General features: G+C 33.0%; 1 pseudogene; it reads left to right on the plus strand.

Annotated features, from left to right (window-relative positions):
- The first annotated feature begins 134,422 nt into the window (after positions 1 to 134,422).
- On the plus strand, positions 134,423 to 135,150 carry LOC144252859 (signal peptidase complex subunit 3 pseudogene; annotated as a pseudogene).
- The last annotated feature ends 9,029 nt before the right edge of the window (positions 135,151 to 144,179 follow it).

Raw genomic sequence — 144,179 nt, forward strand, 5'->3', positions numbered from 1 at the left:
AGAAATCTCAATGAATACACAAGAATTAAAATCATACAAATATTATTTTTCCAAAATAAAAAATTATATTTAAATGAACAAATAAAAAGTTTTGGAAAACATACAAATATAATGAAACTATATACCATAATTATAAGTAACATCTGAATCAGAAAGAAATTAAAGGAAATAATAACTATTTTAACCTGAATAAAACTAAACACACAATCAATTAAGGTTTATATATATTTGCTAAGGCAGTCTTTAAAGCAAAGTTTGTTGTAATGCCCTATGTTAAAAATAAAAATTTCAAAAGATGACATTAGTTTTTACCTTGAGAAATTAAATAAAGAAAAAAAAATGAAACAAAGTGAAAAGAAAAAAAATTAAGAATCAGAGTGAAAACTGAAGAAAAAAATCAGAAAAAAAAACTAGATACTATTAATAATAACAAAGACTGGTACTTTCTGCAGGGCATTCAAATCAAAAACCTAAAAAGGGAGATAGGACATTTATTAGAGTACCAGGAGTGAGAGAAGGTGCAACATTACAGAATCTACAGATACCAAAGATATAAGCATGGGATTTTATACACACTATGTACAAATTACTTTGACAGTTTAGAAGAAATCTTTGAAAGACATAAAGCCCAAAGGTAATCCAAGAAGAAATAGAAATTGCCAACAATACTAAAAACACTGAATTTAAAAAATCAACAAAAGAAATTTTGGCGCATATGGATTCACTGGAAAATTCTATCAAATATTCAGGGAAAAATCACTGATATAGTATCTCCCAGAATTAGGAAATACTTTGCTAATCTTCCTAGGATCTTCACGTTACTTTTATACCAACAGCAGAGAAAGATATTGGAATGAAGAAAACTACAAAGCATATACCACATGAACATATAAGTAGACTTTTTAAAAAATTAAAAAAATTGAATTCAAAAATACATTGTGAATATTTGTTTATCTTGGTAATTTAAGATTAAATTGCCTTTCCAGCATCAATCAAAATATTTCATCATAATAGCATGTAACCATCTCAAATCTGCAAAAACTGTGCTTTGTAAAATTAATCATTGATTTCTGATAAAATCTACAAATACTGGAACTGAAAAGGAAATCCTATCAATTTTATAAAAAGTAAACTTATAAAAATACTTGCAGTTAGCATAATATCTAATGATAAAATATTGAAGGCTTTTCCCCTGAGAGCAGATACAAGACAAGTGTAACATGATGAATATGCATTCATCATGTCTCTTCAATATTGTCTTAGAGGTTCTATTCCTTGCAATGGAACAGGAAAAATAAGTAAAAAGCCAACCAAATTAGAAAGAAAGAGACAAAAGTGTTGTTATTCACAGATAACAAAAACAACCAAAATAAAAAAAAAAACATCTGTATAGAATATACAATGGATTTTTCAAATATGCTTCTAGAAATAATAAAGAAATTTAGAAAGTTGGCAGAATGAGACCATGAACATACAAAGGTCAGTTATTTTTTGATATGCTAAAAACAAAGATTAGAAGTTGAAATGAATATACCTTTTAAATGATAGTAAAATAAAATACTTAAAGATAAATTTAACCTTAGATATATAAGATGAGTTTACTGAAAATAACAAAATGTTGCAGTATTGTTAACATAAGTGGTCTGCAAATTTTTGTACAGACTCAATGCAATCATAATTAACTTTATTTTTAGAAGTTTACCAGTTGGATTCTAAAATTCATGTACATATGTATGTGTGTATAGGTTACCCAAATCAACTTTAAAAGGAAAACAAATTTGCTAAGTTTATATTAGTTGATAATCTTACATGATATTATTAAGCTACTACAATCAAGATAATATGACATTGGTATCTAAATAGGCAAGTACCTCTATATAAAGAAATATGGAGTCCAGAAAGAGTCACATATCTTTTTGTTAATTTTTGACACAGTGTTCTTAAAACTAAAAGTGGTGCCAGAAAAAATCTAGCAAAGCTATCTATCTATCTATCTGTCACTTTTGATCAATGCTTCAAGCCACATAAAAATATAAATCAATATGCACTATAGACATAAATGAAACAATGGATGTATAAATGTTGAAAAATTTAGTGGAAAATCTTAAAATATTAACCTAATATCCATACTTTACCAAAATTAAATTTTTCTGTTTGAGGAGCATTATTGATTAGTCTACTAGGACAGATTTAGGAAAAATAACTGCAAAGCAAAATACATTTGTGATAAAAGACTTTTATTTTAGTATAAAAAATCTCTCAAAGCCCACAAAGAAAGAAACTAAGCCAAATAAATGGTCAAATATAATGAGAAAAAGACTTAAATACACACTTCAACAAAAAGAACATACAGAGCTCAAAGAAGTACATAAAAAGATGGTTAGCATTACTGTTAGAGAAGTGCAACAGAGGCACAATGAAACACTGGTATGTATCTAGTAGAATGGTCTAACAAAAAAAAATACTGATGTTATCATGTCCCAAAGATAATATGGAACAAATAAATTTCTCATATATTCCTTCTATAAATGTGAAAGCATATAGGGACCATGAAAATCAGTTTGGTATTTTCTTACACAGAATAAATTAGCCATATGATTTAGTAAACATTTTCATCCATATTTTTGCTTGAAAAATAAATTTTTGAAATGTTCGGAGAAAAAGGTATAAAAAATGCTCATAATAGCCATATTTTTGTTGTAACAAATGGGAAAAAAACAAACAAATGGAGTGCACATGCACAATAGAATATTATTCAGAACTAAAAAGAGAAAATAAAAAACAATATTATACACTCAAGAATTTGGATGGATTTTAATTGCATTACACTGAGCAAAAACAAAACAAACTAATCTCAAAAGTTTGTATACTGGATTATTCTATTTATATAACATTGTTAAAATGACAAAATTATGCTAATGATTAACAGATCAGTGTTTGCCAAGGGGTGGAGTTGAGGGGAGTATATGACTACAAAGTAATAATATGAGAAATTTTCTCCTTGTGGTGGTCAACTGTGATATAATTTCGTATCATTGTTAGCTGAAGTTTTTTGTTGTTTTTGAAGGAGTATATTACAAAACTCAAGTAATGTGAGTAATGTACAAGGTTTTTAAAATAATATTATATCAATACTAATTTCCTAGTTTTGATTAGTGTCTTGTATTTATAAGATATTCTTAGTGAAAGATGACTCAAATATACACAGAAATTCTCAATGTTGTTTTTTAGATTTTTATCTCAAAATAAAAGTTTAAATAATCAGTCTGCAAAATTTCTACTAACTATTTACTTATAAGATAGTACAATGATATTATTGTGAACCATATGCTCTGTTGCCTTTTCTTTTTAAGTATTTTGGAAACCACTCTTCCAAGCAGACAAACACAAAACGTGACCATACAAACATATACACACTCTCAACAAAAGCCTTACTTAAACCCTATTCCACTATTTATATTTCTCCCAAATAAGGAGTATTTTACTTTCCTCAGTTGTTACTACAAACACATTTCCATCATTCATGGTTAAATTTGAATATTCCTGATATTTCTACTCCTTTAACGTCATATTGATTTAAACTCTAAGGCACATAACCATAGGATTATATGACATCTCCAGACTTTGACTTATCACTCTTTATTTACATTAGCTTGCTGTATAGCTCAATAGTTTCTCTAACTTGAAGACTGGACCTACAATGTCTTTTGCAGTAATTGATTCAAAAGTCAAATGCCAGATTTATATTGATTATCACCATGAAGTCACTCATGATCATTGTGACTCCTATAACATGGTGGTTAATTTTGTATGGCATATCATGATAACCTAGAATAATGAAAAATGACATCCTGTCTGGTTCAAAATGATTGTTTTATCTCCCAATAAAGTGAAAAATAACAGTTGTCACCACTGTAGCGAATTACATAATATTCCAGGACAGAGAAGTTTGAATTAAACCATGGCCATGGGTCAAAGATAGAAATTGCTGAGAGAATGGTACAGCATATCCTATGACTGATTAATTTGTAGCTAAAATGCCTTATAACAAATGACTGCTTATTATTAATTTCAAATAATTCACAGACATTGTTTTCAATGGTGCTTTATGACTTTATAACACGTTTCCCAGGTTGTTGAAAAGGTGATTATCACAATACGTATCGGTAATTATGTCCAGTTAGGATAATATGCATTTTTAGATGTAAGATGTTGTTTTTAATAAAGGTTAAATAACTCTTGCCAAGACAAAAACAAATGTAGTTTTAGACATTGATAAATTTAAACTTTAAAAGGCCTAACATACTAACCTACGAGAGAGTTACCATAGTGGAGATCAGGCAGAATCCTGCTGTGTGGAGTTTGCTTATGCCCTCAAACAGAAGTAGGGCTCCTGCCACTACTTTCCACAAGATTGTTTTAAATTACTTTGAAACAGTTTTTTCTCTATGTACCATCCTTATCTGAGATTCCCTTAAGAAAAATATTTTATGCTGATTTCTTAAATGTAAATAGGTTTTATTTATCTCAATGCCTGAGACAAAATCAGAATTCAGGGGGAAAAAGTCTGTAACAAATACATTAGTATCCTTAATCTGCTATGGGAGGAGTAGCATAAAAGCATTTTGAAGGGACTGAAAAACTGACACTAAAGTCATCATTCTATAAGTAACTGAGGATCACTGGTAGAGGTCCCAGGAGTATATTTTCTAATTAGTATGTGTAGTAAGGGTGGTCAAAATGATCACAGAAGTTCATGCAATGCACTGTTTTTGGAAAAGATTGTGTACAAAAACAAGGAAAATATCAAGTGAAAATGTGGGGAAAATGTATGAATTAAATATATAATCAAGAATATCTGTTCCTCTCAAGTATAAAAAGCCCAATAGAATTTATTTCATTTAAGTGATGAGAAACTAGATAAACTTATAAAGTTCTAAATTATAAGTCCAACAGACATATGAAGTGACAAAATAATCACATATACAGAAGTCCAAAAATAGATGTGGCTCTCCTCTGGAGATACACAAATTTTTACCTTTGCCAAAACATTAAACAATAAGAAGAATCTTCTCTTATTTTTAACCCTAGAGTGAAATAGCTAGACATTTTAGGAGCAGTGGAATCCCTGAATACAAACAAGTCTGCATTTTTTTCATTATTTTTTTCCAAATCTTTCAAATAGTGCTCATGAAAAACAGTAAGTGTAGGACTTGAGACTGATAGCTTGTCTGTCCCCTATAACACAAGTGTGCAGATCCTGCTTCGATTGTGTGGCACTACAGGAGAACCAAAAGATGTCTGGAACATTTAGTACCTTACAAGGTAGCGGTCCCATCTTTACGCATGGTATACATAGTTTAAGACTGAAAAGAAAGCCAAAGATTCACAATGCCCAATTTCTCCTCAAGCCTTGAAGAAAGTGAAAAGCAATTATAATTTATTTTAGTGGAGGGGCAAGAATGCAGAGTGAGTGCTGTGATTCAAGTATGCTGAAATCTGGGGAGCAGTATATTGAAATAAACCATCTGGGACTCTAGTCTTCAAACAAGCACCAGACTGTAGTAATCAACCACTATAAGAATTTGAAGCCTATTGTGCACTATAGATAATTATAATAATAAGAATATTCAAACCCAGCAAAAGTACAATGTAAGTGGACTCAAATTTCATAGTAATGTCCTGACCAAAAAAGAAGTGTGTTTCTATCTGGACATAAATATTATTTATGTCAGATTCCTCTGTTCCATATGATCTTGAAGGTATGCTACAAATAAAGGCGGCTGCAACATTCAAAATTACCCAATGCTATTGTCACATTAACATTATTATGTTACTCTTCTTGAGGCATAATTTATATATTGGTTCAATAATTTTAAGCATATAAACTTTCACAAACACATACAGTCTACATAATCATCACAATAAATGTAAAGATCAACATTTCATTTAGTGATCATTATTTGACTATTCTCAAATTCATTCAAAAATATTTTGCAATTAAATATGCATATTTATAAGAATTGCATTAACAATTCATATTTATTTATTAATCCACTATAAATTTAAGGTCATAAGATAAAATGCAAGTATGCATTATGCATTTATTCCACTCCCTAATTTGCTCGCTAAGAGTTATCACTCAAAAAATATTGGAATGCATCAGACACATTACACCCATGTTTTTAAGATGTTATATGTATTACATGTATTTTGATTAGATATTAGATTTTATCTTCTATTATACATATACATATATTTATTTGCATGTATGTGTAGATGCATAGAGAAAGACACACAGAAGGATCAATTTCTCTGTAGATGAATGGAATATATTTAGTTTCCTGGAGAACTACACTGGAGCTCTCATTCACATCTTTTCTATTCTCCTACAGCCTGGAAACTTACATTCTGTATTTCTTGGTTTAAAACCATATTTAATTTCTATATGCTAAGAAACTACACTGAACTTAGGTATATAATAATATTTAATGATTTTTCTGGCCTAAGTACTTTCTAAATAACTCTACTTTTCTATACTTTTTTCAGACTATTTTATTATTCATGATATTGCCCACATATGGAATTGTCAATATAAATGCTGGTTTAATAAATGTTACACAATATGTCAGAGCATGTTATGAACATTTTTTTCTTATAAAATAATTTAGGCCACATACTAGAAATCTCCTAAAATTATCTATTAAATTGACCTCTCTTTGCTTTCTAAAAAATTCTGAATAAATTTATTTGTATCTCAAATCTACAAATATATTTTGTAGTACATCCAAGACATTAAAACATGAGAAATATTATGGAAAACATACAGTGTAAGGAATAGTAGCATATAAAAAAATAAGATAAGTTAAATTATATAAGAGGCATTAAAAATATCAGGGAGGACTTTAGCAATGAGAAAGAGTTAGGTAAAGAATCTGAGTAGGGTATAAATAGAATTCGAGAAATAAAAGCCTTTTCAAAAACCTGCACAGTGCAAGGGGAGTAAGGTAACAACAATGATAACTGTTAGGTGAAACTAGGGATGACATTGTATAAAAAAATGTCATGCTCCATTTGTGTACTATATGTCAAAATGCATTCTACTCTAAAATAAAAAAAATAAGAATATTTTTTAAATAGTGTATAAAGAACAACTGGAAGAAGTAGGTCACTGGGATGTGCCTTGGGGACTACATCATGTACTTGTTTTCTCACTTTCTTTCTCTGCTTCCTGGTTGCCATGTGCTGAGCAGTTTCCCTCTAGCATGCCCTTATGCCATGATGTTTTGCCTCACCTCAGGCTCAGAGCAATGGAGTTGACCCACCATGGACTGAGATCTCAAATATTATAAGCCAAAATCAACTTTTTCACCTCTTAAATTGTTCTTATCAGTTGTTTTGGTCAAGGTGATAAAAAGATGATGAATACATATGGAGAGAGAATAAAAGGCCAATGGTAGAGCAGAGGTTGAGCATGTAGAGGCCATGAGATCCATTCTCTGTACAAAAAAAAAAAAAAAAAAAAAAAAAAAAACTTGGAAATGGCCAGATGCAGTGCTTTACACTGGTAATCCCAGCTGCTGAGGAAGATGAGGCAGGAAGACCACAAGTTCAAAGTCAGCCTTACCAACTAGGCAAAATCCTGTCTCTGAAAAAAATTTAAAAAGGGCTGGAGATGTTGCTCAGTAGTTAAGTACCCCTGGGCTCAAGCCCCAGTTCAAATATATATATGGTGGAAAAGCAAAGTAATTTTGACCCAACATTAGAGAAAGATTTTTTTTTAATTATGTTTGAAGGCAAACAATTTTACCAAAGTGAAACATAAAAAAATGCTAACACACTGAATATAAAATTAAATCTTTGCCACTATTTTAATAAAAAACATAGATTGTAGGTTTACTTGTATTAAACCTCTCCTTTCACTTGGAAGAAAAACCCACAATATTTAACCTATGTATTAAGCTTAATTAAGGGATCTATTCTATTAAATTGGTTGAACAGGCTTATTATTATTCAATGCAGTTGCATTTGGGGTAGAAAAAACATGACCCTTTGGATACCTGGTCCAGGGGCACAATTGTAACCCTAGTGACTTGGGAAGCTAAATAAACAGGACCACAAGGTCAAGGGCAGCCTTAGCAATTTAGTGAATATCTAAGCAAATTAGAGAGACCCTGTCTCAAATAAAAATATATAATAAAAATGATAATAATAATGATAAAGGACTAGAGATTTAGCGTGATAGTAAAACACCCCTGGTTCAATGTCCAGTACCAAAAAATTAAAAAAAGAGAAAGAAACAAAAAAAAGAAAGAAATGAAACTTTTGTTGTGAGAGTAGCAGAAATTAACCTATAAAAATTCTAAACCACTAACTGAAGAGGAAAAATAATACATTTTTAAAACATTGTTTCTTTGATTCAGCTGGAGAAATTTAGAATTTACTGTTCATGCTCTAGTTATGAGGATAAATGCAAAAAATGAAACAAGAAGATAAATTTGATATAAGCAAATTTGTTGAAAGTTCAGCTTTTCTTTTTACCTTGCAGTTCTACAATCAATTAAGTTTGAATGCTGAATAAATCCCAGGTTTTAATATGAATCTTACTTCTGTATGTAGTCTTTTTAAATTGTGCCATACATCATATTTAAAATGCTTTCAGGCTATAATTGGTTTACTTAAACATAGCTGAGCATATACGGCTGCAAGCTTTCTCAATTAGCTGATGATGCTCCGGCTCCCATTTCCCTGTATCATACAGTTGGATTGAAATTGGACTTAAATATTTTAACCTTTCTTGTACAAGACATAATTAAAATATGAACAAGAGAAATTTGGCTCTAATCACATCAATTTTACCAAATGCTTAGGTTTGCCTATGATTTAGTATTAAGAATATCTAGAAATAAAAATGTTTAATTTGGTGGCAAAATATAATTAGCCCCAAAGAATATTATTGTACAGTAAATGCAGCTTTCCTTGTACTCCATGTCTAAGTAACTTTTAAGAAAGATTTTCTATTACAACAGGATATGCAGTAGGTTTGGGGAACTAGTTTTGCAGATTTTAGAAAAAAAAAAAACAAACATTTGAACTGTTATATAAATTATCCACTTTCCAAAAACTAAAAATTAGCACACTTTTTAAACTAAATATCAATTTAAAAGTTTGCAAAAATGACAGCAGTTACTGCCTTTGCATTATTTATTGTGACCAGTCCACTTAAAAAATATTAATAAAAACTTTGATGTTTCTAAATGTATACCACATATTATAAGTATAAAAAATTTTATAAGTGGCTGGTAAAATTTGATAGCCAGAAGTAATGTATTACAAAATACATCAATGATAAATATTTGGGATTGATCATTTTAGGCGAATATAAAAGAAAAAACAAAGACTTTTGCTCCTTATTATAAATTCTAAGATTAAAGAAACATTTTGGTATGTCTTCATTACTTTTTCACTTTTGTTAATATATTAATATTAATATAAATACCTGTAAATTACAATTGCAAAAAAAATGTTTGCCAAAAAAAATAAACATTACTGTTTTACCAGTGAAGAAAATGAGCAGATGTTATTTATACTCTTACAGATATTTGGAAAAGAGACTCCTGGAATGGTGTGCTTATGTTCTGATTTCTGAGTTTACTTCCTCCATAAATTTAATTCCAATTATATTGATATCAAATTTATAACTTCTGTCCCCGTTCATCTACTTCAACACTCAGTGACTACATTACAATTTTCCATCATAGGAAAATATGCATTTGTGAATCAAATTATTTTTTGATGTAGCTTGCTTTAATTTTAAATTTTTATGTTTGTTAATTTTAACCTTGGTTTCAAAAGAAACAGCAGTTTTAAAATGTTGCTGCACAATATTAAGCTGAAGCAATTTATCAAAATTATAATTCTGAAAATGAGTGCATTGATATCCCATCTCTGTCATATGGATCACTGATGTCTCAAATTCTTTGCTAAATGAATAACTCCTCTTCTGATACTAATATTCATAATTTTTATCCCCAGAATATCTATTTATTGAGTATCAGCAATTCTCACATGCCTTGTATGCACATTTAAATTTGAATATGGGACATATTTTTGCCAGCCTGTGACAAATGTCCAGAGTTTTGTTTTTGGAAATTGATAGTTAAGTTGTTATTCAAGGTGAACCACTGTCATAACCTCTCAGGTTGGTTCCCTTGAGTGGCAGGATACCAAGACCCTCAAATGTGTAACTGGAGAGTCTCTCAAAAGAGATGTCCATCTTGCTTCATGGTTAGATGTATCACTCAAATATTGAATGAGACATTTTGTTTATCTGGGTTTATAATCTATCAGATTTTGTAATTATAACTTTCAGGGTAAAAGAAAATTGAATAAAATATTGTTTGATACTTTTATATAACGTTATTGGCTTACTGCTCCCCTTGCAAATCATATTACTTATTTAATTATGAAATAATCTAAAGATCAAAAATGTATGATTATCATTGTGGATGGATTCCTGTATTGAAAGTTAAAAACATGATCAATGTTTTAAGTATAAAATCATAATAAAAATAACCTGACTTTATAGTGAGGTGACTAAAAAAATTACGATATATGCATACTATCTAATAGAATGGAGTTATTTTAAAACCACAAGGTAAATGACATAGTTATTTTGATATGGAAAGTAATACTATTACATAATTGACAGTGTTGATATCAGCATGAACACATTTTTAAAGGACAAAGACAAAAAACTTAAATTTACCCTTGAGGAAAAAGCCCTGGGATTAGAGAGAGAATTTTTTTTCTCTTTAGTTTTGTGTATGTTTATTTATTTTGCTTTGGATTTTAAAAGATGTGTATATATTACTTTTGTTTGGTAAGAAACAATAGATTTTAGCTGAACATTGTAGTCATAGTTTTTATTTTCATTTTTAAAATTTTTCACATTTAAACTTCAGCATATGCCACATAATATCATACATTATAAGTTAAGAGAACATAATGTTATTCATGTTTCTGTTTTGTAACAAGAGCACTAAAATTATATGCTTATAGCATTGTCAAAATAACCAATAGAGAACTTTAGATTAATATATTTATCTTGGAATTAATATATTACTGTTAGATGTTGTAGGTTAACTTAAATTTACTGAAGAAGAAGTAATGAAGAAGTCTGCTTCCTTGTTATGAAGAAGTCTGCTTCCTGAAAAAAGAAACTATGATAATGATGAGTCATTCCCTGAAAAGAAGATAATGGATATGCTAAATAGTCTAATTTAATCATTACACAGCCTATACTTTATAAAAACACATTCTACGCCATGAATATATATTTAATCACAAAAATATATATTTGATTTATAATATATAAAATTAAAATGAAATATATAATAAAATAATTATATGATAATAATTATATATTGTTAAGGTATAATATACAATTATTATTTAATTATACATCATTTTTACTATAAATAATGCACACATATTCAAGGTATAGAGTGTGATGTTTTGATACATGTATATGTTGTATAATGATTAAATATATATATTTATATAATTATGCATTACAATTTTATATAATTATTATCTTTCAACAAAAACTAAAACTTTAAAAATCTAGTTATAGATACTAAAAACATAAAGCTAATCATAGAGGAACTATAGATATTTTCCCTCTTCATAGTTTTCTCTATATACATGAAGTTAAAATCTTTTATACTCAAATTTTACTAGAAAAAAATTGAAGTTATATAGATATACATATAGAGGAGTTTTTAAAATAGAAAACCAATCTAAAAACAATGTATTGATTCTATAAGGAATACTATGTTTTAATAGAAAAATATGGAAAGTCAAACTTCTAAAAATTTAAAACAAGAATTTTTAATGATGGACTTTTGGACTCTGTGGAAAATATTTTCAATATTTCTCATATCAGAGCAAGTAGGCCTGAATTGACCTATATGAGCCTGATCTTGGCTAGCCCCCTGCTGCAATTTTACAAATCTTTCCTCAGTGTCATGTTTTCATTGCAATCCAACATATATTTCCTGATCACTTCTATATATCAAAAGATCTTGTTCAGAGGAAATTTCATTATCTATTCAAATAAAAGTAAATAGTTAGAATACATACAGATGTAATGTTCAGTCACTGAGCAATTGTTTGGGGATGATCATAATATTTCATGACTTTTATTTTATGACTGGTGAGACAGCCTTATGGTAATAATCTCTTTTCTGTGAAAAATTCACATCAAGAAATGTATTTCCTCTCAGTAGGTGTTCCAGAAATAGTTGCTTCATAGATTAATGAATATGGGGAAGCCTCACATGCAATTTTCCTGTGCATAGATTCTGAAAATACAGCATAATATCCTCTACACCACTATCTTGATAAATGTCTGAAAATTTACTTTCAGAATTCAGTTTTAGAATAAACATTCTTCCTTTGGTAATAATGAAAGAGAATAAGCAGTATGTTTAATTATTGATTACATAAATTTTAAAATAGAATAATATTAGTAATTATAGACTAGTGAGTAAAAAAGAGGTACAGGAATATTTTATTATTAACTAACTTCATTTTCTAAGCTCAATAAACCATTCATATTAAGTATGCTTCACATTGCAGAAGAGCACAAGGAGGCTAATAAATTCCTTCAGGTCTCTTTTATAAGGGCATCATCCCACTCCTGAGGGCTTCAACCTCAGGACTTAATCTCTTCCCAGAGTTTCTAAAGAGCAGTATAAAGAACAGTATTATAAAGAGTAGGATAAAAGGGATTATGTTTTTACTCATGACCTTTGGGGTTTCATGTACATTCAGACCATAAATACTTTATGCACATTCATTTTACTAGTATTTTGTGCATTCATTTAATTACTTTTTGCTACTGATTCATAGGATTTTTCTGTGTTAAATATATCCTTTGAGAGATACACATGTATTCTGAATATTTTGTCCTGAATTGTTCTTGCATCATCATCACAATGAAATTTTTTCAATCAGAAGAAATTGTCCATTTTAAGTTTATTTTAGCAACCCTATTTATGGTTATTTTTTTTTCTGTATCACAATAAGAAATCTTTCTCTACCCCAAGATTAGGAAGGCAATCCAGATTTCCTTTTCAAATCCTAATGATCCTGTCTGTTCTCATTATGCCTAGAGTCAATATCCAATTAATTTTTGCATGTAGACTGAGTTACAGGTGAAGATTTATTTGCATAAGGACACTAAGTTCTCACATCATTTATTAAAAAATAGAAATATTCCTTGCATTGAATTGAATTGACCTGTCTTTTAAAAAATAGAATCAATAGATTGTTGGTCTGTTTCTAGGATCTGTATTTGTCTCTGAAGGTCTGATTGTCTGTGTTGATGACAGCAAGACATTGTGCTGATTACTGTGAGTTTACAATCTTAAAATCAATATGATAAGTTATCAACTCTTTCAAGAATGCTTTTGACTATTTTGAATTTCATGTTTTACAAAAAAATTTTGGAATCAACTAGCTATTTTCCTTCACAAAACTATCTAGACATTTTGATTGTTATTTTATGAATATGTCAATTAAATTTGGGGTAATAAACAATTTAATGATATTTAATTTTCTCATTGATTCATACAATGTGTCTCACAAATTTAATGTCTTCTTAGCAGGATTTGTTATTTAGCATCAATGTGCTTTCTTATATGAACCTTCTCTGATATTATTTCAAAGAATTTTAAAATAACATTGTAAATATTTGTATATCATGTTTTTCAAATACTCATCACAGGTATTTGAGAAAATGGACTCTTTTATATGACTTGATACTTAACAGAGATTATTAAATTTACAGTTTAGTGTATTCCATGTAGATACCAAAAGTTTTCAATGTAACTGTAATAAAAATATATCTTCAATTATTTGTTTGCTGACAGCTTTTAAGCCTCTCATGTTCCTTTTCTCGTCTCCCTGTCTGGAAAGCTAATAAGGAAAACCCATGGATGTTCCCTCAGTGTTCCTGAGAGTTGAAGGCATTCAAGCCCTTGCCAGAGTTTAGAAATCCTAAACTTGTCCTGTTCCCTTACAAATTCATAATAAAAACCAAAGGTCAGTCTCTTCTCTGATCTTTCAAGATATTTAAGCACCTGTTGTGGAGTCTTCTTTGTTCTCTCTAGTATAATTCACGATATGATTAATTATTTTACTTATTCATTATATAATTAATAAATAATTCATAGGTATGTCAATCTTTTTTTTTTTTTGGTTCTGAGGATTGAACCCAGGGCCTTGTGCATGCAAGGCAAGCACTCTACCAACTGAGCTATATCCCTAGCATATGTATGTCAATCTATGATACATGTGTGACATCATCAATTTCAAAATCTGCACCTGCTTTGAATGGAAAATTGAACTTTGACTCTATTAGGCTCAAAGGACAGTGCCAAATGCATACCTTTCTAATCATTATAGTTTCAATTATTCCTCAATTCTCTTTCTCAATATATACCGAGTATTTTATGTTTTGCCTTAATTCAATGCCTAGAACTTCAGGACAGTATTGAATATGAAAGACAATAAGATCATCTTGTGTGGCTTGAATTCTTTAAAGAAACCTTTCAATATTGCTGTACTAAATATGATGTCACTTAAGGCTTCTTTTAAAAAATTGAGAAAATATTGATTCTATTCCAAATTTGGTAAAACATTTTCTCTTAAATAGGTGTAGATCTTTTCTCAAATGCATTTTTGGCATGTATTTATTTCTGATTTTATTGTTTAAATTGTTTTTACTTTTTAGTGTTTGTTATTTTGTTTTTTGCCCTATATAACTCTTACTTATCATAGTTTATATTACATTCAAATTATTGTTTATTACTTTATAAAAAAGTAAAAATTTCACACAGTAGATATCATATAGACCCCGTGAACTTTGATCTGCTATGATATATTTTACTTTACTTTTTGTAGTAATTTGTTATATTGGCATTATTTTTCTAAGTAATCAGTAGATATTCATACCACAAATATTCGTACCTATCTCTGTATATGTTTAGTATTGTATGTGTAGATATAGTTGTAAGATATACACTATACATATCAATGTACATGCATGTTTAATGCTATATGTGTATTGTAATGTGTATATTCATATAGTATTCAGTGCATGCATTACATATGCACACATATGTCATATATATATATATATATATATATATACCTATACACACATATATACACCTTTTCATTTTCATTATTATTTTATAAAGATTTGCATCTGTATCTGGTATCATTTACCCCTTCTGGAAGAAATTCATTAAATGTAAATTACTTACATATGAAGTCTCTCAGTTTCTTAGGTTTAACTGTTTGATGTTATCTTAATTTTATTTCAATTTTGAATGATTTTGTTGTTATTTAGTTTAGAATTACACAATGACTTTTTTGGCAGCACTTAGTGATATGGTTCCACTTTGTATTTATCCCACCTAAGTTTGCAGTCCTTCTTGGATATCATGTTTAATGGTTAATATTACTTCTGGTACAATCTTGAAAATTATCTCTCTGAATATTTCTAGTGCCCCATTTATTTCTTTCTCTTCCTTTTTGGTACCCCACCACACTTATATGAAATTGGTTGATACTTTTCCTCAGATGTTGAACACTGTAGTTTATTTATTCCAGTCTGATTTTTCTTTGTGTTACAACTTAGACAATATCTGGTAAATAGTCATAAACTTTTCAATACTTTTTTCTTGGTCAAGTCTGCTATCAAATGCATCCATCGATACTTTAATTTATGACATTTTTATTTGATTAATCATAGTTTCAATTTCTCTGCAGAGATTCCCAATTTCTTTATGTATAGTATCATTTTTTTTCCTACTAGATACTTCAGTCACCTATTTTTATGGTTATTTTAAATGTTTTTTTTTTTTAGTAATGGATCTGATATATGGATCCCATTTTAGTCAATTTCCATTCTGTGTTCTTTCCTTGACTATTAGCCATACATAAGCAAGCATCTACAATTTTCTCATATATTTTTAGATTTAAGCATTGAATATTGTGTTGAAAAGAACAGAAGAAACTAAATTTAAAAATGGCTGTTCTCAGGAAATATCATGTTCTTTATTGTGCCAGGCCACTAATATGGGAATCTGAATCAAACAAATCTCTAAGTGAGAATGTGACATTTGGTTTTAGTTGCTTAAGATCTAGTTCACCAAAATATTAATTGTTTTTAGAGGATAGAACACAACTATGCCTCAAATATATCTTTGGATCTAGAAAGAGAAAGGTCCCAGAGATATCCTTTGACTTTACTATCCACCCACAAGCTCTTGAACCATGAAATATCTTTCTACAACCACCACCCCCTTCCTCCCCATTTTGTATGGCAAAGGTTTTCAGTTTAGATGCAGAGAAAAATTAGGAGGCAGAAATAGAAAGATTTCCCATATATGTGTGATCTCACACTTGCACAATATGATAATTTAATAAATATATGCAACATATAATGATCAAATTAGGTAACTCAAATTTTTATTTCCTTGTAGTTTCTTTGTGTTTGCAGTCTTCAAAAAGAAATTATAGAAATTAATGTTGCATTGACCAAAAGTCCTGATAAGAACAATTAGACAAGGAAAATATTATTTTGGGATCATGGTTTCAGAAGTCTCAATTCACAGATGACCAACTCCATTCCTTGGGGCTCAAGGTGAGGCATAACATCATGACAGAAGAGTCTTGTGGAGAAAATTGGCTCAAGATATCACACAATGAACCAAAGCTCACAAAATATATACCCCAAAGGCATGCCCTCTGGGATGCACCTCCTCCAGTTACCCACTATCTGCCTACAGTTATCACTCATTTAATCTGTATCAAGGTATTAATTTACTGATTAGGTTAAGGCTTTCATAACCTAATTATTTCACCTTTAAGCTGTATTACATTGTTTCACACATGAGATTTTGGGGATATCTCATACTAAACTATAACACCCTCCTGGCTTTATTGGACACCCATTGTCCACACCCTCCTTCTGTTTCCTTTACCACTTCCCTTCCTAACCTCTACCAATCAATTGCCACTCTCTTATTCTTTGTTATACACATTTTTAACCTCCACTTTGAATGAGAACATAGTGTTTCTCTTTGTATCTGGCTTACCTAACATAATACAATATCCTGTAGTTCCATCCATTCTGCCACAAATTAAAGAATTTCTTTGGTTTTTTTAAGGCTGAATAATTCTACTCCTCTGTATTTATGCAAAAGGAAATGAAATCAGCTTGTTGAAGAGATAGCTGCACTCCTATGTTTATTGTAGCACTGTGCCCAATAACTGAAATGTGGAATAAAACCAAGTGTCCATCAGCTGATGAATGGATGAAAAAACTGTGGTACATATGAACTGTGAGTATTATTCGGCCACAAAATTGTATTGTAGAAAATTTCAAAAAGGTAAAAAGTATAGAGGATGGTATAATGGATACTCACACATACATCATTATCAACACATGGCCATTCTCATTTCACTTATAAACTTATTTATCTACCCTTCCTGCACTGATTTAAAGCAAATTCCAGGTAGCATAAAATTTTATGCCTAAATACTTAGGGTTTTATGTTTTTTGTTTGTTTTTGTTTGTTTTTGTTTTTGTTTTAATATAATAACCCTGAAATACCACAATTTTACAAAATATCAGGATTTTTTTGAATTTTCAAAAACACGATCAATATTGTACAAATTTCCCTGATCATCTCAAATTAATTTTTTTCTTTCCAATTGGTTTTTCCAAGTGTGATCTAAGGTCTACACATTATATTCTAACCTGTTTCAAGTTTAATTACTTACTTTTTATTTCATTATACTTAATTATTTTTGTTTTAGTAAAATACATATAACATGAAATTCATCTTTAAAATCCTTTTAAGTGTATATAAATTAGTGTTACTGTGATGTTTATACTTGGTTTACAATTTGATTGGAGTGAGAAATCTCTTGAAAATAGGTAAAGCACAATTTTGGGTGTGTCTGTGAGGAGCTTTCCAGAGGTGATTGGCAGATAAGTGATCAAAGTGAGGGGAGAAGACGTGCTCTAAATGTGGGCAATGCCTTCCAATAGGCTGGGGGCTTATATGGAACCAAAAATGGAAGAGGAAACTGAATATGTTCATGAGCATCTTTTTTTTTTCTTGAGTGGGTATGTATTTTAGCCACTGCCATTAGCCACAAACATCAGACAGACTCTAGCTTCTTCCGTCTTTGAATGCAAACCTGAAAAAGTGGGCTCTCCAGGGAACTTCCAGATCTTTAGCCCAGAACAGTGACTACATCATTGGCCCCTCTTATTCTAAGGCTTCAAGACTCTTAGACTAAACAGTTACCTACTGGTTCCTTAACTCTGCAGACTGCAGATAGCCATTCTGGTATTATTATGTCTCTGAAATTGTAAGCCAATATATTAAACCCACTCTTGTAATCATACACACACATAGCTTCTTTTCTTTTAGATAACCCTGAGAAATACAGGTATTAAATTGTCATAATAGTGTATGACGGATTACCATCAACATTCTCCATAGTTATCTTTATCTTACAAAACTGAAACTCCACACTTATTACATAGTGAATCAATATTACCCTCACCTGCTCCAGTCCTTGGAAACCACTATTTTTTTTCTATCTCTATGATTTTGTTCACTCTCACTACCTCATGTATGTGAAACTATTGAGTATTTATCATTGTGTGACTAGCTTATTTCACTGAATTTCACCACAGTAAATCCATGTTGCAGTATATATCAGAATTGTCACCCTTAAGGGTGAACAATATTATATACATACACACCTATACACATAATACAAAATACACAATATTACACATAAGATGTATATATGCAATATACATGCATCTTAGGTTTTGCTTACCCATTCATTTCTTGATAAAACAGCAAGATACAAAGTTAACCCTTTTAGATATACATGGAAATTAATTTCACTATTGAGGTGAAAACTTGTAAAAAAAACTATAACATATTGTTGAAAGAAATAAAAGAAAATATAAATAGTAGAAACACATTACATGTTCTTAGGATGGAAGACATAATATTGTTAAGATATTCATAGTATCCAAAGTAATTTATCAATTCAATTCAATACCTATAATAACCAAACAGATATTTATTTTACAGATATAGAAAAACTCTTTATAAAATTTATATAGACACTCAGGAAATCCCAAATAAACAAAACAATCTTGGGAAAGAACAAAGCTGGAGGACTCATACTTCCTGATTTCTAAACTTACAACCAAGTTATAGTAATCATAATAGTGTAGTCCTGCTATAAAGACAGACAGGTAGATCAATTGAAAAAGTTAAAAAAAAAGAAATACTAAAAATAAGCCCTTACATGTGTAGTCAAATAATTCTTGACAAGAGGGTTAAGACCATTCAATAGGAAGAGGACAGTCTTTTCAACAAATGGTGCAAAGAAAACTGAATATCCACATGAAAATAATGACATTCAATCTTAATTTAATATCAGAGACAAAAATCAACCCCAAATGGATTAAAGTCCCAAATGTAAGATCTAAAACTACAAAACCCTGAGAAGAAATCATAGGGTAATTCTTTATGACATTGGATTTAGCAGTGGTTTGTGAATATGAGAACAAATAATAAATAAATAAATAAATAAATGAATTAGACTTGAAAATTCTCTCATAGAATGAGAGAAAGAGTTTATAAACCACATATCTCTTATGGATTAGTATTTAGAATATACAGAGTACTCTCAAAACTAAAAGCCTGGTTCAAAAGTAAGCAATAGTCATTGCCTTTTAATCAAAGAAATCTCTTTATAACTATTGGGGTGATATTCACCATATTTCCTACCATCCTCCAGAATTCAAGGGGCAACTACCTTGAACTCAGCAAAGCCATCTGCCTCCATTTTGGGAAGACCATGTTTCTTGTGGTGTTATAATGTCTTTCTACTTCTCATTCCACAATTTAGAGGGTTCTACCTTCCACTTTATTTGAGTCCTGTCTGCACTGAGGTTGGGGAACTCTTTCAAATTGGTTGCTTTCTCCTTCTTTCATTTATGTTGAGTTTCTCATTATTTTAACATGACCATAAATGAAATTAACCATAGATCTCTTTTCTCTATGCCATTTTCTAGAATTTAGTTCAAGTTTTATTTTATCTTCAATTTCCTCTTTTTCCCCTAAATTTTTGTTCTTGTCTCATAATAAAAGTGGTAGCAACATTTTACTCTGAATTTTTACCTCAAATTTAGTGACTATCATCATAAAATCTTTATTAAGTAGATTCACATGGAAAATATAAGGCCTCTGCACTAAAAAACTACAGTGGGTGACACCCCCATCATAGTCTATTTAAATGTTATCCTCTGAAGAGGTACAGTTCATAAACTATACAGCTAGAAAGAGTGCTCACATTGGCAAGTGACACTTCAATATTGACAGGCATGTTAGTCAGCTATCTATTACTATAACAATATGCCTGAGAAAATAAACTTATAAAAAGCAAAGCTATACCTTGAATTTTAGTTTTGAAGATTCCTGTCCATGATCAGTTTTCCCTGTTGCTTTTGCACCTGTAGCACCATGCGACAAAGAAAAACTGTTTACATCATGGAAAGTAAAAGGCAGGAGGGGACAGGGTTTTACAATCCTCTTTGAAATCCATGCTGTCAATGACCTCAAGACTTCCCACTAGGCCCTAGTTCTTTAGGTTTCCACAACCTTCCAAAAATACCATGCTGGGTCCAAGCTTTTATCACAAGGCTATTTGGGAGATCCAAGCTGTGACAGCAAATTTCATTAAGTAAAGCCTGATTCATTTCTGCATAGTGCCTATATGCTGGGGAGAATGGGGTGACTTATTTAAATAATTAAAAGCTTGAATATTCTGATAGGGAATTCCTCTCTGGATAAAGAAATAAAAAGTGTTTAAACATCATGGGCTTTGGTGTATTTTCTTGGAACAATTCTGACCAAACAATACTGAGGAAAGGAAAACACATGACCTAATACTTATCTTTTGCAATGAATAATGCATTCCTAATACCCACAGCAATTATGTTGTCATGAAATTTACTTGGATTTCCAGAGACTCAAAAACAAAGTTTAGTTCTTATACAATAACCAATTTTGCTGAGTTAAAACACAGATACAAGGCCAAACAGACATGAATATTTTTTTTAAATTTCTTCTAAACAATAAGATAAGGTTACATGGTTATATCAAATGGTAGACCAAAGATACGATAAAGAGTAATTTAGAACTGTACACCTCTGTACCTTTCAGTATCACAGGATTGAAACATTCACCTTTTGAATTTGGACCTGGATGTATTATTTAGAATGCTGAACTTTGTAGGAATTCACTATAGTAATTAAGAAAATATAATTTTTAAAATCATACATTTGTATTTTCACATTGATATCCAATGAAAGTGAATACATTCAGTCATAGCCTCTTTAACACATTCTTTCTTTCAAAATAAAAACATTTTATTTCTGTGGTCTATATGACATTAGTAATCAACATCAGTTTCAAACCATGCAATAATTATTGTGGTAATATTTGATTTCAAACTATGAAAATAAGCCCTCTTTACTTTCTTTCATTTTAATACATGACCCTAAGAAACAACTAAAAGTGATTCAAATATTTATTTTGGAGTTACTTTTTTGAAGTATATTATTTGAAAATTTAAATAATAATAATAATAATAATAATAATAATAATTAATTAGCCTATATACCAGGGTTTTTTTGTTGTTTTTTTTTTGTTTGTTTGTTTGTTTTTTGTTTTTTGTTTTTTGTTTTGGGTACCAAGGATTGAACTCAGGGGCACTTGGCCATTGATCCACATTCCCAGCCCCATTTTGTATTTTATTTAGAGACAGGGTCTTACTAAGTTGTTTAGCACCTCACTTTTGAACTTTGGATCCTTCTTCCTCAGCCTCTGGAGTGGCTGGGATTACAGACGTGCACCACCACACCCAGCCTATCTACCATTTTAAGTTATCCATACCTTGAAATGTTCTACAGATATATCTGCCATAAATTCAAGAAAAATTAAATAGGTATATTAATAAATTAATAGATAAATATCATTAACACAAAATTATAATAAAATGCAAAATTAATCTCCAAAGTGAGAAGACTCTTTATGTGTTCTATGTTACATATGTCTAAAGAATAATTTATATATTTTAAAAGTTGAAGATTAAAGGTCTTTTCTTTAAAAAGGTCTTCTCTTTTTTTAGCAAGCCTAGAAGTAGATACAGATGATGAAGTGCATGACATTGATCTGCTGTTGGAATACTACAATAATAAAACAATATAACACCAGGAATCTCTGGAAGGAAAATAAATATTAATCTCTTAATCTATAACCAATTTTTTGAGAACCTTAGAGTCAATTTCACAATATGGTCCATGCATCTGCTTATAGCAGTAAAATAAACAGCAAATATTATAATTCTGTAGAGTAATAAAAGCACTTAAAATATTTAAAAGGTATCAAAATTCTATTTTTGAATGGGATGGAAGTCAACTATATTTTGTTTCATATTTAAATAAAGAGTAAGTGATAGTTAACAAAATATTCTCACATTGGAATTTGATTTTATAAATAATTAATACATCTGTGAGATATTACATTATATAGCACATCATTTAGTATGTTATATCAATGTTCCAATGTAGTCAACAGAATATAGACAAAATATATAACTTTTGCATTCCATTTTTACTTTTAAACATAAATAAAATATAAATAAAAATTTTTCAGTAATATAAATTACCATGAAACATGCCATCAATGTTATCAATGTTATTACAGTTCAATCTTCGAATCATTTTTTCACTATTGTGAAGTTTACTGTTAGTGTTGCCTGATGAATGTTCGCCTTATTATTGATTTTAATTTGCTTCCAGGAATGAATAAAATCTGGTTTTCTGAAGTAGCATGATATGAGTGTATTACTTCTAACCAGGAAGTTTGTAATTTTACATATTGCGCACTATGCCCTGTTTCACTGACCATAGCAAATGGATCATTATATTGCTTGTACTTAAATATCAAGTAATTCTTTTGTGCACTCTATTCAACTTTAATATATTCTTTCTGAACACATTCGGTTTATAAATCAAATAAGTTGATTTAAATGCATCCCTTTTTATAACAATGTGCAGATGTCTCACCCTTTGCAAAATAAAAAATTAATTATGTTTTCTTTTAACTTCCTTATATGTTTACTGAAAGTGATTCTTTCACTATGTATATTCTAATAGGGTATTCACTGAAAGCTTGTTTAATTGAACTTAACATAATTATGTCAAAGCTTTTCTCTTTCTACTTTGTTTTCTCTTTTTCTGAAGCCCAAAGTTCAGAATGATTTTAATTAACTTTCTGTGATTGTCATCAGCTAAGAGTTATAGTGAAAGAGGTAAAAGGAGCCAAGGACCATTGACTGATAAAATTATGACTAATAAATTCTTTTCCCACAGAGGCCAAAGTACTTCCTCAGATTTATGCAAGGTGAGGTTAAGTATTTTATTCCAGATATTAAGCAAAATCTGTGCCTTCTCTTTCCTTAATTTTATTTCAGTTTTGCCAAATATTGTTTTGTAAATATTCACCATTGTTTTCATGTTTAAGGTCATTTTTTCTGATGCTGTGACATTCTTCTTCAATATAACTCGAATATACCTGTAACTTATTATTTGAGCAAGTAAGAATTAATTCATTTCTACATTTTTTTGGGTGGGTGTGTGGTGCCAAGGATTGAACCCAGGGCCTTGTGCATTTGTGCATGTGAGGCAAGCACTCTCTACCAACTGAGCTATATCCCTAGCCCTACAGTTGTTTTTTAAGTCATGTTAATTGCAGGGCAATAGAAAATGCCTTGAATGTAATAATGTAGTTGAAGAACATAAGTAAAGACTAAGAGAAATACATTTGGTTCTTTAACATTAGAAAACTTTGAAGTCAATCTTGAGGTTTGAATTAATTTTCTGTGTTAATGTGTCTCCTCTCAAACTGTGAATATTTTAATGGGCAGTATTTTGAGTATTCAACTTACCAATATTAATGCAAAAATTTTAAAGACCTTTAAACACATAGCTGAAATAATTGTTTTAAAACACAAGTGAGATCATCATTAACCCATAGCTAAAATTTTCAAAATTTGAGAAACAAATTACACTGTAAATAGAGAATCTGTGAAGAACTCGTAATTGCCTAACATTAATTTAACTTGTTTCACCTAGGTCTTTCTCGTATTTAAAAAAAAAAATAATGATTATTCTTTCTCTCTGAAAAACTATTGCTTAATTTTTATTCACAGATTCATCCATTAAAAAGTCCTCAACAAAGACTAACATAGGTAAATCAGGCCAAGCATCTTGCTCATAACTTCACAAACAAAACTATTGGTGTATACTTCCCATACTATTATACTCATTTTTTCATCACAAAATCCCATTTAGTTGCAATAGTTTGCTTGCTGTGGTGACAAACTATCACAAACTAGGAGGCTTAAACAACAGATAATTTTTATCTCAATTCTGGAGCAGAAATCTGAAATAAAGATGTTAGAAGGAAAACTGAAAGAAACACTAACAAGGAGTATATCTAGATCTTAAAACAAAAAGTTCTTGTTGTGTATTTTATTTTGAGTGGGGAAAAAGTTACTTCCAGCTGAGATCTTAAGGAAACAGAACAGAAATTCCTCCTTCACTTCATAGTAAGAGTAATGTACAGTGGAGGAAGCAATGATGACCGAGTGCACAAGAAGTTTAGTTTATCCACACTACTTGTTCCTTCTAAGGACCATGAGGAAGAATTAGTCCATCTCTCTCCCTTACCTTCTGGTATCTCCCTGTGACAATAAGGAGGTCTTTGGATTTGTATGTTTGCTAATTAATTGGCTTCATTGTTTCTATAGCAAAAGGTAGGTTTCAAACATGGTTCCAGAAGCTCAGTTATGTTGGGTTTCTGCCTTTTCTGAGGCAAGACTGAGGACATGAATTTCTTGCTGATAACATTTAAAATGGAATGCATTAATTTAACATGGTAATTTAACATTGAGAAAGAGTTGTGGGTCGAAAAATGACAAGAAGATTTTTTTAAAAAAAAATTATATCTCCAAGATTCCACAAATTCTTTCCTACTGTAGGCTCTCAGGAAAAGAAGTTCAGAGCCTTAAAGTAGAAGCCCAGCTAAAACCATCCAAATGAGAGGAACTCAGTCTCTTTACTCCTTTGTATTATTAGTAAGACCAATCTCCTTGTAGAAAAGAATTTCACCTGTCTTGTTCATGATTTCATCCTGAAGACAGAGTAGCACCTGGCAGAAAGCAAAAGCTGTCAGAAATATGAGAGAAACACATTTAATAACATTTTGCTCATATTCACATGACTCAGCTCATATTCACAAAAGAACCAATCATGCACATTTCTAGATATTCAAGTAAGATAGCAGAAATTGTTCCATATGGTTTGGATTCCTCTTCTTTATTTTTCTGCATTCTTGAGACTCTGCTCCATCTTGTGAGGCTCCTGAAAGGATGCTTTCTTGCAACAGATGTAACTTCTGCCTCTGTGGTTTGAATTGAAGTGGAATTTACGTGTTTCCTCTCTGTTAGGTTTTATAGAATATCATCTTACATTAATCTATTGTTAGGAAATGCGTTCTTTTTGTTTGTTTTACTCTAAGTCCACCAGACAGAACTGGTGTGGATAAACTAAGCACTTTGTGTGTGCACTTTAGGGTCGTTGTTTTCTCCATGTGCATTCTTATGATGAAGCAAAGGAGCAACTTATGTTTTTTTCTTCTGTCCAGCTTGAGATGGATTTTCCCACTGAAAAGAAAATATACATCCAAAACCTTTTGAATTGGCATCCAGATGCATTCCCTAATGGTTTTCACAGTCACTGTATATCCACATCACATGGTTTGCTTGTTCATATTTGCTAAGTAAATACATAATTAATTCAAATTAGGCTCTTGTAATATTCAATATATAAGAAAAATAAGATTTCCTTTTTTTGAAGCAACTGTGATAATATCTACCTATCTTTCAAAATACCATGCTATTCAAAGAAAATCTTCCAAATCTATTAAAAGTCAATTAAATGTGTTGCTTTGGGTAGTATTGTCCTCAGTGATTGAGCTACATTATTCAACTGGATTCTTTACCCGCTTCCATGCATCCCTTTCCCCACCAGGAGACAGATAATAATATAAAGTAATGAGAACCAGTTATCTACCTAGGAATGAAAATTTTCAAGACAGCAAATAAGATTTTTTTCTTTTTTGAATTTTCAAGTCTTTTTCTCTTTTTAGAGTACATTTGCATCCCATTGATCTCAGTATTTGGTTTATAAGTTTTACTATTATCTTCATTGTTACACTGTCTGAAATACGGTAGTGATGTAAAAGAATGGAGGAGGTGTATGTGTGAGGACAGAGAAGGTGATGATTACACTCTGATAAGACAGCAGTTGTAGGCAGAGTACCAAAAAGGGAAACGAAGATACCTGCTTTCAATTCCAATCTCTGCTGCTCAACCAAGCAGACCAAAGGTAGCTGCTGCTGTGAAAGCAGCCTGTAGCTATCTCACTTTGAGACACCGAGAGGGAATCATCGTTTTGAGGAAAAAAAATATAGGAAATAAGTGAAATTGCTTTGAGGGCTTAGAAAGGAGAAACAATAATACAAGTATCAGTTGCTATATAAAAAAGAATTGTTGAGCAATAAAAGTTACTTTTAAAGATACCACAGAGGGTCATAATGTGTTTTGAAACTGACTAATTTTGTTAAGTGAAAATATAATGATAAAATACATATGTCAAAAATTCCAGAAATATCTAATAATATTTCTGCATCTTATTTCTTTATGTCATAAAAAAGATAGCAAATAAAATAATAAAACTTCTAATAAATACATCTCTTTCTCACCTCCCAACCCAAGTTCTAGCAAATCCTTAGCTATCCAGTTTTCATTTCTAATATGACTCATTATCTTTTCTACATTGGCTTTTCTAGCCCTACAAAGCAAATTTCCAATAGACCTTGACACATTTTCACTTTCATTTAAGGAGGATAAATGCTCTGGCATGCACAGTGATGGAAATTAATTTTATCTAAATGCTCTTAGGCTAGTTATCTGGAAATGTAAATACTCCTTCTGTAAATTTTGTTGCCAGAGGTTTTTCATTACTAGCAGAATCTCTGACCAGATTATGAGAAAGCCTCAAAGTACTAATGAAAAAAAAATAATCTGCTTTCTTTATCATATTATCCATGAGTATCAGCTGCATCATTGCATTAACAGGGAAATGTATCCACTTTTCACAAAGGTTTCCTCTGCAGCTTTGCACTAATGTCAAGTGATGGAAAGATGATCACATTTGATGAGTAAGATTAAGCCCCAGAATGAGGCCTGTGAATGATGATGAGTCTTGTGCATCCAGCAGGGAATTCATAACTGCAAAGCTTAACTTGAGACATCTTTTTAGTCCCTTGTCAAGAAACTACAAATCTAAACAATAGATGTAGTTTATAATATTTGAGCTTCCATGACTGACTTTATATGACCTAAGTAAGCTTCATCAATTTCTTATCTATATCTCAATATTTAGCACTTTTAAACTTTTATATCTACTTCATTGACATATAAAATAAAATACATCAGTTTTCCTCTGCAACTTGATAAGCTTTTGCAAGTGTATACCCTCAGGTAGCCACAGGTCCAATCAATCTGTAGAACATGTCCATACATACAAAGTTTTATCACACCACCATGAAGTCAATTCTATACTCCAGCAGTCCGCACATCCACTGATCTGCTTTCTGCCATTATTGATTCCTTTTAACTTTTTCAGGCTTTGCTAAAAATGGAGATAAACCATATAAGTTCTTTTGTATCTAGCTTCCTATACCAGCACAAAATCTTTTGTTGAAGATTCAAAAAATATATTTATATGAATTAATAATGAGTTATTTTTTATTCATGATTCATTCTGTCATATAAATATACCATGACCTGTTTACCCATTCAACAGTTGATGGATGTTTGTGCTTTCCCCAGTTTAATATGAATATAGTTGTTCTGATCATTTGTATTTGGGTCTAAAGCAAACAAAAAAAAAATTCTTGGGTAAATACCTATGGATGAATTAGTGGGTTACTTTTTTTAAAAAAGTGTAAGTTTAACTTTATAAGCCATCATAAAACTTTTTTCCAAAAAGAAAATCAACAATGCCTGAGAGTTATAGTTACTAAATACCCACTCCAATACTTGGAATTATTAGGTATTTAAAAAATATTAGCCATTAGTGGGTACATAGTCCGTGTTTATTGGCAGCTCATTAAATTTTCATTTTTTTGATAACTAATGATGCTTAATATAATTTTATGTGGTTATTGACTTTGAAAATACTTTGTAAATTATCTGTCATTTGTTTAAAAACTTAAAAATTTGATTGTCATTATTATTTTGTATGGTTTATCATTCTTATTGTGTATGAGTTCTTTACACATTCCAAATGAAAGTCATCTTGCATTTAGGTGTATTGTTAATATCATTTCGTAGTCTATGGCTTGCATTTTAATTCCACTTAAATATACAATAATTGTTTAAATATAAAATAATTGTTTAAATTGTTTAAATAGGCTGTAACTCACAGGAATAATACTAGTAGAATTAGAAGTTTCTTTCCAGAGTGAATTAAGAGTAATTTGCTGCTATGATGCACCATCAACCTTGAACATATTAACTTACATCTCCTAAAAGCAAGAACATCCTCCTAAGTAGACTCTCAAAGTTATCTTTATTTTTGACGCATTTTTAAGGAATTTTCAGTTTTCAGTATATACACCCTAAGTGCATTAGCAGGAATAACAATAACAAGAGCGCAATATATTTTAGTTTTTTTTTTTCCTTTTTATATAAAGCCAACATTTCTAAAAAATGCATGAATCTGTAGATGCATTCACTGAGTTTTGACAAATACAGGCATCTGTGTAACCAGACAGCTATCCTTACTGTATGGAACCTAGTTCTTACTTTTTGTAGGACACTTTATTATGCAAAAAAAAAAAAAAATAGAGTCACTGGAAATTTGCATGTTAGAAATATTACAACTGTTGAATATCATGTAATCTCATAAAAGAAATACATCTCTTTACAGTAGGACAAGCCACTTACTAGGCTGCAGGTCCACAGGGATACAAGATGACCACATGGCATGATTCTAGAGAACATTTTACCTATCTTTTCAGCCCTACATGTAGTTTGTGGATTATGAGTAACTTCAAAAAAGGAGAAACAGGGACAAGAGCTCATGCAGATGCAAAATGGGACATGGGTCTTCTTGCCCAGATGGTACTACTGGCTACATGGGGGCCCAAACACCTAGGATTACTTAATTTTTAAAAGAATACCTCAAAATTTGAATACTGCTAAGGCCTGAAAACTGAGGCAGGGCCCTGCTTGTCCAGGTACAATGATGGTACTCGGAACCCAAGATACTATGAAAATAAGAAACATTATGATATGTTTGAGGATACTCAAACATTTTCTTACATCCCTTCACACTTGCTCCCACTATCATCATCACCAGACAAGCAGCAGCTGTTCTGAATGTGTTTCCACTAAGGCACAGTTTAGTTTGCTCTTTACTTAATATAATGCAATCATATTATATCAACTATTTTGTATGTATCCTATTACAGCTTAATATTTTAGGTGTTGAACTAAGTTATTACATATAAAATAACTAAGATTTTATTATTGCTGACTACTATTCCAAGTTATTATTAGGTCCCATTTTAATATATTTTTATTAATGGCCACCTGAAATATTTCCAGTTTCTAATTGTTAGAAATTAAGCTACTGTGACCATTCTTGTAAAAGTCGTTTCTAATTTTTATTCTTTATTTTGAATAAAATAAAAATATTGTTTATTTTGAATAAATGCCTTAACAAGGAATTGCTGGCTAAAGAATAGTATGTACTTGATTTTATAAGAAATGTTCTAAATTATTTTTGATACTTAAACCAAAAAATTTTTGTTATAATCTCAACAAGTGTATGTTAATTCTGGTTGTTCCACCATTCTCACCAAGATTTATTGATACATTTCTTTGTGAAAATATCAGAAAAATTTCTTTGTGCATTTAACTTTCAGATTTTTCTTTTAAAGTTCCATTTTGCTTCTTTTTAAAAGAGATTTTAGGAGTGCTTATTTTAATGCTACTTTACAGATTTCAATTCTTTTTATATTATGTTTATGGCTTCTTCAACTATTTGAGAATATTTTTGCTAGCTATTCTTATTTCTTATGTGCCATGTCATCACCTTGCCCTCTCTTTCTCTGTTTTTGTAGACTAATTTTTCTCCCAGGTAGGGAACATATCTAGTAATATTTTGTTACATGATGGGGGGCACTGTGTTAGACAGTTTTTCTCTTAAGTAAACAAAATACCCAACAAGAACAATTTAAAGGAGGAAAAGTTCATTTTGGCTCATGGTTTCAGAGAGTTCATGATGGGTCAACTCAGTTGGTCTGGGCACAAGTTGTAGCAAAACATCACAGTGGAATTGATTGTTAGAAGACAGCAGCTCTACTCATGGTGTCCAAGAAGGAGAGAGAGAGAGAGAGAGAGAGAGAGAGAGAGAGAGAGAGAGAGAGAGAGATTGGAGAAGAGATTGCAAGGAAGAGGAAATCTACAAAGGCACAGGCTACCTTGTTCATCCATGCCCCTCCTGCTTATAGTTACCACCCAGTAAGTCATTCTGAAGCCAGATTTAAAGGTAGGTAGTTAGTGTACTTAGGTAAATCAGGTCTAATATACTAATATAGAGTATGATAAAGAAAATGGAGGCCATTATCAATAATGGAGTCCAGGAAATCAGAACAGCACTTGGAGAAATTGAAATGTTAATATCCCCAAGGCCCAGAACTGTTAATGAAGGAACTGTTAATGAAGCAGCTCCCAGAAAACAGGGAAGTGGTAATCAAAAACCACCCCTTCTGCCTCAGATTACTCCTCCAGCCCACCTATCTGCCACCTTTGAGCTTTACTACCTGCATTCTATCACTGCAAGATAAAGGGGAACAAAGGACGGGAACATGGAAAAACTGAAAGAAGACCATAGCTATAAAAAAGGGAAGACCTCCCCTTCCATGGATTCTGCCTTTTGGATCCCCTTCTTCCTCCAGTGAGAAGTCTTTTATGCTGTCTTTTAATGAAGCTTTCCAGTCTTCACTTTCCTAGGTGTGCTTCTCTGGTGTTATTCTTTAACATTAGGGGAAGCAAAGACTCTCACCAGTAAATAGCAATAACAATTCCATTCAGATTAGGAGACAATGATTTTGTTACAGCTTTCACAATACAATCATTTCACCTCTGAACATTCCTGCATTAACACAGGAGCTTTTTGGAGATTTCTCATATTCAAACCATAATATTCTGTCCCTGGCTTCCCCAAACTCATGTCCATCTTGCAATGCAAAATGCATTTGGTTCATGTCCAAGAGTAGAATTCCAAAGTCTCATTGGAGACTCAAGAGAAACTCTTGATTGTGAGACCCTATAAAAATCTAAGTAAGTTACATATCCAATATATGGTGATATAGAGTAAATATTTCCGTTTCAATAGGGAGACATAGGGGCATAGAAAGAAGGGATGGGTCCAAAACAAGACTAAATCCCAGTTTGGCAAATAGGTTCTGTAATTCTACATACTACATCTAAGATATATGGTGTCAAAATGTGCTTTCTAAAGGACTTGAGCAGTATGGACCTCTGAATTTGCTGATTGCAGCACATCTTTTAGCTTGACTCTCTCATCAGCCAACAACTCTCCTCAGCAGACAGTCCAAACTTCTGGCATTTCTTAGTTTCAAGGATCTCCATTCTATTTTTGGCTTCACCTATATGATTTCATGCATCCCACAGGAATTCCGACCCTGCTACACTTTACCTGGGTCTTCCGCTGAAATGATGGAAGCATCAATGACCTCTTAATGCCAGCATCTTGCATTCCTGCAGAACCAGCATAACATGGATGAGGATAGGTCTGCGGCCAGCTTGAACAGTAGCTGAGCCCACTGTGATCACCTTTGCAGCAGCCTCAAAGTATCTAGGCAGTTGAGCACAGTGAACAATTCCTATACATCCCTAGAGCAGGGTTTCCAAATACAAAAAAAACAAAACTTGAGCCTGCAGTTGGTGTGGTCTTTCAAATGTCTGAGATGCCCTTGAAACATCTTTCCTACTGTGTCTGTTCAGAATATGAAAAATTTCTTCAAATGGGTATGGTCTCTTTCTAGTAACAACTATGATTTTCTTGGCCCCAGTTTTACAAGAACTTTTCTGTCCAATCTGCTAGTTTTTTAAATCCTTCAGCTCTGCTTTCTGCTCCTGATTATCATAGTAAAACCTGGCCATAAGTGGGCAGAAAATTCCATGGCACTGCTTGTATACAGTGCTCCTTGAAATTTCCTCCACCAGATTTATTATTCAATCACTTTTAAATTCAGCTTCCCACAAAGTCTCCGCAAATGGGAAAAACGCAACCAAGTTATTCGCCAGAATATAACATGAATGGCCTCTACTCTGATTTCCAATAGACTCTTCATAGCCTCCTGAAATTTCATTAGCCATTCTTTTAACATTCTGGTCTTCTAGGATTCCCCCAGCGTCACCCATTAAGTTCAGCTTACAAAATTCTAAAGCTTCTCCAGCTTGCATCTCCAACTTTTTTCCAAATTTCTGCATCAAAACATCTCCAAAGGCTTCTGAACCACATGGGTCATCTTAGTCATAGCAATGACCCCACTTCTAATTGCTAATTTCTGTGTTAGTTTTTCATTACTGTGACCAAAATATCCAATGAAAACTTTTAGATGAGTAAAAGTCTATTTTAGCTCACAGCTTCAGAGCTTTAGACCATGGTGAGACAACTCCATTGTCCTGGGCCCAAGGAGAGATAGGCTATCATGGCAGAAAGCTGTGGTAGAGAAGCACTGTTCCTTTCATTGTTGTCAGCAAGCATAGAGAGAAAGAGAAAGGGGCTACAGAGAAAATGAACATCTTCCAGTACACTCCTTCTATGACCCATCTTCTCTAGCCATGCTCCACCTGCCTACAATTACCATCAGTTAAAAGTCCATTCAAACTAGGATGTAATAACTATGATGTTACAGATTTCACAGGCCAATCATTTCACCTCCATACATTTCTGCATTACCACAGGAGCTTTGGGGGGAAACCTCATATCCAAACTACAGCAGGCACTAATAATTTTTCATTATTTTAGTTTCTAGATTTTGTCATATTATTTTAAAGAGCAACAGTATTTTTTTAAAGCAGTAGTAAAGTAACGTGAAGATCACATTGATCCCTTCATAACTTTTTTCTAAGGTTTTCTTAAGGTAGTTCTAGAGTAACCTATACCTTAGCATGAATACTAAGTATGTAGTTGAAAGTATATTCTTTCAGGTTTTTTGAGCACTGAAAATAATTAAAACTCTTTGAATATTTTTCTTTGTTGGCCTCTTAAAAAATTTCCACATTTTTTCCCTATGAACAATGTAGTATTGAGTAACCAATTTTTTTGTGTAATCCAAGTTCATTTCTAGAAATATTTTTTCTGTGTAACTCAATTTATTTCATTACTATGCAGTATTAATTCCAGATGCCTTGGCTTCTTTTAACATCCACTTTTGTTTTGATAATGCAACAAAACTATCTTCTCTCATTGAGTTCATCTCTCAGGATCACATTCTAGAAAATGATTCCAGATGAAACTCAAGCAATTGTAGTCATCCTGTTATTGCGGAGATTAAAGTTATTTGCTACATGCTGTTCATTGTCTCAAATTGGTTTTTACATTATTTTCACCGTTTTTTTTAAATTTTTTAACAGTAGAAGGGCAACTCTACTACTAGAATCTCTATGATGATTAGAAGAGGAAATAGAGCAATACTATTAAAAGTAAGAATGTTCCAAGTAATTTATTATACTTAAAAAATTATGTGTGATAAACAAATGAAACATGTAGCCCTGAATTCATTCAGTAATTAATTACAAAGTGTGATTTTTGTCTATATCACTATTGGAATTCATTTCTCAGTTTGACTCCAATTACAATTATGATGATAGAATTTTGTAATTGTTTATTAAATTATTGAGCATGTGAAAGAACATTTTTAACTGTAACTCTTTTTGGCACAAGTAGTAGATACCAGGGGTTTTGGTCTAAACCCAAATATTTCATTTGCTCTAAGAAAGACCATGTTTCACAGTAGTGATTAGGTCAGATTTCAATTATGAACTAAGGACAGTCAAAAAGTTTCCTGTTTCACTTTTAAATTTGTTTTACATTTGTCTCCTTTGTATCTGATTCTACATTATTGTGCACTAAGTATAGAAATGATTAAGATTTGTTGAGGAGAAGTTAATATTGGATTTTTTTGAGGGCAAAGACCATATAAAGTTCAAATTCTATGGCTGTATATGTTGGATCACATTTGCAAACCCAGCAACTTCCATTATAACTGCATGTAAATTTGGGGTATTTGAGGGAAAAAAAGTTTCTGAAAATGCTTAGTACAAAATAAAAAGCATCTAACTTATTGGATGAAGTGAAGGGCTAAGAAAAGTATTATTGTGATTGTAAAATCTGTTGTCACATCTTATTTAATTAATTTATTTAGTATTTTATTTTTAACAATGAACTAGTAAATTCAAATGTTTATATAATTAGGACAGTGAAGCTAAAGCAGTATGTAATCCTGAAATAGAACATCTGAATTAATTTCTCAGAGAATGCATGATCTGGGATTCCTTGGACACATGAATATAGATCATAGACTTTAAATCCATTGCCTAGTCTTGTAATAAAAAATCCTGAGTAATTTTTCTCCTGTTGGGCAACTTAGGAGATCATTTCTGTATGTTAAGGACTTCCATATTGAGATGGACTAATTTTATTTTCAGATAAAAATAATGACTGAACTCGGTTTCTTACTCTTAGAAATACAATTTTCCCATATTCACCACAACAATTCAAATTGCAAATACTTTGTTATTTGTCTCAACCATAAAAAAAGGAGGTCACTAAAACATCATGTGTGGGAAAGCTCCCAATTTCTTTCTCCAAACCTGGCTAAGTTAAAGGAACAAATCTGGGTCAGAAAATCCAGATATACACTATCTTGAAGGGCAATGGCTTTCTTTTATGTATGTAAAGAACTAGGACAGGATAGTGTTATCTGTAGAAAGCTATTTTCTTTCATGTATACCAGAACAGTTGCTCCTTGGGATACTGATCACACAAGCAAACAAAGCAAGCTAATGCTGATTATATCACTGATTCTGCCATCTAACATTAAAACAGAACAAACAAACAAACAAAAAAACACTCCTCTGAATGGGGACAGGTGCAGAACTGAGGACACTGTGGGAAGTATATGTTGTGTCACTTGTCCACTAGGCAAAACACCAATAAGGAGTGGAGGTGCTGCTTAGTACAACATCATGAAAAATGAAGGTGCTACTGGTTTAACCTTTGGCTATTGAATTCTTCTTGGATTAGCCACTGATCTTTTGTAACCTCTCCTTCAATAAATCATAAGTCTCCCATGTTGTCTCTGGAATTTTTTTTATCTCTTTGTAACATACTCCATTACTCTAGCACAACTGGACAATGAATGATACAACTGGTAAGCCAGGGAGGAGGACAAAGAAACCCTTATGCATGTGGAAATTATGACACAAGGTTGAGAAAGGGAAATTTTGTGTGTGTATGCATGCATTTGTATATGAACCCCTGGGTTGGCCTTTCACTTCCATATGGGGATGAGTGACAGCTATCATGGATGAGGGTGGTGCCCTCAAGGGTCAGAGTACATACTTTTGATCATAATTAAGCAATATGCCCTAAGGAATAAGCTACAGAAGATAGCAGCAGCTGTGAAGTGGCCCTTCCTAATTGCAGTGCAGGGGCAATGGAAACAGAGCTCTAAGCCCAAGTCCATGCTAAGCAATGACAGGAGGAGTTAGAGCTGAATAGTGAAGAAAGTTCAACTCTAGCAGGGAGTACTGAGAAATTACTTTCTTGTGCGAGGAGTGATGATAAAAATTTGGAAACTGTAGTCTGCTGCTTTGCTAAACTAAAGTTTGCTAAACACATTTACCAAGAACTACAGTAAGGATGGTAGTTACTCAAAGCTACTGGACACCCATAGGTGAGATCCTGTGAACCAAACAGAGAGGATGAAGACTGGGAAGAGCCAATTGAGATGCCAGTGCCAGGGGCCTGACTGTTCATAAATCAGAAGGAAAGAAGTAGCAGCCACTTCCAGTGGGAGCGAATTTTAAGAATCTGGACCCCCCTGACAAGTACATGCATGTATCAATGGAAGATTATACTGCAGCTGAATTGGTAGGGCTTGGATACAAATTTAGGTAGGAAGCCAGGTAAAATGCAGCAGAATGGCTGTTGGGATTTGGGGACACCAGTGCTGAAGGCATACTAAAATCAAGTAGTGAAATGAGTAAAGTTGCCTCAGTCACCACACCACATATTCTGTGGCAACATGTATGTTCAACTGTTAATGAGGATTATATTATCTCCTTAATGCCCTGACTCATAGCTGCCTATAAAAGCACTTGGCCTGATATGACGGTGTTACCAATTGAGCCTCTGAGGTGACAGTCCATGGAGGAACCATAGGAGATATGCAAGGTATTCTAAGAGGGTGAGGGATGAAGCAGGTCATCATGCAGCAGACTTCACTCCTGGTAATGAAATATACATAGCAGGATTGAAGGACACCATTCCTGAAAGGGCTCTGAGGAAATATGATGTCTCTGATACTAATCATGTGTCCTTTAGTGGGCCCTCCTCTTTCTCAAAGAGCCAGGCTGTAGCTGGCATGGGGAAACTAAAATGATTAGGAAGTAAGGGATACAGAGAACCTGTGTAAAGGTATAAGAAAAAGAGAGCAAAGGAAACACAAGGAGCCCACAAGGAATGCCAGGAGCAATTGGCTTTCATGTTGGAAGAGCAACAATGGACATTCAGCATTCCTCCTCAGGATACTTTTACAGCCTAATCACATGTCATGGGATGGTGGTGGCAGCACTTTCCTGGTGCACAAAATCTCACACAGTATATATGTTCAGTTACATTAATTATATGATTTTAAAGTCCGAGTCTTTTCCCCACCTAGAAGAGGCAGCTCAAATACTGGTGGTACATCTCTGAAAGAATGAACTATCAACTCTTCCAAATTGCCAGAGCTTGGGTTGTCTGTAGTCACCCCTGAAGGGAAGGCTATGCTACATTACACACTATTCAGCTTTATCATATGAACCTTGGTCACAGCTATTGAGGGGTAAAAACATGGAATAGCATTTGGAAATGACTGCCACATTTGGAATTGAGAGTTTAACATGTGGCAGCATATAGCCATTATTCTTTACCAGGCAATCAGGAAGCAGACAGTTTAACTTAAGTTAGATGGTTGGAAGATATGCCATCTAAAGATGTGGCTGCTTTGCTGTTTAGAAAAATAGGTCACAACAAAAAGAAAGCTTTATTGCACATAGCAAAATGTGGGGTGTCTCACATAAACATTTTATTTGTGTGTCTCTTCTTCTGTGTTTCATGAAGCAGCTTTGGCCAATGCCTCATGTGATGGGGTGGACAGCTCAACAAAGGAAACCTGTACAACACTGGTAGGTTGACTTCATCAGAAATTTGTCTCTATCAAAAGGCTGCATATTTGCCATAATATGTGTGGACACACAAGCTAGACTGATGCACGCACATGCTTGCAGAAGGGCAACATAAAAAGCCACCATACATAGCTTTCAATTAGTTAACACTGTGTGTGAAATCCCTACAGATGTAGAAAATGCCAGTAGAACACCTTTACTGGCCAATGATGTACGGATAGGTTGAGAATTTGGTAATTTACATTATAAAGTAAATGTTCATTATAAGGTAAATGTTAATTTACCTTAAAATGTAGCTGTAGCAGGATTAATTGTGTGAGCAAATGGCAGCTCAAATACTAAAACAGCAACTAAACATGGAAGATTGATTTTTGACAGTGTAGACTAAGCAACAATGGATGTTCATCAGGATCATCAATGAACATAACTGTAGCACATGTCACAGTGCTTTTCCTGATGTTCACATAAGACATCACCATCTGTATTCAAATGAAGACACGTGCACTCCATGGATGGGAACACAAGGTAATTTTCTCTTTCCACTGCCATAGGACATGTCAGAGGGGATCTATACAGACTGCTGGTGATGGGAATAGCAAATAGGGACTCACTGGTATTGGTCCCTAGGTCCACAGACAAAGGGACTAAAATAAGACTTTTGATTTCTGTAGGGGAATGCACATTTCCTGATTATCTCTAACAACCTCAATCTCTCCATCATTGTACTGTTCTTTGCAAAAGTTTCAGGGACTATGGGACAAGAAACATGCTATTGTGAACCTGGAGATGGGCCACAGGCCAGTACTATCTTTACTTAGAACGATCAGTTTGCTTATGCACTGTTGAAGAGTTAGATTTTACCTGTGCTAACACATGTTATCTTTCATCCTTAATCTATTTGCAGAATGGGCATAAAGGTGATATGCTAAAGTGCCTCTTTTCTCCTCCAGATGTCAAAGGAGATATAACATCTGCAACTTGTTACTTTGGCTTTATGGAACTGTATATAAAACTAGACTCATGGACACAGCTGACAATAGCACTATGAACTTCAATGTAAATTTGTTTCTTATAAGGGTACAAAATATCATGTTTTCCATTTGGTGTATGGACAAATTACTACAGCTAAATTTTGCTGGGGTTCGATGTCTTGGGGTAAATAAGTGCAACACAGGTGGAAATGGGAAGGAAAGCTCCTCTCTGAAGAGAAACAATGGCAGTAATACCTCTCTACCATCTATAACTATGGCTTGGATCCTATAAATCAATGTCAGTTAGGTATTGTGCTCATAGATATACTAGCAGTTTTTGATGGCAAAGTTGAACAGCATATATAATAACTAGTCTTCCCCTCAAGAGTGGTTACAGGCATAAGGCATCCCAAGGTATCAATACCGGCCTTATAACTAGATTGACTGGTGCTCTCAGAAAAGACCTTATGTATAAGCCTGCATACTTCACACTTGTCTACAGTTGCTGCTAATTGGGTCTTGGTAAAAGGAAGACATAGAATAACATAACTGCCTGATGAATTTATCAACTTGTTACCGTTTCTCCACAAGTTGTGAGCATTATCATTGAGTTCCAGGTTGATACTTTAGCTAAACACATAGTTGTTGCCTTAAATAATACTCACAACCGGACCTCTGCTTAATGAAGGTGAAAGGTGGAACTTAGAAGTAGAATTGTGCTAGATACACTAACTACAGCACAGGAAGGTACCCTCATTAAAACATAATGTTGCATATAGTGATTATGTATTCCAGGCTCTATGTAAGTGTCAAATCCATGTTACTGCTGTAAATAAATTCAGTATTGTCATGTTTCTGCTTGGTCATAATCTCCTTCTACTACTTAGGTAAATATTGTATGCAGTAGGCTTGCTCTTATAACAGGATTTATTACATTCTGTTGCTCTCCATATGTCTGTTGTGCGATTTGGTTGTAATATACATGATAAGATGTGTAAGGGCATTTAGGCATATGGGTGTTGGGCTTTATCATCCTCTAAAGAAAAGGCAGGAGGACAGTACTCTGCCCCCTGCTGCTCAAAACTTAGCCAAGTTAACTAAATAATGAGAGTGCAGACCAGATGTATATTATCTTTAAGGACAATCACTTTCTCTAACGTACAATGAGAACTAGGGCAATATAATGTTATCTGTAGAAAACTACTTTCTTTTACGTACACTGAGAAAATTGGACCTTGGGATGCTGGTCATCTGAGCAAACTAAGCAAGCTAATGCTGATGTTGTCACTCTTTTATAGTATAACACATAAATCCCTTCTCTGAGCGAGAATAGGTGCAGAAACTAATGGCACTGGGAAAGAATACATGTCATTTGTCCAGTTGACCACCACTGTAAAAACCATCATGGCAGATGGAGGTGCTGCTCGGCAAAGGACAGTGAGGGACAAGAGTGCTCTTTGTTTAGTCTACCACCACTGAACTCTTTTTAGATCAGCCACTGATCTCTCATGAGCTTTCACAACAAATCATATACCTTCCATGTTGTCTCTGGTTACTTTCTTTGGCATTTCTACAATCTTCCTCAGTGCCTTAGAACAATTGGGCTGTGGATGTGACAGTATCCAATTATAGCATGCACTCTGTAAGGTCCTATTTCTCACTAGTAGAATTTACCCTGATTCTATCTTTACAGCTTTCACAATTCAGCAGCTTACAGAATGTTGAAAAAAGGGCTAATTTTAAGGGCTTAAGTTTCTTGCTCATGGAAAACATCTTTGATGTTTAGAGTTCTTAACCACTGAAGGCTAGTATAACTATCACATTTTATATTCACAACATTCCAGAACAGGTGGATCATTTTCTGTGGAAGAAACTTGAGGCAGATAAAGAAAAAAGCATTTATGAATAAAGAACTGAAGGCATGGGAGAAGAAATGGCTTAGAAATGTCTAAATAGGATGTTTTTATTTTTCGCATGAAATTAAAGATGTAACCACCTCCTTATCAAGTTGCAAATGAAATAACTTGAAGCATAGCAAGGATTATTTTTCATTCCATTAGCTATAAAGAAATAAATAAAACACACTTGTTTTCCCAAAAATCATTTTCTAAATATTAAAATATTTTACTTTTTGAATCTCTGAATTAAAAAAAATAGGAATAACTAGTGAACATAGCAAAAATATTTAAAAAAGAAAAAAAACATATCTGATAGGCAAAAGACAAAGAATACATCATTGAAACATATAGAAATAATTTATTTTGTGACAGAAGTATTTATCCTCATAAAGTCTAAGAAAGAAGCACTTGATTTTTGGCTTAGTGAATAGTACTTGTTGTGTCTTCATTGGATAAATGTGATGTTACCTCATTTATAATGGAAAAACTCTGGAAATATTTCCAAGCTTACATCATTTTTTCCTGCAAATAACATATTAACTTCCAAGAGAGATATCCTTACCTCTGTTTTCTTCTCCTGATTATTTTGAATACGACAAAAAATATACACTAGCGTTATTTTGTGTGTATATGTACTCAATTTTGAGGATTTCTTTCCCTTTTATGAAAAATACAGACAAAACACTTTGAAATATTGTTAAGCTTTTATAGGTTTCCATTCATATCATAAATTTTTGTCTCAGGAAGATTGTGTAATATATATTTTTAAATAATAATATTCTCAACACATTTTTTTCTGAATTCTTTAGAAATACACCTCTTAAGCATGGATGTAATATATTTCAAATTGAAACACATTTAAATATTACATCAGCATTTTACTGTAAAACCACATGGCATCTTACTTTAAAAACATTGGGCCTTCAATAATTATTTACTTATTTGACATTTGTGGACCTTGCATTCCAAGAATTATTTATTTAGCATTCTGTATCTCTTGCACTTTATTTCTTGACAAGTTAATGAAATATTTAGGAGAAAACAACTAACTTTCACCCTGCACTACAAAGATTTTGAGGATTATTTGTTACAACAGAAGAATGCAGTCCATTTTGACTGGTTTTTTTTAGTTATTATTATACAAATCTCTCATGACAGCTTTCACAAAATGTTTTAGCTAGAGTTCACTAATATGGTGATATTTAAATTTTAAATTAAAAAATCATTTAGTAAGATCCCATTAGCTGCCAGTTATTTCAGTTAATTTGGGAAAACTCATTAGGTTTTGCAATGTTTTCATGGACTCATACTTACAGAGAGTCCTTAAAATAGTTTCTTACAAAATAAATTTGGAATCTGCTTCCCCAGATTTCTGTTCTGACAGAATGAACACTATAGTCATATTTACTGAATGAAAATTTAGTATCACATGGAATTATTCTTCTTTAGGGCAAAGGAAATCTAATTTTATGATCCAATAACATCAGCATCTTTTATAGTGCATTACAAAATTGCCCAAAATGTGGAAATGTTGTTAAATATCTTTAGGATATGCCACATAGGAAATTGCTTGCCTATGTGACCAGAAAATAGAAAAGTTAAGTTAAAAATATATTTCCTAACACAATAAGTCCTATTTGAAACATGAAGAGACAATTAGGACAATTTAGATATTTTCTTTTGTTTTTGCTATAAGGTATATGTGCACATATTTTACATATAAAGCTAACGATATATCTGTGACAAAATTTCAGGTTTTGGCAAGATAATTACTGAATCCAAAAGTAGTGTTTTCTTATTGAGGAAATTAATATTAGTCCATTACATTTCCAAAGTAAACTTTGTATAATAAGGGTAAGCTTATAACTATTTGCAAAACAAGTTTTTTCCTGTTCATAAAAATCAACCACAATATCCAATTATACTATTGTTAATGTAAAAAACTTGTGCCATATTTTGTTAGAAAAGAAATTCTATGCATAAAACAGGGGCTTTAGAAAGTTAATATCAAAAGGGTTAAAATTAACTTGCCATAAAGCAAGAAATAAATTTTAGAATTTCCAATTATCTAAAAACCATTTACTAAGTATTCTTCAAGAGATAAATCATTCTGGCTATAAAATATGTTCATTTTCTTTTTTTAAGTCTTACTTAAATTTATTCAACTACCCACATATTTTTGCAAAAATAAAATCCTACGGTTTATTATATTTCAGAAACTCGTGTCTATGCATGTTCACAAATTTAGACATGAAAATATAAAAATGTTTTCTATAGACATGTGTGTTTGTGTATGTATATGTATGTATCCCTATGTTTAGTAACTTTTCTTTAAGCTGAAATAAAATAACATTGGTCAGATTCCCCATTTTGTTGTAAATTAATAGAATGCAGACCAAAACACATGAAAAAAATTTATTTCAAACCACAGAAAATAGGCAGACCTCCTCAATGATTTCTGAGGAAGCTAACTAACTAGGTTAGCTTATATAAACACCAGCAACTGAATGGAGAGTCTCCAGGCCATCCTTCAAGGTGAAGGAGAGCATCAAACAGTGCCTGATGGTCTTGCAGAGTTGAAGAAATAAAGATTGGAGTTTTACAGAACACTAGCTTTCGGCAGGAGTGCTGAAAATGAAGAGGCTTCACAAAAAGATCTACAGGTATATTTAGTCTCTCATGTATGGCTGAGTACTGATCTGCTCTTATACATGAGAAAATTACCAAAACTAAAAAAAAAGAATCTACTGTAAATGAGTAGGGTAAACAATTCCCAAATCTCAAAAAAGGTTATGAGGAATTTACGTTCTCAAGAGCCAGATTGGAATGTTACAGAAACATAAAGATAATTAGATGAAGTATACAAACAAACTCTGCCTCTGAGTTGGGGTCAAATAGGTCTGGAATTAAGTCTTAATACTGCCTCATGAATGTTTAAAAACAAGCTCAGAAAGACCATGCTATTTCCAAGTAATTTAACAGTAATCTAAAGAAATTCTAATAGTACAGAAATATACAAAATGCACAAACATACACAAATAATACTGAGTGCTAAATTTTAAAAATAAATAAATAAAATACAAGTTGTGCCAAAACAAAGGAAAGAAAAAACCAGAATGAAAGGAGACATAAAATCATAAAAACAAAACAAACCCACAAAAAATATAATGATAACCAAAAAAAAAAAAAAGAATCAGCAAGGCATTAATAACAGACCCAGGGATGGAACAGAGGATAGACTTAATCCACAGACATAATATTGATTGGCCAAAAATACTTAAAATAGATCATCAGAAAGATAGGAAAAGCAGAAATACTGCAAATATCATGGCTGAAAAATTTCAAAACTTGATGAGGATAGTAATTACAACAGTCAAAGGTCAAGGTTAATCTCAAGTTTGAAGAATAGCACACAAAGGGATATGAACAAAAAGGTGTGTGGTGTATACAGGAAACATGAATTATAAACAGAAATAATAACAAATGATTTCTTAGAAATAATTACTAATCAAGATAATGTGACACTGGCATATAGGTGTATTCACTGAAGGAGTGGAATAAGAATAATGATAATTACTACCATTTGAGTACTTTCATGTACGAGAATGTTAGTTAACTCCACTAGTTTAATGGTTATAAATATGACTATCTTCATTTTTATAAAAAATCAGTTGAGTCAGAATCATTAAGGATTTCACATAATTTTATAAATTAAGAGGCAGAATAGAAATGTGAACTCACTTCCATTTTACTAAAATCTATGTTGTTGCTATTATGCTTTATTTATTCTTTGGTATATTTGGTAAGAAGAAAATAATTAGGTTGTTACAAAAATGATAAAGTGCAATGAAAATCCTCTTTGTGGTATCAGTGTTCATGCCAGTCTGTGTTAGAATTGTTCACTTTCTGGCTTCATAGCTGTGCAGAAAGGCAGTTTGGGCAGTCTGTGGCTCTAACTTGGCTATAAAAAAAAATGGATCTTGGGCCTGGAACGTTTCCTTACTTAGGTTAAGGGCCTCACCTCCAGTGGCTAGGCTTCACCACTGGAGAGGGATTTGCTTTCCGAGTTCTGGACCTGCTGTTCAATCCTTTGTTCCTCAGGCAGACTCCCAACATTCTGTATTTGAGTTCTCATGCAGAAGGGAATGTGAGGAAGGAGTCCTGATACTGCCACAAGAAGTGAGGTACACACAATCACAGTGCCTTCCTATGCTGTGGAATAGATCTGAAGCCATAGGGGACCGGCACATTGCAAGGGGTTAGATCTGTGCACACTCTCTCTCTCCTCTTCCTAAGATCCCACTTGAGCCTGAAATTCCCACTGTTTCTTCCTGAGGACATCAAATCTCTTCCCTAAATGGTTGGGCTGTATTCATGCTATATTTTATCCTGCATCACAGTATGACTACCTTAGTGAACACCAAAGCAGTATTCATTATTACAAATTGCAGGTTAGACTTGTGTTTACCAATAGGATTGGTTAATTTTTTTTTCAAGTCTATTGATTTTATGAATATCTTTTTTTCTCATGAAAGTTGTCTGTAAACATGTCATTTATTAAAAATGTAACCTGGAAATGATTCTATTTATAATTCAAATAATTTGAGGTGACTGTGTTCAGCTTTATGCTCATACCACAAAGTCAAAAAGAATCAATTTCTGCTGCTTTGATAAGTAAGAAGCCATCTTAAGCTTCTTTGAGGAATAGGGTGTTACTTCATGGCAATCAGCCAGGAAAGTTATGGTCTTATTCCATTTAGCACTGTACTTGGCAAAAGTAAATAAGATTATTGTTTAAATAATCTTGAACAGTACACCAAGTCTAAGGTGGTGTTAGTGTCATATAAGAGCAAAGATTTTTTTTTATTTTAAAGAGAGAGAGAGAATTTTTTTAATGTTTATTTTTTAGTTTTTGGTGGACACAACATCTTTATTTTATTTTTATGTGGTACTGAGGATTGAACCCAGTGCTCCGTGCATGCCAGGTGAGCATGCTACTGCTTGAGCCACATCTCCAGCCCTAAGAGCAAAGATTTTCGAAGCAGTTGATTGGATTAAAATGAATTCTTAAAATTCCCAGTGATTCAATCACTTTTTTTCCACTGATAGAATGAGAAAAATATTGATATCCCACAAAATGTCTATATTAATTTATTAAAAGCATATGGAAAGCATCTAGAGTAGTTCCTAGCAAAGAGTAACTACAACACATGTGCCTGCTATTTATTTATTACTCAAATAATTAATGGCTGTCTCACTATAATTTAAAAGAGAATACATTCTATTAAGAAGAATAATCAAACATAAATAGAAACTATTTCCAAGTTAGTTCCAAGTGTCTAAACAGGAAAGGCACAGTTTATCATTTGATACAAGAGCTGACTATTGGACCAAAATACAGAAACACATTTAGAAAGGACTAAAAGTCAAAGGAAAGAAGTTAATGATCAAATCAGATAATTACACATTGTGAGCATGTAGATATCACATTTTACTGCATGTACTCAGAATTAGACTGATGTTATGAGATTTTCAGAGCAAGATCCCGGAGGTAAGGTACATTGTCATTGCATAATACAAGGCATATGTAATACAAACATGACTTCCCTGTTTATGCTAACCTTGATCACCTGCCTGAAGTGCAGTCTGTTAGGCTTTTCTCTGATCTCCTATTCATACTCTATGTACTTTTGGAAGGAGGCAACCATTGGTACCCAGACTTAAGGAGTGGGCAGATATGCCCCAACTCCTTGAGAACTGAATATAAACAAATTATTTGATACCTTTTGTATTGGAGATTTCTATTTTTATTTATTTATTTAACATTTGAATTATATCAGTATTGATCTATGATCATTTATTTTGTATTTGGGGACCATGCACTACCTCTTTATTTTGTGGCTCAAATTGTTCCAAGTTTGACTGCTGGTACTACTCTAGCTGATCTCTTACATCTCCTTAAAATATCCTATCCAGGGCTGGGGATGTGGCTCAAGCGGTAGCGTGCTCGCCTGGCATGCATGTGGCCCGGGTTCAATCCTCAGCACCACATACCAACAAAGATGTTGTGTCCGCCGAGAACTAAAAAATAAATATTAAAAATTCTCTCTCTCTCTCTCTCTCTCCCCCCCCTCACTCTCTCTTTAAAAAAAAAAACTATCCTATCCATTGTATTTGTGTTTGTATTTCCATTTTCTCTCCATTCACTTTTCTTCCTTCTAAGACAAATATCTGGGTATTAGATATACTTGTAGCTGCTATGGCGTGTTAATGCTTTTAAAGACTTTTAGTTGATATAGCAAGAAATTTGACACATGTATGCTAGTTTGGGCAGATACACATATTTATAAACATCTCAATACATAAGCATTTGTATTTATGTCAAGGTTAGTAATACAGCTGTCTCCAACTCAGTTCATTGCCATATGCATCGTGTAGACCTCCTCTCCATACTGCCACACTAACAGTGAGAATCTCATTATAACCCATTTCTCTCTTTGTTGATAGCAACAAACCTACTTGGCTAACAAGGGAATCCAGGATGCCATACATATATCTTTGATTTTGTTACAGTTGAAATTACAGTTCTTAACCTGGATGGCTGGTTGTTATCCATGTGTCTTCTTTACCACATAATATCACCTCTGCTCAAATGGTCTTTCATATTGTTTTTCCTTTTGAATCTCTTCAATTCTGTAGCACCAGATAAGATCTTGTGATCAGTCTGTATAGCTAGACCCTTCTTATAGAAACAATGAAATTTTTGTTGGACCATTAGAGACTATGCAAATTAATGTGGAGAATTTGTAACTTAAGAGATGCCTATTTCTTTTGGGGACTTCTTCAGGTGTTCAAAATATCATGTGACTTGGTATCAAATTTTAATATTTGGGGATGTGGACTTGTGACTATTTTGGAGTTTTATTGAATACCTTCCTTCTATCTCCTTACCTTCTTCTACAAGTTTTTCCCCTTCCTCTTCAACCCCTGCTCTCTCTTTATTTCAGTTTACCTAGCATAGATTTATTTATTTATGTTTGACATTAAGGAGTAAAATATTAAAAGATCTTCTTCTATCAACATATTTTTCTAATATTTTGTGAAGGATCATTCCTCAGAAGGAGATGCCTAGAACTTCAGCATTAACAAAACAGACATTAATATTGTATATAAGCAATATTAGATGAAACACCGTTTTTTGAGGGATGTGGGAATTATATTCACTTCTGTTAATTTAAAAATGTTAATGTCAAGTTAGTATTTTAAATGCATATTCCATTTGTCTATTTTCCCCCCTTTTCTATGGAGTTGTATGATATTTTACAGGGAAACTGCATTTTGTAATAGGGACTTCCATACCATCAATGACCTGTGAAACAAACCCTGATCTTTGAACCCTTTTTGTATACTGCCAAGCCAAGAATGGTTTTTAAATTTTAAACATGTATTTTTTTTAAAAAAAAAGGTGACAAAGACTGTATATTGCCAAAATATAAATATCTTCTATTTGACTAAAGAACAAGTATATAAATATAAAACTTATCTACCAGATGAGTATAACATTTATTTCCATAATATATTTCCTTGCATTTTTCCTGGAAAGACTGAACAATTATGGATATATAAACTTGACAATATATGACTAGTTGCAAAATACAGAGTAAATACTCTAAATTTAGCAAAAAAAGTTATTAAAAGTATAAATTACTCTCTGCTTTATTTTTTTAGAATAAAGAAATGCTTTTGTTTCCTTCTAAAGTGGGTTGTTTTATTAAGCTAATTAGAATTTGAAATTTTTATTTAAAATTTAATTTTGAAAAATAGTTGAAAATATAGAAGTTAAAAAAACTAACAAATGAACATTTATAGGTAAGCCAGTATACTTCTAATAATAGTTTCTCATTTTAATTTCAAGCATATTTTAATAGACATTTACTTTGATCTATCTCTGTCATAGCCTCTCAGTATGTAATGTTACCACTATCATACATTTTCACATGTGCTTAAGTTTCTTAAAATAGCACTTTACTGCAGGGATATGTGCCAAAATACAATATAAACGTTTTTGAAAATTATTACCTTCTGCCCATCACTCAGTTAAAAACAAAATACCATAAGAAAAAGAGGATTGTGGTGAACCATTTATAATCTGTACAACTTTGTAATCAGCAGACTAAAACAATAAATTAAAAATAATAAAAATCCTAAAAATGAACAATAGATTTAAATTGTTTGGAAAATCCATTTGGAAACTTTATTTTTTTCCTTTAAAATGATAATATCAGTTGACAGCAAAAGGTACAAGGAGAGATTCAGCATGTCAGTTTATGGAGACAAGAATAAACAAACAGAAAAATATTGAGGAGAGTGTCAATCATTTACAAGACAAACCAAGTAAATTACAATAAAAGTATAGCAAAGTGGTTCTCAAAATTGTTATTCTCAAAATGCCTTTACAGTCTTTAAAGTTACTGAGTATTCCAAGAACTTTTATTGCTGTGAAATAATTACAACTGAGACAATTTAAATTTAATGACAAAATTTTATTTTAAAAAGAAATAAATATATAAGCTTATATGTAAACAGCATTTTTAAGACAATACACTAACAGAGTTTTATCTTTTAACAAATGTATTTAATGTCGAGGTTGATAGAAACTAGTTGGATCTTATATATTTCTCTTTTTAATCTGTTGTTTAACAGAGCCTCTCAAAAACTTCTCTGTATTTCATGAGAACAGAAAAATGAAAAAGCTAAGTAAAATCTTCATTTTATTATGAAAACAGTCTTCACCTGCAGACTCCCTTAAAGATTTCTGAGGATCCACAGGGCTTCCTAGGCCAAATTCAGAGAGCCATTGGTAATTGTGTCATGATCACTATTGTCTAAATTTTACTATGCTGTGAATTTAAATACTGTTATATGGTGGTGTAAAATATTAATAAGCTGACAAAAACTTTATGGACTAGTGGACTTAAAGATTATATTGATATTACGATTCTGTTTAATAATTGCACAGAAAATAATTTCCATTAGAGAATCACAGATGTTTAGTAAAATAGACAGCATTTTAAAACATTTTGCCTGTATATGCTTTTAAATGTAACATACAGTCTCTTGTTGCACTTAAAATTAGAAACCTGCTTCTTATACAATGGATTATGCTTTGAGATTTATTTAGTAATAAGCCTAATTTATTGTTTTATCTGTCATAACACTTTCTCAAATGATTATACTATATTTTTTACATATCCTCTTATATTCAGAAACAATAGGCTAATTATAAGTATTTAATCCTAAAAATCCAAATAAACAAAACTCTAACCAATTGTCCTCGTGGAAATTGTGTGCATACCTAATGGTGCTATTGTTAGGTTCTTTATTAATGATAAAGTAGTAATTAACTTTGAGAATATTATCAAAACTTTTTTTGATTGTCTAATTCATATCTTCAGAATATAGAATAAGACATTTCACACATGGTTTGTAGGGTGTAAGTTAGATTTTAATCTTTGGTAATTTGATGAGCAAGAAGTAGTATCATAATGGAAAAAAAAAACAAGGAGAGAAACGAATTACAGTAGATGGGATAGAAAGAGAAGATGGGGGGGAGGAGGGATAGTCGAGGATAGGAAAGATAGCAGAATACAACAGTTACTAGTATGGCATTATGTAAAAATGTGTATGTGTAACCGATGTGATTCTGCAATCTGTATTTGGGGTAAAAATGGGAGTTCATAACTCACTGAAACTAATGTTTGAAATATGATATGTCAAGAGTTTTGTAATGTTTTGAACAACCAATAAAAAAATAATATTTAATTCACTCTAAAGCAATTGCATAGATTTATGTGATTTTTTTTGCAAATTATCGGTTATTCACCATTGTTTAACTTTATATTGTTGCTTATTTTTATGGATTTATAGTTTTTTTTAATATCCTGAATAATAATTCTTTATTAGTTTACTGTTTAGATACCCATACTCTTTGTTGGAATTATAAAAAGGCAAAAAAGTTGTTTTTTTAAAATTAGATGAAGACATAGGTACTATCTGTATTTTATATATACCATTATGGTAATATTTTCTCAATAGAAAATTATTCCACATATAGTCTTCAAATATTCCCCAGCTCTATTTTATTTTCCCAAGCACTTATTCTATCTGACACTATGCAGAATCTAGAACTTATATCTGACACACAAGCTTTATGAGATTATATTGTTTCCAAACTTTCTGTGTATTCTGATCTTGAAAAAAATTGGCTGAGTGATAAAGGAAGTCTTGACTCTGTAGACAGGGTACTAAAGTCTTTAAGAGGCTAAAGGTGATGGAAAAATGGAGAACTAGTTACATAATATTGCAATTAATCTTCAATCTTCTACCTAAATACATCAGTGTTTAATATGGCCCTAATTGTTTTTTCAGTATTATCAGAAAAAAAGTTAAGATTTTAATTTTTATTCATAAGGAGGAGATAATTGGACAGGTCAATTATAAAATGGATAAATTTGGTATTTCCATCCACCATAAATTTCAAATAAGAGGAAGGAAAATGTATTTATTTCTACATTGATTGTCATCACATAGAAGAAGCATTTTTCAATTATTTTTCAATAGCAAGTGATCCTTAGTTTCTTTTTTTAAAGCTTTTTCTTTTTTTAATTATTTTTTAAATTTATATGCCAGCGGACTGCATTACAATTCATATTACACATATAGAGCACATTTTTTATATCTCTGGTTGTATACAAAGTATATTCACACCAATTTTTGTTTTCATACATGTACTTGGATAATAATGTCCATCACATTCCACTGTCATTTCTAACCCATTGACCATCCCTTCCCCTCCTACCCTTCTGTCCTATCTAGAGTTCATTTATTTCTCCCATTTATTTTCTTTTTAAAAATTATATTTACTTTTTAGCTGTAGTTGGACACATACCTTTATTTTATTTATTTTTATGTGGTGCTGAGGATCAAACCCAGGGCCTCACACATGCTAGGCAAGTGCTGTCCTGCTGAGCCATAACTCCAGCCCCATTCCTCCCATTTCTTAATAACACATTGAATTTTTTTTGGGGGGGAAGGTACCAAGGATTGAACTCAGGGGCACTCGGCCACTGAGTCACATCCTCAACCCTATTTTGTATTTTATTTAGAGTCACGATCTCACTGAGTTGCTTAGCACCTTGCCAATGGCTGAGGCTTGCTTTGAACTCACAATCCTCCTGTCTCAGCCTCCCCAGCTGCTGGGATTACAAGCATGCACCACTGCACCCAGCTAACAAACATTGACTTTTGTATCCTACCATTTTCTACTTAGCATTATGGAATAGGTTTTTAATATTATGGAACTTTATGTATATAATTACATTATCTAATGGCATCATCATTGTGCTGTTGTCAAAGTAAAATTACAATGTGGTTGACAGAAGGACATCACTCACAGAATTGTAATGATTCTTTTTTTTAAATATTTTTTTTAGTTGTCAATAGACCCTTATTCATTTATACACCGTGCTGAGGATTGAACCCAGTGCCTCACATGTGCCAGGCTAACACTCTCTGCCACTGAGCTACAGCCCCAGCCCATAATCATTCTTTAATAACAAAGGATGTAGAGCTTATTTGGTTACATAATGCAGGAGCTAAGATAGCACATTCCCACCTGCAATGGCTTCCACATTCACTCAGTGTCACTCATGGCAACCTTAGACCACGGTTAATGCTAGTAAGAGTAAAGAATATGTTTGGCATGAAATCTCCTCTTAACTTTCCTCTGAGGGTTTTCTCTGGGTCCCATTTCCTCCTAACTGGTGTGGACACTCTTGGCAATACTGCCTGTTCAGATGGGGAAATATCTCATGCTAAAAAACAATCCTGATACCTCCACAAGTGCATAAAGTATGAGATACAGGGAAAATGAGTTTTATTTCTAAGGAACCTCCTGTTTATTGTTCCAAGTCTGGTTTGCCTGAGCCAACATTGTGATGCTACTATGATAAGTGTGTGTAACTTTGCATATACTTATTTGCATACACTTCCTCTCTTGTTTTCTATTTAGGCTATATCCTATTTTTCTTTGCTATTGGATACAGAGCAGGATACAACTTGTATAACATCTTCACTTCTGTTTGGGAAATACACTTAATTTAACTACAAGACAGGATTTTCACTCTAAACCGATCACAGATTAATATTATAATTATTAATGGTGACTTTAATAATTACTTTGGGCAGAAAATCCTGAAATTAGGTTTTAGTATGTTGTAATCAGCTTTTGCATTGTTGTAACCAAAACAATTGCTCTTCTTTCTGGATAAGAACAATTTTAGAAGAGGGAGTTTATTTGGGGCTCATAGTTTCAGAAGTCCCAGTTCATAGGTAACTGACTCAATTGCTCTGGGCCCAAGGTATGACAGAACATCAAGGAGGAAAGGCATGGTAGAAGAAAGCAGCTCAGGACATGGTAATCAAGAAGCAGGAAGGAACTCCACTCACCAGGGACAAAATATATACCCCAGAGTCATGCCCCAGTGACCTATTTCCTTGAGCCACTCTACCTGCCAACAATTAACACCCAATTAATCCATTTCAGTGGAATAATCCACTGGTTAAGTTATATCTCATGATCTAATCATTTCACCTCTGAAAATTCTTGAAATGTCACATAAGCTTTTGGGGGACACCTCATGTCCATACCATAATAACATGATGTATCATCATATTCACACATCTGGTTTTATATATTTAAAAATCAGGCAATTTTTTGTATTTCCCAACCAAAAAATACAGAGGGGTCTTATGCCATGGTTCAAAGAACACCTTAGAAATGCTTTTCTATGAACAATTCCTTTCCTTATTCTGTGATATTATGACTTTGGTTAATTTATGTGCTGTAAGCTAAATTCACTTTTAGGATAAGACTTAATTCTTAACATGATTTAATAGAGAATATGTTAACAGACCAGTTTGGAGAAATCTTTTCTATACCATTTTTTGTCTAGTTAAACTTAGATGTTACTTATCCAGTCATTCTTTGACCAACCATTTCCATGAAATATTTATTTGTTTTCACATCCACAGTTGCATCAGGGAAATGGTATAGATAGTTAAGAGACCAAAGAAAATACACACAGACAAACATGCAAAACATGATTTATTGAGGAACGCTATATGAGATCAATAACTGCTCCAAAAAGAGTTCAATGGCTGGGTGCAATGGCAAATGCCTGTAATCCCAGCGGTTTGGGAGGCTGGGATGGGAGGATTACAAGTTCAAAGCCAGCCTCAGCAATAGCTAGGCACTAAGCGGTTCAATGAGACTGTCTTTAAATAAAATAGAATTAAATTTTTAAAAATTGGGCGGGCAATCTGGCTCAATGGTTGAGTGCCCCAGAGTTCAATCCCCATACCCAGTACTCACCTCAGCCAAAAAAAAAAAAAAAAGTTCAGTGGCAACATGCTGAACCAGTAACAACTTCATCCCTCATAAAGCTTTTCTAAGCAATTCATTTTCTCCCTTATGGTGGTTTGCCCAGTGATCACTGAGTAATAAAGAGTCAGGTGTCCTTTCTACAGTGCCCTCAATTATGCTACAGTTGCCACTAATAGAGGGGTTTTATGTATGTCCCAGGAGCTTAGTTTGCTTATTTGACCAGCATCCCAAGGACCAACTGTACTAGCATACATGCAAGAAAGTAGTTTTCTACAAATAAAGCTAACTTGCCCTTGTTCCCACTGTACTTAAGAAAAAGCTGGTGTTCTTCAAATAAATTGTATCTAAACATTCTAGCTCAGACTTGCTTTCATTGTTCCCTTAACTTTGCTGGGATTTTGGGAAAAGAAAGGGGACATTCAGGAACATGGTGCTTTACTGTCCCTCTTTTCTCTAAGGACAATAAATATGTACACAATTTGTTTTAATATTTTAGCATCTTAGCAAATATTCCAATACACATTTTGCCCTAGACTTTTGCATTTTTTAAATAAACCATTCTCTCTCACTTCTGACTTCTGTATTTAAAACAAATAAAATTGAATTAAGACAAATAAAATTAAATAAGATTTTCCATCATATATGCAATTTTTCGTCATAAGATTCATTAATTTGAAGAAATTATTTACTAACTGATCTATGAGACCTTTATTTTTCATTAGCCTTTTGCTGCATCATGCATCTTTTGTGAATTACTCAGTCTGGAAAGACATCATTTCAATTAAACAGAGGCCACTCTTGGTATCACGCTTTTCATGGACTTTGGATACTCCCTTTGCATTTTTGAAAAAATATTTATGTTTTGCATAATATCCCAGTCTTACTCAATAAAAAATTCTCAAATGAGAATTTCCCTCATGTGCTCAGGTAACTCAAAGCAAAATGTAAAAACAATAGCAGTTATGTGGTTGCATTTATAGTTCATATTTAAATGTATTTCTAATTGTAATATCTTTAAAATGGAACATAATTTCAATAAAATTTAGAAATTCCTAATTCTATAGTTGATCTCAAATTTTTGTCACTTATATGTTATTAAGAAAAATTTAGAATGTGCATTATCATATATTGAGATTGATTAGATAAGAATAAATATCTATGTTTGTGGAAAACTAATAAGCATTGAACATTAAAAATATGGTGGCTCTGTAAAAAAGAAGAAAATTTTAAAAACATGGAATTACATTGCCATTAAATGTACATATTGTCATTTAAAGCATGTGTAAATGGTTTCTTACCATTTGATACTATTGCTTTGACTGCCAAATGTAAATAAAAGTTAAATTAAGAAAATTTTCATTTTGCTTACAGATTATCTATTCCTTCTGACTGTGTTTAATAAAACAGGTGCACATATTCCAGGCATTGCTGGGTATCAGGAAAGTCAATATTCCTATCTTTTTCCCTTGCTTAAATATTTCTGTAAGTAAATTTACTCCATCTGTTCTACAGCTCACAGATAAGCTATGATGTTCATAATGGAGTTTGAATATATATCCTTGTAATAAAAGATTGGCCTGAGCAAACTTTAAGAGGTAATGAACATCAATTTAATGATCGTTTTAGTGCTAATTACTATTGTACTTTCAGAACCTGAATTCCTCTCAAGGGTAAATGTTTTCCTCTTATAACAATATTTTAATTCTCAACTAGCAACCTTTTCATTCTCAACATAACTGATTTTTGTCGTGTCATGTAAGGAAGTACATTTCATATTGCATTTTCTGCCTTGAGGAGATGGATGTTATTAATAAAAATACATCTGTTTTCATCCATTTCTATCCACTGCTTTGTAAAGGTTCACATTCCCACCCACTGTTTACCAGCTTCTTTATGAAACTTTAAGGGCAAGACAAACATGGATGTAACCATTTGCAAAGGGGAGAAATTCACTCTTAGCTGACACACAGAATTTTCCACCCTCAGCATTAGCCATGTAATATAGTGGCAGTGGAGGGCAATGGATGTGGAGAGAAGTGAAAGCAATCAGCTGGCTTTCATTCAGTGAGATGGAAGAGCCTGTCAAATACACCAACAACTAATCAGCTGCTGACATTGATTGATGCTTTTTCCTGCATTCAAATCTATCACAGTGACCAAGTAATGTCTACCGTTTACCCAGTGGATTGATAAACTGGAGCTAATATATGGTTTCTAAGCAAATAGATCATTAATTCTGCTTAATATGTGGGGGCTAAAGCTTAAATCTTCTTCAAATAGCAACTTTTCCCTTAAGAGAGAGGGATAGGGAAAAAAGCAAGTTATGGTTGACTAGGCAATAATGATATTTTTTGCAAGTAGCAAATTTGCTGTGTTAGATTTTATTTCAGACTGCACTTTGCAATTGTCACTTGCTATTAAATCTATCACAGAATTTATTAACATGTTAAATAAAATAGCTGAAGAAGATAAGAATTGATGGACTGAAGGAGGCAGAGAATTGCTTTTTTGGTAACATTCCTTTCTAAAATGAAATTATTTCTCTATTGAACTATATGCATTTTTTTCTTCTTCATGAACTATTTTTTTTAAACTTTTAGACATGGAGTTAATTGCATTTTATTTTTACTTGGCTTCTAATCAATTACAGAGCATGTCATGGAATGACTTCTTAATGGCTTATAAATCCAACATTGTTCACCAATCAGTGTCAAGGAAAGATGGTTTGAAAGATGTATTGTCAAGTGATAATTTGAGCCATAATTAAAAGAAGCACCAAGGTCTTTATTAAAGTAAATCAAATCTGAGTAATACAGGGAAATAAACATATATTGTTAAGTGTGTTTGGGAAAACTTGGACTATTTTATAAAATATTAAACTTTTGGGATATAAATGTTAATAAAGTAATTTATTCAAGAAACATAACTGAGAATTTTATAGAGAATGAATGTCTCTCAATGATAAAGCAAAACTCAAGATAATATATATTATCTTAATAATAATGTAATATCTGAAATTACTTTTGGTTATTCATCTGTAATTAAAATCAGTGTTATATAATTCATAATATTGAAATTTCATATGGTATTTTAAGAAATAACTTATAGAGTTCTAAAAATGTATTTTCACTAGACTATAAACTAAACTTATTTTATCAAGAATCTTTGAAAATACTTAAAATTCCAGTGAGACATAAAATAATGAGGTATGTTATTAATAAACACACATGAATAAAAGAAATGAGATTTACTCTGGGCATTGCTCTTTTTAACACAGCAAAATAACTTCTTCTGTCTTGCTATACCCTGTACTTTTTATGTAAGCTATAAAATAATGGATCCACTAAAATTATTTGAGTGTACAGGATACTATATCACCGAGTTATATAAAAGGTTATACAAAGTAAAAAAAAAAAAATCTTCAGTTGTGCAAAAAGACATGGGTATTAGGTAAATAATTTAAGAAAGACAATCATCCATACTACTCAATGACAAATATCTAAGCTTCATTAAAACTCAAGAACAGAAGGAATTCTGCTCATTGATTCTGACTTTAAATTTTTTAATAATCCTTGCTAAACAACTTTGAAGTTGATGACTGCCATAATAATGAGTATGGGAATTTGGATATCAGCAAAACATCAGACATCACTTAAAAAGATAAAAGGTAAAAATGTATGGTTGACAAGTATATGTGGGAGGATGGTAAAAACCTACCTGATCAGAAATCAAAGTAAATGAATATAAGGAAGCATGTGTGCCTTATAAAAGAGAGTTTGAACTATTACAAAGACCTGGCTATGCTGAAAGAAATCACTATCCTAACTGAACATGTGAATGTAAATCAGTCCATCATTCAAGAACCTGTTTAGCAAATTTTAAAGGGAATAAAACACAGTTGGCATTACTTGATTTTATGGTTCCATGTCTGGGATCTATTCTTAAAATAATGCAAAAGATATAAAGAAAACAAAAATCTGAAACAAATATTTATTGCAACATTATAGATTAGTTTTTGCAGAAATCATAACACTATTATCAATAGCAAATATCCAAGTAAACTATAAAAATTATTTGCTATGGAATTTTTTACATGATTCAGTTGGGCATGTAATTATTGTATAATAACTTTATAAAGTGGGAAACCAATATATATTTTAAAATACTATAATGCATGTAGATTTATAATTACATAGTAGAATCATATTTTTATACATTTATGTTCATATTTTGAAATAATAAAAGAAGTACAAATAAGAGAACACAAACACTACAACTTCTCCATATCAGAATTTAGGAATCTAAAAACTTTAGACAACATTCATGTTAATTTCTTACTATTTCATTCACTAATATCAAATACTCAATATCTGAATAATATACAATATCTCAATATTTGAATTTACCTCTCAAATATATTACCTGAACTCAGGGCACAAAGAATTGGAATAGCTGTGCATATTTGGTTAACTAAACATAAAACAATATGTTGGGATGGTGGGAAGATGAGCTACTTTTCTTTTAATACTTATATTTTTCAAGTTTATAGTATTTTCTTTGTTTAATAATAGAGAAAACTTGATGGAGGGAGAGAGAGAGATTTTGATAGATTTTCATAACAGACTTCTTTTTGATTTTCTGCAATACAGGAATTTTTTGAGGTTATGATACATTAAGATAAAATGATTAAAACAATGTGTAAAACATTTTAAGTATTCAATAAGGGATATATTTGCATAATAATGATACTGATTTCTCTATTATTTTAAAGTAATCACCATAAAGTAACATCCATAAAACATTCTGAGCAGGAATACTCCATTCATTCTACATTTCCAAATTTACAAAAAAAAAAAAAAAAAAAAAAGCTCATGACATTAATAGTAGTTCATCCAGTAGCTATGGCTTTGATGAACCACATGGAACCTTTTTTGTCATAAAGTGGTGCAGGTAACCAGAAAGAATCCAGGAATGTGGGTTTATACATCTTCTGAAGAAGCAATGGTAGAAGTCATCCATGGGTGTTATGGCTACTGTGGACCAAACTGTCCTATTAACTGTTCATATTGGATGCCACATCTTTCTCCTCCTCTAATAATTAGACCAGTAATTCTTCCCTACTCCATTTTTCCTCCCTCCTGAACAGTCTCTAGGACCTATTACTAAATGTCCCTCTGCCAAGAATCCAGTCCTAGGAAGGAAATATCTTCATAGTAATGATTAGGAAAATTTCTCACTAAAATTAACATCTTTGAAGACTAGCTCAGTGTACTTCCTAAGCATTCAATATTTTCACTTTCCCAGGGAAAAGGGAAAATCTGTAAATCAAAGCTCCTTCAGGTAGTCTAGCCATGTAATCAAATTCAGTGTGGTTTTTCTGCCCCTCAATTCTTGCATAGCCTCTAGTAAGAAATTCTTTCCTTTCACATTTACCTTCCATTATTTTGCATAGTGCTCAGAGCATGCCATACATTTAATATATTTTGTATGAATATATCCATTTCTGCCAGTATGCTGAACTGCATAACTGAAACCTACGAGTCTCAATTTCTGCTTACTACAGAAAGGAACAAGACTGAAAGAAGAAGGAATGTGGAGATGAATGTACCACTTGAATCATTCTGGCTCTAAAGAGTTTTACAAAGGTTGTTAACCTTTATTTCTGCCCAATAAAATTATCTTTGCCAAATGATTATTTTAGAAGCCTAGAGGCAGGTGTACTGCTTCTAGCTCACTGATCCTACAGGGAAACCCACTATCCCACAGCTGGCTTTGCGACTTGTATCGTAGATTAAATTGCTTGGTTAGAGGGGAAATCAATTGCTATTTTTTACAAAAACTTCACAAAATGCTTGCAATCTACAATCTAATCAAAATCTAAAAGCCCCTCATATATTAGTTTTATTGGCTCGTTTTATCTTGCAGAACTGATGACATTTCTCACAGAATTTGTACTGCCTGATTTCTCCCAAATATATCACTTTTTTCTTCTTCTTTTTTTTTAAATTTTTGTTTATTTATTTTCTTATGATTAACATGAAGAAAAAAGGCCCTAAGATGCTGTTCATTATCTAAGTGTTACATTTGTTCTTTTGGTTTATTTTTTAAATGCAGTCAAGTTATTTTTACCTCTGTGCACCATTCCATTTCTCTTTCTTTTGTCATCTACTCCAAATTACAAGTATCAGTGAATAGGAATACCACACCACCTATCAGAAAAGATAATTGCCCTATTATTTTAGAACCACTTAAAACAGTAAGGAGCATTTATTCAATAAATACTTATGAAATACACAGTGATTATTAAACAAATGAATTATAGGAATTGAAGAGAATAGAAAAAAATCACTCTTAGAAGTGAAAGAGTTAATTCAGTTCAGAAGAAAGATTTAATCCTGTTTTTTTTCAAAAAAAAACTTGTGTCTATATGTGTGTATAATATATAATATATATGTATTTATATATGCATATATTATAGCACTAAATAGCACAGAGCTATTAAATATCATGATATATAAAGATGGGAACATCACATATAATGCATACACTTCTAAATGAACTTAGTATTTAATTGCAGGGCACAAACAGTGGCTGCCACCTCACTCTTCATATGCTATGCTATACACATTATGGTGGCCAGATTATTTACATTCTCTTTCTCCCTACCCTTCATTATCTTCACTGTGAATTAATTGTAAACCCACTACATGATATTTCAGAAGTGAGGTTGTTTCCTTTTGTTTTAGTGGAAAGGAGTTTTGTTTTAAACTTCAAACCATTTTTAAAAACTTTTCTTTAATCCCGGGCAGAATTCTGAGTGTTGGTACATCCATAACTCACCAGGGCTAGATTTAATTTAGATATTTTTGAAGCTGAGAGAATGATAAATTTCTCCTTCTGCATTTCATCATCAGCATTTCATATCAAAATGATTAAATTATAAATGACTAAATGTAGTTCAAGCATTATGAGCATCTATTTGAAATGTAAATATTTTTATTTGAAATACCTTATTTCCCTGACAGAAACAAACTTCAAATAAAGCTTTATGTGCATATTGCAATTATAAGATATTTTAAATACTAGCCATTCTTAATGTGATTAATTTAATGGTGGTCTTCAAATTCAAAAAATTCTGGTAGTGACCAAGAAAAAATAACTGACACATGTGAGATGGAAGTCTCTAGAGACAGGTGGTTCCTGAACAATGGCCAATAAAATTGAGGGTAATTGTTCTAATGTATCAGTTTCACGCTGAGGAAGACCATTGTGAGATTCTAGGCTGAAGCTTCTTCATTGCTTCTTAATCAGTAAACTAATATGTAAATTCCTCTGGAAAAAATCCTTGCCTGCTTACCCTGGATAAACTCATCCAGTTCTTATAAGGGTTAAACTGCATCTAAATATTAATTTTGACTGAATGGGACAGTACTAAATGCCACCTTAGTTTACATTAACTTAGGAATTATTATGTGGCAGGCAAATTTTGTTTGGATGGTGTCTCTCAGTGTAGCTTTATCTCATGCATTTTATCTCTGTTACCAGTCACTTGGCATACTACTAATGATGTTCCATTCATGTTGCAAAATTAATGACAGAATATTGCCTCAATTAATAGTTCTGTGCCACTTTTCCCTCCATATTTGGAACAAAGGCATGAGCCTCACATTATGATGGCTGTTTTTACAAATTAAAATCTAAGGTTTAGGAAAATCAGATGAAATTTCCAAAATCAAATAAATCTAAAGAAATGATTAACTACTTCTAAATCTTTTTGTTTTTTCCCAAACAGTGCTCTCTTGTGCATTTTTAGCTATTTTTAATTTAATGGTTCATACTGGGTTGTCCCATGCTCTGTTGAGCAATGCAAAGATGAACAATAGAGACTGTAAGGAATTTTAAAGCTACACGGAATATATTACCTTTCCCATCAAAGTTTTATTTTGATACAATTTTCAAAGTAGTATTTTAACTCAATTTATTGTATCTGGAAAGCAAAATTATAGGCTATATAAGGTGTAATAGAAATAATCGAGGATTATTTTGCTGTTCATTTGTTGGGTCTAAATTCAAATCTCTCTCTCTCCGTGTGTGTATGTGTGTGTGTGTGTGTGTGTGTGTGTGTGTGTGTGTGTGTGTTTATTCTGCCCTTTGATTAAAACCATTTTTGCTAAATTTTTTGAATAATGCAAAGAATTACCCTCATGTAATGTAGGAGGCATATTTTTCCTATTATTATACCTGAATATAACAAGTTTATTTTAAACATTTGAAGAGCCCCTTACTATAATTATGTTAATGTTTTAGTCAATTAATATATTTATACTACACCAAGCTTTGGTAAAACATAAAAGCCTGAAAGTTAATTCTGAATTTCAGTAACCTTATAAGTTCATCAGTATAATGTTCTATTTAATACCTAATCACACAAACATAATTATTTAGCAGAGCCTATTTATTATAAATGGTTCAACGAATTGTCCTAATACTAAACCAATGTAAACAGCAATGCCATCATCCATGACTTTTCATATTTAGATGCATGGGTGGAAATTCCACCTAACAGATGCTCTCTGGATTCATAGTCATGTTATCCTCTGTTGAACATTGAAGGTATTTGTGTTGGTACTTCAGCTATTACAATTTGGATAAATGGAATATGAATTCTAGCTATGGAGATATGGATGATTTCATAAATAGGTCAATAATATTTTATACTATGCATAATATAAAAAGCATAGTATAAAATATACATGTTCAGTTAAATAAAGGTTATAGAAGAATAAATAATAAATAAAAGAATGACTTCCCCCCACAAGCACATAAACAGATTAATCACACTCTAAGAATCCAAGTCTAAATGCATGTACAGATCTGTCTTATAACTCAGGATATTCTGTCTGTTAAAAAATAAACAAAATTTGCCAGATGTGCTGGCATATGCCTGCAGTCCCAGCAGTTTCAGAAGCTAATGCAGAAGGATTGCAACTTCAAAGCTAGACTCAGCAACTAGCAAGGCCCTAGGCAACTTAGCAAGATCCTGTTGCAAAATAAAAATAAAAGGGGATGGGATTGTTGCTCAGTTGTTAAGCACATTTGGGTTGAACACCTGGTTAAAAAGAAAAAGGTAAACTTATATAAATTTATATATATATATATATATATATATATATATATATATATATATATAAAAGTTTAATTAAGATTTTTAATTGATTTAACATAGCCAGGTTTAATTTACTGCTATTATGGTTTGGATCTTAAATGTTCCCCAAAGACTCATATACTGAATGGTCAACAGTCAGTGGTACTGTTGAGAGATGGTGGATCCTTAAGAAACTGGGGCTTCAAAGAAACAAGTTAGGTCACTGGGGACATGTCCTTGAATACTTATTCGGATGTACAGCCCCTTTTTCTCTCCTCTCTCTCTCTATTTGCTTCAACCACCATAAGGTGAACAGATTTCTTCTGCTGTGCACTTCTTCCATAATACACTGCCTCACCACATGCCCAAAAACAATGAGTCCAACCAAAGTTGCACTAAAATATCTAAAACTATAAGCCAAAATAAATCTTGAGTCCTTTAAGCTGATTGTCTCAGATATTTTGTCACAGCAATGAAAAGATGACTAACTTAACTGCTGTTTTCATTCAGCATAGAGATAATTCCTACATGCACCACATATTATATGTAAATAGACTTATTTAGTACAAATGAGAGTAATCATAGACAAAGAAAGGGCAAAATTTTAATTTTAGGGAAGCTTCTCTGTTTTTATCATAGTACTACTCACTCTGAACAGTTCTCAATATGTACACAGCACAACAGTGTAGCAAGTGACCAAAAGATATGTTGTCTAGACTTATACTTGGTTGATAAAATGCTCCCATTGCAGGTAATAAGTGAACTCTGTTTTGAAATATAATCTTGTTATGGTGCTAGCAAATGTTGTTGCAGTTCTCTATTGTGGAGTTACATCTAACCTCACTAAATGATCCCTCAAAAATGACAGTCTGTGGATGGTGGAAGAAGAGAGATTGTGTCAAATAATCTTCATAGGTCCATTAGAAATTGTGTGGACAGGTGAAGAATTTCAACCATAATTCAAAAAATCATTTTAATATTGGAGAGAGAGAAAGAGGAAGAGGAAGAGGACGAGAGAGGGGGGGAAGAGGGAGAGGGAGAGGGAGAGAGAGAGAGAGAGATTTCTAAAGAAACAATTTGAAAATTAAATCTGATAAATAATATTGTATTTATTGAATCAGTTATAAATAGTTTAACCAGAACTAACAGAACTGATCATTTGGGGGGTCTTTAAAATAGGGTGAGTAAAAGCAAGAAGTGTGCCGGAAGATGGCAGAGTAGAAGAAGGTGGTTCATCCCCCTTGCCCTGCTGTTTGTAATTGAAAAGATAAGTATGTGGTTTCATAATGAGGTGGTTGCCTGATTGAAACCATTACAAATTACTATTTGTCTGTCAGTGATTCAGAAAAGGTAAGAGATTTTGGTGTAGTGAATGGAGAAATTAAGGAAATACACCTAAATCCTCCGGCAACAGAGGTGCTGCATCATTGCAAAGGGAAGGGCAGGACAAAGGGAAAGAGAAACACAGCAGAAAATTTAGCACACAAACACCTGTGAAGAGGCACATGTACCTAGCTGATATTAAGACTGTGTAGCAAACTGTGGTTCAAAATGTGCTCAGTGTTTTTCGACTACTAAATGAAGAAATGAGGTGGAGATCCACCTGGAGGAGTTTATGCTGAATGTTATTCCTATGGGAACTTTGGCAAATATTTCCATTCTGTCTTAGCTAGTGCTTACTGCATGACCTACAGTGCACTTGGCAAATCACAATCATAAAATATTAATAGATAAGAGTGGATCCAGAGGAATTCAATACAGAGATACAAAGGAGAGTACTAACTGCTCTCCCTTTGAGCTCTGTGGCACAAATGTCCAGTGGACAAGGATTGGGAAAATAGACCTGGTGGATACAGGAGAATACAACCCCAACTCCATGGTACGAACAATCAGCTGAAAAGAATCAGGGGAAATTGATCAGATGGACATCATTGCTTTTGGGAATGGAGACTTGGAAATTCATATTTGGTGGTGGATGGGATAGAGAAATCCTGACATGTATCACCCACCCATAGATGTCTGTCCCCTTGTCCTATGGGTAAAATTCTGGAGAGATACTGGAAAGTCAGATTCCCAGCTGAGACCACCATCCACTAAAATCTAGGGGTGAAAGTATTTAAGTGTTTCAGGGGATACCTCAAACAAAGGTCCCATCTGCTAGAGAAAATGTTTCCATCTGCTAGGACTTCCCAAATAGATCTCTATAACACTCTCAACCAGGAAAAGCATTGATCTCAGATTTTTAGACAACAACCCAATAGAAGATACTTCTAATTCCATCTCCCCTTTACTATCAGAGAAGCTGAGAGCCACTTCAACCAGCTGCACTTCCAACCACCTCAGAAGGCAAAATGTGGATTTGATATCTCCCAGCTCTGACTCCCTCTAAAAGGCACATATCCCAATATGTAAGGGACATAAGGACAATCTAGATATAAATACTCAACCTCAGCTATCTTAATGGAAAAATTCAAGTATTTTTTAATTAAGAGTTTTTCACTTTTAATTTTTCTATATTTTATTGTTAATATTTCTTAGTTTTCTGGCTATATTTGTTGATTGGTTCATGTATATAAATATACATATGTTACTGTTTTTTATATTTTAGCATTTTTCCTTTTATTAATCTCTTACATTTCATTCTGTATTTTTAAGAGGTAATGCTTTTTGTTTGCTTGTTTTTATTTTCTTTTTGTTGTTGTTTATTTTTCTTTTTGAATTTCTGTTTGGTGTTAGGGACATTGCTGGTGTTTTTGTTGACTTGTTTGGTTGTTTTATTACTCTAACAAGTAATTCCTTACTCTCCCTCTAATAGCAAATTATCATGTTTTCTCGCTTCTACTTCTTTGCTTCTTGCTTCTTTAAGGCCTTCATGTACTATATTACTCTTACTTTCTCTCCTTCTCAACTTTTGAATTTTGCAACATTTACTATCTCTTCACACCCAACTACTTTACTTTTAATAAACTATTTTTAACATTATTTTAATCCATGCAGTTGATCCCTTTGGAGAATGGAGTAAGGTAGTTCAGAAGAAGCCACACTATCATAGCACAACCTCAATGGTAAATCAAAACAGCAATCCAGCCCTAGCAAATTGAGTCTCCAATGCTGAGAATAATAAAGAACACTCACTTGAAACACTATCTGAGTTCTGGGATCAGGAGCCTGGCTGATACCGGGGTGGGTTGAGGAATCAAGAACAAAAAATTTAGAGCCAATCCGGTAATCTCTGAGTTATCTCTTTCGAGTCTAGAAAGGGTTGCACGATAGACTGTGAATTTTTCTCCTACCCCCTTCACTTGGTCTGAGACTTTCACAAAGAGAGATTGATTGGAGCTGTCCAGCCAAGAGGAGAATGAAACCCTGTAGTGAAAGAAACTCTGTATAGAGACTCCTCTAAAAATTTGGCCACTGTGGATCAGAGCTGACAATAAACAAACTGCAAAATATCTGAAACCCCAGAAGGAAAATACTCCATTTCAAAAACCTAGCCAAGAAAAGTAAATAAATAAACTGAATCCCAGCAAGTGATGAAGGAAAAATAGCAAGTCTTAATTCCTCCATAGCACAGAACTGAAGCAGTGGGAGAACAGTGGATCAAACAGCCAAATATAGTTTAAAACCATTTTTTACTTTTCTTTTTTTATTATTATTTTCTTATTATCTAATTTCTCAACCAATTCAAGAAAATCTATCCAATTTACCTCTCAGATGAGTGAACTGCTTAAGTTACTATAATTACTAGGGATTAGTATCTCCTCTTGTTATGGTTTTAGGGACTAGACACAGAAGAGTGTTCAAATTGAGTGAAAATGTTCACACCAAGACATCTGTTCAACCCAAGATACATAGTAAAAGGAAAAGCTGCCTTAAATAAAATGTCTCTTATATAAAAGTGGAAGAGATAATCATCACAGGAGAATGGATAGAAATACTAACAGTATAAAAGAAAGGGAACAAACCACCCCAAATCACTTATAACACAGATGATCACATTGACACCACAGTGAAAGAATTGCCAAAAAAATAAATAAATAAATTTTTGATGATTGAAATGTTCCATGAATTAAAAGAAAATCTAAAGAATGAATTAAGGAGATATACAGAATACAAAAGAATATTTCAGTATAAGATTTTGAAAAAGAACCAAACAGAAATCCTAGAAATAAATCAAATTAAAAATTCAGCTGAAAGTATCACTAATAGATTTGGCCACAATGAAGACACATTTTCAGGCCTCAAATACATAGTATACAATCTTGAAAATAAAGTTGACAATAAAGATGTTGAGACAATTACAAGAATATCCAAGAAATTTGGGATAGCTTTAAGAGACAAAATAAATAGTCATTGGGATAGACAAAAGCAGTAAAGTAATAAATAATCATTGAGATATACAAAGGCATTAAAGTAATGTACAAACTTTTCAATGAAATAATATCTAAAAAACATCTAAAAATGAGATGGAAATCTAAACATAAGAGTCCTTTAGAATTCCAAATAAACTAGATAAAAAAAATATCCTCTCCAAGTCACATTTTAATTGAAATGCTAATATACAGAAAAAAGTATAGAATTCTAAAAGTTACAAGAGAAAAATGGCAGGACACATTTAGACATGAACCAATCACAATTTCTATTGATTATTCAACCCAGACTCTAAAAGCCCAGAGGTCTTAGAATAATATATTCCAAGTCCTGAAAGAAAATGGGTGTCAAGCAAGATTGCTATATCCAGCAAAACTATTCTTCAGAATTTGAGATGAAATAAAAACTTTCCATGATAAGCATATACTATAAGAATTTACAAACACTAAGTCAGCACTATGAAATATATTGAATGAAATATTATATAAAGAAGAAATAAAAAATCAAAACAAATTTCTGAATAAATTTCACTAAAAGAATAGCCAAGTAAATGAGAATCAAGTGTGAATTAAATATTAGAAATAAATTAAAATGGCAGGAAATAAAAATCATCTTTTTATAGTAACACTGAATATAAATGGTGCAAACTAGCCAATAAAAAGAAATAGACTGGAAGAATGAATTAAAAAAAAAAAAACGACCTAATAATATGTTGTTTACATGAGACTAAACTTATAGGCAAAGACATCAAAAGGCTGAAGGTGAAAGTATGGAAATAGAAATGCAATTGGAAACTGAAATCAAAAAGGAGTAAATACTCTAATATTTCACAAAAAGAGTACTTCAAACCAAATTTAATCAGAAGAAACAAAGATTATTTTATACCTGTTAGGGGACTTATCAAACAAGATATAATAATTTTTATGCCCCTAATTAATGTCAAATAACTTACATGAATCAAACCATATTCAATATAAAGAATAAAATAGACCCCAATACAATAATATTGGAAATTTCAACACATCTCTGTCACTGATAGATAGGTAATCCAACATAAATACCCTTCAAAACTAAAAAATATTGTTAATCAAATTCACCTAACAGACTTCTATACAATAGCCCATCAATCAATAGCTGAATTTATTTCCTTCTCAGCAGCACATAGAAATTCTCTAAAATAGACCATATTTTAGGACACAAAGCAAGTATTAGCAAACAGAAAAAAAATTCTTAAAACGTAAAAGAAAACTTGTTGTCCATCAGATCATAAAAGAATAAAATTGGAAATCAATAGCAAGATTAAAAAAAAGAAATGACATTAACTCTTGGTGATTAATACACTTGTGACTTAGAAATGCATCATAGAAGAAACCAGACTTTTTTAGAAAATAATGAGAACAAATGGACAATATATAAAAATATCTGGAATAGTATGAAGGCAGATCTAAGGAAGAGCTTATAACATTGAGTGCCTACATTTTAAAAAAATCTCAAATAAATAATCTGAGGTTATCTCAAGACTCAGAAAAAGAAAGAATAAACTAATTCTAATATCAGTAGAAGACAGGAAATAATTAAGATCAGAGATAAAATTGAGAATAAAAAATTATGTAAAGGACTATTGCATCAAAATATTGGTTCTTTGAAAAGATTTTTTAAAAAAGATTAACAAACCTGTAGCCAAACTAACCAAAAGAAGAGAAGACCCAAATCAACAAATTAGAAGTGAAAAATAGAAGATATCACCACAGGTACTTCTGAAATCCAGGGGATCCTTATAAACTATTTAAAATTTTTTACTCCAGTAAACAGAAAAATCTAGATTATTGTCAAATTTCTAAACACATATGATCTACAATAATTAAATCATGAGGATATAGAAAATCTAAACATAACAACATCAGGAGATGATATAAAAGCAGTAATAAAACGCTTCCCAATAAAGAAAATTCTGAGACCAGTTGGAGACTCTACTGAGTTCTATCAAAATGATAAGAACAGAAGCTAATTTTTTTCAAATTGTTCCATGAAATAGAAAGGGAAGAAAGACTCCCAAATTCATTCCATAAAGCTGGTATCACTCTGTTACTAAAACAAGACAAAGACATATGAAGGAAATAAAACTATAGATCAATATCCCTCTTGAACATAGATACAAAAATCCTACATAAATTATTAGAAAACTACATTTTTACTGTTTAAATTTCAAGGGTAATAATAGAAAAACAGGAGAAAATGAGATTAACTAAGAGCAATCATCAGATTTCTTCAAGAAGGCATATTTTCCCCTTCAAGTTAGATTATATTTTTGCTGTTTAAATAGGAGACTCCGTACAATAAATTGAATGTTTAAATCTAGAAATGGTATAATTTCTTGTTCATTTATTTATACAGTTCTTTTTTTTTTCATTTTTCCTATTTGTTTTTTTTTTCATTTGTGGTTCAAAACATTACAAAGCTCTTGACATATCAAAACTATTCATACATTAGATTCAAGTGGGTTATGAAACAGAACTATTCTTCTTTTTATTGGTTTTCAAAACCTTACAAAGTTCTTGACATATCAAAACTATTCTCCATTTCAGATTACTTGAACTTTGCTCCGAATGAGTGATTATTACCAATAATTGTTAGTCTTTTTTATTTTTTATTTTTTTGGTACTGGGGATTGGACCCAGGGGCATTTGACCACGGAGTAACATCCTCAGCTCTTTATCTATTTTATTAGAGAGAGGATCTCACTAGATTGCTTATTACCTCATTAAGTTGCTGAGGCTGGCTTTGAATTTATAATCCTCCAGACTCAGCCTCCCTAGCTGCTGGGATTACAGGTATGTGGCACTGCTCCTAGCTGTGACAATCATGTAATACATTAAGTGATTCAGAGGTGATTATCACTTACAATTCTGGAATCACTGTTCTAGGTAAAGCAGATATAAAGATAAAAACACGTAAGCCAGTAGGTAGACTATGTGCAAAGCTCTCTATTAGATATCAAAGTTCACTACTGAACACTGTCTGGAAGGACAACATCCTGGTCAATATACCTATAGGGTTAGCTCTCTGATCAACAGCCCCTTTGTTAGGTTGGATTTCTGCTTGGTTTCCTAAAAATGCATGGCCAGGAGTGAGGTCTAAGATTTGGTTTAAATAAATGAGGTTCTCCTCTCAGGCCCCAAATTAGGTAGGTATCCACAAAATTCAGTAATCATAAAATATAGTAGTTTTATGTGCAGTTTAATGCAATTTGAAATTAATGCCAAAAAATCCATAATTAACAAAATCAAAAAGTTTTATGTCAAGTAGGTAGAACAGTGAAATACAGACTTATAATATAGCCCGGTGCAAAAAATGGAAAAAAAATATATATATATATATTCCTATAAGCACATTTAATATTATTTCCCTTTTTTAAATACTATGGCAAGAAAAGAAGATGCCACTTTTGAAAATAAGTTTTCTTTCATGAAGGTAAAATCAAATGAGAATTAAAAGTAAAATTAAATTATGTTTTGCAATTTTTAAAAACATTAAAGTCATTTAAATACAAATTTTCAGTTTTTAAATATCTCAATTACTTTCATGTAACTAAAGATACTCTTTGTGTGTCTTGTTAGAAGTGAATATCACTTAGTTCAAATTGATTTGCTCATGATTTTCCTGAGCAAATAAACTCTTGTTTTCATTGGAGTAAGACAGGATAGACTCCATTAACCAACATGATTTATTCTGTCAGATTTCATGAAGTTCTGCAACTTTTACCATTCTGTTTCTCAACTTCTCACTCAAAAATCTCATTCTTCCTTTCGGTGTTAAGTCTACTCTATCATTTTGTATTAAAACAACATAAATGAGACATTATTCAGTGAATGTTCATTAACATTGGCACTACTAGAATATGAACAGTGATATCATGAGAGATGGATCACAATTTACACATTATGTGAAAGAGTATCTACAAATAATGAGCATCATAATTAAAAAGAAAGATTTCCTTGAAATTAAATGTTTTAAAAAATCATTATATTTTAAATAATTATGGACATTTCTATAAATGTTATAATTCATAAAGTTTGTCAATCACTGGAGGATGGTAATTCATAAACATAATGAGTGGATAAAGATAAAATGGAAAATTGTTTAGGATTAAAGGAGCTATCAAGAGGAAAATAGAATGTGAGGGGTATTCTTTGAAATAATAATAATCTTTAGAAAGATATTTATCCCATAGAGAAAAAATACTGGTTGGTGAAATATATGCTGACAATTCTGTTGTCCATATTATCACCATTATCATTACTGTTGCTAAAATTTTCAAGTACCTACAGTTGTCCAGAGAGAGTACTAAGGTTTGAAGAGCATATTATGAGGTTAGTGTTATTATGCTCTCCATTTTTACAATTGAGAAAGCTGCAACTCTGAAATACTAACAGCTTTGCTCCAAATCACGGAACCATTTAGGACAAAGTTGAGATTGGAAACTCAGGCTTTTATCTATTGCAGTTAACTCTCTCTAACACATGACAAGGATATGATGCCTATCATAAGGAATTCATTGTCACATTGGGATTGAACATTTTTTGACCCTTACTAACCCCATGAACTGATACAGAAACTAGATGATTATCCTACATCACCTAAGAGAGCATCTGAAAACATCATCTCCCTCATTCTCAAAATGAGAAGTCTGGGTCTGCAGCTAAAGGTCATACAACTATATGTCAGGTCACACAGCTCATATTTTAAAGCTTTATTCTCTAGATGTATATTTTAGCTCTACAGAAATGTGCATACTTTGTCTTCATATTTCTTTGATGATTATTCTAATCCTGATTCAAAAGAATAGAAATGTGTTAATTTGTTAACAACTTTTGCAAGACTCAAAACCTATTCCAATTTTGATGTATCCTCTTAGGTTTTACTGCTACTCATCTGCTTGTGTTTTTCTGTCTTATGGTGGTACGAAACTTTCTTTTTTTAAATATGTTTATTTATTTATTAGGTGTAGATAGACACAACACTATTTATTTATTTATTTAATGTGGTGCTGAGGATCAAACCCGGGTCCCACCTGTGCTAGGGGGGCGCTCTACCATTGAGCCACACTCCCATCCCCGGTACTGAACTTTCTAAGATAGGCATTGTTTTGCATGATGTATCAGAAATTATTTTTTCTTTCAAGATTCTTATTATACAGTTAAAAGAAGGTAATGATAAAAGTATGTGTATGTTAAAAAACATTGACATAGTACTTAAATATTTTTGAGTCCTACCTCTGTAAATTTTCTAGTTTGGAGATCTTGTACAATTATTTTTGAAAAGTCTCAATTTTCTCTTCTAGAAAAAAATGGATGTGTTGAATTTTATTGGTAATTATTTTATAGTCTTTAATGGAGTTCCAGGTCATATAGGTAGATAGAAAATATAGTAAGGGTCACATTACCTATGTAAAATGTGTACTGAATTAAAATTTGTAAAATAAGATTGAACTAATGTTCATATAAAAACAAATTTTGTCCCATAGCTAAATAATAAGTCTCATATTTAATCTAAAAATATTTTTTAAAGATTTCTTTGCTGTCCATCTAGTCTTTGTTTTCATACATAACTTGCTGTACCCTTAGACGCCATGGCATTCCAATGCTATTGAGTTCATGTTGAAAAACAGACCAGAAAAGTTAGACTTAAGTTTCCTCAAAGATCACAAGAAAATAAAAGGGCATAATTATTATTAGAGATATTGTGCTTAGTTTAGATAACCATGAGTGTTTAAGAGCTGCATGGATATAACCAGTTCTAATCAACAAATTCATTTGTAAATTTGAGTACTTTATTTACCTTATTTCAGATTCCTTTCTTCTTTGAAAATGTATGAAAATCCTGGCATCAAGTCACAGACTTGCTGAGGAACAAAATAAGCACCATAAACATTAGCTGCCATCATCTTCATCATTTTGGATGCCATTTTAGCATCTCCATCATCATCATCAATTTTCCAAGTACAGATTTAAAAATTTCTGGTTAATCTATGAACCAACAGTAATTGGATAGATATTATTTTTAAATAATGTCTTTTTGAATAATGCATGAAAATTTCAGGAATATTGAAATACTTTTATAAAACATACTGATTCTTATAATTTATCTAGTCATTTCAACTGAAAGTACATAGTTCAGTTAAATCATAAAGTTGCTTGAAAACTGTAATTTTACCATACCCAACACAATACATTTGCAAACAATGAACCTTAAAGATCACTTTTTTTAAGCATAGAGTGCATTAGATTAGGTTTCTACTCCCTTGATTAACTTTCTTTCTGGATTACCAAAGGTATTCCATATAGTTGACCTCCCAAGTCCATAAACCAATATTTCTTACAAGTCACAAATTTCTTATTTATTTACATTTTTTTCCAGTCATAACATATTGCAAAATAAATTGAGTGAATTATTTGGAACTATGATTTTTTTTACATTCATATCATTATTATTTCCTCATCTGTGTGCTATCATAGATTCTATTTTGACTTCAGAACCTGCTCACTCTACAGATACCCAGATGTTTCCATATGATCATCATAAAATAGGGGAAATCATCCCCAAGAGCTCATATACATCTTTTATACAAACAGAGATTAAATCATATTTAACTGGGTGCCTGCCATATGTTATTGCAATGAACTAAATGTTGGATCATTTTATTTTTTATGCTATACATTTGTTTCTAAAATTTTTAATTGATTTCAACTTAGGATTTAATTCCACATTTTAAAAAAAAATATTTTCATTTAGTGTACAATATTTTCAACCATTATTTTAACACTTGACAAGGCATAGAACCATTAGTTTCTTTATAGTTTTGACTACTAGTTAAATCCATAAATATTTGTTTATTTAAGTAATGTGTAACAGACTTGTTTTACAAATACAAAGACTAATACACAGTCTGTAATATAAAGAGACAGTCCCTTTCAACAGTTAAAGACTCACATCTTTCAAGTATGCTCTGTTTTAGATGCAAATAAATAAAATAAGAAAAGGAAGGAAATGAAATGCGTAGACAATGTGGTTCTATATTTTGAATTTACATATTTACTGTAAAACAGCCCCAAACTAGTTTCCTCAGTTATTCTCTGTGAGGACCCAGATGAACCTCCTATGATTAAGTGGCTGGGTTAAATTCTTTGACCCCGGCTGAATTGTGTTGTTCCTTGTCTTATTCAGATTCCCTGGGATTCACTTTGCTCCTTTCCTCTTTACTTCTGTCCTCTTCTTTATGACTGTCACATTCAACTGTGTACACTGGCCAGGACCGGCTGTGTTAAACAGAGCTTTCTCTCTATCTTCTCCCACAGCTTTTCTTTCTGCCTGTGAAAAAAAGTTAACTAGACTGTTATTTTGTTATTTTTCTATACTCCTCCCAATGCTGTCATGCTCACATCACTCTTTTTTCTAAATCAAGTTAAAAATCACACGGAATGCTTAGGTCCCTGTTTTAGTCAGCTTTTCTTACTGCTATGACTAAAGGACTAGACCAGAGCAATGGTAAAGGAGAAAAAAGGTTTATTTAGGGACTCACAGTTTTAGATAGAGGTCTCAGTCCATAAGATGCTGGCTCCATTCCTCCAGGCTCAAGGTGAGGCAGGACATCATGGCGGAAGACTATGGCACAGAGAAGCACCTCACGTGGTGACCAGAAAGCAGAGGGCAAGACTCCACTCTCCAGATACAAAATATATACACCATAGCCACTCCTCCAATGAACCACTTACTTCTTCCAGCCACCTCCCACCTGCCTCCAGTTACCACTCAATTAATCCCATCAAGGATTGATGACTTCAATGATTCAAGGCTGGATGTGATCATTTCTCCTCCAAACCTTCTTTGGTGTGGAGGAGAAGTGAGCTTTAGGGGACACCACATCTAAACCACAACAGGCCAATAGAGACAGGAGATTCAGTATCATATCCTCCAAGGTCCGGTCTATGCTCAATGTTTTTAAATATCTAGAAATCTTATTTTTAGGTGTATCATTGCAGACTCAATAGCAGAGCATTCAAGTGAATAGGTCTTGGTGTTGAAAAGATAGAGTTTCAACTGCAGGTATGTCACTAACCTTGTCAACAAAGCAATCTAATAAATCCCTCAGCTCCCAAGCCCATAAATTTATATTATTTAACATACAGGATTTGGTTCCAATTATCATATTTTATTAATTCCAAGTCATATGTTTTATTTTCTTCAGATTTTCATATCTCTGAAATGAAGATGCCTTTGACAATAAATATGGGATAAAAAGCATTGGATAATAGTTTATTTCACAAAAAGTAAAACATCCTGTAATTTGAAAAATATGACAATGTAACAGGAAGCTCTATGTGCAGAGATTAAGAGTTTACTTTGTAATGATTCGCTAGACAAATTTTACCTCTGCTTTTCATAGATACATGACCTTGGAAAATTGTTTTACCATTATTATCATTTTTCTAACCTGCAAAATGATTTTGATATAAACTATAAAAGCCTCATTTGTTGCTGTTGGCAGATATGGTGTGATGTTTAGAACTCTCGGATATGTAGCCAATGCTCAAGGAAATTCAGCTAGCTTTCATAAAGTGATTTAAAAATCTTTTGAATTTCATGTTTCTTTCTTTTGTTAAACATAATTATTGTATACTACAGGGTCTCCTGAGGTTATACTGATAACATTCTCCATGAAGTTTCTTCTTCTGGATACAAAGGCCAGTGATATAACAGCAAAACATTTGTTTAAGGCTACTGTCCTTTCTGACACTTTCATTGAAAGATTTCAGAACGCTCATTGTGTTGTGAATGGTTAGAGCTAGGTCAAAAATGTATATACTTCTGATACACAAATTAGACCAGATGGTAGAACAAAAGAATGTGGTAGGAAGATTGGGGGTAGGGGGGATTGTTTTTTAGGTGGATTTCTATCCATCTGGCAGATTGGATTTCAGAAGATTTCTTTAAAAGAATTTCAAAGGAAAACCCCAGGCTCTGTAGTCCAGAAAATGCTGATTTTTCTTTACCCATACCTGAGGCTTCTTGGCCAGGTGTTGACCGTCCTATCATTTGGAGATTTGTATTCAGGGATTGGTCTTAGACCAAAGGGAACTGTGAAAAATCTATATGACTAATGGGGAGGGCATGACTTTCCAAATATCCCTAAATCTGTAATCTGTTCATATGAGTCTCCTCAACCTTTCATAATAAATTACCACACACCAAATGGCTTAAAACAACAAATGTATTGTATCACAAATCTGAAGGCCAAAAGTCTGAATCATGGCATCACCAGGACTTGCTTCTCCTGAGGACTCCAGAGGAGGGTTCTTCCTTTCCTGGTACAGCTTCTGGGAGCCTTGGTTATTTCTTGGCTTGTGGAAGCACTACTTGAATCTTATATATTCCTCTGTCTTTGCTTGGCATTTCTTTGTTATTTCTGTGTGGTTACATGATGATCTTCTTTCTTCTAAGGACATCTGTCATATAGGGTTAAGGTGTCACTCTGCTCCAGTATGACATCATTTTACATCATTTTACTGATTGCATTTTCAAAGACCATTTTCAAGTAGATCACATTCTGTGCTACTGGAGATAAATATTTTAAATATACCTATTTTAGGGGCCCAACCTAATCTATAATACCTTTATAGAGACATATGATCTGTAGTATTTTAAAAACTATTTTGTTTTACAATTTGGTTGAAGCATCAGTTAGGCCTCTTGGATATATAGAAACTTCATAAGCCTAGCATATAGGTAAACTTCATAAGCCTAGCATATAGGTAAAATCCAAATTTACTTATTAAAAGCCCAACCCTGTGAGCAGTCCCCAAATGAAAGTGTAAAGTGCAGGTGTTTGTATACAACTCTCCCATTCCTGTAAACATGGCTTAATTTGATTACTTATGGTTAATGAAACCAACTGATGAACACAATTTAATCCAATTTTATGTTTATAATTCATTTTGCTATATTTTCTTCATTTTCTTATTAGTGCTATGATTATTTGATTACATTGGTATGCATTTCTTTTTCTTCTATTTTCCAATTTTTTTAACTTTGCCATTCCATCAATAGTTAACATTAATGATGCATTTTCCCAGGGCATATAAGTAAAATAAAATATTTTTCTCCTAATGTATGAGAACATAGTGGTTCTCTTGCCACTCCCCTCACCAAGTAAATTAAGACTTTTGGACACTTCTAGGCCTCCAAAGCCTTCTACTGTAGCCTTAGGTAATAACAATAACTGACATTATGGAATGCTTGTTGTATGTAGGCCAAGCACTGTTAGATGTACTTTAAATATATTAACACATTTAATTATTATCATACCCTATGAGATGAACTCTTTTATTATATACTCTAAAATGAAAATTTCAAGTAATCAATTTATTTTCTGGTTTTTCATTCATGAATATTCCCAAATTATAAAACAGTGAATGAAACACAGTAAGGATTCAAGAAACATGCGTAATAAATGTATTAACAATTAGATGAGGGGAATGATATGGAAGAGTGGTTATGCAATTTATCTTATTCCACTGACAACAACTAGAAGAGCCTAGACTGAACTCTACAGGCTTTTTCCTTTTGTACCAGAGATTGAACCCAGTGGCACTTAACCACTATGCCACATTCCCAGCCCCTCCCCCCCCTTTTTTTTAATCTTTGAGACAGAATCTTTCTAAGTTGCTTAGGTCCTCACTCAATTGCTGAGGCTGATTTGAAATCATGATCCTCCTTCCTCAGCCTCCCAAGCTGCTGGGATTACAGGTATACAACACCATGCCCAGCCACAGGCTTTGATCACAGAATTTATGCTGCTAATTTTCACTTTTTGAGAAGGTTCTTTGTTTTTTGCTTTCATCTCATTTCCACAAAGCAAATCCTAGGTTTACTAATAATAGTTGAAAAATTTTATTTTTCCTATTTTTAATCTCTTTGAAGACGCCATTTTTAACACATGATGTTATAAATTTCTAAAAAATGAGTCATTGTCATGATGCTTCCTAGAATACTTGGCTCTCTTGTCATTTCTCTAAATCTGAATGATCACCCTTAGCCCATACACAGTTAAAGTTTTGTGGAAATGGCTAGCTGGAGTTGCTATGGAAGGAAGGGAGTTGACATTACTACTTCCCTGACTCACCCAACTCCCTTTTAAATCATATTCAATCTGACTTTAATGCCTCCTCTGTTTTGATGTCACTTCCACAGCCACTAACAACTTCCATGTTGTTAAATATAGTAGCCCCTTCTTGTTCACACCTTTATAAGATTTGAAGAACCATTAGCAGTTGTCAAATCCCTCTTTCTTAAAACTGTCTGCCCGTTTTGTGTTTCCCAGCACCACAGTTTTCCTTCTACATCTTTAGCTCTATATTCTTAGCATGTATTGGTAAAGTCCTCATTTTATTTAATTTTAGAATTTTTCAGACTTGCTTGTGTGTGGGTCTGCTTTCCTGGTTTTATTCATATCCTCACAATAGTTGATAATGCCAACCTTGTAATGTTAACTGCCTCTTATATTGTGCCTTTAATTTCATGTAACTATTTAAATTCCCTGTCCCTGAATTTATATATATATATATATATATATATATATATATATATATATATATATATATATATCTGTCTATTTGATACCATTCTAAAATTTTTCATGACAATTACAATTTCAACATATACAAAATTCAACTTTTGATTCCCATTCTTTCACACCCCACAAATCAGTTCCTCCTTTATCTTTCCAAATCACTAGATGGTCTCAGTTTTCAAAGAGCTGTGAATTGTCTGACACATAAACCATAACTTGTTTTATCAAGAAATTCTCCAAAATATTTAGCAAATCCCTTTTCTTAGCTAACTCTGATACACCAGGTTCCAAGTCTAGGTTTGCATCTCTTCTTGCATCAGCTACAAGAATCATGTGTAATTCTCTCCTGCCTTCGTGTTCCTCTCCATTCAGCAAGAAAGCAGTAGTTTAAAATCATAACTGAGGTTATGTCAGTCCCTCACTTACAAACTTTCCATTTTATCATAAACACAAATTCACATATTCAATATCGTCTCATACAACCTCATTTGTTCTCATCAAATTACATAGGGATCCTATTCTTAATTTGAACAGGATTCTATCTTTTCCTAAAGGCCCCCGTCTTGTTTCTTAGGCCATTTATGCTGTTGACTCCTACTTATTCTTCTGACATCAGCTTATGTTGAACCATATCAAGAATTACTTTGCATCTTACTTCACCCTGATCATATTACCATATTTAATCTCTTCTTTTCATCCATCATGATTTTTACTTTGTATCTGACATATGTACATTTTTCTTTTTTTCTGAATTTCTTACTAAAATAAGAGTTCAGGGACTTTGTCTTTACTGCAATATGTCCACTGCCAAACATAACAGCTAGGATATATATTTAAATGTTAGTAGAAACCATGAATAGTCTAAGGAACAAATGTAGAGCATAAATTCTCTTTTCAGGCAGGTATTGAAGCTCTTCTCTTGACACTGGATCAGCACCTAAGAGCATAGGGCTCACAACCTAGGCCCTCTACCTTGCAGGTAGAGAAAATGAGTTCCATCACATTTCCTTTTGCTATAACTGAATATCCTTAAGGGGACTTGAAGTCCCTGTGGTATCTTTTCTGCCAGATTATTTAACTCAATTCCTTCCTGTTGTACCACACACCATTCCTGATCACACCCTTGACAACACAGTGCTATCTGTGTGATATATTTCAATGTCATACATGAATATATGCAAGTACAAGTATATATACAGGGACAAAAAGAAATGACTGGGAAAGTTGACCAAAGAAGAAGCCAGTGAAAAATTAATGCTAGCAGCTAGGGTTATGGCTCAGCAGTAGAGCGCTCACCTCGTAAGTGCAAAGCCCTGGGTTTGATCCTCAGCACCACATAAAATAAATAAAAAATAAATAAATAAATAAAATCAAGTTTATTAAAAGAAAAATTAAGGCTACATTATATGATAAAGACAATCATTTTTGAAAACATATTTTTAAGTTCAAAACATTAACAAGGCTATGCTAAGATCTGAGGTGGCTAGAATGCTCTGCAGAGAGGTGTCTGAATAAACTATCAGGAATTAAAAGAGATATGTGAAGACAAAGAGCGACGCAAAGTATTTTTTGTTGACACAATTTTCAAAGGATCTACATCACTATCTTTCTTTGAAGCTGAGATTTTGGAGATAAGTTGATAATTTCTCAAAAATAATAAAAGTGGTGTAAGTTGGGCAAATCCAGCAGATTTCCAAAGCTCAAATGAGACTTTTGGTAATATACTGCTGAATCATTTTTAATGCCTCCATCAGATTATATGCTTATCACCAAACAGAAACATAGATTATCATGTTGAGAACAGGCCCAATAAATTGTGGTTCCTAAATTTTCATATTAATAAACATTGAAGAGTTAATAATATTAAAAATGCAGACCATGCCACTGTCGTTATTGAGCACTATCTGTTAAAACTTTTACTGAGTACATTATAGGATTTATTCAAAACTTCTATGGAGGCCTGGGATTACATAAATTAAAGATCACATATGCTATGATTTACAAGAAGAAAAGCTGATTCAGGTGAAAACTAAGACCAACTTGCTATAACTGATTTTGAGAAATAATAATAAGAAAAGTCAAAGGAAGAGTTAAAGATCAGGTGCTGGCAGGGTGACAGACATACAAAATTGCTAGTTCAGAGATGTGACTGCAAAATAGTCTACTTACATGTCTGTGAATGAACCTTGTGGCTTCCACTGCTCTCAAATGTGTGGAAGTAAGAACAACTGTGTCATCATATTATGGTGTTTTTAATATAGGCTTTAATATTTTAGAATGCTTTCCCAACCAATTTCTTTAAAGATTAAAAATAGTTACAATCCTTATTTTATACTTCATCATGATGAAGTATAAAATAAGGATTGTAACTTTTTTTTTTTGTATCTGTTTGTGTTTATTATATGGTAGGTAATATAATAGTGTTTTTTCTTTCATGCTCTCCTAAGATAGGATTGAGGTATGATTAAAAGCTGGCAAATTATCTTCCTTGACCAGCTGATTAAATCTAGACTTCATCCATTATACTTATTAGATGCTCACACACCTCAGGTGTGTATGCACCTACCCTGATCAATCAAGGGCCAGACATCACACAACTAGAGGCAAGAAACTGTTCAAATTAGCCAATCTACATGACTATAAAACCTAACCAACCTCACCCTGCTGATCATGCTCACCCCTCCACCCCACTGTAACATTCTAACTTATATCTCTGTACCCAGTCATAGCTTCCCATGCACTCCTGCCAGACGGCACTCTCTCTTTTGGAGATATAAGTAACAAAAAGTCTTGTCTTTCATCTATTTAAATGTCATTGATGTGACCAACCACCAAAAGAACCTTAAAAGTTTATAAAGAAGGCATACAATGCAGGATTCTGAAATTAATGTGTTTGAGAATACATCTGTGATCATTAATTCCTTAACCAAGTGGAACTCCAATTCCTGTAATAACAGACAGTTTTGAAATATGAGGACAGATGTAGTACATCTATAGAGTGGATAGTGCTTGGTGAGGAGGTGGAGAAATTTCAGGACTTGCTTTCCAAGGACCACAAGTTGGAAACTCTGTATCCCTGTTATTGTACCAACTCTGCAGTCATGGAAAGTTGGAAATTGAAGGTTGCAAATACTGGCCAGTATCTCAGGGCATCCACAATTTAGCAATACTTTCTGTGTGCAGCCCTGTTTCTGCTTAATTGTGGTCCCTGCTGACTTTACTTACTTGCTTGCAAATTACAGATACCTCTTTATAATGCCTTTTAACATATTTTATTCAATATTTTCAGGTAGCAAATTTTCTTTCTTGTAGTTACTTTTCTTTTTTAGTTAGAAAGGCATTTTAGAATACTTAGTGTACCCTATTGAGAGAATGGATGTCTGCTGATACAATCTTAATGACTGTGTACTACAGATTAGGAGGAAAAGGAAGAACCCAGTGTTCTACAACACACAAATTAAGCCCTGTTCTAGGAAAGCAGACAGATTTGTGCAGCATTCTGTAATAAAGTTAGACTTTTGTTTCTTAAGGAAATTAGACAGAGTTAGAATGTAAAACACCAACTCCAAAGGGTAGCTAAAATGGCCCTATCATTTTTAAACTTTCTGAAAGGTGTTGTATAAAAAGCTATCTTGTCCTACATCTGCTTTTACATGTCTTTCCTAATATGTCATTTAGACTATCAATAGGACTAGGATTTACAAAACACAAAATTATTTAACAATATGTAAGTCTTCTAAAGCATATAGAAAATAAATTGCACTTAATCATTATTGAACATGAGATTCATCTCAATTTTGATGTTGGTCACCTCTAAGAGTGTATTATCCAAATCTGTTTTTGTATAGTCAGTGTTGGATTTTCTCTTCTTCTTTCCTTCAATATAAGAAAATCTATTTTGGGTTCAGCTAATTATTGCTATTTTATTATAAGCAACTTTCAAGTCTGAAACAGACTCCTTCAACACGTGAATTTGAAATACAAAAAGAAAAATATGTCTACATAAGCCAGATTAAATTGTTTCCATTGCAATAGTGGCAATAAAATGTCCTGTATGTAACACCATATTTGAGGAGCTGTCTTGGTTACAAAACTCAATAAAGTGTTCTTCCCTGCCAGCTGGCATCCGTTTCTAAGAAAACCTACTTTAATGTGATGTTGTCTACACATAATCATTTTTAATGCACCCCAAAATCTACCTCTGTAACAAGCTTCATTCCTGAGCTTGTTTCATTGGAACTGTAGGCATCATAAGTAATAAAAAAATTATTAGTAATGTAGAGAGAGAATGAAAAAACAAAATCTGTTTTGTTTGTAAATTGTGCCCTATTTAGATAAGGTAGATATTTATGAATATTATGTTGGATTTAGGCATGATATCTAGAAAAAGAGCTGTGTAGGGACATGTGTTAGATGAAAAAATGTTTTCATCATTTAATATCTAGTCTCTCTGAATTTAACCTTTGAAATACCTTATTTGGCCCTAGTTGTGATACCAACAGTTTTGCTACTTTAAAAAATATAAGCACACTTATCTGTGTGTTGTATGAATGATATTTTAAAACAAGTGCAGATGTTCATGATTTCATGAGAGCCAACTGTTGTCATACTGTAAGGAGGTGAGCAGATCCTAAAGCATCTTCCTGTCTAATTCACCAGCTTTGTGTGCATTAACTGTTGGTCAGGTTATAATATGTGCCCTCTGAGAGGGCTCATTCCTTAGCAATTGCCAATTTATTTTAAAAATAAATAAATTTGAAAATTTCCAGCATTTCTTGAGGAGATAATTTTATATCTGAATGATTTTGTTACTATAGATATTTTTTTTTCATTCTAAGATTTAAAGAAAGCCCTATATGCTGTCTCTTATACACACATACCACATATGTGCACATGTGTGATTGGCAGGATATGGTCAAAATGAAACTATATTTTAATTCCAGCTACCACTTGGTATTTATTCAGTGGCTGCTTCTTCCCCTGATCTTAGATGAAACTTCTTATAGATCACATGATTTTGTTGTTCATCCTCATGACTTTGAAAAACTGATAATTCTTTAAGTCACAAAAAACTATCCAACTTGAAAATTAGAAATATACAGACCCATCTAATAAATACTTAATTGAAAAAAATTCAGTTACAACTTCTCTTCCCTTTCCTTTTACAGACCTTCCATAGTCAGAACTCAATGCACCCACAGCATGAAACCATTCTCTTAATAACTAGTTTTGGGATTGCTCCTATTCTTGATTTTTTTGTATCTTAAGAATGGTTGAATTCTGCTGCCAGGGATTTTCACCAGAAATACTCTTGATGATATTGTATGCCTTGCTCCCCTTACTGTTTTTCAACTCCCTTTGCTGAATGCAGAAATCCAGAGGTACCAGTGCTTCACTCTTTAGCCTGATTTGACCATTGGTGGCCCAAGTCAAAGACCAAGGTGCCCCTACAAATGAATGATCCACACTTTTGGACACATACAGCTTACAAGAAGTGCTAGTATATCATTTATCTCCCAAATATTTTTCCGTATGTTTGCCTGCCTCTGACTCACCTAGATTATATTTTTTTTTTAATTTTTCACATTGGAGAAACAAATCCACCCTTTCACCTAACTCCTCCAGTGGATTTAAGTTCTAATCTGGAGGCTAAGATAAACATGGGCCACTTTCCCTCTTCCTTGGACAGTTATGAGCAATTTTCCCTCTAGATTCTTCACTTTCTTGATCATTTTATACATTCCACATGGTTGACATAAGAGTCAATTAGCTTCTTCTCAGTTATCTGTTTGAAACATCTTTATGATAAATATAATGAAACACTATGTTCATCCTTCAGCTAAAACTGAGATAAGAGACATTCACTCTTAACTTTGAGTTAGATAAGGTAAAATAGTTTCTTTTGTTATGAGGTATTAAATACAAAATCACTTTCAGAAGCCCTATTTTACTTACACTTGCAAACCTGTATTAAGCTCAGTTGAATGTTTAAAGTGTTTAGCCACATCAAAAGTTTATACTCCAAGTACAAATATGTAATCCAGAATTCACTTGTGATTGACAACTTACAAATGTTTGTGAGGATTCAGATTTACAGACTGACCTGGATGGGAGGCAGTTTGTCTCTTCCTCTGTAGCAGTGCTTCTTGGATGCCACAGCACTAATTCATTCTTTAATTTGCACCAGTTAAGATATGTCGATATTTACTTAGTAGATTTTTTTTACAATAATCTAATTATTGAATATATATTTTCCCAAAACAACACATCCTCTGGAGATTATGATAAATGTCTGGTAGATTTTATTTTTTTAATGAAATTTTTCTTTGGTACATCCTTTCAACTTACTAAAAAAGATACTGTAAGAATTGCCTGTAGGAAACTCATGAATTACACATATATTTGTTCTTACTATTGTTTATTCTGTACTAATTCTTTTATGAGCAATTACTGAACTATTTCTCTGGGATTTAAAAAGTAACCATGGCACTTTAAATGAGTGATATTATTATTATCATCATCATCATCATCATCATCTAATGAAAATTACAGGGAATGTATTTTGCCAGTTTTATTGTTTGCACTGTCTTCTCAAAAGCTCATAATCTGCTTTTTAGAATTTTGGTGATATGCATAGCATATATACAAGATATCAATATAATTGTTTTCTACATTAATCTCACCTTGGGGCTTATCTTATTTTCACAATTTGCTATCATTTTATCATATGAATATTTTATTACTAGATACAAATCCTTTTGGAATATAATAGGGTATAGTTTAAAATAAACATTATACTTATTGTGGCACATCAAATTGTAATGCTAGAAATTATTAAGCTCATTTTATTTTGTATAAATCCAAATGCTCTACCATCCAGAGCATATTTTTTTCTTACAAAATAATCATAGATAAATGTATGTATAAGTTTACTTGACTCCTTTGAATCTGTTACTTTTATCATTGATAATTCTTCCAAACAACAGTACCTAACTAACAAAAAAAAAAAAAAAAAACATAGATTTTATGGAATCCAGGGACATCTGACACCAAAAGTCTCCCCAGTATGAGTCTGCAATATGTAAAATTGTAGTGGATGCTATAGTAGATTTTTATCTTCTGATTCTATTTGAAAAATCTTTCTATGCTTAGGGAATTCCATTATCAAGAATGTGTGGCAGACACTCCGTTCTATCGAGATTTGCTTATGAAGGTGGCTGTGTAAGAGCATCCTCAATCATCCAGATGGTGCAGTGATCCATAAGGCACTGGTATCTTATGCTAAGTAGTTCTTTTTTAGAAAAAAAATGAGTATTGTTTGTCCATCAAAATACACCCAATTCTCTGCTCTCTCGTGAATAACCTGTGAGTAACCTAATAATTTTTAAAACTAAATTTATTACAGTAGATAAAGTTCATCATTAAAAAGAATCTTGATTGATACAGATAGAATATAACTAACCCAAACTTATCTTTTATAGATGTGAAAATATGACATAGAGATGGAACTCTGGTATCAGAAGAAAAATTGGAGAATTAGTGAGAATAGAAACGGAGCTAAGTGGAGGTAGTGGAGGTAGAACATTAGTAGAGAAAAGAGGATACAAATTTCTAGTACATAACCAAGAAGATTGGACCACAGGAGCTCCTATAACTACCACAGCTGTTTTAATTTTATCCTCTTGCTAAGGATCCATCTTTGTGTTGCCACCAAAACAGATACTCTTGCTTCCTCACATCCACGTATACTCTCAAAGTCCTCATAAGAAGAGTATAAGCTGTTACTATGTTTCATCTGGACAGAGACAAAAGCTCTATCTGGCTGTATCCCAAGTTTATAGCACAGAACTTGGCTCACAGCAGGCTGAAATACATGAATAAATGAATAACTTTAAATACATAACTGACACAGCAAATTACATTAACTCTAAGGAGTATTTTGATGAATTATCAATTAATCCAGTCTTATTTTGTACTACACATGCACACACACACACACTCACCCTCTCTTTTTTTTTCAAACACACATTTAAAAAATATGAAAGGATAAAATGCTAGAGGTGTTTATGATGGTTAACTGAGGAACAAAAGACACATCTATTCTCAAATTTCTCTAGTTAAGGAAGTGGATATTTTTTCATCTTTCTTTACAAAAATAAAAGTCTTCTAAAAATGTGAAATTTAATGCCACCTAGTATCATTTATTATTCCATCTCTTGCTGCATTACCTCTAGGTTCTAGTGTAATATTTTTGAATATCTGTCTGTAGAGCTTAGGCTGCTTTAATAAATTTTTCCTTTCTCTGTAAGATTTTCTTTGGTTAATATACCTTGCAAGCACTTAATGTGGCATTTTGATTTGTTTTGAAGGTAGCTTGAGCAGTGCTTGACCTCGCAGACTTCTGTAGATCACTACTGATTTAAAGTGGCAGACTAAATTCTCCACATTGGCCTGCATCAGATGTTTAATATACCAATAAAACAGAATTATTCCATAGGAAACAATTTTGTCAGTAGTTCTACAGCAGTAAACAGAATACAAATATCAGGGTATTTTTCTAAGTTACAGAGCAAATATATCAAAGAACCAAATTGTGGATCACTGAGAATTGCAATTTTATACAATATTTTGTGAGGAAAACAAAAAGCATTAGCTCTCAAACTCTTCAAAGTTGTCAAATATATCACCAACTATAAGGAATAACATTTGCTTAGAAAAATTTGCATATATTTTCAATCCCCTTTGACCACACTGCATGCCCTTTTCAGTATAATGCAGTCTATTTAAACCAAACAAAAATAAAAATCAAATCAGGAAACTACCAAGAAAGGTATATGACAAACAACCGGGTATCTTAATTTATTGCTCACATTGAAATTAAATTCTCTGGGGCTGGGGATTAGCTTAGTAGTAGAATGTGTATCTAGCCTGTGTGAGGCCCTGAGTTCTGTCCTTAGCACTGGGAGAAAACAAAGAATTATGTAAAGATGGTAGATGGGGACATTTCTCCTTCCAAACTTGTAATATTATTCCTTCTTCTGCTTAATGTCTTTTCTTCAAAGTTAATTCATATAATTTAACACAAAAAATGAATTCAGGTGAACAAAACATTTTAACTATATCATGAAGAAATTATGAAATGTAACTGACTATATTATAGCTTTGCGGCAGTCTGGCTGGGCACAAAAACACGAGCCACTCACAGCCTTGTAGAGTCAAACAGCAATTCTTTATTCTCGAACTGTCACCGGCACTCTACACGCATGTTCTGGGGAAAATCCACCAGCACTCTATACGCACGTTCTGGGAGAATCCACACTTCCACTGGGCTCTGCATCCCAAAATACTCTCTGAATCCCGCGAGAACTCATTGAGAACTCAAGGAGAGGCTGGGCGCCTGAGGAAGCAGGATACGCCCTATTCCCAGCAGGGTCCACCTTAAACCTGGAACCGCCCTAAACCCAAGGAGCACCCTAAACCCTGATCCCGATCTGCCCTGGTCCTTGAGCAAGGTCAACTTTTATGCAATGTCACTGAAAATGACCTGGGTGCAAGGCAAGCCCATTTCCACAATGGAGAGTCCTCCCTCTAAGCAACATGGGGTAGGCTGACAAGGAAATTGCCATGTGTCATTCTTACTTAGCTATGGCTCTCAACATAGCTTATTCACATTAATACTTTACATTCAAAAATATTGAAATATTATTTAGCTCTTGATTATCATTCCCTTTGGTTATGCTCCTTTTTCTATCTTCTGTATCTTTTTTTCAAGTAATTCCATTTCTTGTTTTTTTTTGTGATTCTAAGTTTGATAATATGTCCATTCTTACATATTTTCTTAAATTTCATTAAGTCCACTTAATTTCAGGTCAGTGTTTACCATTATAATTTTTCCTTTGTAATTATTTTATTTTATAACTTCCTTGAGATACAAAAAGCACTCTTGTTAGAAGCATAGCTCCTTTCTATTGAAATAGTTGGTAGAAACGGTACTTCTCCAGATGGGGGACCCTCTATATGTGCTCTCACTGCAGTAGCTATACAGAGTCTATGAATTTTCTCTTAGTGATACCCCTCCATCTACACCACATCCATTAATTCTACAAACATGCACTGCATTCCTGTTGACCAAATAATCTTAATTGAGATGAATACACATGCCTGGCTTTATTACTATTACTTGATTTCTTAACTGTTTTTCCTATGACTCTTAGCTCCTTGAGTCTATGGGCCATGCTTTTTTTTTCCTCTTTTCATTACCAAGGCTATAATCTAAAAAGCCATCTGAAAGAAAGTCTTTGTGCATTATAGATTTTCATGGGAGAAGTATATCACATTAGGAATTATCTGATTTCTATAATATTTATCACAATACCATAGTATACCAAGAGTTTTCTATTCAAATTTATTCCTGTAAAAATATGTGAAGGAAGGAGTCAACATATGTGGGCCTGAGGAACAGATGCAGTGATATAATGGAGATCAAATGATCACGTTTAATGTTTTTCCAAATTCTATCTTCCATCAGTATACACTTCATTTTTTTCTGTTCTTAGATTCTAATTACCTTGCCATTATTTGTGATATGCCTTTCAGTCTGTGTTCAGGTATGCATAAGTCTGTATTTGTCCTTAAATACAAACCTCATAACAGATAATTTGTGAAGCATAATTTTGTTAAATAACTTGAGCAAGCTCAAGCAGCATACTACAGAACAAAAATGACCACCATCCTCCCATCCTTGAATGCACAACTCTTTAATATCACTTTGCCATTCATCACTTCAACAAAAAAGCCTATTTCTCAACTCCTTGCATCTGGACAATTTGTGGTGCTTCATTCAATGAGACTTTAGTAATTGTGACATAAACAGTCTTGAAAAGCACTTGTGCATTGGTACTTACTTTCTTTCTGCTACTTGGAATTCTGGCATTGTTCTTATAAGGAAAAAAGTATTTTAGTTTATTAGAGCTTAGAAGACTACATATATAATCATAAAAATCACATTAATACTATAGATATACTGATCTGAGTATATAGATATATAGAGATACAAATATACAGACCTGAGTCATCCCACCTAGAGCCCTGAAGGGCATGCAGTCTGTTTACAGCTGGACATGTGAGTGAGGTCATTCTCAATCCTCAAAACATATTCAAGATTAGGAAGCACTGCTTAGTAAAGTCACAAATTTCTAAGAAATTAAATGTTATTTGCCTTACACAAGTAAGAGTTGCTGTTTTAAGACATTTTCCTCATAAAAGTAAATGAATTTAGGTACTAAAGTACAAATACAAGAATTTAGCAAAAACAATCACCATTTACATTAATCAGTCTTATGCTACTGGCTCATTTACTGTATTAGAATTTTTGTGAGCATTTTCCAACACCATTTAGCTCTGAGTTGAAAGTTAAGATTTACTATGAAGTTTAGTCCAAAAAAGAAATAGATGTTATAAAAAAATGCTTTTAGTAATGTATAACCTTTGAAACTTTCTCTGTCTTTTAGAGAAATTTTGAAATATCTTTGAAAAAGAATGGAGATAAAGGATGGTAGGTGACTTTTTTTTCCTCAGACACCAAGGATATTGCTTATTGATATTTCAATATTATTTTAATTATATAGAAACTTAAAATAAAAATTATGATGGCAAAAACACTTATTTAGTCCTTTCCACACAATAACCAAACTCTGTACTGATATATATTCTATCTATTTAATGTTTACAGGACTTATCACATATAATGTACCCATAAAAATGCAGATTAAGTAATTTATTGAAAGCCATGCTGTCATTAGGTAGCACAGCTAGAGTTTCTATTGTTTCTACTTATTTCAAAACCTATGGTTTAACTATAATGTATCATGGCTCCTTATAACCCCAGATTCAAAACATGATTATTTATGGTATATTTGCTATTAAGTACATTCTAAGAAAAACCATGAATGCCTTTCCATCTTTTAAGACTATAATGGAAAAATTACATTTTTTAGGACAAGTTATTTTAATTATTGAGGCTCAGAAAACTAGCATAACATTTAGTATAAAATAAATTAGGCATCAAAAACACTAGAGTGAAAAGGAAAATGGATGACGAATGGAAAGTCCCCAAACCAGAGGTTGACATTTACAGTCTCTGTATCCATTCTTCCTTGCTTTGTAGACATCCTTTTTTGGCTTATTTGGGTTTCATCCAATAAGCTTTACATTAACAAATTAGCATGTCTATAGCAATGAACATGTATGAAATGTGTTAGTGTTACATTATTTTCACAACTATAGGGAAATGAGCTGGAAAAGAAGAAAAACAATACACAGATTAAAAGTTTGTCTGAGATTACTTATAAGTAAATATTAGTTCTTAAACTTAAGTAACTCCTTGGGAACAAATAAACGTTTCTCTTATTCTTTTCAGAAGGAACATTTTGGGAAGAGTTCTCAGGGTGTGTTGACTTTGAAATACCTTATATAGCCAGCAAAACATGTTTCACAACTGTTCTGTTTTCTTTATTATTAGTATGTTTTTAGTTTTATTCTGAATCTCTGAATTATACTCTCCTATGTAGTAAGAATATCAGACAATGACCTTGTAGACTTAAAATTATACATGGAATGTTTCTGATAAGATACAGCCTTTCAAAATGTAGTTATCATGATCAATAAGCCACCTTTGGAAAAAAGAAAACTGTTTGTACTTAAACTTTTTTAGAATAAATGTGAGTTAACCAGCACTCCTTAGCATAGAGAAGAAACAGAGCAAGACTTTGCTTAGACAAATGTATACTTCTAGCATCTTCAGAACATATCCATTTTTATTTGCTTTATAAAATTTTCATGGACTTTATCTTTTAAAAGGAAGGTTATGATTCTGCATGTTCAAAATCACTATGGGATTTACTTGGGATGTGGGAGTGGTTATGCTCCTATAATCATAGGTTAAAATTCATTTTACAATTAGTACAAATATAGCATGACTAAATCTAATTTTTAGCTGAGGTTTTAAAGTAAATTAAGTGATTAGAATCATATTTGAAATAAATTATCCAATTTTATTAATCTAAAAAGTATTTATAAATTTGATAATTCATCTATTGTTCAAAAAATCATCTCTAAACTTTTAAGTGTTTAATTTTACTGAAAGTTTCACTGTTTTCATTAGTGTCATTTTACCCAATTTACTGACTGACTTATGCAGTCCCATGCTGATGAAATATAAAAAAACTCTTTCAATTCAATGCCATCCCATTTATTGATTCTTGGTTTTATTTCTTGTCCTTTAAGAGTCTTATGAATGTCTATGCCTGGCACCAATATGTTGGAGTGTAGACACTATTTTCTTCTAGCAATCGTACTGTTTCTGGTCTAATTCCTAGGTTTTTAATGCAGGGTGAAATATAGGTATCAAGTTTCATTTTTCTGTATATGAATATCCAGCTTTCCAAGCTCCACTTGGTTTAAAGGGCATCTTTTCTCTAATGTATGTTTTTTGGCTCCTTTGTTGAGTATATGATAGCTTCATCTATGTGGATTTGTCTCTGTATCTTCCATTGTATTCAATTAGTCTTTCATGTCTTTTTCACTGCAATTACCATGATTTGTTTGTTACTAACGTTCTGTAGTATAATTTAACGTCTCATATCGTGAACCCCCTGCATTACTCTTCTTGCTTAGGATTGCTTTGACTATTCTGGGTCTCTTCTTTGAATTAATTTTAAAACTGTTTTTTTCCAGTTCTTTGAAGAATGTCATTGATATTTTCATATGTGTTTCATTGAATCTGCATAATACTTTTGATAGTTTGACCATTTTGACAATATTAATTCTATTATCCAAGAACATGGGAGGAGGTCTTTCCATCTTCTCAAGATTTTGTCAATTTCTTTCTTGTAGTGTTCTATAATTATCATTATACTGGTCTTTTACCTCTTATGTATATTTATTCCCAGGTATTTAATCTTATTTTTTAGGCTATTGTGAATGAGATAGTTTTTCTGATTTATTTCTCAGTGATTCATTACTGCAGTATAGGAAATGAAATGATTGATGTATGTTGATCTTGTATTCAGTTACTGTGCTAAATTTGTTTATTAGCTCTAGAAGTCTTTTGATTGCATCAAATTAGAAATCTTCTGCATAGCAAAGTAAATAAAAGCATGAAGAGAGAGTCTACAGAATGGGAGAAGATCTTTGCCAGCAGCTCCTCATATATAAAAACTATAGATATAATCACATACACATGCCAAAAAACCAAGTAATACACTTAATAAATGGGCAAAAGAAACAGACACTTCTCCAAATAAGAAATATACATGGTCAAAAAATATATTAAAAGAATTTAAAACATCCCAAGTAATCAGGGAAATTCAAATTAAAACTATATTGGGATTTCATTGCACTTCACACACAATGTCAATCATCAAGAATATGAACAATAAATAAATGCTAGAAAGGAAGTAGGTGAAAAGTAAACTTTTACATTGCTGGTGGGACTTTAATTTAATATAAACATTCTGGAAAGCAGTATGAATATGCCTCAAAAATTACCCAACTATACCCAACTATCCTCCTTATCAGTATTTATTCATAATAAGCAAAATCAGAATATTATAGTGAAACATCAGCACAACTCACAGTAGCCAAGTAACAGAACTGGCCCAGATGTCCATAAACTGATAAATGAATAAGGAAAATATGGTGTATGTACACAATGACCTTTTACTCAGCCATAAAAAAATAGTGAAATTATGGCATTTGTTGGTAAATGGATGGAAATTGAGAACATCATGCTAAGTGAAAAAAACTAAACTCAGAAAGTCAAGGATTAAATGTTGTTCTTTCATATGTGGAAGCCAGAGAAAAATAAGGGAGAAAGGGGGGAGAGGTAAACCTATAGAAATGGACTTGAGATCCGTGGAGCAGAAAAAGAGGATTGAGGGGAAATGAGGAGGGATAAGAAAAGAGAAGAATGGTGGAATTAAATTGAACAAATTATGCTATCAACATTTATGAACATACAATAGTGAATTTTACCTTTATATGTATCTATAAAGCACTAATTATAATATAGAACTATATATAAATGGAATTACTATAAAGTACTAATTATAATATAAAACTATATATAAATAGAATGAAGACAGAGTAGATAAGGAGAATAGGGTTTGGGAGGAAGAGCAAAGTACTAGGGACTAGTGTAGAAAATAAATTCTATGCTTGTATGATGATTTCCAAATGAATCTTATTACTGTGTAAATAACTATAATGCTCTAATAACACATAAAAAATGATAATTAAGAATTACATATTGTGGGATAGTGTCTAGGACAAAAGAAAATATATCCTACTAATTTCAAAACAAGGCAATTTAATCCTGTATATATGAAAAAACTTGTTCTAGGTTAGGGTATAGTTAAGATCAGAAAGCATAAGCCTTTTTATATTTAAGAATTGGCATTTTTTTAAAAAAAGTCTACAAATATGAGTATTTATTTCTATTAGACTTCCATAGAGACCTAAACTAAGAATTTTATTTGTAAGACATTTAAAAATATGATATAAATTGATATAGATGATCTTTCTATGTAAAATAACTCTTAACTGGATCTAATTTTCAGTGAAAACTTTCAATTATTCATAAATTATTATGCTCTACTTATTATGTCTTATTTTAATAGGTAGGTTTGGCTTTTTCATGAATTTTGAAGATTAATTTATTTTTCCAAAAGTTTTGTCACTTATGCTTCCACCTATTAATTCAAGACCCCTGGACATTGCAATTTTCTCTTTTCTTTTTCCATTAAATATATTTGTCTCACAAAAATCTGTAACCGCATGTTGGGGAATTTGGTTTCTGTTCTTTCAAGCTCTGCCTCTGATTTCCAGGACAGCTGCACTCTCTGGGATCTCTTTTCCACTAGTAAGTGTTCGGTCACTCCAGGCAGATGCAATTGCTGCTGCGACTGGGTGTGCCATCATCCTAAGGGCACATCACTGATGCTCTGTAGTCCTTTTCTTTCTGATTAAAAAGAAAAAAGAAGAAGAAAAATAGGAGGGAGTCTCAGAGTCTCAAAGGTCTTGAAAGGAGAAACAGAATGATGTCTCCTCCCTTCTGGGTTGGTTTTCAAAGCAGCCTTGGTTATGTCTGAATATTTAACAGAGATTTTATTTCGGTGTAATGTTTTCTTCACATTTTGTCCATAACCCAATCAATCTCCTAGAAGGAAGGTCAACTAGAAGAAGATTGCTCAAACAAGCTTAGACCAGAGCAGAGGGACAATTCCAGAAAAAGGCACAGTGTACTTTATTCTATAATCCACCTGTCCAACTCTTCCTGGAGCTTCATCTGAGTTTAAACAATACGATGACAGCTCAAGAATGGAAGTTAGTGATATCAAGTGTAGCATGTAAATCTTTATACTTTTCTTAAAATTTGTTTTTAAAAGAATGTAATTTAGAGGAAGGAGATAAATACTGTTTTCCCCCCCTCTGAAACTGTATATGAATACACATACATGCACACTGTACAAGGAATTCTTTTAAGTCATGAATTTTAAAAAGATTTTCCTCAGAGAGATGAGAACAGATTTATAACCAGCTGGTGCCAGGCTATATTTGGCATATGGAACCTAGATTTAGTTATCATCTTCAAAGTCTATGAATACCGTTCTAACAACATTACTGTGCATGTAAGACAAATGGTTGGGGAATTCCTTTAAGCAATCTCCAGGCGAGGAGAACAAGGTCAAATGCCACGGCAATGTGCTCCAGTTCCTGAATTTTGAGTCCTTAGCTAGGTTCTCTGAGGCAGCCAGAGCTCTCAGTGATGCTGGAAAAGCTGAGGGTATTTTGAAAAAAAGTAAGGGTGGCAGATTGTTTTTCTGTATTTTTTTTGCTAGTATATAGAGACATGGGTTAGTTAAATGAGAATATGTGAAATATGCTGAGTTCTGAGAAGTAGACAGCTATGGTAGAATGAGGTGCCTGTCTTCCCCTCTGAAACAGGTACCAACAGATTCTCTATGCCTTTGTTCTAAGGAGATCTCTGTGCTCCCTGCTGAATAGCTATTGAGTTTTCTATGTGTTAGTATTTTTTATCAAATCATCTCAGTTCCCCTCAATATCTTCAACCTCAGTAGCACTTGCCATCAAAGCAACATTATCTTCTGCATTCTGGGAGGGAATTCCTGATGTTTCAGATGATGTTCTGTTAGAAATCCTTACCCACCCAGCTCTGGTGCCTGGATCTAATTTTAAGTGAAAACTTTCAATTATTCACTAGTGCCTGCCTCCCTTTCAGAAAATTTCCTCTGCTTCCCACTTCTAAATCGCAGTCAAGCCCACAGCCAGCTGGACCAGGTAGACCCCTGGTCTCTCAGGAAATACTTTTGAAACCCAGAAAGTACAGTTTTGTTTCCAAGTAATAAAATCTGAGAATTGCTTTAAATCTGAGGCTAAAATGGGTAGAATTCCTTTGTTCAAATTCAACAGAGATTGGGATGCAGTTGGCTCCAGTTCATGTTCAGAATTTTAAGTGCATACTTTGTTTCTCTGTGTCAGTTCTCTTGTAGTTTTCAAACACATCTCCATACTATACTTATCTTTATTTGAGTGGATTCTAGTCCTTGCAATAAAATATTTGCTGAAAAACGCTTGGGAAGACAAGAGTTTATTTAGTTAGAGTTCAATTTTGGAAATCATGTATTCACTATGCCCAATAGGAAAAGCCTTTTCTGAAATTTTTACCTGGATTCTGTTCTTCCTTATTTCTCAAAAAACTTGTGGTACTGCAAGTATGAGAGAGAAATGAAGGGTAGCTGCCAGGGTCCTCAGGAATTGCAGTCTGAGGGATAGAGATTGCTTTGATTTTTTTTCTACTTTTACCTTTTATTATAAACTGAATTTCTTTCATGCTTCATAATTTTTCTGGAAGATTTATCTTTCAGAGAATTTATTTGAATCCAAATAATATTTTTTCATCATTACTGACTTTTAAAATTTCTATGATTTTGCTCATCTAGGATTCAGTGTTGACCTAGGTGTTTCTTATAAAAGCATAGTACTCTTTGCCATCTGTGCCTGTTTTTTCAGATACATACACTCTTGAAACCATGGGTTTATTATTTGAATACTCTCCCTCTTACCAGGAATTTGTACATTTTTTCCAAAAATCTATATAGTTTAGTCCAACAACTATTCATATTCATATCCTATCTATTTTAGAAGGTTTGATATAAAAAAAATCATTAGATAACTGCATGTGAAATCATATTAACAACTATGTCCGCAAAACAAAGGCAAAATATCTCTGAAAAGAGTTTTGCATGAATAAAGTTGGGTCTATCTTTTTACAAATAAAAGTTGTTATTAACTATTTGTCATTAAGAATTAGAAATCAAACTATAAAAAAATTTGCAAATGCTAGAAGTATGTTAAAGAAAAATAGTTCCGATACATAATCCAAAGTCAAGTGATGATTTTTTTCCCCAAATACTCTGGTATTTCTTATTATTTTACTGTTTTGCTTTCAGTAGAAAAGTATATCATGGCAACTGGATTTTAATGGTCATAAAGGATCCTTAACTGTTTTACGTTACATTTTTTTGGTGGGGGGGGGGCTTAAGATTAAATATTTCCCTTTAACCTACTTTTAATTATCTTCTGATACCCTGTAACTAATCATATAGAATATTTTCATGGTCAGAGTAAAAGGAAATGCTATATGTCTTTAAGGTATTTACCATAGTAAACCTCCTGTGGGAAGAATGTGTGTGCATACCTTCACCTGTTCATGGGTTTTAACCCATCTGGGCCCATGGGTTCAGTGATCTTCTCTATCTCTACTCTCTTTGGTACTATTTTGTTATAGTAATAATATTCAATATTAGACAACATTAGACAAAATGAATATCTCCAAAACAGTCAATAGTAGAGATTTAATGATGAAATAATTTTTGTTTTAATAAATACTAGATGCTTGAGATAAATGTAGAATACTAAAAACCCAGGTATTGAGTATTTTTTTGTCTTTTTTTTTTTGTCAAATCATCAGAAGAAAGAAATACATTTGTTCTCAAAAATCTTATTCCAGGGATCTAACTCTCTATCACCTCCAGCAGCTTCTGGCTTCTGGTACTCTCTAAAATGACAGTTTATTTTGTCTCTCAATATTGCACTAAATATCCAGGATTCAAATCTTGTTTTCATTTCTGTTTACAGTGTCTATTTGCTGGTATGGAGATGCATGTGTGGCCATAGAAATGAAAGGGAAAATGGAAACCCATGGCTCCCAAGTCTAAGAATGCCACTATCCCACCAACCACCTTAGAACTACTAGATTCTTAGGCAGAGACAAAACCCATCACAGCCAGGAGTGTACACGCCAACACCCCTGCCCTTCACATCACAGCCTGGATTCTGCTCTCGATGCTTTATTTCAGTGGTTGGAGCATTTAATATGCTTGCCGAGCCCTCCAAAGGTGGATTTTACCCTTCCATCTGATTTGTAGTGACTCACCATGTCCTTCTGTCACTGGGTTTTTCCTTCACCATGCTGGAGTGTTAACTACAGCTACCATCTTGTACAGCAGATTGCTTGAGCTTATTACTCCTGCTTGACCCATTTTATATTCTCTGACCAACATCTCTCTGTTACCCCAACCTCCAGCTCTGAAAACCACAATTCTACTCTGCTTCTGTGAGTTCAGATGTCTTGTATTTCACATACATACATGAGATCATGCAGTATTTTTCTTTCTGTGCCTGGCTCATTCAGTTTCATTTAAAGTCCTTCTGGTCTATCCGTGTTGTCACAAATGATAAGATTCCCTTCACTGTATGACTGGATAGTGTTAGATTGTCTGTCTTCATAGTTTCTTTGTCTAGTCATTGATCCATGGACAGTGAAGTTCCTTCTGTTTTCTGGCTCTGATGACTAATGCCACAGTGAACATGACAGTGAAGATGTCTCTTTAGCCCACTTACTCCATATTCTTTGGATATATCCCAGTAGAGATATTGCTGGGTCTGGTTGATACAGTAGATCTTTTTAAACAAATTTTAAATACAGTAGATCTTTTTAAACATTTGCATTGTTTTCTACAATGGCCGTACTAACTGACATTCCCACCAATAGTGTAGGAGAGTTTCCTGTTATCCATGTTCCTTCAAGCACCTGTTATATGTGATCATTTTTATAATAGCCATTCTAGTGGAGGTGAGGTGATATCTCATTGACTTAATTTTCATTTCCCTAATCATGTTGAACATTTATATTTTTGTATTTTTTACCTTCCTATACGTGTTGGTGCTTCATACGTCTTTTGAGAAACATCCCTTCAGCTCCCTGGCAAATTTTTAATTGGGTTATGCGTTCTTTCTGTTGAGTTGTTTGAAATCCTTCTATATTTTACTTACTAATCTTTTATCAGATGTAGGTTTGCAAATGTTTTCTCCCATATCTTAGGTCATCTCTTTACTCTGTTGGTTATTTCCTTTGTTGTACAGAAGCTCTTTAGTTTGAGGTTGCCCTGTCTGCCTATTTTTGCTTTTGTTGCCTGTGTCTTTGAGGTCATATTTAAATAATCATTGTCCAGACCAACCCACTAAATCAATTGCCCCCTTTTGAACCTCATGCCAATCAAATCATCACTACATACCTGGTTGTACCTGGCTTCATTTACTCACTACATCTGTGAAAGTTTCTCAGCTTATTGTATGGGTCCAGGTTTTATGTCTGTGGCTGGTTCCATTGTAAGAACATAGTGAAACTTGTTCATTTATTTCATTTATGGTTGCTTAGGCTGCTTCAAGTTTGAAAAATTTTGAATATAGTGGTAAGAAACATCTTTGTACACAATTTTTATTGTACAGAGACACTAATTTCCCTTGAGCATACACTTGGGAGTGAGTTGGTATGTTGATATTGCCAAGTAGTTTTCCAAAATTATAGCATGAAATATACCCTCAACAATAATATTTAAGAGTTCCAGTTGTTTCACATTACTTTGGTATTATGAGTCATTTTATCAATTCTGGAGAATGTGCATTGGTGTTTTTTCATTACACTGATGTGCAATGTTTCTTTGTTATGCCTACAAGGTTCTCCAAGTAAGACCACCCTATTTTAAAAAAATATAATTTTAGTTGTAGATAGACATAAAACCTTTATTTTATTTCTTTATTTTTATGTGGTAATGAGGATTGAACCTAGTGCCTCACACATGCTAGGCAAACAATCTACCAACTGAGATACAACCAACCCCACCCCCACATGTTTTATTTAACAAATCATCTATTGAGGGGTCATGAGCCTGTTTTTAGTATGTTTTCTGTATAGACCATATTCTCTTTGTACTTGTACTGTGATAAAATCCAGAACTTGAAATATTGGCTCAAAAATCATATTAAAAGTTTGATAATTGTAGTTTCTCCAAAAACATGTGCCTATTAATATATCTATCATCAATGTGTGAAAATTCCTTTCCACATAGTCTAGACAATGCAATATATTACCAATAAAACAAAACCCTTATGTTAATCTAGTCAATGAAAAGTGAGATCCATGTAAGTTTAATTTTGCTTTATTATTTTTCTGAATGATGTAGAAAGCCTTCTAATGTTTATCAGCCATATGAAACTCATTTTCTATGAGTGCCTGATTATGTCATTTGCCTAATTTTTAGAGTAGGATTATTAGTGTAACTCCTCACAGAATCTCTTTATACATTTTAAACAGATACTTATGTAAGTGGCTGACACCCTTCATTTAGATAAAAGCATTTTAAATAAAAAGGAAAGAAAAATTTAACATAAAAGTGAACCCCCACATTCTAACATTTTAAAGCATTCAGCAATACTTTGCTAGTTCAGCATAGCAGGACTTCATATCTGCTGCACCCCACTGGGTTTATAATGTGTTTGCTTGCCTAGTATTTTATTTAATCCTTATAATAATGCTATTAATTTTTATATGTATTCCCTTTATTAAAGATATTAAGAAATTGAGATTTTAAGTGATTTGGCTAAGGTTGCATGCCAGCCCCAGGGAGGACCTATGCAATATGGTTCCATGTAATAAACGTGTTGTGATTTCCCAGGCACTCCCTCCCACCCCAAGTTCTGGCACGGGTCCACCTCTGAGGCCCCACCATTTGTGTTTATTACTGACCCCGGTAGCATCTGTACACATAAGCTCTATCATATAGTAGGAAAGGAGGGCTGGTATGAGGTAAAGAAACGTGGATTAATTTGATCACTAATGATTTCTGATTAGAGAGTAATTAGAAGGTCATACATACTGAAAAGCTGAGATCAAAAAAATATACCAAAGCAAGGAATTAAATTAGTATAATGGTGCGTGTGTGAAAGAGACGGAGCACCATCCACACAGTTTACCATGTTGTAAAAACATACTGGAAATTAATGGACGTTGGAAATTAATGATGAAATGTTTTATTTTCCCCCTGAGGGAATTATGCAACAGGATTTCACACATGGTATGATTTGGTTGCATGAAGTGCTCATATATAATAAGCCACCCTTAGGGAGAGCTTCCTATGTAGTATGCACTGTCCTATACTTTATTCATGGTAATTTGCTTAGTCCCCCAAATGTTTCCCAACTGCAACTCTGGGAAACAGATAAATTACAGGGGGCCGGGGAGGGAAGAAGAAAGGGAAGGATAAAGAAGGAGGAAGGAAAAGAGGAAATAGCTGGTTATTTCAAGTGATAAAACTAAAGTTTAATTTAGTTTTAGTTTTTTTTTAATTTTCTGTATTTTCTTCATGTTTTTGTGGTTATTGTTATTTTTTTATAATTCCTATACATTTCTTGGAATAAAATAAAAAAAATATAACATGCCTGGAAGAAGACTTAAAAGAAAAAAAATCTTTTCCCATCAGTTTTTATTAGCCCTTTCCCCAAACTTACCAATGGGTTAGGAATGCAGATATCCGATTAGAATTGGCAAAGCAGGGGTAAATTTCGAGAGGACATGATGTACAAAATTGGAAATTTTCCTGGTTCATCACTAGTCCCACCACATTATTATACAGGACAGACATGTCCTGCCTGTGGCTTCTCTGGGGTCCAGGTGGTAAAGTGGAAAAGATCCTGTTTTCTGGGGCTGATGCTGTCTTTGCTGTACAGACCCACACTCTACACCAATCTCTTTATTAAATTGCACATATGACCCTTAGCAATGTGCCCAGAGGTCAGCACAATCCCTCCTGAAGCCAGATTTGAGGACTGGTGCTTGTTGTTACATGTGACTGTCCTGGGATATGAGAGAAAGTGGGAGAGAACATGGGGTTGTCTTAAAAATGGGGAGATGGATGTTTCCCCATTTTCTTCCATCAGTTGCTTGCCAGGGGCCTCTATTTATTTAATTAATTCCCAGACTTTGGGGATGTCCTTCATTATAGGTGAACACATGGTGTATTCCAAAGGGAAAGATATTTTTTTTTTCTGTTATTGGGTTGGCATTTGAAAGCCTGTCATCCTTTCTGAATGCTGTATCTTAAATTTCTCAACTGACCCACCATTAGAGATTCTGAATTTTCAAGGAAGAATTTTAAGAAAAATATTTGGAGATGCATCCTATTAATTTTAATGGAGAGTAAGCAAATTCAATTTCCTCCAGTGTGGTGTTTAGCAAATAAGAAATCATTAAGCTCATACATTCCATTCACTGGAGACAGACAGGTCTATATTCCTAAAGAAAACTGAGCTTGCTCTTGATACTTGTTAGCAATGAGGAAAAGGTCCTGAAGTTTCTTAGAAGGTGTACACGATATCTAGAGGCAATTACAGAGTTGGGCTTTAAAATTACTTTTATGAAAAGGAACAACATTTGTCATTTTTGTCTAAAATCTTGATTTATCACATTCTGGGAGCTGAAGTTGAAATGCCGTGTTTTTATTTTACCTAACAGAATGCCTTGCCTGCAGGCAAACAGAATGTTGGATTAAAACTTTTAATACTCTGGGGCAAAATCTGCTGGTTTTAATAAGAGACAAAGGCTCATTTGGATCTTCTCTTCATACACAAACAAGCCGAGCTTCCGTTTATCATGTTCATTGCCTTAAGTCTGGGTGCACAGCATTGAAAAGGAGGTGGTTACCAGGGCACACATGGCCTGCAATGAGGGATAAATTTGAGGATCTGTCAACAGATGTACTCGCTCTCACAGGTAATTGTCTAACTCCATCTTCTTTCATTTGTAGCCAAGACAATTGATACAAATATCTTTTCTGAATTTTTCTCTTTCCAATTTTATTTCTCTTATTTCTTACCTCCATCCCTTCCTTTTCTCCTTCTTTTCTCATTCTGATATAATATTTTATTTTTTAAAATTATAATAATACATAATGAATAACTTTCATCATCAAAAGCTTTTAAAAAGTATTTTGTAAGTGTTAATTATATGAGATTTCTTTTAGGGAGTTTATGCTACTAACTCTATAATACATTTTAAATGCCTTAAATATATTTTTTAAATAAAAACTTTATGAGAATGATACTAATATTTTCTCTATTTTACACTCATCACTGAGACACAGAGATCTTAAGTAACTTGTTTAGCAGAAGGGTGAAGATTAGACCCCAAAATACTATGACTCTAATCCATGTAATCATCATGCTATGATGTTATCACAAATTGTAGCAGGCATCCAAAAACAAAAAAGTTTTTCTCCTGAAAACTGAAAATGAAAAAAACTATGAAAGTGTTAATTAGTAAGTAAGACTTTTATATTAAGTCAGGTGCATGCTCATTCCATCTAGGAATCTGAGAACAATCTAATACAACCTGTTTTTAAAACCATATCTCATGCTGTGATTTATAAACCTATTTAAAACTTTATGAATTAAATTATATTTTCTTTATAAACCACACCTTGGGAATATTTATCTTGGGCATTTAGTATCAATTAGAGGGAACAGTATACTTCCTGTATTTTTCCCCTTAACTTTGCTTCATTTTATACCTCAAAATAGGGTAGAAAAAATAAAGATCTTTTTTTTTGGTGGCATAGAAGTAATTTTTTTATTTGAAAACTGACTCTCTTAAAATAGTAAACTAAATTTTGCTTTTTTTACAGAGAGAGAGAGAGAGAGAGAGAGAGAGAGAGAGAGAGAGAGAATTTGTTTTCAATATTTATTTTTTAATTCTCGGCAGACACAACATCTTTGTTGGTATGTGGTGCTGAGGATTGAACCCGGGCTGCACACATGGAAGGCGAGCTCGCTACCACTTGAGCCACATCCCCAGCCCTTTGCTTTTTCTTATGGTAAGGTGTTTAGAAGATAAGAAATAAAACTAATTTTTGCATTTAATGGTATTTTAAGGAAAGGTCCTAGACAACCTAGAGAAATTGAATTTAATATTTCCATGAGAACAATTTGATTTGAAGTACAGCCATGCTACACATTTTGGAAGTTGTGTTGAATGAATCCAAGAGAATTTCACATTGATTTTCTCTAGTTTGTTCACATTTCACATTCAAGCTTTTAGGCTTGTGTTGAAAAATCAATGATTTTAGATCACATAATCACACATTTCTAAATAAATGATATTGTTTAGTAGGGAGAGGAGGGAAAAGAGTACCAGGTGATGAAATAATATAGGATGCATAATTTAAAAGATAGTTAATATGTCACTATTTAATGTTTTGTGAACATTTATGTCTGTAAAATACTTTTAGAAAAAAATGCTTATTGCAAAAATGGAAATACAATAATTTTGAGAAGTTTAAAGGAAAAACACTGGAATGTGAAGGTATGAGAATACTGTTATCAACAAGTATGAAACTGTTAAATTTGGGAGAAAATACAGATTAAAAAAACAAATTTCTGGGAAGAAATAGCAACCCGCAGCTCAGGTTACAGCAGCCGTCATCAGGTTAAGGAGAATCACATCAACTGATTTGGATGTGCTCACACTCAAAAACATAAAACAGTGCTAACGGTTGTGTCATGTCTGATCATTAAGAAAAATGGTATGTAGGTCACACACTCATGTACAGTTTTACTTCCTGGCTTTTAGAGAGGAGGATTTTGTGAGAAGTATCATTGATATCTATTTCCTTAGTATAGCTCCTATCTGTAGATGAAACATACAGAGTGAAAATTGTAAATAGCTATGACAAATAAATATTTGAATTCAGGATTTATTTTCTAGTTCTTTCATTAAAAAATTATTACCAAAGGAAACATTTTATGCTTAGTAGAAAGCTTAAGACAGCAAAAAGTGAAAACACCTCATATTTAACTCATGCTTAAAAGGTTGCCATCTCTTGCACAAAAATTTCATGTTGATTATTGTTATTTAATGTATTGTTTTTTATAATTACATGATGTATATTCTGAAAAAGTATGTGAGATTTTTTTTTTAAAAATTACGTTTTTATCAGAAACAATTTTTTGATGCACAAAAAATACATTGTCCTAAAATTGTAGGTAAGTCACAAATAAATAATACAATGATTTCATATATGTAGTCAAGGGAATAAGGATTAAAACTAAAATACTGAACTCTAAATCTAGAGTATCGAATCTCTTTTTCTTCCTCTTCCATTATTCTCCCCCCCCCCAGGGAATATTCAAGTTTTGCCCACAGTAATTTAGAAGCACTGGTCCTGAAATAGAGGGGAAAGACATCAACGGCCATAATTGAACCATTCACTCAGCTTACCTTTGAGAGCATATTTGATTGACATAATATAAAAATAGAATACAAATCTAGAAATAGACTTAAAACTGCTCTTGGAATTAGGACTAAATGGTTCATGAGATTGATGAGACAAAGGTACTATTACTCCAAATCACTGGCTTGAGTCCAGCTTACATGAAAGTGACTAATTCATTACCAGCGAACAATCTTCAGAAAATTATATGGTATTCTAAGTTAATATCTGTCTCCATATGAAGAGATCTTTCAACAAATGCTGGTTACAAAAAAATAAGTCCAGCTAACCAAAGAAACTAAAAAAAAAAAAAAAAGACACCACTTACTTGAAGTATGTATCCTGTATCTTATATGTGTTGGACAAACATTTTAAATACTTGTAATTATAAAATGAGATTATTGAACAAATGGTTCCTGAACCATTATATCAGGATGTGTGTACAAGAGATTATAAATATGATGAAGAGATCATTCAGTTCATTAGAAACTTTTGAGGAATATTATTTTTAATGTGTTTTTTGACTAAATGTTCCACTGGAATTATATTGTATTTCCTTAGAGTTCTGAATTCTTACTTTTCTTTCCCTGTTAAAATTCAGCCTCCAGGTCTAACCCAACATATGGAACACTCCAAATGACATGGACAGTTCCTATAACTTATGAAGTCCCAGGTTTGTGTTCTGGAGGATACCATTTCTGTGGTCCCCTCCCAGTTCCTCCACCTTCAGTAGTGTGCATTTCCTGAGCCTTGGGTGGAGACAGGATAAATAGATGAAAGTTGGGATTAATGGACAGGTTAATAAATATTAACCTATTTTTAGTTTAGAGAGGTAGTCAGTGTATAAGTAGACTTATTTCAGTCAATGTATAAGTAGATATTTTACTAAGATTTCACTAGTTAAACTGAAATTAAAAACAATATTATAATTGAGTCAGGAACAGTGGCACAAGCCTGTAATCCCTTTTTGGGAAGCTGAGGCAGGAAGATAAGGGAGTTCAAAGCCAGCCTCGGCAACAGTGGGGCACAAAGCAATTAAGTGAGAAACTGTTTCTAAATAAAATACAAAATAGGGAAGGGATGTGGCTCAGTGGTTAAGTGCCCCAGGTTCAAACCACAACACACACACACACACACACACACACACACACACACACACAAACACACACACTCAATATCTATCCATAAAAATAATTCTTTAAAATCTAATTAAAAATTTATCTATAAAAGCAAATAAAATATCTTTTTTCCTTGAGCTTCAGTGATTTACTTTGGGAATACACCAATCTGAATTAACTCTCCCATGTCCAATTCCACTCCTCAGAAAAAGAAGAAAAAGGAAAGAAAAATTAAAAATGAAAAAAAGGAATATACATAATCCTCAAGAAAATATTTAGTGGTAAACATGACTAAATAAATAGTCCCTGACCATGAAAATTACATTGCCTTATGCCCAGAGATGGCCCACTTGTACCTTATTTACTTCTAACTTTAATGAAAATTATAGTAACTAAAATTTTTTGAGAAAGAAATCATGTAAATAAGTACTTCAAAAATAAAAGGCAATGGAGAATAATGCAGTCCACAAGGCAGAAGATGGTTTCCCTAGATAAAAAATAATCTATTGATACAAACACCTGAAAATGATAGAAAATTCAAAAGGAGATTGATTGACATATTTGCAGAAGGAAAACAAAAGAAAGATACTCTGGTGATTGGGTAGTAATGTTGCTTCTGTAGAGGTAACAATAGCTTCCTAAAATAAATTAAAATGACCCCTCCTGCTGCAAGATGTCACACTATTCCCATTTCTCTGAGAAAAAACATTCAGGGACTCCTTCTCTTTACATGTTCTTCATGAAAGCAGAGACTTATAAATGTATTCTAGAAACTTCCACGAAGACATGAAATAAAAGTTTCTTTCAAAGCAAGCATAATAAAACTGAAGTAGGATTCTAATAATTCACATTGAAATCAAAGCCAATGCTTGGAAAGTTTGACTTTAGAACACATCTCTCTCAGAACACTAACAAATACATACACATTAACACATTAAATTAGATATATGTTAATTCTAAATAGTTTCAGTTAACACCAATAAAACTTTCCACTTTCCTAAAAGCTGTGGCATTTTTAAAAATTATTTATTACAGTGGGCTAGGGTTGTGGCTCAGTAGTAGAGTGCTTGCCTAGCATGCATGAGGCATTGGGTTTGATCCCTGGCACCACATAAAAATAAAACAAAATAAAGGTATTGTGTTCATTTACAACTAAAAATATATTTTTAAAAAATTACTACAGTAAAATTCAGGTATACACTGCTCTTAGGAGAAAATTCAACCAAATAAATGCCATCAGAGAAAAAATTTAAGAATATATGAAACCTCGCATTCTAATTAAAAGATATAAACAGCATCTAAAAAATGGTTCTTGAGCTTTCTAACATACTAATTATATCAAATGATTAATAGTTCATCTTAAATATGCAAATAGTACTAATGAAAACTTATGAGAAAGAAATAATATTTTCCTATAGTACTGCAATATCTCAAGGAAATGAGAGAAAACATGACATAGAAAAGACAAGTATTTGATGTCATAGGATGAATGACATATTATGCAAAAATATACCACTAGGTCAAACTAATTAAGGAAATTTCCAGAGTATTTGCTTACTTATCTTAAAAACAGTATCAATAGCTTTAATAATCAATAAACCAATATAAGCAATTCAGCTTAACTGGGTTGTGATAAAAACCTAGCTGTAACATTGAACTTTTTGAGAGGTTGGTTTTCTGAAGGCACTGCAACAACTTTATGATGAACTATTGCAGCAAAATTTTAGTGATAGGACTGTGTAAATTATAGGCCTGTTACCTTGAAGATAAATAATAGAAAGTAGCTACTTTTATACTAGAGAACAATATTCTGCAATTTAATGTAGGGTGAATAAGTGACTTTAGGGATCCCATGAAGCTTCTTAGATTTGAATAAAATATCAAGGAGACACTCTGTTCAATTAATAAAAAACATGATATGAAAAAGTGAATTAAAACAAATCAACAAATACATCATATTTGTATTCACCATTTTCATTTTTAAACATTTAGTAGTAATGCTATTATTGTTTACTCAGGGCCATTAATAAAACTGATGGGTGTAAACAATTTAGAAAAAAATAAATGTAGTTATGACTGAGGTCTAACATAAATTTAAGTGAGTATAATAAATAATCATGTTGTTCTAGAACTTTTTTCAATTATTTTCAATCTTTGAGTTTGGTATTCTCACTGAATACCCAGAGAAAATATCTGTGACCCACTTCTATGTTCTCTAATTTCATTAACTTGACTGTTTAATTAGAGTTACTAAATCTTATTTTAAACAAAGGCTAGAATTAAAATATTAGAAGAGAAATATGCAATTAAAACATACCAATAATGCTACAGGAGCATAAAGGAATTTGAACTACTGTGTCACTATTTAAGACATGACAAGAGGATTAAAGTTATCTGGACTTGGGACAGACAATGAGATTCAACCAGGGTAATAGTGAGGTAGTAGAAGGGAGAGCAAACAACAGGGGAAGAAAAGAAAAATGAGAATAATATTTTTCCTGAGAAGACAGACAGTCAAAAGAGCATTCATTCTACTGCCTGGTGGAGATATGTGGGTAGTACCTGTTGGCGTCACTAGTGTGTGTATTGGTGCAGAGGACATGTAGGATTACTGTACACAGCAGATTAGGATGACAGGTAGTGTCATGTTATAAAGTCAAACATCATTCAACACTGATGGGATGTCCAAATATGATTGCCTATCAATTCATTTTCTGAAAATTTTAAAAGTACATAGTCCATGGTTCTATCATCCCTGCCTGTGGTTCTGACCCACTATAATTTCTAATGGTTAGTCAGATTGGGAAGGAACTTCTGCAACTCATCAGCAATAGAAAGCCAAGATGTTTTTGACATGGTCTTTTCTTGATAACTGTATCATCTGTGTTTCAGGAGCTGTGACATTTCCAGTTTTCGATAAGTATGATCAAGACCACATTTTCAGAGTTTACTACACAGACTACCAGATGCAAAGTACTCTGACAATTACCCTGTCTCTTAAGTTGTTCACCCCCCCTTCATTGTTGCATTTTCCCTGCTTAGTTGCTCAATTACTTATTGTCTAGTCCCACTCCCACCCTCATCCACGTATGCATACTTCCAAAGAATCTCAAAGAGAGTAAAATGTGGCTGACCTTTCAATGCTTATTTATCTACCCCCAGAACACTGCATGGTACTGGAATGGGTACTGAAAAAGTGTTGTTATAGTTTAAGTAAAAGGATGATATGTAAATTGTGGGGGGATGTTCATGTATGTGTGTGTGTGTAAATCTGGGCCAAAGTTCTGGGTCCCATTCTATAGAACACACAACTAAAGTTGATTTCTCTGCAAAATATTCCTCTATAAAGATGACCAGAAGTTATTATACATATCTGCTTTATGAAGGGATGAGTGACAGAACAGCTTCAAAATCAACTTTTAGGGCTGGGAATGTTGCTCAATGGTAAAGCATTTGCCTGGTATATGTGAGGCACTGGATTCAATTCTCAGCACTGAATATATATAAATTATTAAAAGGGTCTCTCAACAACTAATATTAGTGTGTGATTTTATATATACAAAATTAGTTTTTAAGTCAATCAGCATTTAGTAATTTTGGATTCTGCAGGGACTTGAAAAGAAATAGTCTTGTATAAATCTTCAAAAACTTTGAAATAATCTTTGAGAGCAAAGAGAAAAAATGGTAATTATGAGCTTAGTACAGTTTATAACCTCAGTTATAAATCAAAGTTTATAGTATGAAGGTGCATTTAAGATATTCTATTTAATATATTTATTTTAAAATGAGAAATATAGGCACCAGAAAGAAAAATGGTTACAAAAGAGAGAAACAGTTAAGTAATAGGACTTAGACCTTGATTATCAAGATCTAATTAAAGTAATTTTAAGTTGAAAATAAAATATTAACTAACTAAATTTTAAAATGAAACAGAATAACTCATTGTAGGTTAGAATTATAGTATTTTCTGAAATTTTAACATGGAGTCAACTTGATTGTGTTTAATAGATTTTTATCAAATAAATTTAAAATATATAAATTAGACACTAATCACACAAAGAAAATATCAGAGAAAGTTACTTGAAATTAGAACTGGCATTGTCCTATTCATTCTTATGACAAATAAAAGTTTACTAATTCATAAAGCAATGAAAAATTTAGCATTGTGTATAAAAAAGGAATTCGGCAACCTGTGTTGTGGGATGCAATTTAATTTTAAAGCTTGTTTTCTGTAGTGATAAGGATAATTTCCAAATCTCCTTTTTAATGTGTTCCATATGTCTTGTGATAAAATACTGTGCACAGAAGAGAACACTGCTGAAAATGCATTTAGTTAGTAATGTGCAACACGGGAGGCACACTGGCAACAAGAAAATGTTCTGTATACAGCCTGTTAAACTTTTAAAAGGCAATCTTTTTTAAAAAATACTTTTTTAGATATTGATGGACCTTTATTTTATTAATTTATTTATATGTTGTGCTGAGAATCAAACCCAGTGCTTCACACATGCTATGTAAGTGCTCTAACACTGAGTCATAACTGCAGCCCCGAAAGATCATCTTAATTAAATAAGCAGAACTTGTATTCCATCTTGCTAGGAAAGCAGCAATCTATTATTCAATCATCCAGCAGAGAGAAATGATAAAGCTGTTTCAATGTGGTCTAGTAAAAGCAACAAGTAATTGAATATATCACAGTCATTGTCTAAATACTCCATAAAATTATTATTTCTCCAAAGTTTTTGAAATGGAAAGAAAGGCATTCTCAAAAAAAAACAGATATTTTTCTCTTTATTAAAAAAGGGAATATTAAGAAAAAAGGGCATGATCACCAACTGAAATAAATAAGTCTCTTTAGCCCCTACAAATTATAGTTTAGGATAAAATATCTAAAAGCCTACTTTGTTATTTTGTATACATAAGATTCCATTTTGTCTTCATTAAGCATAAGAAATCCTATCAAGTAAAAACTTACATAACCACAGAAGGGAAAATAGAACCCTGGAACTTTATTGACCAAAATTGTAAACAAGAAAGTCTATGTAAAAATCATGTAATTCACACATTTTAAAAATGTTTTTTTTTCCAATATTGATCATTAAAGAACATTTTAGAAATATAATTCTTATTTGTATGAAATAAGTACTCTTTGGAACATGAGTGACAACAGCAATATTAGTCCTACTGCATTTCACACTGGAAACATAATACATAAAATTTCATACAAATTTGCTTTCTAGAGCAAGGTTAAAAAAGGCAAGAAACTCTCTGAATAATTCCTTGGGGAAAAGAAGCAACTGTACCAAAAACAATTGAACAGATTATGTCTACTATCCAAAGGAATCAGTTTTCCTTCAATATCTTCTCAGTTCTCTACACAGCATGAGATGTAGAAAAAAGAGCAATATCTTGAAGAATGAAGCATGGAAGCTACTGGGGAGGGGACCTGAAACATACTAAATATATTTGTGGCAGAATTAATTCTAACACCCAGGATGAAGCTGATAATGTTAGAGTGAGCTGTCAAGTGAAATGGGAAATTTTTTTCCATGCATTTTCTAATGAGTTTTACTACATCCCCCAGTATTTATTTTAAGACATTCTGCTTGTCAAGGTGGAACTCCTGTACTCATTTTCAGATTAGTGACTATTTTAAAAAAATCTTTACTCCATTCTAAAATATTAATAAAATAGTCCACTTCAGTATAATTCCCTTTATCCTGAAGGCACCTCATTGATTTCTTTAAAAAGCCAACTAAAATAAAAGAGCCCACTGAAGGATTCCACTGTTATTCATTCTTTGCTTTTGTCCTAACTTATGACTTACATGTATAAATTTATCTTGTTCTATGATCTAAATTCTTGGATGTTTCAAGTTATACAAGTTTGAGGGTAAGTCTTATGTCATATGTGACTTTGACTATGACATTTAGTACATAATATTAGCTATTTCTAAAATCTGCTCTGTTTGCTATCACACTTAAGACTTTTTAAAGACCATTTTTTTCTTGCTTTACATCATTGGAGATTAAATTCAGAAAGCATGTATCCCAATTTAGAGTAAATTAGTTTAAATCAAGGCAACTAAAACAATTTTTTAGTTAAAAAGATTTAATATAATTAAATTTCCATCAAAAGCTTATTGAAGTTTGATAGAAATATTATATGTATTCTCCACTATTCAGAGTTAAATTAGCTTTACTTTGGAAGGTAAAAAACAAACATTTTAAAGTTTCTTCTCTTCAATTAACGTTGCAGATATATAAGAAAATTGGAAGGCCTTATTTAATAGTACAAGATTAAAGTAAACCATAGTATGTGCTTCTAAATACATATGGAATATAAATCAGACAATAAAAGAATACTAAATAGTTTGTTAGTAGTAAGTTCTCAAATATTCTGTACAACTTTTTCTTACTTTTCAGAAATTTTAAAATGTTAAATATTTATACCGTTCAATTCCTAAGTGATGCCTCAATTTAAATGAATAGGCCATATCTCATAATCAATTTATAGCAAATAAAAATGAATATTAAACTTAAATACTACCTGTGCATTTCTCATGTTGTTCATCCGTTTGAGATTTAATTTTAAATAATTTCATAATCAAGTTATTTATAGAATTATATAACTCATTAGGAGATTTTAAATAATTAGATTTTTAATAAACCCAATTATTTAAAAGGCTGTGTCTTTTAAGTATTTCCAGTTTGTCTTAAATGGAATATTTCCACCTTAATTGAAAATTAGAATAAAATATGCAAAATGATTTTAGGAATCACATATGCTTAGTTATTGGTGCTATTAAAATAATTTCAAAAAAAGAATGATGGAAAATGTTAGACTGTTTTTCATTTAGCTTTCTTTCTTTTTCAAGTCTATCATACTCTAGCAAAAAAAGCATTTATGAGTGAACTTTTTCCCCAAAAATGTGAAGTCAGGATGCCGCAGTCTGGCTGGGCACAAATCACTAAGCCGCCACAAAGCACTTGTATATCAAACAGAAAGCTTTATTGCCCAAACTCTACCAGCACTCCAGGCACACTCCCCGCTTACTCTTCCAGCACTCTACAGGGCTCCATCCCAACTCTCTGGGAACCCCATAACAACTCAACTCCAAAGTAGTGGGTGCCTGAGGCAGCAAGAGCTGCCCTATTGCCAGACAGCAAAGGTCTAATATACAACTGAATACACAGCTTAACTAACCATCATCATCTCAATGGCTTGCTGGTGGCACCTTTCAACCATTCCCTCTGGCAAAATGCCAGGTGTCATTCTGACTAGGCTGTGGCCCTCAACATCAGGATATTAAATGATGATCTTAATTGTCCAAGATTTATTTTGGTTTAAAAAATTAGAAATTATTTACCATTGCAATAGACTACAAATATGGAAAAAAGTTTTGCATTGGGAACAGCTATCCAGATACATAGTGTGTGTGTGTGTGTGTGTGTGTGTGTATGTGTGTGAGAGAGAGAGAGAGAGAGAGAGAGAGAGAGAGAGAGAGAGAGAGAGAGATCCACCTGTCTGATATCCCGTTTCTTTTTTTTTATCCTTTAAATTGTGTTCTAAAAAATCCAAATGTTCTTCAAGCAGATTTTTATTTCTGTCATTTGTACTGTATGATTCTGAAGGGACAAAAGTTCACACTTAAGCAAATCAACAAAGAAGCAATAAAAATACAACAAAAAGTCTTACTACATTTCAATACCACATGCAAATAAACTGCGTTTTTTCAGTTTTACATTGGGCTGTATTACAACTTCATCAGTCCACCAAAATATGGAAGGTAGTACTTACATTTAAATTGGATAAATAAAGTAGTGAATAAAAGCCTCCATAGTAACATTCAGATAGACCATGACTGTCAACTGTGACTTATTCAGAGGCTATAAATTACCTCTATTCAAATGCATCCTCAGAAAGATCCAAAAGAAACTGGCCAGTTAGGAATGCTCTAAAGGTGGTACGATATCTTTCCTGCTTGGCCTTCAATGTCAAGGTCATCATTTTTGACCAAAAGTTGTACTGATCAAATATTCACTATGTATTGAATGCCTAGCTCTTATTTAAATTAAGTAAATATTGGTGACACATCTGATATAATGAGTTAATATTGATACTAGTTTTCTCTCTTTGGTTGAAATACATACAGGATTGTGATATGCACACATACATATATAGACACAAACAGGTCATTTGTTTGCATACCTAACATACATAGATTGTGCTGTAATCACTCCTTGTAAATAAATCTTGGGATGGTCCAAGACTAACAAGGAACATTGCAATTTTTATTGTCAGGGTTTTTTTTTTTTTTTAATTGGGAGAAATATTTTAATAGCAAATATGCTGGAAAAGAATATTTTAATACAGAAACATCATCACACATTTCACCTAAATCAAAGGGAAAATATGATTCAATTTTAAAATTTGCATTTTAAAGCAATATTTTTGGAACAATTACAGATCTACACATAATCAGATCAAAATGATGCTCTTACTTAAAAATAATTTTTCTATTGGTTGTTCAAAACATTACAAAGCTCTTGACATATCATATTTCATACATTAGATTCAAGTGGGTTATGAACTCCCATTTTTACCCCAAATACAGATTGCAGAATTACATTGATTATGCATCCACATTTTTACATAATGCCATATTAGTAACTGTTGTATAATTTTAACAAAAGAAGTCAATAAATTAATACATGTCAAGGATATCTCCAATCTGGTCTTGTATTTGAAGTTATAAGTAGATTCACACAAATTTACCTACTAAAATTTCTATACATACATATATGTACATGTATACACAATATTCATGCCCGGTCCTTTACTTAAAAATATCTTAGACTAGGAAGATTATCTTTCAAGTTACTAGTTTTTTTGTTATTTTTATTCATAATAAATTTTAGTTTGGTTACTTAAGCTAATTTTTCCCTTAATAAAATTTACATCCAAGTACACACATGGACACTGGTACACTAACACATACAGGAAACAGAGAAAAAATAATAGGATAATCCCAAGGAATCTCTAATAAATTTTTGCTATACCAATTTCAAACCCACCAATACACCTAAATTTTAAGAAATATTTTGGTAATTTTTCTAATATCTACTTTTCTGGGTTGTAATTGTGCAGTTTTCTAAGGAATTGCCATACTGCTTTCCATATTGGCTGCACCAATTTGCAGTCCCACCAGCAATGTATGAATGTGACTTTCCCCACACATCCTCTCCAACACTTATTTGTTGTTTGTATTTTTTATAGCTGCCATTCTTACTGGAGTAAGATGAAATATTAGAGTAATTTTGATATGTATTTCTCTAATTGCTAGAGATATTGAATATTTCTTTTCATATATTTGTTGATTGACTGTATATCATCTTTGGAGATCTGTAAAAATAAGAGAACCATAATAGCTAAAGCCATCTTTTACAAGAAGAGTGAAGCAGGTGGTATCAGTATAACAGACCTTAAACTATACTACAGAGAAATAGTAACAAAAATGACATGGTATTGGAACCAAAATAGTTTTGTAGACCAGTGGTACAGAATATAGGACACAGAGACAAACCTACATAATTACAGTTATCTTATGTTAGACAAAGGCACCAAAAAATATTGAATAAAAGTTAGCCTCTTCAACAAATGGTGCTGGGAAAACTGCAAATTCATATGCAACAAAATAAAATCAAGCCCCTATCTCTCACCATGCACAAAACTAAGCTCAAAGTACATCAAGGACCTAGAAATTAAATCAGAGATCCTGCACCTAACAGAAGGAAAAGTAGGCCCAAATATCCATCATGTTGGATTAGGCCCCAACTTTCTTAGTAAGACTCCTATAGAGCAAAAATTAAAATCAAGAATTAATAAATGGGATGGATTCAAACAAAAAAATCTTCTTCTCAGCAAAAGAAATAATCAGGGAAGTGAATATAGAGCCTATAGAATGGGAGATTTTTACCACTTGTGCATCAGATAGAGCACTAATCTCTAGGATATATAAAAAAGTAAAAATTCTTAACAATAATAAAATAAAATAACCCAATCAATAAATGGGCCAAGGAGCTGAACAAACACTTCTCAATGTAGTTTTAATTTGCATTTTTAAACTTCTAGAGATGTTGAACTTTTTAAAATATATTTGTTTAGTGATCATATTTCTTCTGTGAAATACCTGTTCAGTTCCTTAGCCCATTTATTGATTGGGTTATTTAGGTTATATTTTGTTTTCTTTTGGTACAGATGGCAAAGATTTTTCTCCCATTCTGTATGCTCTCTGTTCATGTTCTTGACTGTCTCCTTTGCTATGAAGAATCTTTTTACTTTAATACTATCTCATTTGTTGATTCTTCATTTTGCTTCTTGTGCTTTAGGAGTCCTGTTGAGGAATTTGGTTCATACGCAGATAGGATGGAGATTTGGGTCTAATTTTTCTTCTAGTAGGTGTAGGGTCTCTGGTCCAATGCCTTCCTTGATGATGTACTTTGAGTTGTTCAGCTCCTAATATCATCACCTAGTTGGCTAGATTTCAACCTATGAATATTGAAATGAGAGTAATATTTGGATAATGTTAGACTCAGTTATTTCCTCCCTATAGGTATACAGATGGCCAACAAGCACACTAATAGATGTTCAACATCACAAATCATTCAGTAAATACAAAACAATACTTTAATGAGATATTTTTATAGCAATCAGGATGCTAATATAAGAAAAAATTATATCAAACTTCGCAAGTATCGAAATAGGGAACATTTTTGTACACTACTCTTAGGAAACTGCAATGTTATAGCTACTGTGAGAAAAGTATGCCATTTCCTTCCTAAAAAAGTAGGATTCTTATGAATTATGTTCTGAGTATATATAACCAAAATATTTGAAAGCAATTCTCAAGTCAATAGTAGTACATCTATGTTCATAGCAGCATTATTCACAGCAGCTAAAATATACAGATAAGCTAAATATCAATTGATGAATTTTAACAAAAATATGATATATAGTATGTATACATACATATCTAAAATATGTTGCATAATATATATATATATATATATATACACACACATACATTTATATGTACAAAGGATAATAATCAATCTCAAAATAAGGCAGTTCTCACATATGACACAATATATGTAAATCTTGACATTATGCCAAGAGAAATGAGTCACAAAAAAGACATTTACTGTATGATTTCACTTATAAAAGTAGACAAAATAATAGATACAGAAAGTAAAATGCTTGATGCTAGGTCTGAAGTCAGGGGAAAAAGAAAAGTATTGCATAATTGAGAAAAATTTTAGTTTTTAAAATTGAAAGCAGTATAGAGGTGGATGACACTAATCGTTATATTACATTATGATTGTGTCTAATAATATTAAACTGTATACCTAGAATTGTTTAAATTGGTAGATTCTTTCATGTATTTTACAACATTGAAAAATGGGAAAAAATGTATTGCCGCTCTTTTTATTAATAATTTGACAACAATGATACACCAGTTGAAAATAGGACTCCTACTGCCTACACCTACTTAAAAAAGTATTGTTATATGCCAATTTAAAAATAACTTTTTTTTTTTTTTGGTCAGAAGAAACGGCTACCATTTGTGTGGGGCAAGGCAAGTACTAAATAACTTTGGAATGCTTTATCCCAAAAATGTGTTTAAAGATTAGAGGTGGTGAAATAAACAGATTGCCAATCATCAGATTAAAGACTATTGGAATGTTAATAGTGATTATTGGGTTACTTGATTTCAAACACTGGATAAATAAAAATCCAAGAAGCCAAATTGCTACTAAAGAACAATTTGGAATTATATTTGTCACTGGTATATACTACATATCAACTGTTAATCTAAAACTTGATTCAATTTTCTGGTCCAATGGGGACTTACTTAATGATTTCAATAGCATTTAGCAATATGGAAGTAATATTCCAGGTATGCCCATTCACATGAAATAATATATATACAGTACTACTGCAGCTCTGCAAATGACTGGTTATATAATGGCCCTAGGGAAAAATTAAGAATGCTCTAATATAGAACTTTAGATAAAAATATATAATTTTCCCTCAATACCTGCTGGGGACTGGTGCTTGGAACCTCAGTAGATACTGAATTCCATGAATCTTCAACTCTCTTATATAAATTGATAGTATTTGTGTATAACCTAAACAAATCCTCATGTATACTTTAAATAATCTCTAACTTACCTGTAACATCTAAAATAATGGAAATGCTACATATTTACTTGTTATGCTGTATTTTTCAGGGAACAATGACAAGCAAAAATTTTACATCTTCATTACAGACACACCATTTTCTCCAACTCTTTTCAATTCTGGAGTTATGTAGGATCAACTGTATAAGTACATGCTATTCAAAATTGCTCTTTACATTGTGTTATCAGGCAAGATAGTATTTAAGAAACATGAGACATGTAGAAATGATTGGTGCAACAGCCTTAAAGAGCATTTTTCCCTATTTAGGTTGAATATTTATTTACACTACAGGAATATTATAAATGTTAGTTGCTTACGTTGTTTTGCTTTGTGTTAGAAAAGGCAGGCAAGGAGTTTTTGGTTTAGATATGGGGTCTCTCTCAAAAGCTCATGTGAGATAGATAATCCAATAAAGTTCAGAGGTGATTAGATGATGAGAGTTGTAACTAAAAAACTGGCTTTACCCACTGATATGGATTAACTGGGAGGAAAGTGTTGGCAGGTAGGATGTGACTGCAGAAAGAGGTCCCAGAAGGTTTTTGTTTTGAGGTATATATTTTTATCTCTGGTGAGCAGAATGCTTGTGCTTGTGTGCTCTCTCTCTCTCTCTCTCTCTCTCTCTCTCTCTCTCTCTCTCTCTCCCTCTCTCTCTCTCTCTCCTGTTTCCATGTTCCGAGCTACATTCATCTGTTTTGTCCTTCTGCTGCCTCACTTGGGTCCAGAGCAATGGAATTGGCTCTCTATGAATTGAGACCTCTGAAACTTTTTTGTTCTACATTTCCTTTATCAGGTATTTTGGTCACAGCAGCAAAAATGCTAACTAAAACACAAGTTAGGGGAAAAAAGAACATAAAATTACTTGAAATGTGTTAATGAAGCAAATATATGCTATTTGTATACAAGATTGAGTACTGTTATTAGAGGAAAAGTTATAAACATCCTTTTCATCATTTTATGTTTGTTAAATTACAACTGATGAAGAAAAGTCTATTTTATAGAGGAATCCCAAATAATAAATGAGGAGAAGGGATAAAATTAACATATAAATTGTTTGTAACTTTAAGCAAGTACATATTCTGAAAAAAGTCACCAATAACCACTAAATATTAGATATGCTATGGTGATAAACAGGGTATTCCCATAGTGTGGCATTATTACATAATAGATAAATTGCAAATTGCATATGTAATCAAGCTTGGGATCAATAATTATAAGTCTTCTGATGTGATTCAAAACAAATTGCTTAACATTATTTACTGGTATTGAAATATTACTTTAGCTAAATTTAAGTCTTTTGGTATAGGTTCTGATCTGTATGAAATTTATGAAATGAAATATTTTATAAGAAATATATATAAAATCAAAAATTTAATGGGTAAAAAGTGTCATACTTCTAAATTTAAAAAAAATTAAAATGTATATAATATCAAGTAACAAGACACATAACTGGATATTTGATTAAAATATATAACATTTTGAGAAATGTTTAGAGGTTTTAAGTAACATTAAATATTAAGAAACAGATTTATTATTACTTTAAGTATAATAAAAATGAACTCTTGTAGGAGAAATCCCATGTGCTTATGAAATGCATACTAATGTATTTAGGAATGAAAAGTCATTTTGTGAGAAGCATTTCTCCAAAAATACTTTAAATAGGTGCACACTCACACACACACACACACACACACAAGCCCAGAAACACACAAATACATGATAATACAAATGTGTTATGATTACTTTGGAATATCAACTTTATTTAATTAAGAGATGTCTAGAATTAAGAGATTCCTGGTTGTGTCAATGAGGGCATTTCCAGAGATAATTGGTTTTTGGGACATCAAAGAGGGAGACCAGTGCTGGTATGGGCAACAGTGTTCAATAAACTGGGATCCAAGATGGAGCAAAGGGTCAAAAAAGGAAGGAGCCCAGGCGGAGGCAAGCATGATTCTTGAATGGGTGCATAGATTTCTGCAGCCATCATCAAAGGACACCAGATTTCAACTCCTTCACTTTTCTAACATGAACTCTGACCAGTTATTCTCCAGGTAGTTGCTAGGCTTCAGTCACATACTTGGACCACATTGTTGGTTCAAGGCTCCATCTCCTTGGACCGAGCAGCTGCTGGTTCCCCCAGCTCTCCAGTGTGCAGATGGCCATTATGTATCACCTTCCAAACATGTAATCAAATCTAGAAAATCCCCTTTTATAATCTTACATGGAGATATCCTATTGGGACTAAAAGTGGTTCTAGAGAAATAAAATTGTAAGTTGATATTTTCTTAGTTGATTTTGTGGTTTCTGGAGTTAATTGTCTACATTGGATAGACCTAATGTTCCTAAAGCTTGTAGTTCATGTCATGAACGCTTTAAAGCCATATACATAGTGAATGCATTTGATACTCATAATATGCCACTTGTGAGAGTCAAAATATTTAGTGACTCTATAAATGATATTTTTAACAGTTCTGGAAAACTAAGGAATATAATAATGTTCCCTGGATACTTCTTCACTGAACAACTAAGGAATATAATAATGTTCCCTGGATACTTCAACACTGAACAACAAAAAGAAGTAGCTCAGGAACTCATTTTTTATTTTTCATCTCTAGGTGTGCGTATGCAATCTAAAGTCTTCTTAGTGTGTACTGAAGGAGAAACTTCTCTCTTTCAGTCAATGAAAATTGACCATAAACCTCCAACCTGTCATAGATTGAATTACAATGCAATTTTAGCTCTTATCCATAAACAGTGTCTGCAATGAAAGTAAAGTTACTGCTAGGAAAAAAAAGGACATTCTGTAATTTTGAGAACAGTTGAGAGGACACTGAATAGGCTGGGGAAATTCCTACATTCTGTTGGGTTTTAGAGGAAGCGACTTTCCAATCCTTAGTGCCAGTGACATCTCCACCCCCAAGTACATACTCTGGTTTTGATCTCTTTATCTCTCTGAAAGAATGGATTCTTCATTGCCTGTGGAAAAACAAGGATCTTTCTTGATGATATTGCCCAGCCAGACAATGCTGGTACTCCTCAGTACCCACATTCACCACCTACTTTTACTTCTAGACCTATAACTAGACCCAAATCTAAGCAGCCTCCTGAAGGAGAGTTATAAAGTGTGAACCATGAGGAAGTGCATTACACCAAAGGAACTTCCTGAGTTTTACAATGTATACAAACAGAGGTCTGAGGAACATGTGTGTGAATGGATTTTAAGCATGTGGGATAATGGTAGAAGAAACATAAAATTAGACTAGACTGAACCTATTAATATTGGCTGGTTAAGCAGATATTCTGAATTTAATGTAGCAGTTTAAATTGCTAAAAAATTTACTAATAATTTATTCAGTGGGTTGTCTGAATAAGGATCAAATTGTAATTGTGAATGAGCCAAAAATGCCTTATTCCTTGGTTTACTGTTGATTATGGGACTCAAATTTTCAGAGAAACTGGAATGCTGGATTTTGCAAATAAGACCTTCTTCTCCACAATATAAAGGTCTAGAAGATGTGCATTCATTACTACTTTAAGAAAGATTTATCAGAGGAGAATCAGTATCCTTGATGAGATCTTTCATTGCTCTTCTTTATATGTCATTTCTTACTATGAGAGCTGAAATTATGCAATTAGAAAACTGAAATGCAATGAGTATTATTGGATTTCAAAGTATCAGAGACCAAGTGACAGCACTCAACAACTACAGGCAACTTGGTTCATACCATAATGCATAGCAAAGTAGAAGCAATGACTAGAATCTTCTGACTTATGTACATCTAAGACCTTGGCTAATCAGTCATGGTATTTTCAGAAGTCATTATGATGGAAAATTAAAGTGCATACTCCATTTATATAAGCATACAAATTTCAGAGCAAATGTGCAATAGCAGAAAATCATGGTTTCTCAGCCAATGCCAAGACTTCAGTAAGTTTAAGTCTCAAGGGAATAAGTTAAGGGAAGGCAAGTTACTTTTGAAGAAGGACGTTGTTACAGTACCAAAAAGTTAAAATGTTAATCTTTCTCCCATTCTTCCCCTAAGGGGCCTATGGACTTTAACCAGGGTAAATGTAAATTAGGGAAAAGGCAATGATATAGTCTTTGGGGGACAATGTCTCTGAATTGACATTGATCCTGGGAGATTCAAAATGTCACTGTTACACTCTGTTCAAAATAGGGACTTAGAGAGGTCAGTGATTTATGGAACATTAGCCAATACTTGACTAGGAGTATGTTTAGTGGGTCCCATAATGCATCTTGTGGTTGTTTCCCCACTCCCAGCATGCACATTCAGGATAGAAATACTTAGAATATTGTTTTTCTAACATGTGGATTGATGGTTATAAAGCTGGTAGAACTTCCTTTGCTTAGGAGAATAGTAAATCAAACACAATATTGCATCACTGGTGGGATTACATAGATTAGTGTGACCACCAACAACTTGAAGGATGCAGGTGTGGTAGTTCCTACTACAGTCCCATTTAACTCCCCTATTTGACCTGTGCCAAAGGTAGATGGATCTTGGAGAATAACAGTTAATTTTCATTAGCATAATAAGGTAATGACACCAATAACAGCTGTTGTAGCAGATGTAGTTTATTTTCTTGAGCAGATTAATACTTCTCCAACTACCTGGTAAGTAGCTATTGATCTGGCAAATGCCTATTTTTCCACACCAACTCACAGGGTTTATTAGTAGTAATTTCCTTTCATCTGTCAAAGCCAGTAATACAATTTTAATGTCTTTTTCAGGGGCATCAATTCTCCAACCTTGTTTTATAACTTAATTCACAGAAATTTTTTACAAAGTGTCACACTGCTCCGTTGCATTGATGACATTAAGTGACCTGTCTTTGAGTCTCCTAATATTTTCTTCCATATCATCTAATCATTTTAACTCCTCTATGAGATTTTTAATTTCAGTTATAAGATTCTTCAGCTCAATTATGTGATACATCTGCTACTTTGTATCTTTTCACTTAAATTCTCATCATTTTTCTTGCATTGTTTTCTGGACCTCAGTGAGTATCTTTGTGTTTCTTCTAATTCTTCATAAATCAAATATCTCTGCTTAGTTCCTAGGATTTATTTTAATACTTTACTTGGTATATATTCCCCCATATTTTCATTTTATTTCACTCTCTCTGTTGTATTCTATGCATTAGATCAGACAACTACTTCTCAATCTTGTCAGAATGGCCTCATATACATGTATTTCACTAATTTATCCACACAAAGATTTTAAGCTATCTATCATATCTTTATTCTTTTCCAGAGTGCTGTCTCTTTTGTGGTTGCCCACTGGAGCTTCAGATATGCCACATCCTGTTAATTTCCTAAGACTGAAAAAGTAGAAATGAGACATTTTAGATGTAACTAGAGAGGTTGGAGTGTTGGATATGCATTGTGGTTTCTTCTTTTTTTCACAATGAAACTAAGCAGAGGCATTTGTTTCTCACTATCTCTGCAGCAAGTCACAAAAGATCCATAGGTAATTCTGAGATAACATTCAGGCTGAGTTTGTTAGTCCTGGGAAGGTAGATACTTAATGTTAGCTCTTTGCTTCTCATGCTCCTTGTTTTCTGTGGTCTAGTATTACTAAAGAGTACAAAGTATCATTAATTCTTAGTTTTATTCTTTAAGAGAACTCTTTGAATTAGAGGTATGGAAATTGTGACATCCATTGAAGAACCAAATGTATAACAGGAAAATTGATAGACTCAGCTTTGTCACTGGGGTGAGCTGAGAGAAAATACAAAGAAGTCATGCAAAGGTCTGACCCAGTTTGCCAGAGGGCAACTATTAGTTATTTCTGTTTGCTTCCAAATACATGCTTGTTAAAAGTTAGTAGCCACTGGAAATATGTTCTATAAGTTCCCTTTAAAGATTAAATAGGAACTCTACATTTTTTGCCCCCTTTCTCTGGTACTCCAATAGGTTATAGCCCAGGGAAGTGTTCACATACCTGATTAAAAACATGTCTTTTTTCTGTGATCTAGGGATATTAAATCATACACCTTTCCCTTTATGATGCCAAGCTAAATGGTTCATGATGAAGTACTTGGAAAGGTGGTTATAAAAGATGGAGCACTCAAGTCATGAAATAAGCCAATTTCAGGCAAAAATGGGCAGCTAAATATTTTAAAACCCTTCTCTGCTCTACTACTGGGGCTATGAAACCACTGGAAGTGCACACAAGCCCATAAAAACTTTTGGGGGGATTTGGATACAGTTATGTATAATTAGTTTCTTGTGCTTCCAGCATTAGGAAGTTTAGGATACAATCCTGTTAAAAACTGTAAGATTGGAGTGATCAATGCCTTGACAAACTCCTTCAGGGGGGTATTAATAGACCTGTAGTTATCACTGGGGTGAGCTGAGGCAGAAAGTTTGGAAGTGCATGTCATCCTACCCAAAGCTGGGCACAGGATACTAGTTGTCTACCTCTTTAATTGCTAGATACAAGTTAGTCAGAACCATACCACCAAGTAAAGACTGGGAGATGATGACTGTCTTCCAGAGAGAAACAAGGGGCTGCATTTTAAAATTGCATCTCTAAAGTACTCCTGGGAGATGAAGTGCCTCAATGTGCTCTGTTTCTTGTATAACATTGCCACATTTATCTGTGGTCTAGTGTGTTTCTAATCCCTTTCCAGCCTAGAGTTAACAAAGTAAGATTTAAATTGTGGGACACTTTAGCATTAGGTACATAATTGAGGTCAAACATTTCTCTCCATGTGGTGAAGTTGAACGTTGGGTATTCTCATCATGGCACAGTGACAAGAATACAGTCTGAGTCCAAGGATGCCTTGGCTTTTATTGTTTACTTGACAAGGATTTTCTCAATTGATTGGTGGTTCAGAGTTTCTCAGCTGGTCTCTGACCATCTCTGAGTGACTTAATCTATGGTTAGATGTTTACTTGGTGTGTCTCTTGGAGGTAGTCTACCATGTGTCTTGCGTCCCCTCTGCTGATTCCATCTATATTTCTCCCTATAACTCAAAAACCCATGTGATTTCCTTTTCAGAGCTTTTACTTTTTCTTTATTAGGCAAGAATAATGTTTATTTAATTTCCAAGCTTACAATATCTTTCTTTTGTATTTATATATAATCATTCTTCAGTATGCATAGGGGCTTATTTCCATGACTACCTCCTCCCAGATAGCAAAGTCTATGGAATCAAAATTCTTAATATGAAAAAATACGTAGTATTAGCATACAACTTACACACATTTTTTTCATATACTGGGAATTATGTCTAGTTTACTTATATTAATAAAATCTTAATATTATGAAAATATGGATATTCTGTATCATTTAGTGCATAATAACATAATATACATATTCAGAACAAATGCAGTTTCCTTAAAATGATTTTGATCTATGCTTAGTTGATGCAGAACTTACAGCTTCACATACTGACCTGTATTTATATTTTGTTGCTCCATTTGCTTACTATGTAGTGTGGTCAACAAAAAAAGCATTGTTATCACAATAGATATGAAGATTTTTGTGCCTCAGCTCAGGACCTCTGAATAAGAATTTGCATTTCACATTATTTTTAAATGACTCTGGTAATTTTTAAGAAGTGCTAGTTTAAAGGAAAATTACCAATTGAGATAAATTTCACTACTTACTCCTGACAAAGACCTAGGAACACATTACAGAAAAATAAAAGGTTAGTTTACTTTTTGAGTATATAGAACAGATTCCATTCTGCAATATTTGCACATAATTTTTATTTTTTGTTACAATCTTTGGCATAAAAACAATCATGCCCACATTGAAATACAGTTTCTTTTCTTGTTTCTAGTTTTTAACATTATAGCGAATACTTACAAAGATGTTTTATTTTGGTTTTGTGTTTATTTTTCTCACCAGATATTTATCTTCTTTTCTTAGCAGTCAAAAGGATTTTAATTTTTGGTTTTGCTAGAATTATTGTGAACATTATCAATCTATATGTTTAGATATTTTTAAATGATATAAATATATTTTCTATTGGCTACAGTCTATGTTTGTTATAAATATGTCATGTAGGAACTAAAATAATTTTTGTTCTCTTATGTATCTTGTAATTTAAATTATACAACAATTGCAGCAGGTGCAAATACTTTATAAAATTTTTGGAAGCTAATCAAATAATCAAATCTCTCAATGGATATGTAGATTATCTAAAGAAGTGTATCTTACAGCAAATTTTTCTTTGGGAGAAAAACATATTATATGATGATATAGAATGCTTTGCTTTTCTAGACTATATATGAGTATAGAGATTCTAGATTGTAGCAGACATGATATAACTCCATGTGAAAGTATGAAATAAAAACTGCCCTGAAGTGGCAAACTGCAGTAAGTTATAGTGCTGTTATGATGTAGTGGAACTTGAACTTCATTCATTTATTCATGCCTTTATTTCTCAAATATTTATTTAACATCTGATATAGACTGGACACTGTCAAATCTGTTGTGGATAAAGCATTGAACAAAATACTAAATGATATCTATAGTCACAAACTTACTTTTAGTGACAGGAAATGCAAGCTAAACAATTGAGGAACCAACATATATACTAAAAAGGGGAGGGTAAGTGACATGAAGAAAAAATATTCCTCAGAGAGTAATAAAGGGAACTATTGTAAGTAAAAGTGACCAAAGAAGTCATTCCTGTTAGAAAATGACATTTAGATGATTAGCAAAATGCAAGGGAGTGAGAAACTCAGATATGGAGAGCGAAAAAAAGGAGAAGGTTCCATTCACAAAGGATTTCAAGGCAAAGATATTAAAGGATGATAATCTTACCATTGTAGAAATAATAAGGAGTATATGGTAGTAATAAATATCTGAGTATGGAATATAAAAATGCCAAATGACAGTGTATATACCAGTTTAATGACATTAGTTTTGACTATAATAGGCAGACATTGGAATTTTTGGAGCAAAATAACATGATGTTACATTTGAGAAATATTTAATTTTGTTTGACTTGTTGAGAATAGAGCTTAGATAAACAAGGATAGTAACACAGAGACTATTTGGGGGTCTACTGTGAAAGTAGTATTCTGTGAAAGGGGTGATCATGTTTTGAACAGAGTAATGATGCAGGATATACTAATTCTGGAGACTTCTGTTAATCTCTATCTATATACATGTTTTTATATATACATAGACACATTTTTAAGAAGTTATAGTAGACAGAATAATAATCTCCTAAATATGCTTATGTCCTATCCTAAACACAAGAACTCATGAATATACAACTTTACCTGAGACAGGGATTTTGAATTTAAGGAACTTGAGACAGGGGTATCACACTGGATTATCTGCACATGCCCAATGCAATCATCATGGTCCTGAAAAGTTGGAAACGGAGACAAAACTAGAGAGTTAGAAGGATATAAAGAGATAAGCAGCATTTTTTTCTGTGAAGATGTTGAAAGAGAACCAATTAATTTGGAAGAGGCTAGGAAAATTGCCTCTTTACACTCCTGAAAGGGATAAAGCTCTACTAATAACTTGATTTCAGATTAGTGAAACCTGCCTAAGATGTCTGACCTATGGAACTGCATGATGATACACTTGTACTATTTTAAGCCATTGTTTTTGGTCACTTCTATGCCATTAGTACACAGATTCTGTCACCTGAATGTGAAGTATTTTGATAACAAACACCTTAAAAAGTGGGTATAGCATTGGAATTGGGTGGTAGACAGAGACAAGGCAGTATTGAAAAGCAAGATAGAAAAGACTCAGATTGTTTCAAAAGACTATGAATAGAGACAAGGAAGTTAGCAATTCTGCTAGAGACTCTTCAGTAGGAAATGAGGATCATGGTTCAGAACATACTTCACTAAACACAATACTCAAATCATCTGCTGATAGGAATATGTTTGTTAAAGACACTGATGATGAGGGCTGAATAGGAAATGAGGAATTCCTTATCAGAAATAGTAGGAAATAGAATCCTAATTATATAGTGATGGACAGTTTAGCAGATTGTGCCCTGCAGTTAAGTGAAAATCAGAACCTGAAAACATTTTATAAGACATTTAGCTGATGAGATTTTTAAAGCAAAAATGTTGAAAGTGTGCACTGATGTTTTCCTGATGTGAATAGTAAAAATGTAATAGTCTCATACTCAATAAGTGGATTTGAGGTTGCCCCCCCCAAAATTCTTTGCTTTTACATAAATAGTGCCTATGCCTTTCTCCATTTTGAAGTTTCCTCCAACACACTCTGCAGTGAATGGCACCAAAAGGTAAGGAATGCCTTAGACACAAGGTTTAGTACCACACTGTGATTTCGAGAAGGAATGACATGACTGTAATTAATAGGCAAACAATAACAACCAAAAATTAAAGGGAAAATCAGTAATATGTTGACAAGACATAGCCAAGCTCTCTATGCTCATAAGGGGAATCAAGTTATTCCTTCCTACTAGTTTATGAAACAAGCTGGGATGCAGCTATATCCAGATCTGCCACCAAACTGCCCCTGAATTTGTGTCCCTACCCTTCCAGTGATTTCTCCCTGCTCCTTCTTCTGAGTTCCTCCACCACTCCCTGTCTCTACTGCTCATTTGGTTCAACATTTCATCTTACAGTGTGGCCAAAGTTGTACCCTGCCAACCTCCTCTTGAATTCCTTCTTGTGTAACATCCTTTATTTACTGCCCAACACAATATCTCATATAGAACAGATGCTCACTTTGCGAGTGATTAACAAAATGATTCTAATTTCAATAAACTTTGACTCATCTCAAATCAAAAATTCAAAAAACTGTCAAACCTTTCCATACAAATGACAGATGTCTACTAGGTAAGCAAGTTCATGTTAGTTTTTTTTCGAATTTTCAGATTATAATTCAGAATCATTCTGAAATTCTGTAAGAACCTAAACCAAAGAAGCCAATCCTATCTTACTATTTCAGTGTTATGCACATTGATTAAATGCATATATTTTGGCAAATTGCAATTCAGGCACAGCATATGTGATACTGGGGCATAATAAAATACTAAATTAATTTCATCCTAAACCATTTGGAACTATTGCAATTATACCGAAGGAATTAAAAGGAATAGTGTTGTTTGTTTGTTTGCTTGTTTGTTTGGTACTAGGGATTTAACCCAGGAGCACTCTGCCACTGAACCTAGCCCCTGTAATTTTTTTTTTTAATTTTGGGACAGTGTCTTGATAAATTGCTTAGGGCCTTGCTAAGTTGTTGAAGCTAGCTTTGAACTTGAGATCCTCCCACCTCAGCCCCCAAGCAGCTTGGATTATAGGCATGCACTGCGATGCCCCACTAGGAACAGTGCTTTAACCTCCAGAGAAATAACTTTTAGAAATCAATAATGAATATAATATCTCCACATACAAAAAATTAAAAAGAATGTGAACAATGAACAAATTGCTGAGAAATGTTTTTAAAAGCTTTAGCCTCATGTATGATAACCTATAGGAATTAAAGCAGCTAACAGAGGCAATTTTCCTTTTAAAATTGACAAAGTTTTCTGAGTGACAATAAATCCCAATGAAAGAAGTTGAAATAAATGAGCATTTGTATATGCTACTGGTAAGAGATGATTGTTTATAAAGCAGCTTAAAAACAGGCATACTTTAAATCCAGGAATATCAACTAGGAGGATTAGAACATTCCTAGAAAATAATCAAATATAAGCATCAAAAATATATATGACAGTGCTTATCAGATAATTTCTATTTTTAATTGGAAACAATGAAATAAGAACTAAAAATAAAGGAATTACTAAGTTACAATGTATCCATGTGAGAAAATGTTATACAGTCATTAAATATTTCAATTACAGTTCTAGAAAAAAAACATAATGAAGTGACATTGTTTTCTATTTAAATTAGCATGTATTACATATGGACAGTGACAGGCAATGAACAAAAATGTTATATGCAGACATATCTGGCAAATAGATGAAGACATGTTTCATCTTTTTATGTGTCTCTATTATCTTAATTCTTTATAATAGGCATGTATGTATAATCAGAAATAATGTTTCTTTAGAAAAACACTAATTGAGGCAAATTTCAGGCATCCCCACCTCATATTGAAATGGTTCCCCCAATTTTTTTTTATTTCTAGGGTTTTATCTTTTCACATACTAAATACAAAAGAGAAAACACTACAAAATCTTCTTTCCCACAGGCTACCTTCTGAGGCATAATAATTACAACTTAAATATCCAAATGTTCAAATGCTCTCTCAGTACCTGTATGTTTCCCTAGTTTCTGATTTACTTTTCATCTTTAAAAGTTTACAGAATTATCTGTCTCTGAAGACTTACATATGAACTATATGATTTTTATGTCTCCTTCTTTGGAGAATAGAACTTAAATTATTACTACAACTGAGGGGAAAAAGACTTGTTTTATGTGGTTTCCTAAAACAATTTAGATTTGTGTGAATTAAAAATGGCATATTTATCATTGTTCAAATGAAGTCCCAATTTGGAGGTGGTGGGCATAGCTTTTGCTTTAAGGAACTTAATTTTTATGATCAGAAAATCACTCTTTAGCTACTAAAGTTTTCAACATATTGCAGATCTTTCAGATCTAAGTTCTAAATGAAGTTGCTCTTATAGTTTTTCTATTTCTTATATTTGGGAGAAGTAAGGAGGATCTGGGTCTTTAAAAGTCAGGTCAAAATAAATTAAGCACAAAATGTCTTAATAATATCAATCAAAAGAAAAAGTAATACAATGTCAATCAGGTTTGTCTTTTTAAAAATTCTCAAACAAAAAGTAAACAAAATGCACACCTTATTCTGCCCCCTCTTCGCTATCTTCTTCCACTCCTTCCAACCTACCCCACCCTCTGTGTGCATTCCCCACACTCCACATGTACTTCACTCTCACTTATTAAGCTGATGTTTTTCAAGTTCCCTTTAGAACTCTTCTAGTCCCTAGGAAAGAAAAGCAATGGGGATCTCATCACCTAACACCTTATATTTGTTTGAGGCTCAACCTCACAGGGACAGCTTTCTCACCTAGTTATTCTGATCCTGAGCAAAGCTAATTTCTAAACTCTAAAAATATCTTCCACTCTGGCAGGAACTCCACACAATCTCAGGAACAGAAAAAAAAAATTCTAGCTAACATTAAATCATCAAAAACTGAGAAATTTGGACCCCAAATTCAAGGGCACAGTGTCTCTGAATTCCCCCACAGAGCCTCGGGTCTCAGGTAAGGAGATCCCACAAAGTAAACCCTCAGGACATGATTAGAAGCTCTGCCTTGCTCTGCATAATACCAATGCACTGGAATTTCTGTGAATCACAGCAGAGTAGAATCTCAGACTTTGAACTCCACAGGAAAACACACAGCAAAAATAATGGCATAATGCAATGTTTTCAAATGCATAAATCTTCATTTGTTTACTTTAAATATTTTAAAATATGTCCTATTACATTTATTCTTGATTAAACCTCTTCTAGATAGTTATTCATTAATGGTTTCTTTACAGTTGCTGTGCAAACAGTTCATTCATATCTATGACATATCAAATCTCAGAGACATGTTCTTTAATTGCATTCATTTATTTCTAATCTTCTTAAGCTCTTACTACTGTAATGCCTGACTAAATATACACTAAAATCTATTATTTAAAAGGTAAAATATATTTAAGATATATTTTATCAATAAAATTCACAACTCAACAATGTTCTATTATTATTATTATTATTATTATTATTATTAGCCTCAGGCATTATTTAAAACTTCCTGGTAGAATAGTTGTGGTTAAACAAAATAAGTTCTGAATGGTTGCTTGAGATTTTGGATTGCCCACTAAAATGCCAAAATTTTCATTGTGACTGTAGTTGGGATCAGAGAACTTTTATAATACTATTTAGAAGAGATATCAGTAGAACCCATATAAAAAAACAGGATATATATCTTCCTATTGTTATGATTTTTAGGCCTTGAGCGGCTTCCCTGGCCACCATGAAGATGTCTCAATAGTTGTCTACTACTGGCTGAGACATAAAAATCTACTCATTTCTTTGGCTTCAGAAAGTTGGTCCAGAAAGAAATAAGAGTGTATTTTCATCTGTTATTTTTTCTTTTTTTTTTTAAGAGTGAGTGAGAGAGAGAGAGAATTTTTAATATTCATTTTTTAGTTTTCCACGGACACAACACCTTTTTTTGTATGTGGTGCTGAGGATCGAACCCGGGACCGCACGCATGCCATGCCAGGCGAGCGCGATACTGCCTGAGCCACATCCCCAGCCCCTGTAATTTTTTCTTCATTCAGTTTTTCTGCTTCTCTTAAATCTGTGATTCCCCAATTTCAGCATCATCATAAACTTGTTAAAAGACAACTCGCTGGGGCTGGGGTTGTGGCTGGGTAGTAGAACACTTGCTTGGCATATGTGAGTCACTGGGTTCAATTCTCAGCACCACTAAAAATACAAAAATAAAAAGGTCCATTGACAACTTAAAAAAAAAAATAAAAGACAACTCGTTGCCTCCGCCCCTCAGAGCACCTCATTGGCAGGTTTAGGGTGGAGCCCAACAATTTGCATTTTTAACAAGGTTCCCAGTAGTGCTGAGGCTGCCAGTCAGGACACCATACTTTGAGAATTAGAACAGTTGATACCTGGGATGAGAAAAACCAATGGTCTAAAGTGAAGGGGACTGCAATAGTCTCAGGTGAAAGGGATCACAGAGAAGATTAAAAAAAAAAAAAAAACACTGAAAAGAGAGGGAACATTCCAAAGACAAAATCCAACCGTCACACTTTCTTCAGAACTTAACCTGACTGCAGAGACCACTGAAACACTTCTTGCCTACTCCTGGACCCTGCAACTGCCTGGAATGTCTGCTCCCTGCTAACCTCCTATTCCTGCAGATCCCAAACACTGGAAAGCTGCAAGACATGGTCTTCAGGATGCTTCTCTTCTATTACTCCGTTTACTCCATTAGCTTTAAATTCCATACACTGATGACTCCCAATCACTATCCCAGACCTTCCCACCCTAAAAACATCCAAGTGCCACCGACTATGTGACATTTCCCAGCTGATGGATGACAAGCATCTTAAGGTAGATACAAGGCCGTGGCTGCGCACACTCCTGGAACGTGCGCGAATCCCAGGTCCGCTGCCAGAACCGGACCCCGGGTGCCTGTGTGGCGACAGGGCTCCTGAGAGAAGGTCGCGATGAACACGGTGCTGTCACGGGCGAACTCCTTGTTCGCCTTCTCGCTGAGCGTGATGGAGGCGCTCACCTTAGGCTGATCATCACCACCGCCTTCAAAGACAGGAGTGTCCCGGTGCGGCTGCACGTCTCGCGGATCATGCTAAAAAATGTAGAAGACTTCACTGGACCAAGAGAAAGAAGTGATCTGGGATTCATTACATTTGATATAACTGCTGATTTAGAGAATACATTTGATTGGAACATTAAGCAGTTGTTTATTTATCAGCAGAATATTCAACAAAAAATAATGCTCTGAACCAAGTTGTCCTCTGGGACAAGATTGTTCTGAGAGGTGATAATCCGAAGCTGCTGTTGAAAGATATGAAAACAAAATATTTTTTCTTTGATGATGGAAATGGTCTCAAGGGAAACAGGAATGTCACTTTGACCCTATCTTGGAACGTTGTACCAAATGCTGGAATTCTACCTCTTGTGACAGGATCAGGACATGTATCTGTCCCATTTCCAGATACGTATGAAATAATGAAGAGTTATTAAATTATTCTGACTTTGAAACAACATATTTTTATACTTAATGAATTATATCTCATTTATCTCTTCCCTTGCACCTTCATTTGTTTTGGGTTGTTACTTTGTGGGTTTTTTTTTTTTTTGGTTTGTTTTTGTTTTTGATGTAGAAGTAACATCAAAAGGCATATTTGAAGGGAAAGGTTAATAGCATACTCAAACTTAACCTTAAAAACAAAACAAAAACAAGGCTATCAGAGATAGCTATATCTCTGATATAAGAATAAGGATATAAGAATAAGGCAACAATATAATAAGAACTTGGTATATATTTGAAGTATTCCCTGTATTTCCATTATTCTTTATGGAATATAAAGTGAGCATGAAGGGTTGTTAAAACTTTCAGGTGCCTGTAGATTTATAAGAACTATGAATTTTATGCTTGGCATTCATGCAAGTTCACATTGGTTGTGACTTAGATGTAGACATTTTCTTTTATCTCTTTTAGTGTATGTTAGATTACTGGAAAAATTAATATAGGTATTCGTTAGAAGCCTGGTTTACAAAAAAAGCCAAAAGTGATAGAATTTTATTCCATTTGTTTTAGGATACCCATAATGTGTGTTTTTCTTAGATGACTAGCAGCTTTCTCCAATTAAATACTAAATACCTCTTCTATGTTGTATACTCATTCAAACTCATTTTTAAGTCTCAAGTCAACCAAATGTGTGTCTTTTAGTGCTATCTCTAAAAATGTTCCTTTGTGTATCTTTATATACTTTTTAGCATTGCCATTGAAAGTTGAAAATCTTTGCATGATTTATCCTTTGAGTTAAGTTTGTTCCTGTGAGCATGCCAAGTGCCACTAAGTGGTAATTATTTGCAATTATCCATAGGTTTACATTTTAATAATTATTGGAATAGTAATAATATTTGGCAGTGTGCTTTTCCACTCTTGTGTTTTATGTTAGCCTCAATAATCCAAGGAGGTAAGTAGTGCAAATGTTAGTTCTTTGCAAATCAAGAAACTGAAACCCAGAAGTTTATTGAATCTCTCCAAAGTTAAGTAGCAAGGAATGAAGTTAAAACTTAAGCTCACATCTCAAGGTACTCTTAAGCTTATCCTTTCTCTTACACCTCAGTTTACAGACTAATCAAATTTGACCTGTAATTGTCATTATGTTTTTTATTACCCCAGACACACTTTGTATCACTCTTAGAAGATGATTCCCATTGTGTATGAAAACGACTAATTTTCAAGTTGCCAACACTTAACATAGTGGTAATATCTCATTTTCCACATAAATTCATTTTACTCACATTAAGGTAGATACAACCACACAACCTTGATTGCAGCCACTGCCTGCAAAACTGCTATTCAATATTATCATAATAAAGATTAAACACAATTATGAATCAAATCTAATTTGTTCGTATACATTAGGGTACAATATTTTTGCAGTTCTAGAAATTAATGTTATTTTGAATTGCCAAAAAGATTATTAAACTTATGCAATGAGTTCTCCATAGATCTGAGGAATGAAAATAAATTATTTTATATTTGCTGTAACTTGATAAGTCAAAATGTGATTCCTCTGACATCACTTACAAAAGAATGGTTTTGCTAACAGCAAAATAAAATCTATTTTGATAATTATATATAATTATTAGCCAAGTCTTAAGAAGCATATCCTAAAATTTACTACTAATGTTTCTCTGTCATTTGCCCTAACTGTTCCAGAGAGAGAATTTTTTTAATATTTATTTTTTAGTTTTTGGCATACACAACATCTTTGTTTGTATGTGGTGTGAGGATCGAACCTGGGGTGCACACATGCCAGGCAAGTGTGCTACCAATTGAGCCAAATCCCCAGCCCTGTTCTACAAATTTAAAGGAGGTATTTAGAAAACAGCAAGCATGGTATATAACATTAATAAGCATTTTTTCTATCTGTTCTGCTTTTAGTAGCACAGTAATAGAAATTTTAACATGGAAAACTATTTTTCCTCCTACATGCTCTGTAAATCACTTTAAATGTAAAACATCATGTGAGATTTTCCACTAAAGCAGTGTTTTATCTAAACTGATTAAATAAGCAGAAAAGCTCTCCTTACCAACAATAAGTGGTTGAAAATATTTAATCTGTCTGATTCCACAATTAAAAATTACTCACTAAATCTACTCTCTTACTTTCCAAGTACAATATCAAAATTGTACTTACTTATAATTCTCATTAGAATTCTAGTTTAAAATATATTAATATTTTGGACTACCTTCTACAGAAGTCCCCTTACAGAATATTATATATCAATCAAACTTATTGAGGTCATACACCAATGAGTACTTGATGAATATTAGTGGCAGATTGTTTTTAATGTCATCAGTAAACCAGCTCTCATCTATATTTTTTGCAAGCTTCTACACACAGTAATTTTGAATACTAGAAATATGTCATTATAAATGATACAGTGACTAGACAGGAGAATGCTATGTAAGCAGAAAGTACCATGATGTCTGTGGCTTACTTTAGAATTATTTAGCAGGAAAAAATAAACATAAAATAGATATACATATAGGTAGAGACAAAACAAATACAGCCAGCATTAACATTTGTTGAAACTAGATGATACGTACATGGATGTTCATTCTACTAGACTTTCAACTTTTATATTTAAAGATGTATAAGTTTTAAGATATTTTAAAATAGAAGTTTTGGTTTATCCTTAAAAAATAATGTAAGAATATTTCTTATTTTTAAAACGTATGAAGTCTGAGCCAGGCAGACATGAAACTCCTGTGCACACATGTAACTCCATCCACTTGGGAGGCTGAGGCAGGAAGATCTCAAGTTTGAAGCCAATGTCAAAATGAGACTCCACTATAAAATAAAAAGAACTAGGGGTATAGCTCAGAGGCAGAGTACACTGAGTTCAATCCCCAGTACGAAAAATAAACTATATAGATAGATAGATAGATAGATAGATAGATAGATTATATATGTAAATTATATACACATATAAACTCCAAAAGCATAAAGAAAACTAATACTCTTATTTCCCTAGAAATTATTTTTCATAGTTTATTTTCAATTTTCTTCATGTTAAGTACTAATATTTTCCATCTGAACTGTTTATGTACAATTACTACTCAAATTAAAATCAAGAAAATATGGATTCAAGAAAATCACTCAGGTCTTCACATGTTATACCTTCCTTTTACTCTCCACACTCTCTGGACTTTCCCCAACATCAACTGCTAATCAGTCTCTATCATCTGTCCTCTTAAAAATGAGAAAAGGCCCTATCATATTTAACACTTCAAAACTTGTAGGCACTACTAATTTATAAGAAGATTTTCTATGTGGAAGATAAAGGTACCAGAATATGTGTGTCTTATTGAAAATCATGAACTGGTCAGTCTTTTGCTTAGATTGCAGGGGGGCGAGTCGTGTGGGAGAGGCATTAATGAAGAGCTACAGAAGCTTCACAGAAACTAAGAGAATGTTAGAAATTCATCATAGTGACTTCTCTCTCCTCTCCAGATTCTTAATATATATTATGGTGAAGAAGATGAAGCACTAGGGCAATCACCACTTGCCTTAAATCATCATTTTCCTATATGCACTAATGCAGTTGCTTATTAAAAAACATGGCTACTAAATATTTCTAATCATTACTGCTTTTGTTAAATACTAATGACTAATTTTCTTACACACATATTGACTTCAACAATAAATTTATCCTCAGGAAGTTATAAAAAAAGGGTTTATTATGAAGGCAGTTTCTACCAAAACACCACATCTTCTTCATTTGAATGATGATAATTTAAAATCCTCTCCACTTTCATGTCATGAAAAATTCCTTCAAATGCGTGCTATTAAAATGCTGAAATATGGAAACATTTTGTATGTCAAAGTATTTAGAAGTTGTAAGTTTTAAGTACATTGTTTGAGGTGGTGTATTTGGAAAGAATTTACTTTTCATTCTCTAACTCCATAGAGCAGTATTCCTAAAAACAAATGTATGTGGTAGTTTGCTAGTACCATAGAGAATCAATAGCCATCTATTTAATTTGCTAAGACAATCTGAATTAGTAAGTTCCAGCCAGATGTGTGATGTACACATCCAACATACTGCAACCTGTTCATTATGAAAATCCTGTCAAAACACAGAGCCACTTGATGACATTTCATCCAAAGCAGTTTCTGCATTTGCAGCCATAAAAAAAATTGTTCTAAGAATTTTTATACAAGGAATTGTGGCTGAGACTCATAAAGAGTAATCAATTTCAGCTTATCATCTTCTACTCTCCTATATACCTGCTTCTGTGTGTTTATTTCTATTTTCATTCAAAGATACAGAATCTTCAAAAAATAAATGTGTACCATACTATTTTTCTTCCATAAATCACTTGTTTGTCCTCATTATATATTTTTTGTCTAATTCTGCAGCTCTGAGGAAATGTGTAAAGAATGACACAGTCAACAGAAGAAAAAAGAACACTTACCCACAGGAAAAACAAAACAGAATATTTCAAAATGACTCCAAACATAAATTAAGTTTACCTATTGTCTAACTTGCATTCAGATCATTTATAGGGGTCTGTGTGACTATATACCCTGCTGTTTGATAAAGAATGATTACTAACCACAGGCACCCACCAGAGGACTGATTTTATGTGTAATGCTTGTGATGTCTCAGACATACAAAGCACCTTCTTAAAGAATGTCCATTTCCTTTCCATGGTAAGCAGACATAATTTTTCACCCTCTAATACTTCTGTTGCTCAGAGTGGCTTATGTTATGAGATATGCATTGCCATTTTCTCTTGTTTATTTTAATAATATAAAAAATTACATTCATAAAATAAATGGTTTTGTTTCATGGTACCCAAAATAGTGGTACATTTTCCAATCTATATTGAAGTACAGTTTTCTTGCTATTGCAAAAATCTAATAATATTTAACAATATTTACTAAAATGAGAGAAATTAAAAGAGTCTTCTTAATAACAAGCTATTATTCTTGAATATTGAAACCTCACCTATACCAAATTTATTTTCTAAGTTTACTGAATTGACTTTTCTTTTTAAACCTGGCACTGAACAAATAGTTTTAATGCAAGCATAATATTTCCAACTACTACATTTTTAATTTGGCAATCTAAAACAATGTGGAATGAATACAATTCTCATTGATTGGATTCCAGAAAGCACCCTTTAACCCACCACAAAGACAAAACAGCATTTTTACTATCTGGTGTCAACACTCTCAAGTAGAGAACTTCTGAGGTCCCCTAAAAATCACAAGAATTTCAATGTGTACCAAAACCAAACCAAACAACAACAACAACAAAAAAAAAAAAAAAACAATATTCAGCAACTGCGTACACAAAAGGGTTCTTTATAAAGGCTTCAACCCTAAGCAATTCCACTTTCACAAACATTATACAGAACATAACATGCTTTATTCAGGAGGTGCACACCCCGCCACGTGATCAGAGTGAAGGGCCACACCAGCAACCAGAAAGGATTATGGTTTCTAATAAGAATAGATTGAAAAGAGGCTGTTGCAGCTGCCAAATGGGTTGCACCTGCAGGTGGCACCCAGAGCTTAGCTTCTCACCCAGTGAAGTGGTCAGGACCAGGAGGGGTGCCCCACCAAGACCTGCAGCTTATGATTGGCTCTCTTGGCTTCCTGGAAGTTAATGTCATATTCTCTTGGTCACTTAAGCCCCCTTTGTGGTTCAGGGAAAGAAACACTGGGATTGTGGCCCTGCGGTTGAGCACTGGCCTCGCAGGTGTGAGGCCCTGGTTTCGATCCTCAGCACCATATAAAAATAAATAAATAAAGGTATTGTGCCCAACTAAAAAAAATTAAATTTTTTTTTTAAAAGTTTGGGCCAGAGCAATATGCATTTTTGTCTTGGAGATGCTTCAGGGACATTACAATTTCCACTTAAATGTGTCTAGTTGTTAGTAGGAAATAAAGGTCTAGAATTCAGGAGGGGCTCTAGATCTGGATAAAATAGGCAGGGCCATGTGGAGAGAAGAGTTGAAGCAGTGGTGTTGATTGAAATCACCCAGGAGGCTGTGGAGCATTGAGAGAAGAAACAGTAGAACCTTCTGGAAACTACATCATTTGTGATACAGACAGTGGTGGGAAATTCAAAGAGGAGCAGAGAGGGAGAGAAATCTGGGAAATCAAGCTACTACAGACATTATAGAAAAAAGAAGAATGTTACATCTTCAGTGTCACCTCCTTAAATGTCTTTGCCCAAATGTCACCTTCTTAGTCCTGCTTCAATCATCTCCATTTTAAACTGTGACCCTAAAACAGAGCCTGCCTCTCATTTTTCTCCACAGTACGTGTCACCTGGTACACTATACAGTACACCTGTGTGGCTTTCTAAGGCTCCTCTTAGAATGTAAAGTCTATGAGGAAAGGGCTTTCTGATGACATACAATTGACCCTCCTATTTTTTCAATTTTTTTGTAGTTGTAGATGGACAGAATGCCTTTATTTTGTCTATTTTTAAGTGGTGCTAAAGATAGAACCCAGTGCCTCACACATGCTAGGCAAGCACTCTGCCTCTGAGCTATAGCCCCAGCCCTGACCCTCCTACTTTGTAGGATGAACAAGTTGAGGGAGGATAAAAAAAATGGGCATCTAATTCTTAATGTCAAAATGTGGTGGGGCCTTTGTAGAGCCTAATGGGTAGAAGAGCTGACAGACTGCAGGGATGTTGGAGCAAATGGGAAAGGGAGTGAGCCACTTAAATAAGGAATGGAAGTCAATCCTACCAGAAGTTTGGGGGAAAAATAGAGTATAGATTGGGCAAGAGCTAGAAGGGGTGAGGGATTGTTTGAGGGTTTCGTTATCTTGTTTATATTGCCAGAAGAGATTGGTTGGGATTATGGAAAGATGGGGGGGCAACTGAGAGACATCTGATGAAAGGTGTTGAAATAAAGGGAATTACAGCACCTTTTCTAGATAAATTCAAAAGTATGGAAGCCAGGCCAGCGAAGAAAAGCTCATACACTTTCTTTGTTCAGTGCAACTAAAATCTCTTGTTTCCTGAGGAAAAAGAGTATGGGTACTAGTGAAACATGAAGGCTGTGGGACCCTTCGGAGAGATTACTGTTCATGCGGGTCCTGGAGGAAGAATTGCAGGCTTCCCTTAAACTTCTTAGGTTCCAAGCTACCACTCCGTGTATAACAATAAAGAGGGTGTGGGGTAGGGGACAAGTGTCAAACTTAAAAATGCCACCGGGAGTTTTATTATTTAAAATATTTGTTCTGTGACTTAAGCCGGCAACAGGCAATTTAAAACCATTGGCACTGCAAACAACAATGTAATGGGCACCTCACATTGGTTCATCTCATTACCTGGGGGTGTGTATGCGTGGAACCCAGAGCCTGGGCTGGCCTGGGGAGAGGGGGAGCCTGGGAACTACTAGGAAGAGATGAAATGAGTTGCAGACACACCTGGAACTGCAACGTGTAGGTTAAAGCACAGAGGGGCATTTCTACCAGATTCCTGTTATCTCCTTGGGAAATCCTTTATTTCAGATGGTTCTGCAGCTCTGTCTAGGCGGCTTGGCCCTGGGCTTCCAGTGCCAGCGACGGAAAGATGACAAAAGATGCCCCCTGCCTTGGTCTCAGCACCCTGATGGAGACTTGCCAGGCTGTTTTCCAAACCCAAACCCTTGGTTGCCACTTTGCCTCCCTTTCAGCCTGGCGAGGCGTCCTCCACCCATCCTCACCCAGTTAAGAGCTTTAGTTGTGACTTGGAGTTGCTGTTAGGCTGAAAGAGCCAAGTCCAGAATGGATCTTTAAATTTTATTTTTTTAGTTAGTTTTTAAGAAAGCAGAGGCCCATCCAGGAAACCGGGACCTCGAAGGATGTGACCACTGGGAGACGTGTGTCCGTACCTGGAGTAGATGGGAGCCCAGTTCATGGCCAATGTGGTCAGGGGGCTTGTCCTACTTGAGTGGCCTCCCGCCTCACCGAGCCCTGAGAAGAGATAGAAACAAACTTTAGTATCAGAATCCCAGCCCTCGTGTCAGTTGGGGACTAGTTTGCATTTGTTGTAATTTGTTACACATAAGCGCAAGAGGAAGAAGCCCCTGATATTATTTCCCTGTCCCCCCCACCCAACCTGCACAGTTGGGAAGAGGTTATGCCAGATTATCAATTTTGGCCCCTCCCTGGGTTCAAAAAGAAGAACAGAAGACAACCTCTGGCTCTGAGGGAACAGGGCTTCTCAGCGAGGACCGGCTCTCCTAGAGTGCTCTCCTGGCTGGACCTCAAGGGGCCTTTGCGCTAGAGAAGGCCCCGACATCACACACTAGCAATCACTTTTGTGGGTTCACTAGTTTGTTCAAGGAGAGGAGAGACACTCATTACTCACCCAAAATTTTCATCATTGTCTTTACCAAGAGGCGGAGGATGTCCCCCCCACATAGCGAACCTCTGCCCCCAAAGTGGCCTGAAACAACTGGCCAGGTTCATTTGGTCCCTGGCGTCCTCTCTGGTTGGCTGTCGGACTTTCTAGACATTCTCCTCCCCTGGATCTGACTTTAATCCCCTTCGAAAAAATCCTTGAGTTTGCGGTTGACTTTCAGTCTGACGCTTACCAACATCCCTTGGAAATCCTTCATCTTTTTTTTTTCCCTGGAGCCCCAGCTTGACACACCCTAGTCCTGTCCCCTCCGCCTGCAAAAGGGGGTGGGGGGACTTTCCTGAAGTCCGTTACTCTGAGGTGCTAACAATTTCTTAGCAATATTTTTGTTGCATTCTTGACACAGAAAGTAATTCTGTTCTCTACTTGTCAGGTACCATCTCCTATTAACAAGGACAGTCCATTCGTCTCCTCTATGTCACCACGTTAAGATCTTTTGAGGCTTTGCCAGTTTTTATGGTGATGCCTAAAACAGCAAACCTTGAAGACTCTCTTGGTGGATTTTTAAAAATTAATAATAGTCTACTATATTACCTGTGTACAGAAAGAAATAAAAAGGCAGAAGAAACTTGGGCAGAGCTATGTTCAATGTATTATAGATAATATCTCTAACGGGGCTGCTTGAGGAATTATACCATCTAGAGAGTGAAGTCCTTTCATTCTTACATCATTGAACAAGGTTTAACATGACATCTCTTTTTTTTTAGATGACCTT

The sequence above is a fragment of the Urocitellus parryii genome, unplaced genomic scaffold (genome assembly GCF_045843805.1).
Source record: "Urocitellus parryii isolate mUroPar1 unplaced genomic scaffold, mUroPar1.hap1 Scaffold_61, whole genome shotgun sequence".
NCBI classification, from domain to species: Eukaryota; Metazoa; Chordata; class Mammalia; order Rodentia; family Sciuridae; genus Urocitellus; species Urocitellus parryii.